This window comes from Archocentrus centrarchus, chromosome 21, assembly GCF_007364275.1.
Source record: "Archocentrus centrarchus isolate MPI-CPG fArcCen1 chromosome 21, fArcCen1, whole genome shotgun sequence".
In the NCBI taxonomy this organism is placed as follows: Eukaryota; Metazoa; Chordata; class Actinopteri; order Cichliformes; family Cichlidae; genus Archocentrus; species Archocentrus centrarchus.
This window is the reverse complement of record NC_044366.1, coordinates 35,195,970-35,337,977: the sequence shown is the minus strand read 5'-3', so window position 1 is coordinate 35,337,977 and position 142,008 is coordinate 35,195,970. Positions and strand designations below refer to the sequence as shown.

Below are 142,008 nucleotides of genomic sequence, written 5' to 3'. Positions count from 1 at the left end.
AATTCATCTTAATGGTACATGTCAAAGGTTAAAATTGGCTTAAATTTGGTTCAAAAGTGAAAGTTTAGTAGATGTCGACATCACAACTAGTTTTTTTTTTTCAGCAGCCATATCTTTAAACAAAAACTCATTATTGAAATGGAAACAATACAACACAGACACACGTCTCATACTTATGGCTCCAGCATTGCCAACCCAACACTTAATCTGTTGACTTGATCAAATGCTGTAAAACTTCAGACTACCACTACACTATATGGACAAAGGTACTGGGCCACAAACACAATAAACCTACAGGAGCTGCTCAGCCATGGAAACCCATCCCATGAAGCTCCTGGCGCATTGATTTTGTGCTGATTTTAATGCCAGAGGAGGTTTGAAACTGTAGTTACAGAGTCAGCAGCACACTGGCAACTTTTATGCATAGTGCACCTAAGTACTCAACAACCCTGATGTGCAACCTGACATAGTCTACCACTTCATGGCTGAGCTTCTGTGGTTAAATGCTTCTGCTGTGCAATAATCCCACTTATAGTTGATTGTGGAATTTCTAGGAGGGATGACATTTCAGGAATTTGCTTTTTGTTATGGTGGCATCCGGTTACAGTATGAATTCAGTGAGCTCTTGATTTTATTCACTTTGGACTGAAAAGACCTGAATTCACAGATTAAGAGGTGTGGGCCAGTATTTTTGTCCATGCAGTGCATGTGTATATAAACAGTAGTTTAGGGGTGTGACGATTAATTCTAACAGCTGCAGCAACCCCTTCAGTATTCCTCTATGCGTATACTCCATGTTTCCATCCATTCTATGTGCCTACCATGCTCCCCCTGCCCCCAGGCTTTCCTCTGGGTCCCTCCTTCCCCCTCTTCCCTGAGTCGCCCCATTGGCCTGGGTCACCCTGCAGCAGAACAACAGAATGGCTTTAACATCTACTGCACAACCAGTGATTTTTCTACAGCATTTCATCAAATGTGTCTCAGCCAGTTCTTCACCTTCTCTCCTGGCATTCCGGGGATGCCGTGCTCCCCCTACAGAGGTGCACAGGCCGGTCAGTCAATGCTGTCATGTAATATCAAGCAGCACGAAATGAAGTTACATTATGATTTCCTCACCTTCTCTCCCCCGAGGCCTCTCTTTCCTTTGACACCTTTATCACCCTAAATCATAGAAACAGCAACTGTCACATGAATAGTTGCAATGTATAAATGTGTATATGAAAGTTTAAAAAATTCACTTACACTAAGTCCCTTATGCCCTTTACTGCCCTACAAACACACACAAGGGTAGCATCAGTAGTTAATAGTACTTATTTTAAAAAGAAAAACAAAACAAAACATGACATACTTCTTCTAAATATCTCCAGGATCACAAGTCCTTCCAAGCAGTGGAGCAGTGTATATACTGTACTGCCTCCATTTGACCATACTCGACATTTTTATTTTGCACATGCTGCACAGGCCACTTGTATACGTAGTGTACACATTTAAAGAAAATTGTTTCAAAATTGTTGCACATTTGAATGCAAGTGGAGCGTTTCATTTAAATATGACTGACAAATATGACAGAAATTAAAGCATATAGTTTTAATTTCTGTCATAACTCCTTCAGTCACCATGTGTACACCACTTTTTATATTATACCACATATATTATACTGTAATATTCATTTTCTGATATCTCCTACCTAAAAAGTTTATGTAGGCAGAAGATGAATTTTTTTCCACCAAAATTCCTGCATCATGACGGAACGGGTTGTTGGGTGTAAATAACAACCTACATGTGGTGAGGACTAATGTACCCATGCAGCACAGATGCTTTGATCTGCCTTAGGCAGATAGTATATGGCTAATGGCTGAGTTTACCATATAATATATAATATATGCAGGTTTTAATGTACCTTTATCATCCCAGGAGTTCCTATGTCTCCATACAGGCCCCTCCAGCCTCTGTCACCCTTCTCTCCCTGTGAAAACATTGACTCATATCAGCTCATATTCTCACACTGTCTCAGAATAATACGTTATGTAAATAAATGCATCTACTAATTATTTCCACATCTAATAAGAATGGTAGTGAAAAGGAACTCTAAATGCTGATGACTTGGAAGGATTACTCAAAAGATGTGATTTGGTGCCATATAAATAAAATTGAAGTTAATAATTCCATATGAATATTCACTTCAGAATATGAGTAGTGAAACTTTGTGTGCCACGGGGCGCTCAGAAGAACAAGTCTACTTACCAGCCATCTGACAAGTGGCTGGTAAGTACACTTTTCCACCATTATTTCAATTCTTTATTTTAATTGTCTGTTTGCTCTTCTTATTCATGACTTTTAAATTCCTAACATGTCTCCTCAGATACATTCAGTTCTTAAATTAAACAGTAATTTCTGTTTTTATCCGATCAGAGCTCATTTTTCCTGGTTACCATACAATCAGTGGAATCACTGTATTAGTGTGTGTCAGCTGAAGATGGTTTATGGGCTGGACAGACTTTGTATAACCTTTTGACCTGGCTGTCCCATGGCTCCTTGCACTCCACATTCTCCCTCTAGACCAATCACACCAGGCTGACCCTAAAACACACACACACACACACAGCAGTTTGACATAACTTTTGCTCTTATCAAGTCTTACATCTAATATTTATCTGTCTGAGATGAAAAGATAGTACCTTTGGTCCTCTGGGTCCCCTACAACCCTGTAGCATAAACACCATGATTGTAAGTGCAAGGTGTATCATTTTATTTTATTATTATTATTTTTCTTTTAACAAAAAGAAGGTCCTGCATACTTTTTCTCCTTTAGGACCTCTGATGTGTTCTGTTACATCAACCTGGAGTGTTAAAGGCAAATTAGAAAGAATTAGTGTGCAGTGTTAAATCATGCTTCAGTTTTCACACTGAGTTTAAACAAACTTCAAAGACAGGATTTTAAAGAAACAAAGCAGTGTGTGTGTGTGTGTGTGTGTGTGTGTGTGTGTGTGTGTGTGTGTGTGTGTGTGTGTGTGTGTGTGTGTGTGTGTGTGTGAGAAAGAGAGCAGAGGAGTCATCACCATTAACTCTGCTTTCCGCATGATTGGAGGGAACAAAGGTGGTGGGAGAGGGGGAGGAATGAAGACTTCACATTTCCACACTGACCGCCTGCTTCCTTTGCTGGCGGGGAATCCTGCATGGGCAGACAGCACTGTTACAAAGATTGTGTAAATCACTAGCTGCCCTGCACACTCTGGGTAAGGAGGGCGCTCAGCCTATCAGATCTACAGTCCTGACATAGTGAAGGTTTAATCACAATAAGTAAAAAGACTTTGCAAAGAAGGCCATGAACACTTCTAATTACAATCTGTTTCTGTTTGAGAATCACTGAGAAACAGTCTCACTCACATTTTTTTGATGAAAGTTCAACAGTTCTTCCCACCAGGGCTTCCAAGTTTGATCCCTCTTTTGTTATGTGAGGTTCCAGTTGGTTCAGTGAGAGTGGATTTTGTCACACTGACTGACATACAGTTAGGTCCATAAGTATGTTTGTTTTTGTGATTTTGCATCTGGACACCACAGCAGTGGATTTTAAACCACACAAAAAAAGCTGTGAAGGCCAGACTTTCAGCTTTAACTCACGGAGTGAAACTGTTTAGGACTTACAGCCATTTTTATTCACAGAACCCCATTTTCAGAGGCTCAAAGGTAACTGGGCACTTGCTGATGTGATGGAGGCCAGGTGGAAGGGAACCACAGCCAGGAACACTGGAGGTGGATTCAAGCTATTCTATCATGGTGAAGACAGGAACAGAAATGGAAGAGGCTAATCTTGAAGGAAGAGTGTGTGTGAAGTGATGTGGAGGTGAATGGACTAGTTCTTATATAGCGCTTTTCTACTCAGTATGAGCACTCAAAGCGCTTATACAACCTGTTTTGCATTCACCCATGCACTCCCATTCATACAAGCACTTCCATTTTTACAAAGCTAAGTGCTTTTTAATTAATTAACATTCACACGCATTCATACTCCGACAGAACGGTCGGAGAGCAACTTGGGGTTAAGTATCTTGCCCAAGGATACATTGGCATGTAGCCTGGAGTAGCCAGGATTCGAACCGCTGACCTTCCGATCAGTAGGTGACCTGCTCTACCTACTGAGCTACAGCCACCCCACAAGAGAATGTCAGCCAGGATCAGGAGTTTGAAGGTGGAAATCAAAGGGGTGATGCTGAATGCTGTCAGTGCACTTGTCCCACAGGTTGGATGTCAGAAGAGAAAGAGGAATTCTGGAGCAAGATGGATGAAGTGACAGAGAGTGTCCTCAGAGGGGAGAGATTAGTGATTGGAGCACACTTCAGTGGACATGTAGGTGAATGGGGTAATGAGGAGATCTTGGGTAGGTATGGTGTTAAGGAGAGAAATGCAGAAGGACAGATGGTGGTGGATTTTGTGAAAAGGATGGAAATGTCCTCCATGGATGGAGTACTTTGAGGATCTGATGAATGTAGAAAATGAGAGAGCGAGAGAAGGATGGATGGAGGATAGTCATTGAATCAGGAAGTGCAGAGGATTAGTAAGGAAGAAGTGAGAGCAGCTATGAAGAGGAGGAAGAGTGAAAAGGCAGTTGGTCTGGATGACATACCTGTGGAGGCATGGAGATGTGGATGTTTTGGTTTAACACAGTCTTGGAGAATGAGAGGTTGCCTGAAGAATGATTATGGACTCCTGTTGTTGCACTTACTATTTGTAATAGAAGCGGCTGACGGGAGGCCACTGAGCAATGCAGTCCATCCTAGGATCAGCTGAGTCAGCATCTCAAGTCTCCCTGCAAAAAGTCATGACACTATAGAAAAAACTCAATCGCTATTTCCATCTGGAGTAATTTTTACATGAAAAGGAAACCGCCACCCCTCTTCTTCTTCCATGTGGAAAACTTGAGGTGGGGAGAGCAGCAGAAAGACCAATGAAACCATCAGTGGTGTAAGATATTACACAGATTAAGTCGGAAACAGCAGGAAAGAAGAAGCTGGGCTTTTTTTTTGGCGGGGGGGGGGGCTGCTTGCCGTGACCTGCAATGGATCTGTGTGGGCACTGAGATCAGATATCTTATAACAGATGACGTATAATTAGCAAGTTGACTTATTAGGCAACAGTCTACTTTCATTTCATATAACTCAGTTCAACACATGTAATCAAATGATTGTGCCTTATGTCAGATTTGTCATTAAGTACAGGTGCACATATGTCTGGTCTGTGCAATGAAAGGCACATCAGACAGATTCCATGCTAGCTTCAAAAAATGAACCCCTCTCAGCTGTAAACCTTCATCTCACAGTTCAACTTAGGTTTTCTGAACATGACTGTGCTGAAAAACACAAATTACAAATCTGTTATTCAAACTTCGAGTGAAATAATCTCACAGACCTCCAGTGTAGGTCCAAATTCGTTCCACTGTAAACTCCAATGTTTAGAAAAAAAACATAAAATAATAACTTTTCTCAGCATTATAATCAGTGTAGTAGTCTTACCTCAAGTGCTGTTTCCTCCTCGGTGCCTGGAAAAGCTCTTGTCCTATACCGGAGATGTCTGTTGGAGCTGCGTCTCTTCCTGGTCATGGTCCAGCAGAACTGCAGCCCAATCTGCTATGCTTGCACACTGAGTCCGGCTTAATCTCAATCAATTGTGAAAATGCAATGCAGCCTCTGGCACCGCTTCATAGAAATAATCAGATAATTACATTTACACTGAGCCAAAGAGAAGCCTGCTGATCAGGCCACGTACTGTGGAGGATGAAACTGTGAAAGGAGTCTGTGGCACCTTCTGTCATAATGTATTATATTACCATTCATGTATTTCCATTTACAGTTTCAGCCAAGTTCCTTCAAATGATTGGACGGTTTTATTTTTATGACATGTTTGCGCTGAATGGGCTGAAAAAGTAAAATGGTTTGTATAAAACTGACACATTAGTCAACATCTGACCTTCAGATGTTTAATTTCTTACATATATTTTAGGCGTCCACAGGCAAAAAGAAAAAACCCACTCGTGTTCCTCCTCTGGGCTCTTTTTTCAAGCTTTAGAAAATCTGATCTGTAATGGGAAACTAGCCAATCACAGTTCTATCTATCTATCTATCTACCTATTGCTGTCTGGACTCTGTATTTTCAAGCTTTAATTTTTTTTTGGCAACCACCATGTTAGCTTTTTGGAGCCATAAGTAACCATATCTGGGCAAGAGGGTGGAGCATTAAGTAAGCAGCACAGATATCTGCTTGTTCTTGCGAAATAACAGACCAATAAAGTACTTGAATTTCACTCATGAAAACTGCTCTGTACCACAGATAATTCTATCAAACACGGTGGAGGAGTTCAGTTTGATTCAAATTATTGGAGGTGAGTCTTCGTAGACACTGCCTGCAGCTGCCTGTGTCAGCACATCTGTTAATGAAGCAGCGACAACCTTAACTCCAAATGAACAGGGTATAAAACACTGTTCAGCTGTTATAAAGATGAAAACTATACATAGTAGCCAAAACCAACTTATGCACAAAGCTTTAAACATGTTTTTTTTTTTAAGCTATTGAGTCACGTTTTAACTTTGGAGTTTGTGGTGAGCTTCAAGTGGCCAGAATAATTATGATGCTTCCATTATTATTCAGCCCTAAATAGCCATTTGGTTGAGACCAAATCTCAAATGTTCTTATTAGTTTACCCTTAATAGACATTATAGCTTTATTACTATTAGTATAATGAACTGTACATCAGCTTCTGAGATAAACATTTTTCCACCACAGAAGGTAAATTTATACAGGCTGCACTATGGGCTGCCCAGACCTGCTCAACAATTCAAGCTAAGCAAGCTAACAGGAAACAAAGTCAACCAAATGTGTCAAACACAAAATCATTTTTCACTCAATAAATCTGGAGATGTCAAGATAGCGATACTCATCAGTTTAGGATGGCAGTGACCTAATTATATAGTGGTTTTTGTGGGGTTTGAACCTGTGTGAATTGAGCATATACACCTTTCACAGGTTGACAGGAGGGTTGCTGTCCTTTATAACATATATCTTCACTCCTTTCTAGATTTCTGGCTACTACACTTTAATTCATGGCAGTGACCTAAAATATCTGCAGGGTTTCTCAAGTACACTGCGACAGGGGCGACAGGGGCAACAGTTTGTATGTTCTCCCTGTGGGTTTTCTCCAGGTACTCCACAGTGCGGACATTAGTGGGGTTAGGTTAATTGGTGATTCTAAATTGCCATAGGTGTGAATGGTTGTCTGTCTCTCACCCTATGACAGCTGGGATGGGCTCCAGAATAGATTCAGTTTTCCTCCCTTCCTATTAATCAAGAATAACTGCTCATCCTGAGACGTCAGGATGTTATGATCTCACAATAAAAGCATGTGAAATCAGATGGTAGGCAAAACAAGCACTTTCTGGATCTGGATGCTCCTTTTATTCAAACAGGCATTTGAGTGCAGGGCTTTTATGTGCTCCTACAAGTAAACATAGGTGCAGAAATCTTTGCTGTCACCAGCATGAAACACTCATGCAGGAAACTGTAAAAATGGCAGTGACCTACAAGTATAAGTGTACTTGAAATTCAGACCTGTTTAATGAAGCGTTTAATAAATGATCGTATTCAGTTCTTTTATTTAAGCATTTAAAATCACAAAGAATGAAGTGCTGAATATCTACTCAATAAAAAGAGGATGTTTAAGCAAGAGACAAAAAGACAAAAAGACAAAAACTCTGAAATACTACAAAATATCACAGCACAGAGGAATTAACCGCCTGAGGAACGGCACGTGGATGACTAAGAGAAGCATATTTACAAAGCATGAAGGTTCAGCTGCATGTGGGGAAAACTTATTTGCTTTATAATTGTCCATCAGTCCTTTAAGACCACATGCAGGGGAAAGTTGAAAGCCAAAACACTGAGACTGGAGCTATTAAAAATCCCCACTGTGCAATTGTGCTTCCCTTTGAGTGTTTCTTAAATCTGTAGACTTCATCTCAAGATAAGCACGAGAGATGTCAAATGTCCTGCTCGCATTTATTAAAGAGTCCTTCAAGCAAAAAGGAAAAACTAACAAAAAAAAAAAAAAAAAAAGAGGCATAGTACATTAAAACCTTAAAATCTTCCTTTGTACACTGAACCAGGATCATCTAAGTCTGGACAGATTAAAAACAACTTTATCCTTTGTTGTCCTGAAAGATACAGCAGGCTGATGCTTCAGTGTTTGCAGTCTGTCTGGCAAAGGCGAGTTTGCAGCTCCGCCACCACACGTCTCATCATGCCTCCTAATTGATCATGCATGTCAACGAGCTGCTGTGGAGAGCAGACTCTCAATTCTTGTGGTGTCATCCTGTGGGACAGGGCCTCCACCTCTGATGGCAGGCCGTCAGGGGGCAGTTGGCCTTCAAGTTTCTCATCTCCATCTGGCATCTCAGGTGTGTGATTCCTAGAGGCATCCTGCTCAGGTCTCCCATCTGCACACACAGGCTCGTCCACCAGCTCTGTCGCTATAAACACAACAAGGTCTTTTATTTACATAATTCAACATAGATCAACACCTGTAAAGAGGAGCCTGGCATCACCCAGGCCTTAAATTATTGCCTTGTCACAGATTGAATACACAGTTATTACATACCCAGTGAGTCACCTGAAGGTTTATTCTCCTCCTCGGGGTTCTGAGGAGCACTTGTCTCTTCAAGTTCAGAGGTCATCATCTCAGTTTCATCAAAACTCTTCAATTCATCCCCACCCCGTCCTTTACGCTAGAAGATGACAGTTAGATGTCAGGTACATATGGAAAGGTTGCAGTAACATTCATGTTTGTGCTGTGTAATGTTAACCTGCTGGGGTACCTGTTGTTCATAGAGTTTAAGTGCTTTTTTCACATTGGAAATCTTTGGGGAGCGAACTGGCAGAGTCTTGATTTCACTGGGAGTCAGAGCACTGAGGTCACCCACCGTTTTAATGTTTCTGGCACGAACGAGCTGCCCAAAACCACGAGACCTATGAGAGGGATTGCCCAGTAATAAAGATTTATTACTTCACATAGATTAACAGAATAAATATTTGACCCCCGGTGAACTCTGTGCTGTCCTCACCACATGTTAGAGGATATCTGAGGTAGCACAGCTTCCACAGGTGTAGAGCAGCCAACCAGGGCGGGGTAGATGCAGTCTTTGGAGACAGGTCGAGGTTCTTGGCCCATTTCAGAAATCTGGGGAAAAAGGTTCCATGTACCATTAGGATGAAGACTGATAGCTATGTGAAGCTGGAATAATCAAGATATTAATGCTATACTGACTGGAATTCTGAGCCTATGCCAGTGCTTTCTGGTTGTTATTTATTCCCATCTTTGTGGTAGGAGTAACAAAAAAAAACAAACATCTAAAACCATAAGTGAACCCTCCTAAATCAAATTTACTGAACTGGATACAGGACCCCAGATATATCCCAGACAAAAGAACACACACACACGCAACTGGCGATGGGTGCTAAACCCTAGTGTTAGACAGGCCCTGGGGTTAAATTATTAAGGATCAGAGTATCAATAAGCTCAGTGCCAACAGCAGTCCTTTTAGTACTGGAAAAATTAAGAAATTAAATTTATTATTGGTACGTAGAGGTAGAGCAGGTTATCTACTAATCGATTAAATTCCTGGCTGCACTAGTCTGCATGCCAAAGTATTCTTGGGCAAGACTGAACCCCAAGATGCTCTCCGATGACACAATGGTGTATATACCACGTAATGTCTTTGCATTTATAACAATAAACTAGATGTAATGCATACTTACAAGGTACTCGCACCATATTAAACTCATGTGTGTAATGGAATATTACTACATAATCTGCTGATTATCGCATTATTTAAAACATCACTATAATTATAAGGCAGCCATGTTGTTTACATTTAAGCAATATTGCTGAGTAGTAGGTATGGCTTTAAGATTGCTCAATGATGAGTCATATTCTGTACTATTTAAGGCCCTGAGTCATCCCTGACCAACATGACAATGCTCAGCTAATCAGAAGCTGACATCACAGGCTAATCAATAAGGCTGCAGCCTATAACTGATGTTACTATAAACAGACTCATATGATTAGACTAAGCCAATCAGGCAAAGTAAAGAGGCTGGATTTCATTAGCATATACTATCATAGCAGTAGCAGCTGTTTACTCTCCACTTCAGATGGACCAGAAAGGCAAAACCTTACGGACAGACTCCCAGATGGACGGTATGATCACAATATCTTCCTGATTTATTTTGCGTGGGAAAATAAGGCAAAACTGCATGTGGGCAGCTTACTGGTGAGAAATGTTTTCATATTTGTGTGCATACCAGGCATTTCTTGGAGCTCTTGTAACCTGGACTGTGCAAATTTCTGGGACTCAGTATCACCAAGCCCTTTGTTGGAGTAGTGATATGCTGAAAGAAGCAGAAGATTGTCACGGTTTGTGTGGATCTGAAATATTATGATTATAAAAAATGCTGATCATTAATACCTTTGGTTGTGGGATACTGGTGACTCTGGACCTTCTAGGTGAGCTGGTTCTGATGGCTGGGCTGCGACGATCAATGTCGTCTGCAGTTTCCTGCTGCTGGATTGGATTAGCAAAAGAGACACGCCTGGACTGCAAAGTTTAAAAAAAAAAAAAAAGTTACAAATATTTCAAGCAAACATTCACTGGAAATCCATTTTACCCAAGCGCGTTTATCACTAACTTTGACAAGCGGTGAGGGAGTGTCCACTTCCAGTGGTCTCTTCTGGCCCTTCTTAAGAATACTGGTAGAGGGTGAAGCAGAAGGAGACCAGGTCCCTCTGGTCCTGCCACTGTTGGGGCTATGTCCAACATCTGGACCCATTACAGCCTCCAGGTCCTTCTGTTTCACTGGAGAATCCTGAAAATCACCTTTGCTTGTATGTTCTGAGGACAATGAAGTGCTGCAAACATCAGTCAAAGCATCAGCGCTGGCAGTATTCTGTTCTTCTTCCGTGATCTCACCATCTTTTTTACTCTCCGCTAGAGGTGTTGTCTCTTCCTCAGCACTAGCCTCTGAATGCTGGTTTGAAGCATCATGCTGCTCCTCCTCTGAACGTTCACCAGCAACCTCTTGACGCTCCATCTGGTTTTGCGAATGACCTTCAGCTGTGTCCTCCTCTAGATGTCCTTGGGGGTCTGATTTTGAATCCAACTTTTGTTTTTCTGTTACCACTTCCCCAGATTCAAGGACTTGATCAACTTTCTCCTCTGAAGACCCCCAGACTTGCACTCTCTGTGTTGTTTCATCAGGGGGCACAAGTGTTTCCACTGTAGATAAACATGGGTTATGGGGCAACTCTTCTGGTGCTTTTTCACTACAGATTTCAACAGATTCAATGATTTCAGAGTCCCCTGTGTTATGTGTGGAGAGATCGTCCCTGTTTGTCTGCTCTCGCTCACTAGCTGACACACTCCTCTGCTTTGAGTCATCGGCCTCAGTTTCCGGAACTACAACAATATCTACTTCCATTGGCAATTCTTCTTTACTTTGAACGGTACCTGTACACTGGATGGATTCAGAACTAGGCAAATCTTGGGTTTTTGATTCCTCTAAGTCAGTTACATCTTTTGATTCTGTGCTTTGAATATCTGACTCAGGAAAAGCACTGCTATCAACCTTTTCCATATTGTCAATTTTATCCTTAGACTCGATGGTAGGAAGACTCTGAAGAGATGCTCGAGACTTCCTCCCCCTCTTTTTTTTGGGACTGACTGAATTTTCTGTGACCTCAGGGGATTCAGATTCTGAGGACTCCATACTTGCTAATAACGCTGGGGCGGACCTTCGTGTAGAATATCTGCCCTTTCCTTGGGAAGACTCCGAACCAGGAATGACTAATGACTGAGAGCTCTCCGGTGTATAGCTAGGATTTGATTTTGATTGCTCCTCTAGTACCTTGCTTCTTCTTGTCCTACCTCCACTTTGAGCCTCTGCCTGACTGACCACAGATCCTGTTATCTGAGAATTAGATCTCGTCTGCCTTCCTAATGAATCTGTATTGTAGTTTTTTTCTTCAGATTCTGCTACCTCAGATGATGCCTTGCTTCTTCTTGATCTACGTTTAGAGTGGCTATCAGTAGATGAAGGTGTGTTCACTTGAGAGTCTTCTATAGTTTCTACTTTGTTGTGTTCGTCCTTGAGCAGTTCTTTGCTGAGCTTCTTCGTCGTACTTGTGACAACCTGGGACTCGTAAACTGGAGAAGAAGTGACTACTTGAGAATCCTTTTCGGCATTTCCTACAGGCTCAGACTCTTGAGACTGGCCTTTAACTTGAGGTGAAGACATGACCATTTCAGAATCTTTCAGCTTCTCGCCATCGTTTTCTGTTTGTCCTACAAGAACAAGTTCTTGGGACTTGGTGTCAGTTTGAGAATGACTGACCGTCTGGGAGTCTGTGTCTGGCTCCTTGTCTTTTTCAGTCTGTTTTACATGTGTATGTGTGCCAGTTTGATCATACTCCTTTTTGTCAGGCAAAACCTTTTTGTCCAATCCATCTTTATCACTGACCTCCAAGGATGCTTTGCTCTGCCGATTGTGTCTACCCTGTGACTGGCTTTCTTGATTAGATTGCTTGTCTGATCTTACAGCAGTTTGGCTGGATCCATGCTCACTGGTGCTTCTCTTTCTACGTTCAGGCTTATCAAGGAGCTCCTGTAAACTGTTGTTCAGTTTGACCCTCTTGCGTGCTCTACCTTGAGAACTGGTTTGGCTCAACTCACCTGAGTCTCTCTGAGCTCTTGACCGCAATCTGTCTCTACCCATCTCCTCTGCAGCTTGCTTACTTCTTGTGTTTGGTCTGTTTTGCATCGAGTCAGATTTTGGAAAATCACCGGTAGGCTCCTCTCCAGAACGTCTCCTTTTGAACTGTGTATATTTGGCTTCCCGTTCCTCTGGGTCCTCTCCAGGGAGCAGAGGTCTGACTCTGTGGCGTCCAGATCGCCTAGGTTCACTGGGAGATGAAGATGACTGAGAATCCTCTAGCGCTGATTCAGATTCCTCTTCTTGGCTTGAGGGAATTATTTCCTGTGAAACAGAAGCCCTTTCTATGCTCTCCATTTCAGTCTGAGTATCTGGGATGACATTTTCGTCCTCTATTGAGTCACTACACAGTCTCTCAGTCAGCTTTACAGGCTCAGTTTTTGTCCTACAGTCTTTGGGTCTTCGAGGGGACTCTGGGATATTGCTAACTGAGCACTGAGAGTTACATTCTCCTGTCTGAGGGGACTGGGAATCCTGAGAGTCTGGAGTAGTGACAGGGCGTGAAGCCTGAGAGGCAGATGTCTTGTTGGTTTTAGAGCATTCTTGGCTATTGGAGATCTTTACAAGGGGGCCTGTAAATGAGGATGCAGTGCTGGGGCTGGCAGGTTTTCCCTCAGCATACTTCTCTAGAGTAATAAAAGATTGACGACGACTGTTGGACTTCTGGGGAGTCCCTGAAACCAAATCTGATGAGGCAGAGATGTTTGGGCTTGTGCCTTCTTTGGACTCCATGTCCACATCATCACTCTTGGGATGCTCCTCCATCAAAACATCTGCACACTTGGGGATAATCTCTTCCTGCTCATTACTTTCTGACGACTTCTCTGCATCTTTTGGGCTGGCATAGTCTTGAGTCTCTTCTGTTAGAACTTCAGCATCTTCCCTAATTTCAATGTCTGTCTGAGGAAGCTAAAAGGAAACAAAAAATACGAGTTATTAACTCTCTCCACAGATGTACACCAGAACAATAAAACTACTGACAGGTGACATAAATAACAGTGTTTGGTTTCAATAGTGATCATAGAGAAGAAAAAGAGGACCTGTGTCTTTGAAAACAAATATTCTTTCTTGGATTCAACCTTTTCTTGCTGACTGAATCAGAAACATTTTCTGTGTTCTTTTGTGTGTGTGTGTGTGTGTGTTTGTGTGTGTGTGTGTGTGTGTGTGTGTGTGTGTGTGTGTGTGTGTGTGTGTGTGTGTGTGTGTGTGTGTGTGTGTGTGTGTGTGTTTAGCTTATGTGTTATGTAGTCAACTAAAAATTTCTAATAATGTTTGATTTGTCCAACCATCGTGGTCCAGAGCATCAAGGTAAAACTCTGCTTAGAATCACAAATCACTGCCTTCTTTTGTAAACTCTTAATTTTATGTTTCTGCAGTAAATCTGGAAGTGTATTTATGGCTAGAGTTAAAATATGGTGCTTAGTCTTGTTTGAATCACCTGCTACTTAGAAATCCAGAGAGTGTGTGTGTGTGTGTTTTGCTTTTGTTTTTTTGAGGAAAAAAAAAAAAAAGTAGTTTAAGTTTGAAGGCAGCCTTCACCCAGGCCTCCTTGGAAGGCCGGATCTCTTCCTGGCCAATTAAAGACCCTTCACCAGAAGAGGAAGTTACTTTTTGACAGGTCTTTAAAAGTCTCCATTCTGCTTTGATGCACTCCAACTTATAACTCAACAGTTTGCCATTTGATTCATAACTACATAATCTTTAATGTTGTGACTCCCAGGAATGCAAGCAACTTCCATCTACCATAAGCTGCTTCAATTTTAATTTCTCCCCACTGTACAAAACTGTACAATGTACTTCTGGATATATTTAAGCATAATTTAAAGTATAAGGTAAAGGTCCTGTAATATCCTCCAACAACGCTGTAGGGTGGAAATCTTTAATTTCCACAAGTTCTTTCTGTATTCATTGCAACGCACCAAAACAAAAAAATAGGGGTGGGACTTTAACGCGTTAATTTCGATTAATTAATTACGGGGAAATTAACGAATTAAAAATTTTAACGCATTTCAATCGCACTTTGCACCGGAACGTTTCTCAGTGCACGAGTTCCAGGCATACAGATTATATCGACGCACAATGTCAAAAATTCAGCGGCCGCATCGTTCGAAGGACCCGGCCCACGTCCTTCGCAGCCCACGAAGACTGCAAAGGCCAGAAGTGAGCGTCTAGCCTTCATATCAGCTGCAGTCACCTCTGCATAGCTCGTGTCGCCCAGCAGCCGTGAGTGCGAAGCACAGCTGTGTAAAAGCAGCTGGTTAAACGGAGAACGAACTTTTTCTCCTTTTTGTAGTTTTATTCAAAATAAGCTGTTAAAACAAGCATAACACATTTCAACATCAAGGAATACAGCTGAGCGAATGATTAATTTCCAACTATATTAAGTGAGACATTAATGTTGAATAAAACTATCCAGTTACGATGCTTAACTTTAATTTCAGGAGTTTGCTTATCACAGGAGCACTTCCACCCTTCATTGGTCTGTGTAGTAGACTGGTGGGATAATAAACCAAATGTTGAAGTTTAAGCTTATGTATATTGATTCATTCATCAACCAAACTTAAATTAATATTTATCATGTTAAATATTTAAATGTGATTAAAATGCAATTAATTTCGATTAATTAATTACAAAGCTCCTAATTAATTAGATTAATTTTTTAATCGAGTCCCACCCCTACAAAAAGAAGAAGACATTTTTATAAGTGCATTTCCTTGAAGAGTCATTAGACTACACCTCCATGAGGTTTACTTTAATGTCCCCATTGCTACTTCCTAACTGCTTAGAAAAACATGAGGGTCAAAAGACTGGGCGTTTCCTTGTGCATGAGAACAAAAAATAAGGACTCAGATGGAAGAAGAGCTCCAAAGCCCTACTACAGTTCTAAAACTCCACAGGAAAAAAAAAAACACCATTAAAACCTTAATGTGCATATGCTTTGAAATTTACTTAATTACTCAAACTACATAAGAACATGTTAATGATGGTCACTTGTTTTTCACATACTAGAAGAACTAATGTGAGAAACTGCACTAGATTACAAAATACTGTAAAGCAGCATCCTCCCAGCCTCCCATCTCCAGCTGTGAGGAGGCTCTTGAAAAGACCCAGGTCATACAGGAGAGATGATAGTTTGACTTGAGAACAGCTTCATGAACACCAAGAAGAGCTGAAGTATATGGTTTGGTTAGACAGATGTCTGAGCTGGGCTTAGCCAGCTGCTACAGCCAGACTGAACCACACAGGTAGTGAGAAACAGACAAACAGATTATCACAGTTCAGTTAAGTTCTATACTTTTTATGCTAGAATCTTGTGCACTGTGATATGCATATTTTGTAGTACGAGTTATCCTGAGTTCTGACAGGCCGGAAGTCCTTTTGAATGTGCAGACTGGTGGTTTAATGTACTTTGCAAAGTGTCTGGATTGTGGGAGATGGCACAAACCGCTACCAAAGCTCCCAAATACTTGTAGTTTTAAACCCAGAGATTTAACCACCAAATCAATTACTGGTTCCAAGCTTTATTCATACATACTTCAGCTGCACAAAATAATTGGACAAAACAAGCCTCCCAGGGGAGTCTTTCCTTATGGATTATGGAGTTGTTTCATTACCTTGCCAGGAGCATCATTGGTAACAATATCCGCTTGTTCAGCTGGCAGTTTTTCCCTGTGGGGGAAAAAAATGATTTATATTTTTATTATGAGTGCTTCTCTTTTTATTAGAGGGATTTATTGTGATGCTCAGAACTTACAAAGAGTCTTCTTGGCTCTGTGTGTACTGGGTGAAGGCAGTGGTATCCAGAGAGGCATCAAGGTTGTTATACATGGCAGGAATGTCAACTCTGTAACACAGAAAGCGTTTGCTTTACACAAATGACTGTGTGAAATCCAAATGAGCCAATGATAACAGACTAAAGAGGGAAACCTGACCTTTTAGTCCTTTTCACTTCTTTCTGGTGCTCTGTCAGAACTCTCTCCTTCGCCTCAGGAGGAATGAACACAAAGTCGATGGATGCCTCTTCTTCCAAAACCTCCCTGCGGGGTGGCTTGGGAGAACCAAAGTCCAGCTTTGTCTGGAGGGAAGGATTTGCAATAAATTGACAATTATAAAATGTCTGATTGGGTTTTTATACAACAAGAATCTAAATGCATCAAGCTGACTGGTTAACACCTCTCATGATATCCATTAGGGGTGAGCGATATAGCCTCAAAATCATATCACTACATTTCAAGGAAATTTACCATTTGACAATATAGGAAAAAAAATGTACTGCTGGTTGTCTGTCTCTAAGCCCTGCAACAAATTAGTGAACTGTCCAGGATGTACCCTGCCTCTCACCCTACGACAGCTGTGACAGGCTCCAGCCTAACAGTGATGCTGAATTGGATAAGTGGAAGAGAATGAATGGTTCATCTGTATGGCTGTAACAACTGCAGTGTACATTTTCACACTAAGCCTGTCTGATGCAGTCAAGGCAGATGTCAACATGTCCCTCAGGAAGCATGACTCTAAACTTACAGAAACTGGTTTGGGGTTCTTGATGGAGCTCTTCTCCTTCAGCTCAGCAGTCTTTCCCAGCAGCGAGTCCCTCTTCCCCACAGATGAAACCGGCATCCCGCTGAGCTTCGTCTCCAACTGAGAATTCTCACTCTGAGCACAGAGACAGAGAGAAGGAGCTGAATGAAGCTGAAAACACAGAAGTGAAAAACAGAAAGACATTTAGGGCAACTCACCGAATACTGTCCACTGAGCTCATCAGGAACACTGACGACCTCGAACCCAGGAAGAATGATTGGGGTCTTCTGCTTCACTTGGCTCAGTAATGGCCTGTGTTAAAAAACAAAAACAAAAAAGAAAACCAACAACAATAGCAACATTAGACGCGCTTCCACTGGAGGAACTCCCCCACAGGGACTAGCAACCTTTGAAGGAACATAGTGTGTTTTCACTACAGTGCAGTTTTCAGTGCGATAAAAACTGTGAACTCAACATTAAAAACAACCCAGATTATCACCTGATCTCATCAGGGTAAGTGAGGCTGACTGCGTTGGCAAAGGTGGAGTTCCAGAAGTGGGTGACTGAGGTGCGGAGGTGCTTGTTCTTGTGAGGAAACACCACACACAGCAGAGGGGAGAGCACAGCCAGAAGTTCATCATTGTAAGCCAGGGTGGAACGAGTTTGCAAGCAGCTGAAAACTTCACCAAGAAGCTTCTCCAACTGCAGGAGGGGAAGAAAAAAAAAAAAAAAATATTTTAAACCTTCAAATTATAAACATTTAAAACCTACATGTTCAGTTGATGAAGCGCCAACCTTTCCCAGAACCTGAGAGTTGAATTTGGGTGGATCACTGGCTGCATGTTTATAGAAGAGGGTGAGAGGTTGAATCATAGAGTTCAGAGCCTCCTGGACAGCACTGGCCAGGACGAGGTTGGTAAAGAGAGCAGAAAGGATAGAGACCAAGGCCAGCCCTGTTGCTTCAGAGGAGGTCTCAGGGGCATCCAGATAAACCTCTAGACATTGTACCAACAGGGACTGGAACATAAACAGGTTGCCCAGGGCTTTATTCCTCTTTCGCATCCAGTTCACAGGAGTATGAGGAGCTGGAAGAAATGGCAGTTTTAAAAGCTGAGTGCATCGCTGTTATTTGTATAAAAACTGAAGTAAAATTAGTTTAAGTTCTCTTACACTTGAGTTTCTGTTGAAACTGAGGAGTGTACGGAGAGAAGTCCACACACTCGACCATGACATGGAGGATACTGGCAACAGCATTTAACGTGGAAGGAACCTGAAGGATCAGACAGCTTCAAAGTCAGACTACAGTTCTTCAAAAGCTGAAAGTAATATTCTCACCACTGTAGGGCTCATTTTTATCCATCAATCATCGCGGATTGATAAATTCAAATCTTCACATCTGTGAAGATTTACATTTTTTTCCATAAAGGTTATGGAAAATTTATAACTGCCTTCTTTATTTAGACCAAAAAAAAAAATTTATATTTGTTATACTGGCCTCCACTGGAAAAAACATCCCACTGCTGTTTATATGTCACTGTGTACTCACCATTAAGGTTTCTCTGTCTATTGAGGCTGCCATCTTTGCACAGAGCTCCTCGCAGCAGATGTTCTCCTCGGCTGTGACCACCAGCGCAGAGCAGCGAGCAAATACTTTGTAGAGCTTGGACCAAGAAGAAAGCATTGACTTCTGGGCCACCTGAACAAATGAAAAGGGACTGGAATAAGGTCACCCACTGGCACTGTGACACTGCTTTATGGGCTCCAAGGGCAAACAGTAGTAACAAATATAACAAGCATAAAGAAATAAACAGACCTGTGGAAGGGGTGAGCCGTGTAAGAGATGCGTGATGGGCAGCATCAAGGCAGAGTGCACGGCACTGAAGTTGTGCTCCAGAGCATCGCCTTGGTTCACTTCATTAGTCTGTAAAAACAAAAACGGATTCAAAAGAAGTTAAAAACTGGTCCTAATTAACTTAACTTAATGTTAAATTGAAGACTTCACTAATTCTGCAAACTAAACTTGTAAACTGGATCTTGCCCTATTAAAAGTGATCCTTTAAGATGTTTTTGGCATTTGTGTATTTGAGACATTTTAAGTATCTAAAGACATCCATTCTCTTCTGCTTATCCTGTTCAGGGTCACGGGGGCCTATCCCAGCTGTCATAGGGTGAGAGGCGGAGTACAGCCTGTTGCAGGGCTAACACAGAGAGACAGACAAACATTCACACTCACACTCACACCTATGGGCAATTTAGAATCACCAATTAACCCAACCCTAGTAACTGCATGTCTGTGACTGTGTGAGGAAACCTATGCAGACACAGGAAGAACATGTAAACTAGGCCTGGGCCAAGGTGGAATTGAACCTAGGACCCTCTAGCTGTGAGGCAGCTAGAGGGTAGAGCTAGAGCAAGAGATCAGATTCATTCACTGCTGGTTTGAAGCAGCTTTGGTTACAGCTTAATCTTTTGTTAAAATGACAACTGCTCTTAATTCAGATACAAAGCCCCATTTAGCTCATCTATTTGCCTAAATAGTACTGCCCCCCCCCTCCAGTCCTCATCACAATCTTTATAAAGCAGGATCAGTTGTTGTCTAGAGCCACATCAATAACACCAACTGTGCAAATCAAACAAGCCTCTAACATTTAAATCTTAAATAACATTTAAACAATATCTTCTGAAAGTTCACTTGTTGCAGACAAAGTGGATCAAAGAATTTTAGCAGTGCTTCTCAATAATTCATCTCCTACCTGTGTGATGATGTCAGTGAGGGAACTGACCACTACACTCCACATCCTCAACAGCTGCTCCTGGTTCTGTAGAGACCCGGCGCTGAAGCTGATGGCACCCAGCACCGCTTCTGCAAATGCCAGAGGGGAGGTGGGGCCCGACAGGCCGCAGCCAACCAACTTTTGAAGGCAGTGAAAAAACCTGCAAATAGAATCAGGAGGTATCACACCAAGCACATAATGAGGAGACAGATTCAGAAATACACCTTGTTTTACTGCTGGTGTACCCAAAGGTCGGTTTAAGTTTTGTTTTCGCCTGCCTTTTTCTACCTGCCTGTGTCCTACTGCCATCTACTACAGGCAACACAGACCCTCATACAACTGCACTTGGGAGAAATTGTACCACCCACTCAGTGAGAGAATGACAGTATTTTAAAACATCTCAAAGATCTTAACTGGTTTTTATCCTCCTGAACAGTGTAGCAGGTCCCCACTAAGTGATCAGCTGTTTTTATTGATTACTCTGTTTCAGCAAAAGTGCTTGTAACATTTTGTGTGTTAGTTCCATCAAAAACACAAGAAATAAATTGTGCATCACCATTTAAGCCTTAAAGTTCTGACTGTTGGTGCAGAATAAGTATCAAGCTAAACATTAGACCCACCTCTCATCCTTGATGTAGGCTGGAAGCATGCTGCTGTTGTAGAGGAGGAGGATGAGGAAGAGCGCAGGTGTTCCCTGAGGAATAAAACAACATCTAACCACCTTCTATAAAAGTAGTTCCATGACGCTGTGCTAACCAGTAAACCATGAAGCACTCACATTTAGCACGTCCATCTTTCCCACTTGATAAGATGCAGAACTGAGGACTCTCTGGGGAATTCCTTTCACTGTGGCTTCAAACAGAACCTGAGGTCAAGAGAAACAGACACGACATACAAACAAGTAGCCCCATTAAAGCAGTTAGTGACCTCAAAGTGTCAGAGAGAGATTAAAGAATTATACTTTGACCCAATACGCTCGCCTTTGTCAGAAAGGGCATCTGGTGTAAAACACGCAGAGCTACACACTGTGGCGACCCCTTGTGGCAAAGGGAGCAGCCAGAAGAAGCTTTTTAAAGCGTTCCCTCTTAGAATAACTAGTCTGTAAAGCCCTGTGTTTCCTATGAACACACTAATTCTGGGTATATTTTCAGTGAGTGCATCCCTCTTGAAGGTTGCCGCTTAACCTTACCAGGACTCTGTCTGCACGCAGAGCTTCTGAGGTGATGATACTCTGCAGAGCTTGAAGCATCAGGGTCAGTACTTCACTTCCCTGACGGTCCTTCTTACTGCCTAACAACAGAGCACAAGTGCTATTCAGCAAAGAGTCAAACACACAGATTTTCTGTCTTTTCAGGCTTTGCCTGAAATGAGAGGAAAATCATCATTGGGAACAGATCCCCTCAGAATTTTTGTCTTGTCACAGCAGTCCAGACTGTGAAGACCTGAACGCTCCAACTTAAACTGATGATGAGAAGTGAGTGGATTGGGCAAGAGAGGAGGGCAAGGTCTCACAGGTCCTCCTCTTGTGTGACAAGCCCAAGCCTGAGTGCTCTATGTGGTGCTCGAAGGTCAGACCCATAACTTTAAGAGTCTGCCTGCTAAGCAGCAACCACAACACCACAACATGACAATAAAAAAGCAGTGGAAACTACTGACATTTTTATTTGTCCCCTTATATCATGTCTGCAGATAATCACTGTTTTATGGTTCTTCAAGCAAACATGAATGATTACTAAAGTCTCTGTGCATGCTGACATGAAGTACTGTTTTGTGGTTTTATGGTACAGAAGCTGCTTCTAAAGACTCCTGCAGTTTTTTTTTTTGATACCATCTTACATCTGTTAAACAGACAAAAATAAATATATACATAAATGAATGAAAGAAAGAAACATTTTAGATTATCTCATTACACACAAACCATTCATCCTCACTGCCAAAACAGATCTCTTAGCTACTTACCAGACTCTATAGTTAAGTTGACAAACTGGACAAGACTTGTCCATATGAGGGTCAGAAGAGAATCTGTAGGACAGAAAAGACAGAACCATAACCTTTTGTTTATACACACTTAGGACAGCAGGTTTTAGGCTAAAGTAATCAATCATTACTGATTACTTATTATCCAGGGTTGACACCAGGAAGCAGAGTTCAAGTCTGCAGGTTCTCCTCCTGTTATCCCCCAAACCCATCCCTATAGAGACTGTCTGCTCCCAGACCACCAAAAAAAACTATTTAAGAATAAAAATTCACAAAGAACAATAAAGCATCCTCAAAGAGTAAAACAGCTGAGAGGAAATGGCATCTCACAAATTTAGAAGATATATATAAAAAAACAAAACAAAAAAAAAAACAGCTAGGACATCTTACTATTTATGACTGACTGAAGAAAATAAAAATGCTTCTTTTCAGCACTGTAGCCAGGCAGACAAAGCTCTGTAGAGCTGAGTATTCCTTTCACTTTAACTAGTAATGACTTCATGAATGAATACTCCCCCTCTCTCAAACTGATGTTGGGGGGTAACGTCAATATTTACTTCCTCCAAACCAGCAACATGTTTATTAGATCCCATTCCTACTAGACTACTCAAAAAAGTCCTTCCATTAATTGATGTTTCAATTTTAAATAGGATCACAGCCCATTAATGAGATACATTAATGGGCTGTACTGCTACTTAAAAGTCATCACTGACCCAGCTGTCTTAGCTAATTATAGGCCAATCTCCAACCTTCCTTTTCTCTCAAAGATTCTTGAAAGAGTAGTTGTAAAACAGCTAACTGATCATCTGCAGAGGAACGGTTTATTTGAAGAGTTTCAGTCAGGTTTCAGAATTCATCACAGTACAGAAACAGCATTAGTGAAGGTTACAAATGATCTTCTTACAGCCTCTGACAGTGGACTCATCTCTGTTCTTGTCCTGTTGGACCTCAGTGCAGCTTTGATACTGTTGACCATAACATTTTATTACAGAGATTAGAGCTTGCTATAGGTATTAAAGGTACTGCACTGCAGTGGTTTGAATCATATTTATCTAATAGACTCAAATTTGTTCGTGTAAATGGGGAGTCTTCTTCACACACTAAGGTTAATTATGGAGTTCCACAGGGTTCTGTGCTAGGACCAATTTTATTTACACTATACATGCTTCCCTTAGGCAGTATTATTAGAAAGCATTGTTATGCAGATGTTACCCATCTTTATCTGTCCATGAAGGCAGATGACACACAATTAGTTAAACTGCAGCAATGCCTTAAAGACAAAGGCCTGGATGACCTCTAATTTCCTTGTTCTCGGCCCCACAAATCTTAGAAACATGGTATCTAACCAGATACTTACTCTGGATGACATTACCTTACCCTCCAGTAACACTGTGAGGAAACATGGAGTCATTTTTGAGCCCGATATGTCCTTCAATGCACATATTAAACAAATATGTAGGACCGCTGTTTTTGCATTTGTGCAACATTTCTAAAATTAGAAACATCCTTTCTCAGAGTGATGCTGAAAAGCTAATTCATGCATTAATTTCTTCTAGGCTGGACTATTGTAATTCATTATTATCAGGCTGTCCTAAAACTTCTGGATCAGCTGATGGTTTTTCAAGCCATTAGCTGATCCAAAATGCTGCAGTAAGAGTGCTGACAGGGACTGGAAAGAGAGAGCATATAATTATTCATCTCTGACTCTTTTCCACAGTGTATCTCATCTTCCCCCTGTTGCTTGGATCAGTGCGAACAAACACTTGTGACATAGTGCCATTTTCTCTTTTTTTTGGACCAAGACTGTTTAGAAAAGCAAATGTATTCAATGTATCCATTTCCAAAACTAAGAGTTGAGGTGAATTTCAGTCAGTGTAGCTGTGATGCTTACCTGGAGCATCTTTTCCAATGTTGGTGAAGCCATCTCTGGTGTTCGAGATGAGCACAGCAGCATGCTTAGTAAATGAGGAAGCACCAGAGAGGAGTGGGTGGTTCAAGGGCTCTAGAAAGAAAAACACACAGTTGCAGTTACATACGTTAAACTTATGTACTTATTCATCTGCACAGTAGATTTGCTTTAAAGAGGTACGCACACTTAATCATGTTTTCTGAGCTGTAAACTAAATGATGTAACAGTAAGCCCACACCTATGCTCTCTTCAGTGGAAGTTTGTGAAATTGCACACATTTTCAAATGTATACTGACACTTCTAATTCACAGGTATTAACACTTATTCTCTTAATGCCTTTAGATTCTGGAACAGCTGTTCAGTGATTTTGATTGGGAGTAAAAGCACCACAGTTACTATTCCTTCCCATGAAGAGGGAGACAGATAAAGATGGACTGAGTAATGGCTGAAATCGGGGCTAATGCTAGAGCAGCTAATGAATACAGGTAATGACAGTCATGATGCACCACTGTACTAAAATTTGCATTAATAGATTTGGAAGGATTAAAGTGCTCAACTTTGAAAGAAATTTCCCATGAGAATCCCTGAGCTCCTCCCTCATACATCCTTGTCTTCTCCTCTCACCTTCTCCCTGCTTTTTTAAAACAATTTTTAAACTTGTGCAGTGAGTGGGGTTAGACTCAGAGCTGGGTTTGAGTGGTGTTAAGTCTTTAGAGACAGAAAATCAGGGACAAATTATAGAAAACCAAACTGAACTTTCTTCAACAAACTCAGTTTCTCTCTGACTCCTCCCCTCCTGCTGCAACCTGAAGAAGCAGCTGACTGACACCGTCTCATTTCCTCATTCATAAACTTGCTGTCAAAGCTCAGAGCGGAGTGAAATCATTTGCAGAAGTTTGTTTGCACAAACCCTGAAATCCCAGTTAGATGTCGGCTATTTTTGCATGACTGTTTTTACAATCACTTAGTCATCCATTTATCTAAAAGGATGGATAATGAGCTTAGAACAAAATCTCTAGCCTGCAGCTCTAAATCAATGGACAGTAATGCAGCTGTCAGACTGTCAGTTCCTCTGAAACCTTTACTGTGTGTTACTGCAGCAATCGCTGTTTAAAATCAAACAGAACTAAATGTATTTAAAGTGACTTTTTAAAAGCAGGTTACAGACAGTCTGAATGTGTTCTGAACCTTTCCTGTCAAAATATGTTCATAGATTGAGACTCAGTAATCAGACAACATTTTGAGGTAGTGTCTGAAATGTTTTCCACTGAGGGGGGTGGGGTGGGGGTAGGATCCCCTAAATTAGGCCCTGTTTACACAACAGCATTTCAAACTGAAAACGGCACAGTTCTGATGCATTTCGGCCTCCCGTTTACACAAGAACGGAGTGAAAAACGATACTTTTTGGAAACAGGCTCCAGAGTGGAGCGTTTCTCAAACACTGCACACTATGGTTGCGGCTCCTATATCCACATTGCCAATTTGTGGCCTGGCAAAGGAACTGCAGCATTTTCAGCATTTCTGAAACATCTCTGTGTAAACGCGTCACTTTTCATAAACGACAACAAAACGACACTGTTTCACTGGAAACACTCTTGTGTAAACGGGCCCTAGTCTCAGTGGGTGAACCCAGAACCAGAGCCTAATGCAGGGATCATAGGCTGTAACAGACCAGCAAACTGAATGACAGGAAGGATTTAAAAAAAAAAAAAACTGATTTAGACTGACCCAGATCCAGTTCATTTCCAGTCATTATCCTATCCGGATCAATTTTAGAGCCCTTCATAGTAGCTTACAGTTTGTATTCTTTATTCAAAACCCTTCAAAAACTACACTGAAATATCCAGAAAATCGTGCATTTCCAGAAAAAAAATGCATTTTGTGAATGCATTACATGTATTCACAAAAACCTGATTAGATTTAAAAACCTAATCTAAATTTAGGATTCTAGCCATGTGGTAAATGATGACCACAAACAACATGTTATCAGTCTGTCTGATAATGGTGACGACAGAGTGGCCAAAGCTGATTAAAATGACTTTTCTTTTCTCCCATTTTTTAAAATAAATATCACGGTCAGCACTGACACATGTTCGTTTCTTGGTCCAATGGATTTAAAAATGGAGGTTCTGCTCTTCATTTACATGTTGCCATGGTGGTGTAGCTTTCTCCTTAACTCAGGGTGAACATGCTCAAGAGTTAACTGAACTAATTCTGATCAGCTGTTCTGCAACAGGAAAGTCAGAGTTGCCAATCTGAGAGTTGATCAACTTAGAGTTGAACCTACTTCCTGGAATACGGCCCTGGAAGATTACGCTGCTGATCCTGTTGACAAAGTTCTGATTTGCTGTTGTCCAAACAAAGACAACATCGTCTCAGTCAGAGCAGCTGTTTCTTGTCCATGTTCCAGAGTAATATTTTTCAGATTTGCATTTGGAGACAGATCTGCATAAACATTACCATTTCTGAAACATCTCCATCTATAGCAAAACACCTGAATGAATCTTTTCTTCCTTGTGGCCCTGTCAGCTGCCAGTAAAACAACCAAAATGGAATGGGATGGAGAAAGTCATCATTTAGACAGCTTATGTGTGAGTGGAGGTTGAAACTGACAGGAACAGGATTTAAAACTTAAAAAAGAACTTTGGAAAAATGCTTTAATAACTAATATCTTCCTGTCTGTTACCCATTAACAGGCATTCCTTAAAGAAGCAGCCTTCCCTTTCTGAAGGCTCAAGCAAGAAGAATAAAACAGACTAGTGCAGAATGTGTAGAAACGTGATGTGAGACTCTGACCCACCGAGACTCAGAGTGAGTTTGTTTTTTGCTGCAGCTGCAACAACCTCCGGTCCCAGAAAATAGTGCAGCAACATCTCCAGGCCGAGCAGCTGGATCGAGGGGATTGCGGAGGCGAGCTGGACGCTGGAGTTCAGGCTGATCCGAGATGTGTTAGTTGGACTGTTGAAGCCTGGCGTGCCTGCTGCAGACAGAAACAAAGAACTCCATCAGTGTCCTCACTCACTCTAACTCATCAGTTGGAGGAGTATCTGTACCAGTCTTGGGTGTACCAGGTGTAACAGCACTATTTTGAGTGACACCTCTAGAAGGAGTGCCTGGTATGGAAGGGGAGTCGGAGCCGATGGTGCACTGAAGCAGAGGTACAGAAACCTGGAGAGACACAAATGCACTTCATCATGTCTCAGTAAAAACTGACAAGCTAGCACATCAATCCAAGCTGTATGCATGTACATGCATGAGTAAGCCACATTAAGAATGCACCACTGTCTGTATTCACGATCTTATTCTTTAGTCACTACTCAAAGCTCGTGACCACAGGTGAGGGTAGGGACGTAGATCAACTGGTAAATCGACAGCTTCGCTTTCACACCCAGCTCCCTCTTTACCACGACAGACAGGTGCAGCGTCTGCATCACTGCAGACACAGCCTCAATTCATTGGGCCTGGAATGGGGATTGGGATGAAAATATTAAATATATATTAAAAAAAAAAAAAAAAAAAAAAAAAAAAAAAAAAAGAAGTTAATGGTTCTTAAAGTGTTGCCAGTATCAGACTGGCCAGAACTGAATTTGCATATGAACTTAGAAAAAGGTGCATTTTTTTTTTTTTTTAGAATAAGCAGTGCAGAATGCTTGACTGTTTCACTTGCCATCACTTTTAGAGCATCCCTAGTTATTACCTCGGGATGCTATTAGCTGCAGTTTTCAGCACCTCTCTTTGAATGTTCCTAATTATTGACAAACAGCTACCCCACAGCTTCATCAGTGGACTGCAATCACACACTAAAAATCACACTCATTCTCAGTTGCAGAATAATGCATCGCCAAGTTTACAGAGCACACCAGTGTGAGGGCTGTGCAGAGCTACAGCCAATCCTCTCTGGCTGACAGACAGAACTGCAAGGAAGAAAAACAAAATGGTATGAAATCTTCCCAAAACAAAAACTGGGACTCTAACCTGATCAAAGTTAGGTGACAAGTTGGGCCCAAGTTGGACCACGAGGTACCACCACACCTCCACCTTGGTGAGCAGCAGGGCTTCTGTTCTGACGTGGATGGATGTGAGGGGCTGCATCAGGAGCTTCATGCGTTTGGCACTGCACAAGATGTCTTCAGGAGTACCACAGATACAAATTTAAAACTTCAGTTTGAGCACTGAACTTCATATTAAAGACAGGACTAATCTGAAGAGGAAAAATAAAGCTGCTCACCTGGATTCAGAGCAAAGTTGTCTATGAGGCTCTTCCAGGCAAGGAAGGCTATCTTCTTAATGGTAGGAGACGAGCTTCGGAAACCAAGCTCTTCCAGGTGCAGCAGAGAGTTGATGAAGGGACCACCTCTGTGCAGCAGCTGTGCAGGAGACACATTTAACCTGGCTGATCAGGCAATTTTTAGCCCTCAAATATAAAATGAGTTTCCAATGTTTTTGAAGTTTTTAGCAACCCCAGTAGGCCTTTACTGGAGTTATTAGAATTTATGGAGGAAATTACACACATTTATTAAAACATCAAAAACCAAATATGCTGATTTACCTTCCCGAGCAGTTTCACAAATAAAGGCCACAGCTTCAGGACATTGGTTTCATTCTTTGACATGAAAAGTTTCTGCAGTTCTGGGATCAGTTTCTATGAACACACACAAAGGCAAGTGAGCAAAGATTACAGCGCTTTCATCTGTTCAGCAGCAGAATGGATCTTATAGGCAGAAGAAATTCTTCTATACAAGCAACCATGTATTAACTCATGAAAATCAAAATAAAACCATAAACTAACCCAAACACTGCAACAGCGGTACTCACTGTGGACATCATCGGTTCAATGACAGCAGCCACCTCCGTCTGTTTTTCCAGTAGGAGGGGCATACCCATCTCCATGGCTGCAGCAGCCCGCAGACGCACCTTGGATGCAGAGTGGACCACCAGCGGGATGACCAGGTTTGCCCACTGCACTGCTCCTTCACCCATCTGAGTGGGAACCTGCTCCAGCATCCTATAAAGACCAGGGACATAGAGAGCCACATCTTGTTATGATAAATGCATTATACATGTTTAGCATAGGCATCAAAATGTACACGTGCAGTACTTATAACACAAAAGAGGCCACATTTTAAAACAAGACAGGCCAATGACCAATTTCTCCCCACCTAAAGGAAATTAAATCTAGAATGACCAAAGTCTAGAATTTTATTTCTAAACTAAAATGAAAGCAGCACCACTGCTGTAACAGCAGCCCTGGAAAAACATCATTATCTAAAATTGCGAGTGGCTGTAGCTCAGTAGGTAGAGCAGGTCACCTACTGATCGGAAGGTCAGGGGTTCGATTCCTGGCTACTCCAGGCTACATGCCAATGTATCCTTGGGCAAGATACTTAACCTCAAGTTGCTCTCCGACCGTTCCGTCGGAGTGTGAATGTGTGTGGATGTTATATAATTAAAAAAAAGCACTTAGCTTAGTTAACATGGAAGTGCTTGTATGAATGTGTGTGCATGGGTAAATGTAAAAAACGTGTTGTATAAGCGCTTTGAGTGCTCTGAGTAGAAAAGCGCTATATAAGAACTAGTCCATAAAATGTGCAACTTCTTTGCACTGCTGGAGTCAGCTAAGGTTCTGTGAAGTGATTCAGTGAGAGCTGACCACCTGTTCTCAGTTAGTGCTGCAGTCAGAGCTCTGTTCCCCCCACAGAGTCCCACTGTGAAGCTTCTTTGTGTGCCCACTGCCATACTGGAATTTTGAAACTTGATGGGAAGCGTGAGGGAGATCAGACTAAGAAACCGGGGGCCACTGCATGCTCATATGGTCAACCAGGCACGACTGATCTTAGCTATATTCCTCTTTTTCTGCCTTTTTGATTCTAATGAGGATCTTAAGTTACAAAATTAACTTCATGTTGTATTCAGCAAGACTTAAAACTAGCAGCTGAGACCACAAACTCATGAGGAAAGTGTTCACTGAGGTCAGAGCGAGGAGCTGAGGATAGTTTCACCAGACTTCAACACAATTGGACTTTTTTTGTCCTCTGCTGGCCATGAGAAAGAATGCTACCATTAAGAAAGTATGCTTTCCATAGCATGACAAAATGCTGAATTTACCTGTACAACAGCTGCTCACAATTATTATTGTAATAACTAATAGCACAAAAAGCAGATGGTTTTGTTTTCTTGCACAAGAGACAATTAGAGTTATGCTGAAGCAAGTACACTGGCAATTTTAATCTGATCAGCTTCTGTTCATCCAGACTAAAACACAATCCTGGGGTTCTGAACTAAAGACAGTTCCTAAAATGATTCAGTATTCCATTTCTCATTTTCATATAAAACCACATTCTGGGAAGCTGGAGGGAGCTTCACTGGTTGCTTTGATATTCTGTTTTGTGTGACACATTTCCCTCACTGCAAAGTGAGAACGTCCATAGAGCACCATTAATGAAAGTATGGCAGATTAAAAATGAACCAGATATCCATAAGTCTGACCTCAAATAAATCTTACCTGATGATGACATTCAAGGCTTCATGCTCCATTACCACAGAGTGTATGTCCTCTCTTTTCCACACACTCTCCAGAGTTCCAAGTATGGACGGCACCTGAGAGTAGAAGAAGCAACATGGATCAATTCAGCAGCTTTGGAAACACCTCCTGAAATTGCTGCTACATTTTCAGCAATGTTGATTTGATCACATTTTCAGTAGCAGAAATGTGATCTGAAAATGTAGCATGTAAGGCTCAGGTGTTGCTCACTTTTTTAGCAACTACTTCTGCAGGAAAACTCTGTTTGGAAATGACCCATAATGCTCTGGTGCAAGTGTTCTTATCAGCTGACTTTGCCACCAGGGAGCAAAGTGCTGACAGTAATTCTGCTGCAAAGACTTCTGCAAAAAAAAAAGCAAAAAAAAGGAAAAAAGTTAAAGCCAACCAGGTTTGATCTGCAGTGAAGATGATTGTGACGTACAGATTAACTTACCTGACACTCCAGAGACAACATGAGAGTGGTACACGCAAAACCCCAAGGCTTGTAGGGCAGCTTGGCTCAGCTCAGCATTTGGACTGGTTATGTGATCCTGGAAATGGCATGAGACAATTAGCAGCAGAAATTTAAAAATTAACATTGGAAAACTTAAGTTTCCTGAAATTTTGGACATAGAAGACTCACCAAGATGACTTTACCCAAGCGAGGAAAGTGCTTTTCAACTGCAGGGAGGAACTGGCGCCCCTCCTCTCCACTGAGCCGACTGTATGGGAAAAACAAGAGTTATTCTGTCACTCATGGTTTAGTCCTAACTAAGGTCAAACTTTGACATACCAGAGCTAGTAACTTACTTGGCAATGGTGAGGTAGGCATCTGTCTGCTCTGACTGTCCAGCAGTGTTGTCCTCCAGAGACTCAAGGAGAGGAAGGAAGCTGGAGGCGCTCGGAGGCCCTGCCGTCGCCATCATTATTACTCAGCTTCTCGCCTTTAAATTAGGAGGTGCAGAAAAGGAGGAGATAAACATCAGGAAAATAGGAACATAGACAACAGTTTATTTAAAGGCCCTGTGATGGACCGGTGATCTGTCCAGAATGTAACATGCATCTCTAGATCAACATCTTCATGCGAAGTGCAGCTGAATGGTGGCTCAAGTCAGACATTTCATAACTGCAGCAGAATCACTGAAGTGAAGGTGTACTGTCACTCAGATAATTTAATTCAAGGGCTTCTGCTCTTCTAAGAAGTTCATCACTGTATCTCTCAACCACAGCAACATCCAAGCCATTTTATCTTTCTCCATCCATTAACCATCTGAGGCTACAGCCACACTTGGGACTTGCCCTCATACTTGGGTATATGGGGACTAGTTTTTAGCTTTTTTGATTTTTCTATTTAACCTGTACACTAATATATAAAATGAAAAACTCCATTCAGAAATCAGGTTTATTTTCTAACTGTCCTTACTAACACACATGTAAACTCATCTCACATTGGTCAGTCACATTTACAGGTTGTTGCATTATTATACCAGAGGCAATACTTTTGTCCCCTGGCATCCACAGTAGTGACAACACAGACATTTAATGGCCACTTACATTGGCAGATGTCATTATATTTGCAGATATATTAATACATGGATATATTTTTTGTGGGCCAACTTCCTTATTTGAAGATTTTACAGTGCTCTATTTATATTGTCCAGTGTTTCTGGGCTTATTAAAGCTTCTTGTATCTCGTTTTTGAAACGCCTTATAGAAAGGTGCCCTTCTAAATGCAGCAGGCCTGCACACCTCAGAGCTGTCACACTCCAAGTTAAACACAAACGTAAAAACAAAGATGCATTTACGTACCTCGGTGAGAAGTAGGTGAAGCTGCGATCACCCGCCACTGTAGACACAGCTGCAACACAGCAAAGAAAGGCTTCAAAAACGGGCTCGACAAATGTTCGGATTAGCTGACAATGTAAAAACATCCCAAAACTAGTCTGTCAGTGTCCTGCAAAGACTGCCACTGCTGGGCTCTACACAGAAGCACCCTGAATTCACAGATCAAAACCTCTGAACGCATTTTCCGATTCGCGATCAAACGACCAGCAGCCTGCTAACTAGCTTTAACAACTTAGCAGCACTAGCAAGCTACATGTCGAGTCTCCGGCTAGCAAAGTTTTCTGCGCACGCACGCACACACACAGGCGGGCGACCCGGCTGCTACAATCCCCTCACTGCTCAGCTGTGCTTATTTGTACACACCGACAATAAAACAAACCTACAAGTTTAAACAAACGAATGTTCACTCTTGTTTGTTTGACCCAACACACACCAAATCCCCCGCTGCTGGCACTCACTGCTCACCTAGGTCGGAGTTATCAGAGGGGACAAACACACACACAGCATCAAAGGAAGGCAGCAAATGCGCTTCAGTTCAGCGGCCGCTACACTTCACTGTATGGATCGTTAACTCTGAAGTGCAGCTTTTAATGTTTCGTATCTTGGCCACCTTTTCTTCTTCTGTTGTGCTGTTTCGTGCACTGTTACCCCGCGAAACTGCTGGCGCCAAACCACCACGCCGACGTACAAAATTACCTTTGACCCCACTACGTCACACCCGGCATGCCCATTTGAACTTACAGGGAACGCAGCAAGCTGACAGCGTCCCGCAAAAACTAAAGGGATCTGACAGCCCTTCGCTCACAGTTATTAGTGTCAATAGTCTGTGTCGTTTTAACGTTTTAAAGTGGTGGAAAGTGCTTCCGGGGGTGGGCTGATGTGTTAAGGATTCAAGGATTCTTTATTGTCATTCGCATCACATTTACATGCAGTGGAACGAAATTCCTGTCTTCAAGTCCCAGTGTTGCCCTTAAAGAAGAATAAATAGAAATAGAAAGTAATAATATAAAAGAAAAATATGCATACACACACACACACACCCATACCATACACACACACACCCATACCATACACATATACATAATTGAACAATATAAACAATATATAATAACAGTTTGAGATGGAGTAAAGGTAGTGACACTTGGTCCCAAAGCAGTGATAGTTGTGCAATAACAGCAGCATGAGTGTGTTCAAGGATTGATGGATGGAGAGCAGTGCAGCTACACAGCCCCACCAGAGTTCAACAGTCTTACAGCTTCAGGGAACAAGCTGTTTCTCAGTCTGGTGGTCATTAAGGAGAGATTGCAGCAGATTTAGCAAAAAGAATGGACATATTTCAAGAGAGATGAACACAGGGTGACATATAAGACTGGATGTTGCACCCATGCAGATTACTGTATGTCTATGCAGAAGCAGGAGATGCAATCTGAAAGAGATGCGAGACCTCAAGGTAAAGGAGAGTGTAGCTAGGCAGCATCGGATGGTAGTCTCTAGAATGACTGGAAATCAAGAAGGCAACGCCAAGATTTAAATGATGGTAGCTAAAAAGGAAGAATGTTGCACAGGGTTCAGGAGGTCTGGGTCATAGTGAGGAGTTACCAGATGAGTGTAGCTGAAGTGGTAAGGATAACTGCCATGAAGGTGTCTGGTGTGTCCTCGGGAAAGAGAGAAGAAGACAAGAGGACTTGATGGTTAAATGTAGAAGTACAGAAAATATTTCAAAGGAAGAGGTTTGCAGAGAAAAAGTGGAATTAAGATTAAGATTGTGTTATTGTTACTGAACATTCAGCGAAATTTCCATTGCAGCCACCATTTAAAAAGACGTATATACACTATACATAAACATAGAATAGTTCGGGAGATGAAGAAAGTAGACAGAAGTACTGAGTGGCAAAGAAAAATGCTTAAATTGAGTTGTATGTGAGACTGGACACTAAGGAAGGAGAAAAGGACTTGTATCGATTGGCTAGACAGCACTAGGAAGGATATGCAGCAGGTTAGTGTGATTAAGGATAGAGAAATGTACTAACAAGTGAAGAGTGTGGTGAGGAGCTGATGAATGAAGAAAGTGAGAGAGAGGAGGATAGATGAAGGACAATTAGTGAATCAGGAAGAAAAAGTCAGCAGGAGCTGGACTGTATCTTTGTGGATCTAGAGTAAGCATATGCTTGGGTGCCAGGAGATGAACTGTGCTACTGCATGAGGAAACTGAGACAGTGGTGAGGGGTGCGGTGGGAGTGGCAAATTGAAATGGATTTACATCAGGGATCAGCACTTAACCCCTTCTTGTCTGCAGTGGTGATGTACAGGTTGATGAGATGAGGTCAGGCAAGAGTCTGTGGACTTCAGGGGTGGCTGTAGCTCAGTAGGTAGAGCAGGTCACCTACTGACCGGAAGGTCAGCGGTTCGAATCCTGGCTACTCCAGGCTACATGCCAATGTATCCTTGGGCAAGATACTTAACCCCAAGTTGCTCTCCGACCGTTCTGTCGGAGTATGAATGCGTGTGAATGTTAGTTAATTAAAAAGCACTTAGCTTCATAAAAATGGAAGTGCTTGTATGAATGGGAGTGCATGGGTGAATGCACAGGTTGTATAAGCGCTTTGAGTGCTCATACTGAGTAGAAAAGCGCTATATAAGAACTAGTCCATTTACCATTCAGGGGTGGCTGTGGTTCAGGAGGTAGCGCATGTAGAGCATCTACTAATTGGACGGTTGGTGTTCGATTCCTGGGTGCTCCAGTCTGCGTGCCAAACTATCCTTGGGCAAGATACTGAGCACCAAGTTGCTCTCCGCAACCGTCAGAGTGTGAATGCCAGATAATAAGCATTTAGCTGTAGAAGGAAGTGCTTGTGTGAATGGGTAAATGCAAATGTGTTGTATAAAGTGCTTTGAGTGCTCAGAGTAGAAAAGAACTATATAAAAACTAGTTCATTTAGTATGATCTTTGCAGATGACATAATGGTCTGTAGGGAAAGTAAAGAGCAGGTGGAAGAAAGCCTGGAGAGGTGGAGGTAAACTCTGCAGAGATGAGGAATTAAAGTCAGTAGAAGACAAGACAGAATACGTGTGTGAATGAGGGGGAGACAGGTGGAAAGGTGAACACTCTTTTAACTGCGTTAGTGAGGATGGATGGATGAGTTTAACTACAGTGCTCAAAAAGTTAAAAGAACACTTTTTAATCAGAGTACAGCATCAAGCCAGTTAAAGCTCTGGAATACTGATTTGGTCAGGTAGGTAGCAGAGAGGGTTGTTAATCACTTTCAGCTACTTTGGTATTCTTGAAATTAACAAGTGCACTAGAATGAGACAACCCCCAAAACAGGCTGTTTTGGAAAAATGAACTGAACACTGAGACTGAACGGATTTTCTGTGATTTATTAAAAGAAATTAAAACCTTTGCAAATGGATCAGTACAGCAGGAACAGTATTCATACCAGTTTTCTTCCTACCATCATGTAGGAACCAGCATAATATTGACCTGCGTCCTGACCTTTGACACGGCTTACATTTTAGTTGTTTTCTCATCTTCTCACACTCAGTCTTTGTACAAGAAAACTACAATTACATGCCCACAGAGGTACACAGAGGATATTTGAGTTGAAACACAAATTTTCCACTACGGAGGCTACTGACATGTTATCCCTCATTTTTTCTGACTGTTTTTTCACTAGTTTTGCATTCGGTTAGGGTCAGTGTCACTACTGGTAGCATGAGGGCATACTTGAACCCTACAAGAGGTTGAACAGGTAGTCCAAGTCCTCCAGTATGGCACATCAATACGTGCCATTGACAGAAGGTTTGTTGTTTCTCCCAGCACACTCTCAGAAGCATGGATGAGATTCCAGGAGACAGGCAGTGTAGGAGAGCTGGACAGGTCCCTTAACCCATCAGCAGGACTGGTTTCTGCTCCTTTGTGCTAGGAGGAACAGGATGAGCACTGCAGAGCTACAAAATGATCTCCAGCAGGCCACTGGCATGAATGTCTCTGACCAAACAAATGGTAAATGGACTAGTTCTTAAATAGCACTTTTCTGCTCTAATTTGGCACTCAGAGCGCTTTGTATAGCATGTTTCATTCACCCATTGAGACACATTCATGCATCCACTTTCTGCATGTGCATCTAAGTGCTTTCTTTCATGCACACATTCACACTCCAATGAACACATCAGGAGCAACTTGGGGTTCAGTTCAGTTTTGCCTGAGAATACTTTAGCATGCAGACTGGAGCAGCCAGGAACTGAACCACCAACCTTCCAATTAGTAGTACATGACCTGCCCTACCTCCTGATCTACAGCAATCCCAAACAATCAGAAACACACTTCATGAGGGTGGCCTGAGGGCCCAACGTCCTCAAATGGGCCCTGTGCTCACTGGCTGGCACCGTGGAGCCAAATTGGCATTTGCCATAGAATACCAGAATTGGCAGGTCCACCACTGGCATCCTGTGCTTTGTGTGAGCAGGTTCACCCTGAGTACATGTGAAAGGTTCTGGAGAAGCTGTGGAGAATGTTATGCTGACATCATTCAGCCCGACTGGTTTAGTGGTGGGTCTGTGATGGTCTAGGGAGGCATATCCATGGAGGGACACACAGACCTCTACAGGCTAGGCAATGGCACCCTGACTGCCATTCATCAGCATAATTCCCAGTGGCCCACTAGTACTGGAAATCATTGTAAGGAATACAATATATATGTGAATCAGTAAATAAATGTATCCATTATAACATTATGGGTACAATTTCATATGGTTTGGACATGTGCAGAGGAAGGATAAATGGACAGGAAGTCATATAATGTGTTTCTACTCTAAGTAATTTCCTACTACAACTCTTATTCACCCGATCTCACATACATTCATATAGCGCTTTACACAACATTCCAACACACATGCATTTGGATAACTTGGGGTTCAGTATCTTGCCCAAGGATACTTTGACATGTGGACTGGAGAAGCCAGGGATTAATCTAGACAAAGGAAGCAAAATTAAGCACAGTTCACATGAGATAAGAGATTAACAAAATAAAACAAAGTATTTAAACATGGAATCACTAACCAGCACAAGGAAGAGTGAAGCATGATAACTGAGCAAGAGAGAGAATACAAACAGTCTATGACCAAAAACAGAACCTAGATAACTAAACTAAGAAGGCCTGAGAATATAAATACTAAACAGAGAAAACCAAACAGGATATCCAGAACAAATGACCAAACACAAAAGATTTGCCATGACGATAAGAACCAAAAGCCTGGAACAAACTCAGAATATCAAACAAGCAAGAATTCAAAACACCAGACATAGAAACACTGAGTCAAAAACCCAGGACCACGCAAAGAAGGAGCCATATGTGGACCTGATCCAGTGATGCCGCTGTTTTCTCTGTGCTAATTTAAAATGAACTGAGGCAAAGTGGAAAGCTGTTCTGTGGTCAAATCCAAACTTGAAATTCTTTTTTGGAAAAAATGGACACCAGATGCTCTGGACTAATGAGCAGGTGGATCATCCAGATTGTTATCAGCACTGAGCTCAAAAGCATTTGATGGTATAGAGCTGCATTACTGCCTATGGAATTGGCAGCTTGCACATCTGGAAAGGAAACATTAAGAATCAAGAATCAAGAATCAAGAATGCCTTTATTAGTCCCACAAATGGGGAAATTGCAGTTAACAGAACATCCATCCAAAACAAAAACATAACACAGACAGGGGGGGGACAGATGTCTGAGGTCATGCAACCGTTTCTCAACGGCGCTACCTTTAGCAGAGAGACAGAAAGAGATACATTAGGATAGTTAGGTTCAAAAAATCATCTTATACTGTGTTCATAAAGAACACCTTACGAGGTTCCAAAAAACACCTCAGCAAAAAGCATATTGCACATATAAAGCCGGGATAGCAGTATGGTGGGTAGGGTCAGGGTCAGGAGGGGATGCAGACGGAGACGAGAGGGTGGGGGCATTGTGGAGCCCAGATGCCAGCTCCCAGCCAAACAGTTCGCTGATAGTGATGGAAGTTCATCAGCGGCCTTGGTACACCAGATCCAGCTTCACAAATCACAGAGAGGGCTGAGGGGGAGGGCGGCCGTCACGCATAGCTCTGGAGAGATATGATTGCCAGCCAAGGCCGGTTAGGGAGCCGAATTCTGATAATGCAGATGTTGTTTTGGAACAGGCTTCTTGTTTTTTCAACAGCCTTCAGTCTCACTGGGAAACCATTCAATAAATCCAATAATCCAAATTCATTAGTTACCGTCCTCACTGTGCAGAACCGTACCTTATCTCCAGATCGAACCCCTCTCACCTGCTACTCCCCAAGTCTACGGCTCAGGTTCATCAGGCTTTGAGTCTGAGTCTGTACCATTCTGGTCAGCCCATCCACCTGGGTCGGCAGCCTCTGCAGATGTCGAACTGCCGTCCAGGTTTTCTTGATTTCTCGGTAAATCAGGTATCCTCCAAGCCCAAACAGAAAAGATACCGCTACCAGATAGCCAAATATGTAAGCGTCTTCCACGTCTTCCACCTCGAGGGCCGAGAAGCACACAGGTCTCCACGAGCTCCAAGAGTCGATGACGTATCCAACCGGGTCTGTTCCACTCGGACACGCAGGCTCCCCTTTCCCAGATCTCATAGTGGAAAAAATTCGATCAATGGTCTTGAAGGCCCAGTTTGCCAAATCCATATTGCTCTCAATCTTATTCTTATTCGAACAGTGTGCAAGAGACGCTCTCACAGCAAGCAGCAAGCAGGAAAGATAGGGAGGGCAGGGAGAGAGATAGAATGCGACCGTCCCCGTCAGAGGCTGGAGCAAGTTAATGCTCAAAGTCTCTCTAAACTATACTTTTGGGAAAGGCCTTGAAATTTTTAGCAAGACAATACTAAACTGCATGCTGCATCTATTTATTCCAGCTTGACTTTATAGTAGAAGTACCTGGGTGCTGAGCTGGCCTGCAGGCAGGAGACCAGGAGGGAACAACAGCTGATTGCATGCAAAAGCCATTATGCACTGTGGTGGATAACTGTCACTGTCCGGACTGTTGGGTCTGCTGATTTTACAAGCTGCAACAGTGGTCATGTGATTTCAAATGATGCATGTCTCATATTTTGGAGTGCATCTGTGATTGGAGGATCGGCATAAACCTTCTTCTCATCGATGTTGGTGATGGCTGTGTGGCTGAGGGCAACATAGGCCACTCCAGGCTCAAAAACACACTTCAAACATACTACTGTGGACTCCATTGTTGCCTTAGACTTGTATATGCAAAGGCCGACTTCATTGGGAATTGCCTACAAATGACTCTTTTTTTTCTTTTTTTTTATAGCCTGTCATGTCTGGCAGTTTTTGCAATCAGAATCATGATCTGAATGCATTGTTGTACCAAACATATTTGCTTTTCCAGGAAGAGCTCTTTATGTTCTCTATAGGCTACTCTTGTTAATGTTTGTATTTTTCTTTTATTTATTCATTCATGATGATTATTATCCACAAAATATGCCAGGTCTGATAGGCAGGAAGGAAAGAGTTGAGGGAGAAAACAGAAGAAATAAGGGGACAGAGCTAAGAACACACACACACACACACACACACACACACACACACACACACACACACACACACACACACAGACACACAATCTTGCTGTGTTATGTTGTAATGTATGCGTGTGTATGCGTGTGTGTGTGTGTGTGTGTGTGTGTGTGTGTGTGTGTGTGTGTGTGTGTGTGTGTCTGTCATGAAATGTACCCAATAATGAGAGTGAGAAGATGCAGCAATGCCCCCCACAACATTGTTGTGTTGTATAATCCCATTAATTATGTAGACTTTACTTCTTATAGAAGGGCTTGCAATCATAATGCTGAAATCATGATAAAATTTAGATTATGTGGTAATGTATGGTTTGCATGGTTAGGATAAAAAATGTTAAAAATAAGCATTTGTCAGTGAAAGAGGGAGAGGGATTCATTCGTTCATCAGATCACAGATTTAGGGGCTTCCACGCAGGACTTGGACACACAAATGCAGCTCTGAGGTCTAATGAATTTGACTGTTGGCAATAGAAACGAGACATCCGACTGGCAGCAGGCTGAAAATTGACATGATCAAAATAAATGGAAAGTTGAAATAGTTTATTTAAATTTACTAGTCAACACAGATTTGTCTTTAAATCAAGACTTCAGCAGGAACAATAGACATGTCAGGTGTGTTTAAACAGTCAGCTAGCTTATTGTAGGTAAACAGCTTAGCATTGATAGGTTTCTCTAAATTTCTGCAGAAATGTCTTGAAGCCTCACAGTCAACAGAATAAGGAAAAGAGGTACAAAGTTGTAGAAATTCTACTTCTCTTCCACTGGACTCTGCTGGGAGCGAGTGAAAGCCCTTTTACTAATGGTTGGAGATGTACCTGCTACAGTTTGGTGCCAAACACACCAGTAAACATCTCTGAAGAAGAAGAAGACCAATAACTTAGCATTATGTTTTCAGGTCACACCAGGCTGCACAGTGCTGTCCTCATAATGCTAAAAACTAAAGAGGAGGACATCAGGACCAAGCTGCTGTTGATACCTCTAAGCAGGCAGTTCAGTTTTTGGTTGATTTAAGGCTATTTTTTTATGCTGGTTGTCTAAATTGGCTGAGATGACTTAAGGTTTGTTTAGGAGATATATTCAATTTCAGTTCAGTTCAATTTGATTTATATAGTGCCAATTTACACCAACAGTCGTCTTACATTGGAAGGTAAAGACCCTAAAATTTTAGGGCGAAGACCCCAACAATCAAACAACCCCCTATGCCAGGGGTGGGCAATTCCAGGCCTCGAGGGCCTAGTGTCCTGCAGGTTTTAGATGTGTCCCTGATCGAACACACCTGAATCAAATGGCTGAATTCTTCAAGATGGCGCCGGTGAGGTCAGCAGCCGTCGTACCTGCTCCTACGCTTTGTTTGTATATATTAGGTTTAGCTCTAATTTTTGACTTTATAATTCCGCCTGCTCTGTGTCATATCACGTATGACAGACAGACTCTTTTTAATATCAGAATACAGCACTCTGGCTGTATTCTGACACCTTTTTCTCCCGACCCGACTTGGCCTCGGGAGATACTGCGTTTCCAGTGGGCCAGCTCAAACAAAGGACGGACCAGGTCACGGACAAGGCACCGAGGGAAAAGAGCCGGCGTAAGAGAGAGGCTGAGGCGCAGAGCGCACCAAACGCCACTGCCGAGCATCCTGTTGGCTAATGTCCAGTCACTGGATAACAAGCTGGACGAACTCAGGGCCAGGATACAGTTTCAGAGGGACATAAGGGACTGCAACATCATCTGTCTCACGGAGACATGGCTGACCCCCCTCATACCGGACCACGCCGTACAGCCGTCGGAGTTCTTCAGTGTTCATCGCACGGACAGAACGAGTGAGTCTGGAAAATCAAGAGGAGGAGGTGTGTGCCTAATGATTAATAACAACTGGTGTGACAGTAGGAATGTTGTCCCTCTGAAACAACCATGTTCACCTAACCTGGAGCTCCTAACCCTGAAATGCCGTCCCCACTACCTGCCCCGCGAGTTTACTTCGGTCATCTTCAGCGCCGTCTATATTCCACCTCAGGCGGACACAAACACTGCACTATCCGAGCTACATGAGGCTATTTCCACCTATCAGGCTAACCAGCGTGATGCGGCTCTCATCGTAGCCGGGGACTTTAACAGGGCAAACTTGAAAAAGCTGATACCGGAATTGATTCAACACATCGACTGCCCCACCAGAGGAGAGAGGACCCTAGACCACTGCTATTCTCCATTCAAAGATGGCTACAAAGCAAAGCCTCTTCCGCCTTTTGGGAAGTCTGACCACACCTCTGTCTTTCTCATGCCGAAATACAAACAACGGCTCAGGCAGGAACCCCCTGCTGTGAGAGAAGTGACACGGTGGTCTGATCAAACAGAGGCCGCTCTGCAGGGTGCGTTGGATTCACTGGGACATGTTTCGCAGCAGCGCGGGCGGAGACATCGAGGAGTTTACGGAAACTGTTGTGGGATTTATTGGGAAAGTTGTTGAAGACACTTCACTTAGGAGGACCATCAGGACTTTTCCCAACCAGAAGCCGTGGGTGGATAAATCTGTCCGCGACGCCCTGAGGTCCCGCACCGTTGCCTACAACTCCGGCCTCGCCTCTGGGAACATGGAGGACTACAAGGTTGCATCATACAACGTCCGCAGAGCGGTGAAAGAGGCTAAACATCGCTACGGCCGGAGACTGGAACAGCAACTACAACAGTCTGAACCCAGGGGACTGTGGCAGGGACTACGCACCATTACGGACTACAAAGCACCACACACACACCCGGTGAGTGCCGACGCTTCTCTGGCTGATGAACTCAACATCTTCTTTGCGCGCTTTGAGTCGGGAAGCCGACAGCCCGCTGCGCTCCCGGCCGGAGGGGCGGAGACACTCACTGTGACGGAGCGCGACGTGAGGAGGGCGTTTAGACGTGTAAACACCAGGAAAGCGGCTGGACCAGACGGTATTAGTGGACGTGTCCTTAAGACCTGCGCTGACCAGCTGGCACCTGTGTTTACAGTGATATTCAACCTCTCACTGAAACTGTGTGTGATTCCCACCTGCTTTAAAAAGTCCATCATAGTCCCTGTCCCAAAGAAACCACACCCCAGCAGCCCCAATGACTTCAGGCCCATAGCACTCACCTCTGTGGTGATGAAGTGTTTTGAGAGACTCATCAAGACATTCATCACCTCCTCACTGCCCACCACCCTCGACCCACTACAGTTTGCATACCGGCCAGACAGATCCACAGATGACGCCATATCCTTCCTCCTCCACAAGACCCTTTCACACATAGACACTGGTAAGGGGAACTATGTGAGAGTGCTGTTTGTAGATTACAGCTCAGCATTCAACACCATAGTTCCCTCCAGGCTGGTCTCTAAGCTGCTGGACCTGGGCCTGGGCCCATCCCTGTGCAGGTGGGTTCACAGCTTCCTGACCAGCAGACCACAGGTGGTACGAGTGGGTCACCTCACCTCATCCTCCCTCACCCTCAACACTGGATCCCCCCAAGGCTGTGTGCTCAGCCCTCTGCTGTACTCACTGTACACCCATGACTGCGAGGCCACGTCAGAGTCCAACGTCATCATCAAGTTTGCTGACGACACTGCTGTTGTGGGACTAATCTCTCACAATGAGGAGACAGCCTACAGGAGAGAGGTCTCCTGCCTGGAGAACTGGTGCCAGGAGAACCACCTCCTGCTCAACGTCAGCAAAACGAAGGAACTGATCGTGGACTTCAGCAGGAAGCAGCAGAGGGACTACCATCCACTTGTCATCAGTGGTGCTGAGGTGGAAAGAGTGGACACCTTCAAATACCTGGGAGTGACCATCTCACAGGACCTGTCCTGGACTCATCACATAAACATCACTGTGAAGAAGGCCAGACAGCGTCTCTACCTCCTCAGGCGGCTGAGAGACTTCAAGCTCCCACTCAAGGTGCTCAGGAACTTTTACACCTGCACCATCGAGAGTATCATGCGTGGGAGCATCACCACCTGGATGGGAAACTGCACCAAGCAGGACTTCATGGCCCTAAAAAGGGTGGTTCGTTCAGCTGAACGGACCATCAGAACCACCCTCCCCAACCTGCAGGACATTTACACCAAGCAGTGCAGGCTGAGGGCCATGAAGATCCTAAAACAGCCCAGCCACCCCGGACACTCTCTCTTCTCCCTGCTCCCATCAGGCCGGCGTTACCGCTGCCTGAGGACTAAGACTGAAAGGTTGAAGAAGAGTTTTTACCCACAAGCCATCCGTCTGCTCAACTCTGAGCCCTAACTGGACCATTATTGCACAGTGTAAATATCATAATTTAAAAAGTGTGTATAGTGTATAGTATATAGAGTATAGTGTATAGTGTGAATTACTTTTTTTTATTTTTATTCTTCTTATTTATATGTGTGTGTATATAAGGTTGCAGGTACAAAATACATTTCACTGTGCATTGTACTGTGTATAACTGTGCATGTGACAAATAAACACTATCTTATCTTATCTTATCTTATGAATTACCTCCTCAGTATGCAGTCAAGTTCTCCAGAGTCCTGCTAATGACTTCTATATGTGATTCAGGTGTGTTGGCTCAGGAACACATCTAAAACATGCAGGACACCGGCCCTCGAGGCCGGGAGTTGCCCACCCCTGCCCTATGCTCATGGCACTTGGCAACAGTGGGAAGGAAAAACTCCCTTCTACCAGGAAGAAACCTGAAGGCTCTGCCTCCCATTCTACTTTTATATTACAGGATCTTATTATTCAGACATCGTATGTGAGAAGGATTTCAAATTCAATTCTGGATTTTATAGGGAGAAGCCCATGAACAGAAGCCAGTACAGGGGAAATATTATCTATCTTTCTAGGTCCTGTTATTGCTCTCAGTGCAGCGTTTTGAAAGAAAAGCTCATTTCAGGGAGCTTTTAGAATAGCATAGTGGCATTATGTTCCCTAGTGATTCATAAAGAATTCATAAAGTAATTCATAAAGAATGATTTGATTAAAAATATCTGTGAAAGCATTAGTGATAAATCCCATGTAAATATTATATATTTAAGCAAACTTTCTGTTAAAAACAAGGACTTTTCTAACTGAACCCAAACCTTTGAGCAGTAGTCTGTACTGTCTGCATCTATCTAATTGTATCTGATCAAATTATTGTCACCAGTTTCAAACAAGGACTTTTTCTTAAACTGTCTTTCAATAAAAATTGAGTTGAAGTGTTCTGGCTGATGGCAAACTCTCCCTAACAAGTCCACTTTATTTTTTCATTCACTTCATACATGCTTATTAATCTGTTAAACATGGTTGTTTAATGCCTGTGTCTGTACCACAGAGGTAGAGCATCATTCAGTCCTGCCAGCTGCCTCTCTCTGCAGCATTTCAAGGATGACTGACTCCACTTTCTCTGCAGCAAGACAGGTCATAACTTTTTCACAGTCTCTCCGTGTCCTGATGCTCCATATCATCTGCTATAATCAATAACCATACACTATAATTTCAATATACACTACAGCTCAAACATTTGAAATGAATTACAAATGTCATATTTTCTGAAACAATGAAATTTGGCTTTATGTTAAGTAACACCAAATTAGTCAGAAATGTAAAGAAACATAAATGGTTAATAGTAACATTGATCATAAATCATGAATGGCTTTTAATGGAGTATCTACATACTGTAGGTGTACAGAGGAACATTTTCAGCCACAATACCTCCTGTGCTCCAGCAGTACACTAATGAAAGTTTATCATGTTAAAGCCCAACTTATTAATCAAAAACCTTTTTCCAAAGATATTAGTACAGACCCAGGGTTATAATAGTTTTGGATTTTACATTATAGTTTAGTTTTAGTTAGTTTTTACTTTTTTCTTTAATTCAGTTAGTTTTAATTAGTTTTCAGAGTGGTTTTTCTCGTTTTTATTAGTTTTAATTTTTGGTTTCATGCTTAGTTTTAGTTAGTTTCAGTATTAGTTTTAGTATTTTCATACCTAATCAGGTGCAAGATTCAAGGCGCAAAAGTGACTATTGTGTAATGAAAACTTGACAAAAGATACCGTTTAAAGAAATATATTCAATAACCAGCTGTTCACAAGACATGCTAAATTTGTGTAATATTAAGGACACACATGAACATCAACAGGGAGAAACAAAGAAAAACTTGAATTCACAAACTCAATAAATTCTACAATAAACTCCACAATAAAGTTCAGCATCAGTGCAGCAGATTAACAACAGCTACATGTGCTGTTTGACAAAAACAAACTCTTTGAAGGAGTCAAAGGTCAAATCCAGCTGCATCCTGATGTTCTCACCACCTGATGCTGCTTCTGTTTTGGAGCTAGCTTGGTTAGATGCTGCTAATTAAACTTGCAGGGTCTTTGTACATAACCTAAGGAAGTGTCCGACCTCATGTCCACATTTCTGCTTGTGTAGCTGGATTGTGTGTGTTAATTACCTTGTGGTCGTGTGCAGGTGTTTTATATGCAGCGCAGGCTGGGACTTCTTTTTTGGTCCTCGCTCTTTGTGCTCAGTTTTTTGGCTGCAAACATATTTGTCCCTGTTTTTTTTACTTTCTTCATTCCTTCACGTCCATCCTGATAGTTTCAGCAGTCTCCCTCCAGGAATTTGCTGACAGTTGTGAGTCCTTATATTGATGCTTTGATTATTATTCCTGATTGTTATTCTCTCACTGATAAAGTAGCCGGAAACGCACAAGGACGCAACAGTTTAGTCACAACGTTCTGGGCTGCGTGGACCCGACAAGTAGTCCCGTTTCTCCAGAAGCGCAGGCCAGGTTACCTGGTAGGATCAGAGTGGTTTCTGTAGCCCTTGTGGCTTCTCAGGTGGACTTTGATGTTGCTGGTTTTTCCTGACTGAGAAATGTTCCGCACATTTTTCATCATCCACAACAAGACTTTGATTCTATCTGTGCTCTTGTACTCAAAGAGCCTCCATACGGGACTCTGCCGCTTTCTCGGCAGACCGCAGCCATTACTTTGCGGACCAGCGCGTGAGCGCACACACATGCGCACTCACACAGTTGTCCTGTGGCGCTCCCAGCTTAAACTCGGAGAGCGGAAAAAATGATTTCATATCAATCCACAAGGTTTCAAAAAAAAAAAAAAAAAGTAAATGAAAGTCAGTTTATCGATAATTTCAGTTAGTTTTAGTTAGTTTTGTAAACTCATAATTCAGTTTTAATTAGTTAGCGTTTTTTCCTTTTAATTATAGTTTTTATTTATTTCAGTTAACGACAATGTTTTTTCAATTTCAGTTTTCGTTATTTCGTTCCTTTTCGTTAACTATAATAACCCTGTACAGACCAAAACTATTTTGTCACAATACATTTTGTCACATGTCTGAATTTATTTAGTCTTTCTGATCTGATTAGACCACGTTTGTCATGGTATGTGGAAGCAGACCATGTGGCATGTGTGGAGGTGAGGACCCAAATACAGGACTCAGAAACAGGTAGTTATAAATAACAAAAAAAAGCCTTTATTTTAAAACAAAAGTGATCAAAACAAGGCAAGTTATTAAAAAATGAAAGCTTAGACTGGTAAAACTAACTCAGAACACTAGGACCATGGAGGGCACAGGAGTGGAAGGATGACGACAACAAGAAGACAAGCTGAAGACTGAGACAATCGGGGAACAGGCAACAGGTGAGGAGCACAAGTGGACAGAAAGAATACACTAATGAGACACAGGAAGCAAAACTAAACATAAAGCACACAGGACAAAGGACTGTCAAATAAAACAGGAAGTGACCAAACATGACACAACACAGACTTGATATAGAGCGTGCCTGACACACAGAGGGAATCTAAACACATGACTAAACGGGGAAGACACAGACACCTGAAGCTCAAACACCGAAGACTAGACACAGGAGGGATAACACAGACACGGGAACACAAGAACACGGGGGAGACAAGGGAATCAGGAAATAATTACCTATAACAGAAAACTATAACAAACTAAGAACCTAAACTGTAAGCAAAGTAAGAAAACACAACAAGAGAGATTAAACAACAGACTTCAACTACAAAAACATAAAACACTGGCCAAAAGGCCCAGGACCATGACAAAGTTTGCACATTTCTATAAAGGCAGTGAAAACCCAGCTGTTCAAAACCCTCAGGTTTCTTATCAGTTTCACACATAGAAAAGTTTTTATTTCTTCCAACAGGTTTTTAGAAGAAAATTGTCTTTCATCCATTTTAGAACTGAAATGCGTAAAATTGAAGTTCCAGATCACAAACTAACCAAATTTCATGCTTCTGTTAATCAGCACAATAGTTTTCAGCTAGACTTTTAAATTGCCCTCTACTGCTTTTACTTCATACACAGTGAGCTCTGCACCATCTTCCTGCTGTTATGCATCCTCATCCTACACCTTTATGTGTCCTGTCCTCTGATTTAGTACCACATTCCTGTTTGTGCTTTGAGTTATATTAGTAAAATTTAAGATAATCAGGAAATGTGTCCATGCTTTAAATGCTAAAGTCTGCAGCCTTACTGTATTCCTTTAAATGTACGTGATCACGGTTACATTTGAGCTTTTTTCAGAATTCATATTGGCAAACAACAGCACAGAGAATGATGCCAGATTAACTCAGATGGTAAAATCAAAACTTATAAACAAAACTACTATAACACACAATTATTTATTATATATTATAACTTTGTACCTCTTTCACATGACATTAAAAAATACGCTTTGGAAAAATGCACATTTCCTTTTGCTTATGTGTAAATGTATCAACATCAAACCTTCAATCATAATGCTAACATTCTAGTATCCCAAAGGAAACACTTTCAGTGCCTTATGCATACATGTAATTTATGTACCAATTTACAAAAAAAAATGTTTAAAAATGAAGATTAAATGGTGGAAGAAGAAAATGCATTTGAAGAATCTGATTACCTCATCTGTTATTTGGAATAAGTAAGTAAGTAAACTTTATCACAAAGTGCTTTACAATGTACAAGTAAAATAGATACAAATAGCTTATAAAACAATAAGTAAAACATTCAACTAAAAGCTTGTCTGAATAACAGTGTCTTAAGTTGCTTTTTAAAAGAATCAACAGAATGGGCCGCACGGAGAGACAGGGGTAGGGTATTCCACAGCCTGGGGACTACTCCCTGAAAGGACAGGTCACCCCGAGGTTTAAATTGAGTCTTAGGGACCCTCAGGAGGTTCTGGGTGGAGAACCGAAGAGTGCGGCCTGAAGAAAAAAAGGATCAACATTTCGGTTATGTATTGGGGGGCCTGTCCATTAATAGCTCTAAAAGTCAAGACTAGAACTTTAAAATCAATTCTAAATTTGACAGGTAGCCAATGTAGAGAGGATAAAACTGGTGTGATGTGTGCCCTTCTGTTAATTCCAGTCAAAAGCCTTCCTGCAGCGTTCTGGACCAGCTTGAGACGAGTGACAGTAGATTTATTAAAGCAAGTAAAAAGAGAGTTAAAATAATCTAAATGAGAGGAAATAAAAGTGTGAATTATTATCAGCAGGTCAGATTTGGATAACTTCAACTTAGAACGTCTGTCATTCTCATGTTTGTTTGTGTTTATATTGTTTTTAACCTATGTCATTTATGGAACTGAGTCTCTGCTGGTGTATGATCGCCGAACACTACTGGACCTCCAACCTTCGGTCCAGGACATGGTGATATTTGGTGTTGGTGGACAGCAATCCTTGCCCCCGTTTCTGTCGGAGATTCCGAGTCATCTGTGGCGGGTTCCTGCGCTGCCTTCCCGGCGGAGACGTCATCGTCGTCGCGGAAGAAGAAGCGGCCGGCTGGTGAAGCTGAAATTTTACCTGACGCACTCTTCTGCTTCTACCCGATCGGTGCATGGATCGTTTCTAGGATCTCGTGTGCCTCGGCGTTTCCTGGATCCCGTTGATGCCTGTTTGGTGCCCATTGTCGGCTTTGAAGCCCTTCGGCCCCGCCGCCCATGCCCTCTCTGGCTCAACATGCGCCGACAATGTCTCCGAAACCTGAGACCGCTGTGCCGGGTTTCCCGACTTGTTGGAGCCCATGCTCCAGTTCCTGTCAGGATTGGCCTGGTAAATGCCAGGTCGCTGGCGAATAAAACTTTTATTCTTCGGGACTTTTTTAGTTCCCGTAACCTGGATCTTCTGTTTGTGACTGAGACGTGGCTGAGTGTTGGCGAGTCCAGTGCTCTGTCTGAGCTTTTACCAGAGGATTGTTGTTATTTTAACTCACCGCGGGCTTCAGGGAGGGGCGGAGGCACAGCGACTGTTTACAAACAGGACTACAAATGTAAGCAGTGCTTTCTGCAGTCGTCATTCTCCAGCTTTGAGTTTACCTCGTTTGAGATGAGGCACATTAACCCGGTTTTCTGCGCTGTGGTTTACCGGCCCCCCAAATACAACAAAAACTTCATAAATGACTTCTCTGATTTTCTAGCAGGGATTATACCTAATTATGAATATGTTCTTATTGTTGGAGATTTTAATATACATGTGTGTTGTCCTGATAAGCCACTGGTAAAGGACTTTTTAAGCCTTCTTGACTCTTTTAACCTGGTACAGGCCGTACCCGGCCCTACACATGAGCACGGACACACACTGGACCTGGTTCTTTCCTGCGGTCTGCCTGTGACTAACCTGGAAATCTGTGACTCTGTGTTCTCGGATCATCTGCCTGTGTTATTCACTGCTAGTTTGACGCGTACTGCAGTTAAAACTCGCGCTCCTGTTCGGCGCTGTCGGGTTATTAACCCGTCCACTGCCGCTCAGTTTTCTACTGCCTTTTTTCACCTCTGTGGTTCGTTTGACTTTCTCTCCTCTGATACAGAAGAGCTTATTTCTTGGTTCTACTCTTCCTGTCAAACCATCCTGGACTCGGTGGCTCCATTAAAAACCAGGCAGCCAAAGACTAAACCTGAGCCGTGGTTTAATGACAGAACTCGTGCTGTGAGGAGGGAATGTCGCCGAGCTGAACGAAGGTGGAAAAAAGATAAACTGCAGGTGACTCTTCAAATTTTAAAAGACTGCTGGCGTCACTACCAGAGCACGGTTAAAGAGGCAAAAAGGGAATACTTTGCAAAAATTATTTCCTCCAACAGCCATAACCCACGGGTTTTGTTTAACACTATTAACTCTGTGCTTAATGCTCCACAGAATGCCTGTTTGGAAGCTTCTCCTGATACGTGCAATAATTTTCTGCGTTTTTTTTATTGAAAAGGTTGCTAGTACCAGGGCTCTTATCACAGCTCCTGGTTCTGACCCCTCTGTTTCAGTCCCTTGCTCTGCTGTTTTCACTCAGTTTGAGTCTGTGACTCTCTCACTTTTAGAGGATGTGGTCGGCCATATTAAGCCATCAGGTTCCCCCCGTGATCCTGTCCCTCCACGATTTTTTAAAGAAATTTTATCTAGTATAGGGCAGCCTGTTCTTACCATTATAAATAGCAGTCTGTCCTCAGGTGTGGTCCCTGCTATTTTTAAACATGCAGTAGTCCAGTCACTGCTTAAGAAACCTGGTCTTGATCCTGCTGTGCTGGCTAATTATCGGCCTATTTCCAAGCTGCCTTTTCTTTCTAAGGTTTTAGAAAAAATTGTGTACTGTCAGCTGAAACAGTTTTTAGATGAGAATAGCACCCTGGAGGTTTTTCAGTCAGGTTTTAAAACCCTTCATAGCACAGAATCTGCTTTATTAAGGGTTTTTAACGACATCCTTCTTGCATGTGATTCTGGGAACCATGTTGTTCTGGTTTTACTTGACCTAACTGCTGCCTTTGATACAGTAGATCACAACATTTTAATATCTCGTTTACACCACTTAGTAGGCATTGGTGGCACTGTTCTTAAATGGTTCAGTTCTTACCTGGCAGAGAGAACTTTTTCTGTGAGCATTCTTGATGCTGAATCATCTGCTGCTTCTCTGCCATGTGGTGTACCGCAGGGCTCAATTCTGGGCCCACTGCTTTTCTCACTGTATTTACTGCCTCTGGGTTCTATCCTCAGAAAACATGGAATCTCATTTCATTGTTATGCTGACGATTGTCAAATTTATTTGCCCTTGAAGAAGAAGGATATCCATTCCATAAAACATCTCCTGGCATGTCTAGGTGATATTAAAGCTTGGTTGGCCTTGAACTTTTTAAATTTTAATGAAAAGAAAACAGAGGTAATGGTGTTTGGACCCAGTGGCTCCTGTGAGTCCTCCTCTGTTGACCTGGGACCCTTGGAGGTATATTTTAAACCCATTATTACTGATCTTGGTTTTAAGGTGGACAGTGATTTTAAATTGGACAGCCAAATCAGAGCTGTGGTTAAGTCCAGTTTTTATCATTTGAAGCAATTGGTATCAGTAAAAGCATTTCTATCTAGGCAGCATTTTGAAACAGTGATCCATGCTTTTATTTTATCTCGACTGGATTACTGTAATTCACTTTATTTTGGAGTCAGTCAGTCGCTACTCTCACGTCTGCAGCTGGTTCAAAATGCTGCTGCACGACTTTTGATGGGAACTCAAAAGAGAGAGCACATGACCTATGTCCTGGCCTCACTTCACTGGTTGCCTGTACATTTTAGGATTCATTTTAAGATTCTTATGTTTGTTTTTAAATCTTTGCACAATCTTGCCCCGCCTTACCTCTCTGAGCTTCTTCACCCCTACATACCTTGCCGGTCTCTCAGGTCAGCAGACCAGCTGCTCTTGGAGGTACCAAGATCAAGAAGGAAGCTCAGAGGGGACAGGGCTTTCTCTGTTGTTGGTCCTAAGTTATGGAATGACTTGCCTTTGCAGGTTAGAGCGGCCCCTTCACTGTCCACTTTTAAAGTTCGTCTTAAAACCCATCTTTTTTCCTTGGCTTTTAACTCCAGCGGGATCTAGTTTTAAACTGTTTTTTTTTTTTTTTTTTTTTTTTTTAACCTGAAAGAGTTATTAAATTGTTATTTATTTGTGTTTTAATGTACAGCACTTTGTGTCAGCTGTGGTTGTTTTAAAGTGCTTTATAAATAAAGATGGTATGGTATGGTATGGTAGAAATATTTCTCAAATGATAAAAGCAACTTTTTACCAGAAGTCTTGAATGTCTATCCAGAGACATTGAGTGGTCAAACAGAACACCGAGGTTTCTGAGGCTGGGATGGGAAGAGGAGCCCAGAGAACTGAGGTGTTGTTTGATTCAAGAAACTTTCTTTTCAGGAGTAATGATCCGGGTTTCAGTCTTACTAGAATTTAACTGAAGGCAGTTGTTAGCTAGCCAGTCTTTAATACATGAGACAGTTAAGTAAATTATCAAGCTTGTGTAATTCTGAATCATAGAAGAAACAGTACAATTGAATATCATCAGCACAGAAAATAATAAGACACCATATTAAAGCTACTGATAATCTTACCAAGGGGGCTGAGGTATAAGAGGAACAAAATGGGGCCTAGGACTGAACCCAGAGGAACACCACGCAATAAGGGAGTGACTTTGGACATTATGTTATTTGCAAACATGGAAAAGGTTCTGTTGCTCAGATAGGAGGAAAACCACTTAAGAACAGTTCCAGAAGTTCCTATCTCACTCTGCAGTCAATGTAACAGAATTTTGTGGTCGACTGTGTCAGAAGCTGGTGACAGATCCAATAGAACCAGTACACTGCATTTGAGACTTTTAACAAGGCAGTCTCAGAGTGCATCTTGCAGAAACCAGACTGAATCTTATTAAGGATATTATTACTTTCCAAGAAAGTGGTGAGCTGCCCAGCCACTACCTTCTCCACAACTTTTGCAAGAAAAGGTAGTTTTGGTATTGGCCTGTAATTGCTTAAATCAGTAGGGTCCAAATTTTCAAAATACGACTTAATGCTGCTTGTTTTCAAAAGCATGGAACTGACCCAGGTGAAAGAGAAATGTGGAGGTGGCTTTACATTTGCTCTGATATCATCAACCTTTTTCACAAAAAGTTTAAAAATCTTTGAAGCCGGCAACCACATACATATGCCGGGTTGCAGTGCAGGCGGCGTGGGTTCGAGTCCTGGCCCGTTGCCAGTTTGCCTCCGTGTCTTTCCCTGTATCTTTCCCCTGTCTCCCTCACTGCTGATAAAAGCTACTGTGGCCAAAAATGCATAAAAAAAGAAATCCTTTGCAGTCATCTGTTGTGAATACAGGCACCAGCGGAGCTGAGAGTGATACCAAGTTATCAAAGAAGACTTTTGGATTTTTCTTGTTCATATTCACAAGATTAGAGAAATATGCAGATCTGGCCTGTTCAGTCATTTGATTCAGTGATGAGATCAGTTCCTTTAAATGTAGTCTGTGGACTTCAAGTTTTGTAGATTACTCTACCTTACAACATAATCTCCTAAACAACATAATGTAGTGAATAATGAATGATAATCAGTCAGTTTGCACATTATCAACGTTTACCTAACATGGGTGTTTTCTTCTTTTTCCTGTTTGCTGTTTAACATCATTTGCAATTGTTTTTCTTCACATACACAATCTAGAAATCCAAATCAAATCTGTGACATGTTACAGATGGACAGCTGTCTGCACTGATTTTTACTGTGTAAAACAGTTTTGTTCTGAATAAATGTGTGTGATTAAACCTCTATATCCACTTCAAGGTTTTGGTGGTTACTTGAATTAGGTACGGCTTATTCACAGTAATGTTTCTCACTTTGGTTAACTGCTCATCTGAGGGTAAACATGATCCTCAGCAATCATTTTCAGTCTCTCTCTCTTTTCTCCGCAATTTGGGTTTATTTGAATTTTAATTCAAATTTTGCTTTATTTACACAGCACATCAACACACTACCCACGTTACTGATGAACTGATAACATGTTTAACTTTTGTTGTTGTAACTGTGAAAGCTGCCATAGATTTGTCTGTCTGTGAAGCTGGATTTAAGAAATAAGTGTTTAAAGTTTTCAGAGCACCAATTTGTGCCAGTACAGAATGTGATGTCACTGGGTTGGTTGCTGCTAACAGACGTATGTGCACTTATGTTAGATAACTGTCGACAAAACCTGTAACTCAGTGGAAAAGAAGCAAAGTAAAACTAAACTTTTGGACTCCTCCTGGCTGCAGCAGTGTTAAAAAACAAAGACATACAATCTGTGTCTTAAGCACTAAGTGGTTCTTCCTTCTTGGCTAGCTGCACTGAAACTGAAAATGCAGCGTGTAGCCCCAATGATTAGGTTTTATGAGCACTTCATAAATGAGGACTGTTTGGAGGACAGCTTGTTTGAGTCAGGTGCAGTGGTGTTCACCAGAACAACGAACCAAAGTCAACACTGTTTGTTTTGTCCTCTGGGATCAGGTGTACAGAGCAGCGCAATCAGCTGATGAAGCAGATGTCCAAGATGTGATCAGCTCCATTTTCCTCAAGCACAACCAACCAGTTTACAACATAACAGGTTATTAAGTGTGCATCGCATCTGTTGGGGTTTATTTTTTACCCAATTAATAAAATGACAAATGTCTAAAAGTAAACTCCAGGAAATTAATTAATAAACAGTGGCTGAAGTAAATAATAGACAATTAAATAATACAGTAGACAGAGAGCGACAGATAGATAGTGCCAGACCAACTTCTCGGTCTCAGAGAAGAATATGTTTATCTTATCCTTAAAGGTTTTGCCAAAACATGCACATCTGTGTGTTAGGAGGGAAGGGGGTGTGAAGGTCATCGCACCCTGTTGCTAAGGAGAATAAAACTGCCGAGTCACAATTAGGAATATGTGAAAGAGGAAGTGTGTGTGTCTTTTACAGAGCTTTTATGGCTGATTGGAGAAGCTTGTGCCATGATGCCAGAAATAACCACTGGACAAACCAGTCTAAGAAGGCCAAGTCTAAACCACGGCTCTCTCCATCTGTTTTTGAATTGGTAGTGCTTGTAGTATAAAATTGTAATGTTTAGCTTAGAGCTGCGCTCTTCTGGGGAGAGGAGCACAGGCAGCTGGCTGGGAAGGCCTGTGTCTCCCTGAACAAGATTGCCCACATGTACATATGATGTCTTTTGATTCTTTAATATATTAAATGTCTTCATTTTTTAATTAGTGTTTCAGGTGTCTGACTTCACAAATAAAAAACACGCACTGACACATCACAAACATAACTAGGGCACATAGATAGAATTTTTTAACAGACCGTGTCACCTGCCACGTTTCTTAATTTGGCTCTTAGTTTGGATTCCTGGTTTATTCTTTGGTTGTGGACATTTGTGTGTCTCAGGCTGAATGGGTGTTGTGTGTCCTTGTGTCAAGTTCATGTTTCTCAGTTCTGGTCTTTGTGTTTAGTTTCTTCCTGTTTTATTTTGGTGTGCTTTTGGTCCATAAGGAAAACCTGAGGACAGCTGAACACAAAGTCCAAATTGCTTATTTTCAACAGAACAGAAGAACAACACTTTTTTCTCGAAGATTTATTCCTTTAATCAGCTACAGAAAATTATTAAAATAAATGAGGTATCCAATAAAGTCATAAATACAGCAACAGGATTACATCAGTGTATCAAACCATTAGTCAAAAGAGTGGGTTTAATTTTGTGGGAGAGATGCATTAAAAGCAATATACTGTAACTGGAAGCCCCCAGCTGTAACCGAAGCATCAGAGAGGAACTTTAGTGTCATCACGTTTCCTGGAAAACATCACAGAAAAATGTTTTGTGTTTCTGTAGTTTACAGATTTAAATGTTTTTTTTTTATTTGTAACAGTGAAGTAGCTCACCTGTGCTGATTATATTATCTGGTAAATAATCGCCACAGAACCTGGAACCAGAATTTATGAAGTCACATAAAACTCTCTTCAGCTTAAGCATGTGTATGGGAGGAAAAGACTAACACAGGGAGACACACAACCATTCGCAATTTAAACACAGGGAGAACATGCAAACTCCACACAGAAAGCCCCCAGCCAAGGTGGAATTGAACCCAGGACCTTCTTGCTGTGAAGCAGCAAATGCTGATCATTGCACCACCGTGCTGCCATTCTTGAAACTTTTGATTGGTGTTAATATCCTGACATCTTCTATGCTAAATAACCACTTAGTTATTCTCACCTCCCAGCAAAGCCTGATACATCATCGTAGCTGTCATACACCTCCAGGTAATCTGCCAGACAAGCTGTGTCATCCTCGACATCAAACTCCAGGAAGTGGAGACGGATCTTCTGACCCAGGCGCACTCGGATGTGCCAGTAGCAGATCTGTTCATCCTGATACTCTTCAGGGAAACCAGGAGACTGAATGATCCTCTGCTGGTCTGTCAGCACCCCGCCACACTCCTTGGCTATAAGACAGGACATATGTTGGTTAAGGCTGTGCTAGAAGCAGTTGTAGCCGCACATGTGAGGGTCTAGCTTTTTGTTGTTACCCAGTTATTATGGATTATCCATCCATCTTTTTGATGCTTATCCAGGTTTTAGGTCGCAGGGTCACTAACTTTTTTTGAAAAAAAAAAACTGGTTTCACATCACAAAAAGGTAACTCAGGTTAATACAATGAAATGGGGACAAAAATAAGGTGTCAGTGTTCTCGAACATGTGTTCTTAGCGTGCTGTGGGACCTCGGCATATGAAACTCTTTGGTTCAGGGTGTCTCTTGCATATGAGCTCTGAATAAATTCAGAACAGGGAAAAGGAATCCTTTTGTTGAGCAATCAAACAGGCATTTTGGAAACAGTGACAATGACTTGAAATTAATTTGTTCATGATTAACATGATTAATTTGTTCATGAGTAACAGCAGTTTAGCTGATCCAGATCTGGTGAGAAGGCTTTTACAGCTGGCTGAAGGGGTGACCTAAACTGTGAACTCATGGGATGAGAGACTTTCCACTATAATTTTTTCTCTGTAAACAGTTTCATAAACTGGTTTAACTAAATTTAATGTGTTCTAAAAAGAAGCGACTGCTACTGAAGTGTTGTTTTTGTCTAAGGTTATCAGTGGCACTTTGTCACATTCTTCATTCTGTATTTTGTGGTGACTCGAACAAAATTCCACTACAGATACAAATTTTGGTGACCATTAAGTTAAGTATGGGTGACATATACTAATCAAATCAAAAGAAATGGAATTTATAATAAATGTTTTATAAACACATAGATATTAATAATCTCTGTATGAATGACGATGTCCCTGCAAAGTTTCATTGACCCACTTGTTCAGGAGGAGATGGAGTACAGACGCATATAGATACATACTTTACAATCATTATAGAAAGATGTTCTACTCACTTCACTACATACACGCAATAATTAAAAAACAAAGTTCAAAGCACTTATCAATATTTTCTAAAGAAATGGATCATATGGCTATCTAAGAAGGGATAAATTGACAAGCACATACAGCATGTTCATCCAAACCTGCAACCACCCCCCCAAAAGTAGGTTTAGAGTCAAAGTCACTTTTTGTACCTACAAGCATAATCTGCATGAATATACCACTGAGGCTAATTAGGCTGATGAACAGCTTTATAGTTTATGTATTGATCAAGGTTTGTTTTTAGGCTTTAAATAAAGTTATTAATGTTTTTTTTATCATCCATCCATCCATCTTTTTGATGCTTATCCAGGTTTTAGGTCGCAGGGTCAGCAGTCTAAGCAGGGAAGCTGAGACTGCCACTCTTCCAGCTCAGCTGGAGGAAAAGCAAGTCATTCCCAAGCCAGCCAAGAGATATAACCTCTCCAGCAAATCCTGGGTCTCCTCTCAGTAGGATGTACCTGAAATACCTCACCTAGGAGGCATGCAGGAGGCCTGACTGCTGCCTTATCCACAAAGCATCAAGCACAGGAGGGTGGGCTAAGGCCTGGCCACCAGATGCTCACCCTTGAGCCCCTACTCCAGACCTGGCTCTTAAATATGTATGTGAATGTTAAATAGAAAGCACTTTGATATAGACAAAACAGTGCTTGTATGAATGCAAAGCACTATATTTAAGACCTAGTCCTAGTCCTAGTCCTAGACCTAGTCCATTTACCATTTACAGGTGCAATGCACAGACCACCAAGTTTTGTCAGACAATTCCATAAAATTCCTCCATAAGCCACCAACAGCACAAACACATCGGAGAGGACCAGTTCAGTGAGGTAAGGCCTAGCAGAAAGCTAGCAGCTTTCAGTCAAAGGAGTGCAATCCTAACTTTAAGGCTTGCCAGTATCCAAATGGATGTGTTTAAATAAAATCACCCATTGTATAGTTGTTGTCAAGGGGAAAATGAGCTATTAAGGATTAAACCTTTTGGTTAAAGGCTGTAAAAATGTTTATTTCTAGTGTAAAGTTGGGAATTTTAACATGAGAGTCTTAACCTGAAGTGGCCTCTAGAGGGAACATTGTTGGCTTGTCAGCCCTGAGTTTGCTGCTTTCTGTGCTGCAGAGCCTGGTGATAATTCTATGTGGGACTGCCACTAAGAGCGACTTTCCAGTTACACAGTCATTTTATTCCTAATTGATGTAAAAATACTGATCAACTTCAAGTAAACTACTAAAGGGAAGCTTGTACTCACAGTACGGGTTGTAGCAGTACACATCCCATTTTTCACTTTTGTTCAGCCTGTATCCATAATCGATTATGCCGACCTTCCCAAAACCACAGTTGGAGCCGGGTTTGACGATGGGATAGCCAACACGTCCTTTGTCAAACCATCCAGCAGCACAGACATGAAAGCCTGAAAAAGGGAAGAAGATATTGATTTTTTTTGTAACAAACCCCCACAGAGCTGTTGATAATATTGACACAAAAAAAACCCAACTGTATATTACAAAGCAGGAAAAATCTTTCAACTCCACAACCAAAGCGAGTGAAAAGCTGGACAAAAGCCTGCTGGGGACAAAGACTTCGTTGTTTTTCCTATTTGTGGAGACACAGAGTTACAATCAGCAGATCCCAGCCAGAACAGGCCAGATAAAAAAAGGACCTCCTACATAGACTCCTGTGGGGAAAGTCAGCTCTGACGGTTGACAGTGAGGCTGATTGTAATGCCAGAAACACAGGCTGGGGTCCAGCTCTGTGCTGTGGGAACACTGACATCACCCACCCAGGAAGGTGATAACAGGCTTTTGCAATATGTAGGGAGTGTTTAAAATTTACAGATTCACACAACAGCTGAACACTCTTGGAAAGAAGTGTTACACTCACTGTTTCCTGCTGACCTGTACCTTGTCTGCACATGCACTTCTTTTCCTACAAGTTATAAAAATTCCAGGAAGTTAAGATGTTACACCAGGACTCCATCTTCTGATGTTTGATTAAAGAAGAGCCTGAGTGAGTCACTTTTGATGAATTATAGTTCACCCACTTTTCCTGGAGGAATTCTTCTCTGTAAGGAACTCTGAGTGTGTAGCATGTTTTGTGAGTGAACTGCTGCAGACCTATTTGACGAGCTGCCTCCAGTTGTTCATAAGTGGCCAGTGTCCCTCCCTCATACTTGCAGACAGCCTTGGCCTCTTTGTACGTCAGCTGATATCTTCCTTTGCGTGATTCCCGGTGATAAACTCCAGCTGCTTGTTCTGTCAAAGATAGAGAAAAGAAAATTAAGTCTAAATCTTGGGGTTCTCTGTATCCAGAGATAAAAGTCTGCCTGAGCTTCAAATTATCAGCTGCGCTGATAATTTGTGTAGCACAGTCAAACCCGAGGCACATTCAAAACTACTCATTCTGCAAAACATCCCAGTGGTTATAGTGGACTTGGAGAGCATGTTTTTACTGAGCGAGTGGATGAGAAAGACTGTGTGAGTCTTTTTTTATTTTATTTTGGAAGGTCACCAACAATTTTATCCTGTCAACAGGGAGTCTTCTGCTGATCCTGTGCCTTTACGCATGCTTAACTGCAAAACTTGGCAAAAAGCATTCTAAATTAGTCAGCAGCTGATATTTCGATCTTTTTAACCTGTAATGTTTTTACAGTAAGTCAGCTCAATGCTGCAGCAGCCTGTCCAACATGCCAGCACCACTCTGCACAGCACTACATCAGCATGTTTCCCTAACAACCACAAGCCTTCAGAAAAAAAGAGACAAAAAGTTCAAATAGACATGAAACCAGAGCTGAAAGTTCTATTAATTCTATTCTTCAATGCTGTGAGGTATGGAGGACTGAAACTGCCAAAATCACAACTAAGTAATAAACAAGTGAAACAAATGAATTAATACATTAATATGCCATTTAATGTAACAGACATACAGGCATTAATTAATTTATAAAATATGACATAACATTAATATCTGATTTAACTGGATCAGGTATTTACTTACATTCCCCTGTATATTTTCTCTCCCAGTGAATGTTCCAATTAAATGAATTCATTTCATTTTCAGATGGATTATCTTAGATCACCTTAGCACCTCAGTTCTCTCACCGTCCTCTTACTAGAATCACCCGACGGGCTCCATAACACACTTTGATAAATACTGACATGAATACAGTTTGGGCAAATAAAATAAAGATTAATGAGGACTGCTCACACCTGTGATTTGAGTATTATTTCAGTGACTTTATTAATGTCATAAAAACTTGAAAATCATCACATTCCCAGATTATTAGAAATAGAAGTGAGCTTCCTTGTGATTTGGATGTTTTGGAATGCCCTGAGATGAAGTCATTTCTTCATGTTTACTGGTCTCCTGCAGCACTCCTGCCAGGCCATAAACATGCAATTTGGCACAAGGGAAGCTGCTGGACTGCTGGATAGCCTATTAATCCTCCTCACAATGAGCCTTTATGTAAAAATTATGTTTGCTGAGCATAAACAGAGGAAAAATGTTCTAATAAAAACAGGTAGATCACATGTGAGGAAGCTGAAGGTTGCACTAATTTTGATAAATAACAACTAACTTTGCAGCTAAATTTTTTTTCAGTCATTTGGATCTTAAGTGAGTTTCCAGCTTCTAACAAACGCTCCCCATGTTTCTAGCTGCCACAACAAGAAAACACATCTTTTTTTCTTACCTAGCCAAATTGAATTATGAAAAATTCCATTTTTGAAGCCCCATGCCTGCACTTCTTCAAGCAGGAATCCGAGTATCCAAAGGAGAGCCAAGACACGCATCCTGGAGCCCTCAGTGCAGCTGCTCTCTCCAGATGTTTCCTATGCCCCTCGCCTGCTTCTGGCTTTATATACAAAACACTGACTGGTGCTGCCTCCCAAGAGAGGTGGGAGGTATCAAGTAGTCTGCTGTGAGACAATTAACTACAGCCACTGGTCACTTTTACTGTATCCAGTACCAGTAGGGATAAATGCTGGAGTTACTACTGTTCTTATTTTAACCATAACAGATATTTACATTGTAAAATTAAAAAAAAAAAAAGTTTGTATGAAAGTTTAGATGTTCTGGAAATCTGTGTACCTGCAAAGGAGTATGTAAAGTTATAATTGTACACTGTGTGGTAAAAATTAAGGGAACATCTGAACTATCTTAACTTTTATTTTTGATGTGATTTTGAATGCAGCCCTCAAAGAGTTGATTCATTTGGTTTCCAGTGAAGTTTATTCATTGTTCTAAACATATGAAGCAAAGGTTATATTAAACATGGATGTAGCCACTGTGACATTAATCATCAGTTTGGGAAGCACACACATCGTGAAGTTTCAGTGTGTTTTGGCCACAACTGTGTTGGTTTTTTGAAACCATATTTGGATTCAGTTAAATCACCAGCACCCACAATTTAACATAACAATTAAAGTACAACACTGACATTTTACAGTAGCAGAGAGCTCAGTGTTTCTGAAACATGGAATCCTTATCAGAGCAACATCAGGATGCAGCTAATGGCTGATCCCCAGGTGATATCCCAATTAAAAGTAAAAATTGCAAACAGTGATGAAAAGACAGAATTGTTTTCTTTCTTTGTTTTAACCTGAAGATATTTTGAAGTGAACTAACACAACAAGAAGTCCTGAGTTCAACTTTTCTCAACTTTAAGGACTCAATGATAGTTGAAAAGATTACTTCTGAGAGTGAAGGATACCCTTGATTGACTCATGACAGGGTGGCAAAAACATTTACGGGTTACCTAGGCAACTGGAGCCTATAATGTTTACTAGTGACGAACTGTCAGGGACAAAGTAATGAATGACTTACGATTCACTTCCTGGTTACACATACTGTAAACTGCAGTGACTAAGTTTTAGAAATGCTGGGCAAAGCCACAGCTCCTTCTCTCTGCTGCTATGAAATGTTAAAAGTACACTTTGCATTGGAAGTACACTGAAAGTACTCATGTACTTGTGATACACTGTGTCACCACTGTGTCAGCAGTTTCAAGGGTTTTAAGTTCAAAATTCCAGCTGTCACGTGCCTACGTGACGGTGGCTCCATCTTTTATATACAGTCTGGTTTCAACATAGGAAAATGATTCTCCACACTCCTGTCAGCACAGTTGCTCAACAGCACAGGCCACAGAGGGGAGTTTAAAGAAACAGCATACAGCACCGTGTGGGGGGGCTTTCCAGATGTTTGTCCTCTACAGCTTGAATGAATGGGTGAATGGGTCCTCATACATTTTTAACAACCACATCAAGGACAGCCAAGAAGTTTTTGAAGCCTCTTCTCAGGATTTGTTGTTCCCCAACAACAATTATTTTGCAGTTTTCCTAAGAATAGCTTTCCTTTGAATACTAAAACTTGTCATGTTTTGATGTTTTTACAATGTTAAAAATGTACTCTTCGTGTGAAGGTTCCACATAAGAACTATAACCCAAAGTTTTTGTTCAGACCTTCTGGCATTTTTCACAGCACTGTAGTAGTTTTACAGCCTACAGCTTCACTGCACTTCACTGATCTCTTTCCTTTTCCAAAAGTCCTGGTAAACTGTGACCTGTTCAACACCCAACAGCAGACAGGCTCAGGTAGCGACAATGCTGGCATACGTGATGTAAAACTGAAAGACACAGTATTTCTCTGTAGAGCAGCAGACCAAAAACTGCATTTTAAAAAAGTGTACATAGAGTATGGGATTTATTTTGCCAGATGACCAGAAACCTGATTCGTTTATGCTGTAATAGTAGGCCTAATAGTAGACCCTCTTCAGCACTTACTAGCTTGGATACAGCTGAGTGAAATCCTACATTTTGAATGGCATCATCAGTCCTGAATCAAATGACACACATCTTTTTACAGCACAATGTGCAAATCATTTTAGGATATCCAACAGCAAGAACAGTTTCTTATGCTACGATAACATTGCCTACTTAGCAAAATAATAATCTCTTACCTTTTTACCTACAAGTGAATACTACTATAGTTAAAGCCCTTTGCTTCTTCATGTTGCACCACAGTAAATAGTAATTGGACTGGTTCTTACATAGTGCTTTTCTACTCAAAGCGCTTTATACAACACGCTGACTCAAAAGACTCAGAAGAAGAAAATGGCTCAAGATTATTCATCTTTTATTAAAAAAAAATGGGATGTTAAAGGGACAAAATTATGCAATAACTCAATTAAATATATCAACATATTAAACACCATCCATCCATCCTTTTCCACTTATCCTGTACAGGGTTGTGGGGGGCCTGGATCCTATCCCAGTTGCCATGAGGTGAGAGGCAGGGTACACCCTGTACAGAGCCAACACAGAGAGACAGACAACCATTCACACCCATGGGCAGAATCACCAATTGCCCGAACCCACCGGAGTACCCAGAGAAAACCCACGCAAACTCCACACAGAGAGGCCTGGGCCAAGGTGGATTCCTAACCCAGACCTTCTAGCTGTGAGGCAGCAGTGCTAACCACCATACCAGTGCTGCCTGTGCCAAACACAGTCAGTGGAAAACCACATTAAAATATTCATACACTGGTTTTGGTCTAGACCAAATCCTCCTAAACAATATGATTACTACCCCCCCCCCCCCCCCCCCCCCCCCACACATGCAACACGATATCTCCTAATCTCAGAATCACATACATACACAATCACACTAACAACTTCTGGGCAGACTCGTCTGAATTGATTCCAGATCTGGGAGGAAATGATGCGTAGCGTCTTAATTCTCCATATGCCTCTCCCATTCAAGCCCACACATGGAAATTCCTTCTCAGATGCTGTAATTGTGTCATACTCTACATCACGGCCACATTTAACCACCAGATTCATCATCGTTTCCATGTGTTTTACAACTGCAGCTGAGCAAAGTGGTTACGCTGCCTGGAGTGAGTAGTTTGTATCATGATGAAATAACAATGAAAGTGCACTAAATTATTTAGACTGCTGACATCATGTCTGTCATGTTAACAGAAATTAAAGGAAGGGCAGGATAATGTTGACAGAGCAGATTACACAGATGTTTTTCTTGAATTAAACCTATATTTAAACCTTAAAGGTTTGATTTTTTTTCATGAACACAACAGAAAATAAATCAAATACATTTAGATTAGATTAGATTAAATACAACTGTTCACTTGGATAAACCTGTTTTAATTAAGCTGTAAGCACAAGTCACAAACAGTTAATTTCACATAATGTTTATTCATTTGAAAAATTAATAAACTAGGGCAACTACTTTTTTCAAGTAGGGCCAGGTAGGTTTGGATAATGTCTTTCCTTTAAAAAATGAAATCATCATTTAAAAACTGCATCATTACTGCAAGTGTGACAAATATACAACAAAGAAAACAAAAAAGAATTTAGGAAGGGGCAAATACTTTTTCGCAGTACTGTGTGCACTGGCAAGAAAAGAAAGTGTATGAGAGAGGTGAAAAATAGCGTGCAGGCAGGGTGGAGAGGGTGGAGACGAGTGTCGGGGTGATTTGTGACAGAAGGAGAGCAGCAGGAAGGAAAGGGAAGATTTAAAAGATGGTAGTGAGACCACGCGTGGTTTGGAGACGATGGCACTAACAAAAAGATTGAAGGCCGAGCTGACTTTCACTGGGAATGACCACAATGGACAGGATTCCATCAGAGGAACAGCTCAGGCTGAGCAGTTTGGAGACAACGTTAGAGAAGCAAGGTTGAGATGGTTTGGACATGTGCAGAGGAGGGATAGTGGATATACTGGAAAAGAGGAAGACCATAGAGAAGATTAATGGCTGTAGTGAAAGAGGTCATGCAATAGCGTTGTGTGACAGAAGACAATGTTAGTGAAAGCGTGAGATGGAGCCAGAAGAAAAAAATGTTGAAGATGCTGAAGCATGATCATCAGCATGATTCCCAGTGGCCCATAGCTTATGGAAATCATTGTAAGAAATGCAATAAATGAATGCATAAATACAGTTACCCAGTGTTCACTGCTAAGCAAGATGAGGAGAGCTTGACATTTGCCAAAAATACTGCCTTTGACTTTTTCCCTTTAATAGATATAGTAAAGTCCATTCATCAGAGAGTGCTGGTATTCTCTTTGTTTTCCACATTTTCCAAGAGGCTGCAATAAAAAAGAAATTTATTTAAAGGTTAGATCACAGCTTTTCTTGATAGCTTTGGTGGTGGTGAGATAGCTTTCTCACCACGCTAAATGCAGTTCTCAAAATAGCTAAAGCATTTTTCATAACACAGACTTACTGGTGCAAAAAAAAAAAAACACTCAAAAACTTTTTCACACGTCAAAACATGAAAATTCAATCACTTCATCTCTGTGACCAATGAATAAAAAGCCTTTCACCACCTTAGACGTCACATTTTATTTGTACTTTCATCAAACTTGACTGACTTTGGAAAGAATACTGCAAACATATGGGCCTAATGCAGAGGAAAATGTGGTCAAACACAAAAATTCTATAATTTTATCTTTTATTTGAAACTTTACGAAATTACTGAAATGGAGAAAAGCAAAATGATACTTCTTAAACTATATGCATCAGAAAACAAAGAACACACACACAATCTGAGAACACAGCACTGACTACAGTTTGGTCCAGTAAAGTCACGCTACAAACATTCAGCAGCCACTGAATGTTTGTAATAAATTCATGCATTTATTACTTCTATGCTGGACTATTGTCATTCATTATCATCAGGCTGTCCTAAAAGCTCCCTGAAAAGTCTTCAGCTGATCCAAAATGCTGCAGCTAGAGTCTTGACAGGGACTAGAAAGAGAGAGCAGATTTCTCCCTTATTGGCTTCCTTCATTGGCTCCCTGTTAGATCCAGAATAGAATTTAAAATTATTCTTCTCACATACAAGGTTCTCACATACAGTCCCATAATGCACTGAGTATCTGTTTTCATTCACCTCTTTTTACTCTGTTTATACCCCATACTGCATTTAATTATTTGTTATTATTAATCTCTGGCTCTCTTCCACAGCATGTCCTTTGTCCTGTCTCTCTCCCCTCAGCCCCGACCTGTTGCAGCAGATGACCCCCCCTCCCTGAGCCTGGTTCTGCTGGAGGTTTCTTCCTGATAAAAGAGAGTTTTTCCTTCCCACTGTCACAAGTGCTGCTCATAGGGGGACATTTTGATTGTTGGGTTTTCTATGTAATTATTGTAGGGTCTTTATGTACAATATAAAGCACCTTGAGGTGACTGTTTGTTGTGATTTGGCGATATATAAATACAATTGAATTGAATTGAATTTTATTGGGTACACCTGTTCAACTGCTCATCAATCAGTCAGTCACATTTAGGCATGTAGACACAATCAAGATGTCCTACTGGAGTTCAAACTGAGCATCAGAAAGAAAGTGGCATGGTTGTTGGACTGGGTATTTCAGAAACTGCTGATTTGCTGCAAGTTTCCCACACAACCATCTCTATGGGTTACAGAGAATGGTCAGAAAAAGAGAGACTATCCAGTGAGCGGCAGTTCCCTTGGTGAAAATGCCTTGTTGATGTCAGAGGTCAATGGCCAGACTACTTTGTGCTGATAGTAAGGCAACAGTAAATCAATCAATCACTTCTCACAGCCAGGGTATGCAGAAGAACATATGTGAACACACAACACATCAAACCTTGAAGCAGATGGAGTACAGCAGCAAAAGCAGGACATCGGGATGGGGCTGAAAGGTAAATTTGAATGAGTAGCTGGCAAATGTTTAGCAACTGTGTGATGCCATGATGTCAATATGAAACAAAACTTCTGGAATGTTTCCAGTACTGGCAAGATGTACCTAATAAAGTGGTCACCGAGTCTATTGGAAGTGGTTTTAACTAACTAACTAACTAACATGTTTATATTTGCTTTCAGCTGAAGTGCAGTTTGACTGACTGTGTGTGGAAATGTGTTAGTGATTTGAGAACCACATTAAGAGTAGTGAGAATGACATTTGTGATGTGACAAATGCACCAATTAATATTGTAATTAATACTGTAATGATGATATTTTTGGCTCATTGTTGTGTCTCTGTGCTTAAAGAACATGCTGAGTTCACCAGTTAAACAGTTTTTGTTGACCTTCCAAAAAATTTATGGAAATTATCCCCAGTTCCTGGAAATTTTGTAGGACGTGTGGAGTAATTGTTGACCTGAAATGGTGCGAAACAGGATGCACTAGACAAGGGGTGGGCAACTCCAGGCCTCGAGGGCCGGTGTCCTGCATGTTTTAGATGTGTTCCTGAGCCAACACACCTGAATCACATATAGAAGTCATTAGCAGGACTCTGGAGAACTTGACTGCATACTGAGGAGGTAATTCAGCCATTTGATTCAGGTGTGTTGGATCAGGGACACATCTGAAACCTGCAGGACACCGGGCCATGAGGCCTGGAATTGCCCACCCCTGCACCAGACCATCCTTTATGAAAGGAAAGGAGATAAATGTCTCTCGGCACCATCAGGTTGTTGATGTGACACATATAATGTGAATGTTAATTTTCTTTTATATGTTTCTTTTATATTTATATGTTATATGTGTCCTGCAGGTTTTAGATGTGTCCCTGATCCAAAACACCTGAATCAAATGGCTGAATTACCTCCTCAGTATGCAGTCAAGTTCTCCAGAGTCCTGCTAATGACTTCTATATGTGATTCAGGTGTGTTGAAGCAGAGACACATCTAAAACCTGCAGGACACGGGGCCATGAGGCCTGGATTTGAGAACCACTGGCCTAAGCCAACACAGTAAGAAACCACTGGGCAGAGTGTCTTACAATGAGCTTTTGTTGTCCATCTTTGGGACATCTCGGAGGGGTGTCGTCTCTTCAGTCTTTATGAATTCTCAAATCTTTCATTGACCTTATGGCATTTTTCCATTGACGTCAAGGAAATGATTAGAAAAAGACAAAGGAGGTCATTTTTTTTATTTCACCACAGCCAGTGATTATGAAAAATAGGAAGTGATTACGAAAACTTCTCTGCCCTGAATTCAGCTGCATCTCAAACATTTAGATGAACTGATGTGTTTGAAGCCAGGGCCTACTGATCAGAGACTTTGAAAGAAATGACAAGTCATTTTTATTTATGTAGAACATTCAAAATAATAGGAGTCAACCAAGTTTTTTCCAGTTATGTAAAGCATATTAACATTGCAATTGTCCAAATACACAACATGAAACATGGAAAACAAAGCAAAAATAACAATAAGAATGAAAATTTTATATATTTTCAAATAAATAAATGGAATAACACAGTAAAGGAAGTCACTCAACCAACCAACCATCCATTCATAAATAAATAAAATCTAAAAACAAAGAGCCTGGAGGCAATTCCAGAGAAAGCCCATTCACCTTTGGCTTTTAGGGGCAGGCGGTTATTGGGGGCAGGATACCCTCAGTGACCTGGAGACAAAAGGTGGAGTTAAGAGATCCATGATATACTATGGAGCTGATCCTTGAAGAGCTTTAAAAAGAAATAAGCTTTTTTCTTTTGGCCACTTTAGACAGCAGACATGGGGAACGGGTACAGGACAGAGCTGAAGCCAGGCCACTTCAGCCTGTCACCATATGGGTCTCCTGCTCAACCAGCTGAGCTATAACAGCACCAAGACAGTCAGCTCAGTTTCACAGACACACAGCACCATTTCACTGAAATGAGTGATCCCTCCATCGTCACATTTTCTGTGCTATCTGGTCCACTTACTCTGTTTTCCTTTCTTTGTCAATGACTGACTTTCCCTCATTAGTTTCACTGGTGTTTGGCTGCTTTCATCTGAGTCCACGCACGTGCATGCTTCTGTGTGTGTGTGTGTGTGTGTGTGTGTGTGTGTGTGTGTGTGTGTGTGTGTGTGTGTGTGCTTCACTCTGTGTCAGTTGTGTCAGCTCACCTGTTGCACTCTACCCTCCTCTTGTTCCTCATCATCCTTTTTCCATTCCTGTTTTGGTTTTTGGACTTTCTGTTTGTGTTTGTGTTTTGTTTTCTTGTATCAGCCACTGAAGTTTCATTTTTAGTTATTTAACATCTTCAAATGCCTTTCATTTGGATCCTCTCTCCAGTGATACTTGATGGTAATATTCAGATAACTGGGGCATAAAACATCTCTACTTCTGTAACACTTTGGTGCAACAGCCTGAAAACCACTGGTGTCTGTGTATTCTTTTCATTGCAAAGTCAATTTAATGAGTATATTAACGTCGGAATATTGTCATAATGTTAACCACTGTTTTATCACCGTAATTTACAATGAGAGGCAATCAGACAACATATTAAACCAACAGCTGTACGTACACTGAAGAGGCTTTTTCCCGTTGCCACACGAAGACGATTGTTCTCTGCATGTCACAGAGCCTGTGCTAACCACCAGATGTCTTGGAGCCTGTTTTACAAAAGCATGTGGAAGCACTCTTCACTCAGACTGCAGATGGTGGCAGCACACCACTGAACAAAAGCCTGTCACTTACAGGACGTAGACTTTTCAGCAGGAGAAACTTTTCCTCACGCAAGTGACTTCTTCAGTCTCCACTACTGCAGGCTTCCCCAACCTTATAAATGTATAGCTGCATAATGACCCAGACTAGCACCATTAACGAACAAAGCGCTGTGCACACAGTTTCATGATTAATCAGTGTGCTAGTTTTGGTCATTATGCAACTTTACTTTCAAACTCTCATTTGTGGTAAAACATCTCCTCACCATTTCCATCTCAACCCGGTCATTCAGAAAGCTTCATCCAAGTCTCCAGCTGTCATCTGCCTGCGTCACTACCACCAGCAGTGCCCTGGCTCAGGGGGTCCTCTATTACTTCCAGCCATTGTTGGGACACCACAGTGTTGCTTCATCTGAGTCTAATCAGCAGACAGATTATTTCTCAAACTTCAATCCATTGTGTACTTTCTTTCAAGTGATCTGTCCTTAGGGAAATGCAGCTGGGTAGTTTAATTATATTAGGACATGATTTATTGTAGATTACAGAGTATAATAACCACAACTGTAAAATTACTGTAGTGGAGTCAAAAGTGCAATATTGTCCTCTCTGAAATACACGGAAAATATAAAGTAGCATCAAAAAGAATTACTCACATACTTCAAAGATGTGCTTTACATGACTTGTTCCAGCTGACTTTCACTTCCAGCTTAAGTTTGGAAACTACCACAAACATCTCATCTGTTATCTCTGAAACATCCACCAGGCTGCTCGTGACATTAGAGAGTTTGGGTTTAATTACCCTCCACATATTTTTATATCTTTGGACCACCCAAAAATCCAATTCTGCAAGTTTTTATTTGTATTTATTTATTTAAACTGTACTAATGTGTTTCTGCTCACTAGAGGGCAGCAGCATTCTGGATCCTGGGGTCTGTACACATTAGCACAGATAGATTAAAGGTACACAGACACTGTAATCTACATACATGCTGAACGGCCCACATTTCTCCCATTCAGCCTTCCTTCTTTATGGACTGGACTTTGTCATCTTGAGACAAGACTTTCTGCTGTCATGTTGCAACAAGTATTATTTTATGCTTTAGGAGTTTCATTCAGTGGAAGTGAGCGGCCTTGCCAAAACCACAAAACAGCCACAGACCATAAACCATATAAAAACTCTTTGAGAATGAAAGAAGGCAAAAGACTAAAAGCTTTACAGAGAGCTTTCAAACTGCAACATACTGCACAAACTATCTGTGAAGATAGTGTTACCTTTTTGAATGGAGCCTCTCGGTGACATGTATGAAAATATCTTCTAAGTGTCACCTAAATCTCAGACCTGCCTGACAGTGTCAGTATTGAGGAAAGGAAGTCAAGGGTCACGGATGTTTTTCACTCTTCAAAGTTTTTGTGACGCGCACAGATGGAAGGTGTCTGCAAGGTTGGAGCACATCAGTGTTCATGGACACCAGCAAAGAAGACTGCTGATGGGTGAGCTGCTGTCTTACACCCACTCACAAAATCCATCACCCCCTTAGCATCCAGACATTGATCTAAAATAAACTAAGCAGTTTACACAAAGCACTCACATTACAAAGAGGTTAATGCTCCGGGTAAGGCACATGCAACCCCACTTCACTCTTTCTATTGTAAAATGAAGGAGATGTCTGTGCACACTGAAAGAGCAACCCTCGTCCTAGAAAAGGTGGTGCCATAACTTAGTCTGGTGTTCTGACAGAGTTGGGAAGGAGCTGTTAATGTTCCTGATAATACGCAGTTCCTGATTAGGTTGTTGGGCCATATGGAAGCAGCATAAACAAGGTATACAAAAGTAGGTGAATGAAATATTAAAACAACAGCACTTGGTAAATGGACTAGTTCTTATATAGCGCTTTTCTACACTAACTGAGCACTCAAAGCACTTATACAACACATTTGCATTCACCCATTCATACAAGCACTTCCATATGAATCTAAGCTAAATGCTTTTACTGTCTAACATTCACACACATTCATACTCCGTTTGTGTCGCAGAACAACTTGGGGTTTAGTATCTTGCTCAAGGAGCAGCTAGGAATCAAACCGCCAACCTTCCGATTGGTAGGTGACCTGCTCCACCTCCTGAGTTACAGCCACTCCTAATGTTGTTGTCAACAACTCTGTGTATCCTGTTGTATGCAGGCTCAAACAAACAAACAACTGCTCCTTAAAATAAAACTAGTATTAGCTTTTTGTGGAGTTCTGAGGAGCAAACTTTGCCTGAAGGTGTCGTTTTTGTCAAAGAAAATAAAGTTTCTATCTGGTGATTATGACTCTTCTGTGCCAACTACTCGTCTGGTACATGCTAGCATTAACTGTTATGTTGTGGCTGCCTTTGTTGTAGCAGTCAGCAGAGGGTTACATGGTGTTATTATAAGCAGAGGCTCACAGAGAAACCTGAACTGAAACAGTTCCTCAGCAGCAAAGACAGTGGTAGAAGCAAAGTTTTCAGGGGTAAAATAACGTTCTGGGGCAAAGTCAGCAAACTTATAAAGTCATGTGTATCAGTGAGTTTAAACTTTTATGCCCAGGTGACCCCTAAAATTCAAGCTGAGTTGAGTTTCAAGTATAATACTTCAAAATTCCTTCATAAATAAGTGCTGGGGTGTTTCAAGGCTATCAGGTGACTTGCTTTTACAAATAGTTTATCTTTTAAGTGAAGAATTTTATCTATTTATTTTTTTTACCACTAAGCATAATTAATGCCCTCACTGACATAAGCAAGTTCCTCAAATTCCTCTGCAAAGCAGTGCCTCTTTATCACCTGCTCACACACATCACCTGCTGAGCCTGTTTTCAAGCTCTAGATGTCAGTCTGAGAATAAGAGAGAGAAGATGCAGGCGGAGCAGAAACATTATGTTTTGTGACAATGAAGCAGAAGGAAACTTGTTTTTAACACAGGAAAAATGCCAAAAAAGGAAGTGAAATATTCAAGTATGACCTCAGCTGTCTGTCCATTACATTAGTGCATTAGCAAGGACCATATTAATGCAAAGACAATCATGAAGGGCTATCAGAAACTGCTGGATGGTTTAAGAATCAAACACAGTGTGTGCAGGAACAAGGAATCATTTCCAGCTTCCCAAATGTAACCTATTGAAGGAATTTATATAATAAGAGTGTGTGTGTTTGTTGCTGTTTAAGCCTTTAGGTTTCTGCGTGTTCGTTTCATCGAACAGGAATGACACAAAACAATCAGAATAAGGAGTCCAATTATTAAATTTAATAAAGCCATTTCAAACAGTTCAGATATCTGGGTCAGACTGCATGCCATGAGATGGCCTGAAGTACTGGCACTTTCTAATTCAACTTAGTGTTTCATATAGTCACAGCATATCAGTCTTGATTACATCATTTACAAAACAGAATGTGGAAAACAGAGAAATTCAACAACAGGGTGACCTCGAAGTCTCCATTTCTATCATTGTTTAGTCTTCATCAGTGTGGCTCATTGTACAGTCAGAACACAAAGGTCAGGATGACACGGAACATTATAAGCTTCTGTATTTTTAATCAGTTAAGTTATTTTCCAGACAAATTTCTCAGGGAAGTAAATGAATGTAAGATATATATGTGGCATATACCATGAATAATACAACACTATGCAGTCCTAGCACCACTCCTTATTTTATATGTAGATAGCACTTTTGTAAAAGACAGTATTGTATATCTGGCCCAATAAAGGTAAAAGAGAAAAGAGACCCTCTTTCCCTCTGAGCTGCAGCTGATCATGAGGTCAGAGGTCTGTTCTGTAGAACAGTAATTAACCTCCATCAGCGACTTCCAGCTGTTAACAGTTTATTTTCCTCTGTTTCCTCTTTTTTGTTAGCGGCACCAAACTGTCCCTCCCTCCTCCTCTGACAGCCACACTGAACCTGAGCTCTGTGACTCCATGGGCGGATCTCAGGACTGGCAGAGGGAGGAGACGAACTAGAACCACCCAGAGGGCAGCTGCAGAGATTTATGAGCTCACCTCGAGCAGGGATAGCACACAGGACATGAAGATTTCCCTTCTGTCTGTGGTTAGGACCGATTTCCACAGACAAGCATGAGTCAGTGAATATGGGCTGTTTTGAACCTTTTCCATGTGAGAGAAAAATAAAGCTTTTTGTTTGAAGATCAGAGATAGTGGAAGATATTCACACACCTTTACAGTTTACACATTTTATTGTCTTATTTAGAAAGACTCACCTGCATGTACAGTGACTGTCCTCTTTAATGTGAGGACAAAGAGAACAGCCCTTTGTAAAGCTCTGTCCTGGGAGCGTGGTAGCCTCAGTAACTATGAAATGGAAGAATTTTGTGGAGTTGTATGTCACAGTGAGCAGCCAAAGGTTTGACAAGAGCTTTGACCAAATGACCCAAGACTCACACGTCCTCTGCAGAACTGTTTCTCGGCAGCACTGGGATGCTCCTTTTCAGCCTTTAGGGAACATCAGTGACATGATAAACTTTTTGGGGCTTGTGAAATAGTTTTAAAAAGCTCTGAGAGCACAAATAAAAAGATTCAAAATTGAAAGGCCAAACTTATTGAGCTGAACTTCAAGCACTTTGTCAGTTTAAGAGCAGGCATTCACTACCTGCCAGGACCAAAGCACAGCAAAGCATGGTGGAGGTGGCAATATGAGATAGGGGTGCTTCTCAGCAGCAGGGACCGAGAGGCTGGCCAGAACTGATGGTAGGATATTAGTTAATGAATACAGAGTGCAGAGATACTGGAGTGAGAGTTTCTGTCCCACACGGACTAAAAGAAAACAGCTAAGAAAACTCTGGAGTAGCTTCAGTGCAAATGTCTAACTGTCCTCGAGCCATTTAGGTTTAAACCCCACAGAAAAGGAAAACATTTTCCAAAATGTCACGAAAACAAAACACAAGACAAAAATATTTTCTTTTTGCAGTTTTCTGTTTGTGTGTTTACACCTCAGAGGCACCATTGTTAAGAGACCAGCACACAGCAGCACACACACACTGAGGTCAGTGCAAAGTGGACATTAAAGCTCTAAACTGCTGCCAAAGGCAATTCTAAAAAGTGCTGCATGAAGAGTCCTAAACCGTTTTGTAAATATTTCATTTATTTATTATGAGGCAAAAACTGCCAGTTTTATCCATTTGAAATCAAATCTAAAACATAAAATGTCAGAAAAGAGATTGACTTATTTCTGAATGTGTACCAAATCTCTGTGTGTATCCTCTAATGCAGTGGTTCTCAAATCCAGGCCTCGTGGCCCGGTGTCCTGCAGGTTTTAGATCCAAAACACCTGAATCAAATGGCTGAATTACCTCCTCAGTATGCAGTCAAGTTCTCCAGAGTCCTGCTAATGACTTCTATATGTGACTCAGGTGTGTTGAAGCAGAGACACATCTAAAACCTGCAGGACACGGGGCCATGAGGCCTGGATTTGAGAACCACTGCTCTAATGTGTGTATGCATTTACTATTCTGTACACAAATGTGTAGTGCAACATTTAGTGACATGGTTAAAAAATCTGAGTTTAATAATAAAGTTTTTTATAATCGTTTCCCTTTTATAATAAACTGCTATTCTTTTACAATGACAAAACATGTCAATTTGAAGTACGTGGATTAAACATAATTACAGAGTCATTATCATAACATGTAGGCGGGGTTTAACCAAGTGTAAATTACAGCATCAGAGCAGCCATCCTCTCTGCAATTACACATCAAACATGTTAGTGGTGCCAACAGATGTTTTACTGAACTTTGAAGTGTGCAAACATACATGTGTGACGTCTCAGAATAGATCTCAGATTCACGACACTCCTCCTGATGCAGCTTCTGGAAAAAATTCAACACAGGACCGAAGCAAACACAAGAGACTGTTGGGGTTTCGCCATAAGCAGATTTATTGTTTTGCTCTGTGTGCGTGCAGAATTACATGGAATGCTGTGAATCCTGTTTTTCCATGTGAAAATGTTCAGGGCTGTACAGGAAGGAGGAGCTGAGAAAGGTAGTGGTGGGTGAGCTTTAGTCAACACTGCCAAGAAGCACACCCGAGTCAAAGTTACACAACTGAAGACATTTTGTTTTCTTTCGGCCCTGTATGTACATATGCCCACATGTAACATTAACACACATTCATCACTCTCACACACACACACACTGACTCCAAGTCCCTGACACTTTTCCTTAAGAATGTTCCTAAAAGGAGCACCTTCTTCCCCCCAGGCTCTCCCCTCTGAGCCTCTTTCTGTGGGAACAGTGACTGATTTATGACCCTGGACACTTTACGTCCACCCACTCCCACAGCTGGCAGGGTGGATTGCGTAATAAGTCAGTCATATTATGTGCCCAAATCCACATTAATGAAACTCTGCACATGTCACAGTCTCACTGATCTGTCTCCACTGCACACTAATGCAACAATGTACCTACTGCTGGTTATTTTGATTGGAAGGTTTTAGACGTTCAGAGGCTGGTGATATTTCTGATTTTTCTCACTGTCAATGCATTTAAAAAGACACTGTTGACTATAATTAATAATATAGATACTTCCTGTATATTAAAAGCCAAATATCTCAAGCATCCTCTTTAAGAACTGAAAAATGAAACCAAACTCAAAGAACCAAAATAGATGGCAGGTGAAAATGTATCATATTTAATGTATCTATTTGGATCTGCTTAAGGCTTTTCAGTGGAATTATCTGACAATATGTCCTGCTGTGTGGTACAGACCATCCAAGAAGTTTGTGCTTCAGTTTTGGTGAATGGAATTCTGGCACTTTATTAGTCTGTTACTTAGTAACAGTGACATCATCATATTGCTTGTTTTGTGTAAACAGCCAAAAAAGATAGCTCTGTAAGGAACACTTTAGTCTAAATATCTGCAGGAAGTTATATTTGGCAGTTTTGCTCTGGTACCTTCCCTACCCTCTCAATGTCATCCGTGGAAAGCCTAAAGGCAGGGAGAGCAGACACAAGACCATCTCAGAGAATAGACACAGGCATCAGTGGCAACAGATACCAATTCAGTTATAAATGGCATGTGTAGCATGACAAAGAAAAGCCGAGGTGGAGGTGGGTTGCAAAACAGCTTGCAGTGGCAGCAGCTTAAATGGCAAGTCATACATGAGACTAGCCAATAGGATACATGAGCATCAGCTGATGTGGCGTGGCATTCCCATCAGCTGACTGCTGGCTGACCGAGACTCCATGACCTTGCAACACTAAAGTTATACTCAGTTTATTTTATTAATCCCTGTAGCTGCAGATCAAATCAAATGAATCATTTTAAGTTTACATTGTAAATCATCTCTAAAAAAAAAAAAACAAGATGAAATTTTATATCCTCTTTTGGAAATATTAACATCAGGCTGATAACAAACAGAACCACTTAAAATCCAGTCCTGCCTGTACTGAAGTCTCTTCAGCCATCCCAGGACTGAACAGCTGCTAATGCTCATGTTAGAGAGCCACGTGTGTTTCATTGTATAACATGTGATTTATTTAGTTGTTTGTTTAAAGAAAAGCGATAAAGAACAAAACAAAACAAAACAAAAAAACCCAAAACTAAACACACACACACACACGCACACACACACACACACACACACACACACACACACACACACACACACACAAACACACACACACACACACACACACACACACACACCCCTTATGAAAATTCAGATCTGGGATCAAGGGGGACAGATGTGGTAAAGAGGCCAGAACATGAATAATATGATGCTAGATCTTCCTACAGGAAGAAAAATACAGAGCAACACCAGCTTTAACCTTAGGGGTTCAGATGCTTAGGTCTGAGTTTGTACCCTGCAATTGAGTGCAGCTGGAGCACAGAACAACACACACACACACACACACACACACACACACACACACACACACACACACACACACACACACACACACACTTAAGACAGTTAAAAACTATTTAAAAAAAAACAAATTAGATCATTCCAAGACTCGACCTCTCAATAACCTCTGTGCAAAATGAAGGTAAGAAGTCTGTTGCTTAGTAAATGTTAGTAGTATCAAAACATCTTTGTAGCCCCCACCCCAGAAATATGTGCTTTTTAAGAATGGTGTGAATTGGAATTATCTGGTGTTCAGAGTCCTGCTGGGTGTGCAGTCTGTGCTATAAATCCATCTTTAATGTTTATAAAAATATACAAATAGAAGCCAATGTCGTGCCTGCTCTGTACAAAATGAACGGTGCTTTTTTTATGTGGCTGGTGTTACGATTTCCATGAGTCTGTTTGTTGAGTAACTGCACTCATGTCTAACTCTAATCTCTCTTTCACCCCATCTTAACAAGACGGGTGGTGTTGATTTGTTGAGTGAAGCACAGAGACGGTAGGCTGGAAAGTCCTCTGTGAAAATAAAAATAAAAAGGCCACAGACTTCTCTTTGATCACACTTTAGTTCATTTCTCTTGTGTTATCACTGCGGGCGTGCACTGTGCAGAGGGGTGAGTGTGCTCATCCACATCCACCTTGGCCCCGTCCCCTTGATCTGTTTTTTGGACCGGTCCTGCCGCGCCCTGTACTGAGGGATCAGTGGAGCCCTCCGTTGTAGGACTTGCTGTACATGCTGAAATCTGTTTCGACAAAATGTGTAGAGATGGGGTGCTTGTACAGAGGGTTGGAGGCCTGAGAGGGAAGGAGATAATAAAACAAAGTTACATGGTGGATGAGGTGTCTAACACCTGAAAGGCCTGTGTTCCTTTGGCTGGCTTGCTTCATCTCAGGTATATATAAAACATGAGCCTCTGTTGCTAGTATACACAACGGGCCTGTAATACATGTGAGTTTACCATTTCATATCGGGCGCGTGACCGAGCGCTCTGGAAGCGGGCAAACTCTCGCCGGTCGTGAATAGTGATGACCAGCTTCCAGGCAGCAAGCAGCACCAACCCCACCAGCAAAATGCTGCCAACCACTGCCAGCAGCACCATCAGGGCATCTGGTCCCCCACCGCACTCTGAAGCAGGTACAGGAAACAACATTTAACACAAGCTGTCAGATTTTGAAATCTTAATTAAGGCCTAGCTTCTTCAGCATACATTGGTGAGCCAAACTGAAGGCACGATGGGTGAACAGATTTGACATAACCGGTGGCCTGATGGTTTGGGACCAGAAAAAAGTCAATTTTAGAGTTGATTGGACAGTCACTGGCAATCACAATCAAGAAACTAAGGATTTGGGCACCTGGGTGGCTCAGTGGAAGAGCAGGTGACCACTATGCTGTCAAATAAAGCAGCTATGGCCAAAAAAAAAAAAAGCTCAGGTAATGTGAAATACAATATATTTCTGGAGTTGTCAGACTTGCAGTCATAATCAAAACTTTCAGTGGTAAAAATAGTTTCCTATGTCCTTTTATTCTGCAACCTGTCATTTATTTTGAAAACTGTTTTATTATTGCTGTGCAGCTGTGAGTCATCAGCTTCACAGACCTTTACTACAGATGGACGAAGGTTAGCTTTGCCAACGTGTTTCTTTAATTCACAACTTTAATATTTTTATGAAATGACTGATAGACTGTGGAAACACTGAAACTGTTTATTGAAACTCACAATTTTTATTAAACGTGACTGTTTTTTTTTTATCTGTATTTATCTGTACAGGCTAACCCCCCCCCCCCCCCCCCCCCCCTTTTTTTTAAGGTTGTAGGTTTTATAGGTGTCAACCATGTAAAATCAAATTGGCCTAACATGCCTGACTGTGGACACACACCCATAGTTATTAGTTTCTATAGCGTGAGTTTCAGTCAGTACTAGTCTGCTTTGAAGTGACAGGTTCATTGTCTGTAACCACTGAGGAGAAATAATGTGAGGTCAAGGTTGCGAGCAATGACCCCAGTTGTGGTGTAAATGAAGCGGCTGATCCCTGCATGTGATCCAAAGGTGTCAAACTTACCAGTGAGTGCTTTTAAAAACAGGACAAACAACCTAATCTGTTGTTGTTTGCAGCACTGACCTGGCTCTTTAAGAGCTGAGAGTATGGACTGTCCGCTGGCGTGCTCAGAATACGTGAACTTCATGACACAATCGTTGTCTGTCTTGTAGAGACAAAGCACAGCGCCGGGCTCCTCGGTTTCTATACGACAGAGAGAAAGTGAGAAAAAGGAAGACTCCAAAACAAATATATTACTTAACAAAAATTCCCTTCATTTTGCACTAGAATAGATTGACCTACATTTCTCAATAAGCACGAGTTCCTCACTTTCTGCTGGTGTTTTACAAAGTGTGATTTTCATATTATAAATAACTTAAGGTTTGGCTTCAAATTCTGGAACAATAGGAAAAGATGAGGAATCTCACGCTGAGGGGAAAACAGAACCGCCTGTGAATGTTTGACACATAGCTCAAATGTCTCTGCTGCAAAGTCACAATTTAAAAAAAAAAAAAAAAAAAATGAAGGACAACCTCGACTAAAATGCTGATATTCTGATATTCTGTCTGCCATTGTTTTCACTCAATCATCATTATCCAAGATTCAAACCCTCACAAGGGAGGATGAGGTCACTCTGTCCTAGCCCTTCCCATCAGCCCCTCCTCCTCTAGTTCATGCACAAAGTATCTGGAATGTACATGTGGAGACCATTAAGGCCAGTCAGATGGCTGAACTAGCAGGGAATGCTATGAAACACGTCAGATCTGGGCCAGGGCCATGCTGGGCCAATATGAAATGCACTTATAATAGTCTCCATGAACACATACTCATGCCATGCAGTGTCACAGCGCGACGGAGGCATTACAACACTGAGTTTTCTACACTTCCCCTTACTGTTTAGCACCAGGCTGTCAGGGAGGTTAAAAAAAAAAAACCTCTGAAGAACTGAGGCACTTTGAATAAATTGTGGATTGTGTCCTGTGTTTTTTTTTTTGTTTTTTTTTTACATTGGGCCATAGGAGAGGCAGTGCTCTGCAGGTTTGTTTAGTAGGTGGATTGACCCTGCAGAGAAGGAAAGGGTCAGTGGAAGATTTGATTCTTAAACAGAGTGAAATCTGAACCAAATGAAAGGTTTTAGAGGTGGTGTGGCTGCCTGCTCTGAGGCTCTGAAGGTGTCTGGAGTGCTGTGACAGGCCCAGACTGCCATTTTCCACATAATAACATAAACATGAAGCCAGGACTGACCACTGAGCACCGGGTGAGCTTTCATCAGCAATCACGGAGGTGTGAGAGGTCTTAAAAAAGAAAAGGTGTGAGCAGCAAAGCCCCAAGCAACCACAGAGAGTTGAACAGAGGCTTTAGCCATATTAGAAACTCTGTAATGCTGCACCACCTCTAAATGCTAAAAGGGGATTTATACCCCTCTGAAACCCTGCGCTGTAACCTGATGTGCACCTTCCTGGAAATATAACTGCACACTGCGTCGAGACAGCAATGTGCAGTTATGTGACTAAGTACTATACTTCATTTATCCATCTTTTGTAAGTTTTCTTCTGCAACTCCACGAAGGTGCTAGCATATAGCAAACAAAATGATTTGTTGATGTTTATACAGCTTTCTTAAATGTTGGCTTGGGGAATAAAATACTGTAAGCGCTGGTCCATTTAAATAGTGCTGCAAACTCCAACCCCAGAAAGTTCTGGAACTTTCCTAAATTTCTTTCCCTAAAAATGTGGACTATTTAGAGGATTCAATTATTTAACCTCTTTAGTAGGAGCTTATTAGTACTACTACACCAAGCAGCAACCATATGGGTATTTGAGGCTGACCCCAGAAGTTAGTCAGCCCCCCCTCACCCCCCACCCCCAGAAATTTTGGTCCCATTAAAATCAATAAGGAGGATAAAGAAAGTATGCTTTAGGCTGGGACTACTTTGTGTGGATGGTCTTGTCTCTATTTTAGTTCTGATGCCAAAATGCAAACTTGAATTTTCTAACTGCTTAAAGCTCTGCTGCTATTTGGGGGTGAAATGTTAGGGGAAAAAAGCTTAGCAGGCTTCTGTAGCCTGCCTCTCATCTACGCTTAAAGCTGGAAGATCGTGGTTACTTTAGCCACCTTTAGCTTTTTGTTTTTGGATGTGTAAATATTTAAAATATGGTTCTTCCTGGAAGAACATTCCTCATGCATGCATTCAGGCTGTTGAGCATCTGTATGCACTTTATTACATCAGGTGTTAATTGTGTCGCATTAGTGGAAATCAAACGATTACTTCAGCAAAGGCCCAGAATAACAGCAGTAAGTGGTATGTGGAATGTGAAAAATGAAACTTTTGCAGATGCTACAGATCGGAATACTTTCTCTGCCAGCCAGCTGGTCTGTGTATTTGCGTGTGTGTGTATTTGTGTAACGTACTGAGGGTCTCCACAGTGATGATTTTATCCTTGCACTGGCGCTGGCAAGTCTGATTGTCTGCGAGCCTTCCTGAGTTGAAAAGCCGGCACTCGATGCACTCCCTGAATCGAAGGGGGGAAAGGTTCAGAGGGAAAAAGTATGCATAACATTTTTATATCTATATTCAGGAGGCAGAAATCACTAAACCCAAAAGCCACCCAATCATGTAAAGTTGTTACTGTAGTTCAGTTTGTTATTTTTGCTCTGCTACATCAGCTGTTGAAAATGCCCCGCTGTGCTCTCCTAAAACACTGGAAATGTTCGTGCTGCAAACTGCAGCTGAACAGCGAGTGAACTGTGCAGCACACAGAACAAACAAACTGATGAGTTCATGAACTGTTTGGGTGTAAAATCAGTTAGGAATGCTGGCATAGTTGTTTTTGGTTACCGGAACATTTCACAGATGCATCGAGTTTGTTACTTCTACTCTCAGCACTCAAAGTGCTTTTTTACTACAAGGCACCCATTCACATTCATACAACACTTTTATTATATTCCTTGAAGCATTTTGTCTAACATTCATACACACACTCATGCTCCAGTGGATGCACTTGGAGCAACCTGGGCTTTAATATCTTGCCCAATGATGCTTTGATACGCAGGCTGGAAGAGGCAGGGATCGGACCACTGATCGTCCGATTAGCAGATACATGTGTGTGAATGGGTGAATGAGGTGTTGTATAAAGCACTTTGAGTGCTCAAAGTAGAAAAGTGCTATATAAGAACCAGTCCATTTACCATTTATAATACCACCATGGCAGCATAAATATTATACATAATCAAATTGTATTATATTGACCAGGACTTGCCATTTTGCACAATAAAAACTAAAAACTTTAGTTTTTCAGCTTAACTTCATCTCTCACACTAATTACAGAATCCCAGCATTTGCAGGTGTTGAAACAGTGAAAATGTGTCTAAACTGAAGTCTGGTCAGAGGTCACAGGCTCTTCAGGACGTTCACTGCCTTGGAAAACCAGAGCTATGTGCATGTAAAGAGACTTGTTAAGAGGAAATGGCATTTCCATCCTCTTAAAAGCTGGAGCTGCCACACTGAGTGATTAGACTTCAAACAGCAGAGAAATGGTTTCATTTCTTTGGGTCACAAATGGCATGAGCGTTAGCTTTGAAGATGGCGCACAGAAAGAGTTTCCTGATAAGTCTCCAAGTGAGGGAGTTATGTAAGAGTTTGGTTTTAGACTAGTTTGACCTTTTCCTGGGTTTACCGAGGCAGAAATCCTGAAGGCCAGCTGTAGCACCTTGTTTCTGTTTTCTACCATATTTCTCACACATCAGCTAAAATAAGCATTGCAATCATACACGTGCCATTTCCTGAAAGTTTGACGTGGACTGTGTCTCCATCAAGGGCGTGAAGTGCAGCAGAGCTTACCGCTTCGTGCCACAGGCATCAGGGCAGGTGGGGCATTTTTCACAGGTATCCCCGAAGGCTCCCGGCTCAGTGCACTGACAGCGGCCGCACACGCAGCTTCCTCGCCCACTGCACATCTGCCCATCATCCGAAATACAGCTTGATGTCTCCGTCGAGCAGTTGCAGTTGTCACCAATGTAACCAGCGTGGCATTTACACTCCCCACAGTGACACTCTCCATGACCTGGCCAAGAGAGGTGCACACAGCAGAGAAACATGTTACAATATGCCACTATTAGAGCAAGGTAGGTCAGATACTGTGTTCATGTAATACTATCTTTTTTCTTTTTTATTTATATAGCGCCAAATCACAACAAAAAATCGTCTCAAGGCGCTTTGTATTGTGGGTAAAGACCCTACAATAATACAGAGAAAACCCAACAGTCAAAACGACCCCCTATGAGCAGCACTTGGTGACAGTGGGAAGGAAAAACTCCCTTTTAACAGGAAGAAACCTCCAGCAGAACCAGGCTCAGGGAGGGGGGGTCATCTGCCGCGACCGGTTGGGCTGAGGGGAGAGAAAGACATGCTGTGGAAGAGAGCCAGAGATTAATATCAATTAATGATTAAATGCAGAGTGGAGTATAAACAAAGTAAATAAGGTGAATGAGAAGAAACAGTGCATTATGTGAACCCCCCAGCAGACTAGGCCTATAGCAGCATAACTAAGGGAGGGTTCAGGGTCACCTGATCCAGCCCTAACTATAAGCTTGATCAAAATACTACACACAACCAACTGTGCAATGCATCATGGGATAACAGCAGTGGTAATTTTGTGTGGATTTATTGTTGTTGTGCAGCATGCAGAAAGATAAAAGTCAGAATAAAGTTGATCTAAAAGGAGGGTGGCCTTAAAGGGGGAGAAGCTGTCTGAAATCCAAGAAAAATTTGAATGATATCCACGTACTGATAGCCATTTAGTGAATAACGAAATTCTTCAGCGGTGCCATGAAAAAGCTCCATACATAAGAATATTTGCCATCAGAAACAATGTAAGGAGGTTATGTTTTTGCTGCTGTTTGTCAGTTGTTTGATGAAAGTTAGAGAGCTTGTGGACAGGAAAAACCCACTGAATTAGGTGGAGTACTACCAATGGCCAACATTAACATTGCCTGATGCCAGATTTTCACAAATGAGGTGTTTTTGGATTGTTTGGACCAAGCTGAATTCAATAATGCCCATGCCTATTGTTACGTCTGTAAGGGTATTGTGTGTGTGGGTGTGTCTGTTATATGCTAAGTTGTCTGTGCAGGTGCTCGGGTTCGATTGGTGCGGTGTGCTCCCGCCTGCTGACGGTTGGCTGCGATAGAGGGACACGCCCTACTTAGGAGGCTGGAGGGACCACGCGGACCCGAGAGCATCATTTGTGTCCCCAAGCGTTCAACCAGCCACCATACTAAACATATGTTCTGTTCCAGAGTGGGTAGGGGTGAGCCGCCAGTTTGTTTCTTCAGTTTTCTCCTGTGTTGTTATAGGTAGGGAGGTAAGCCTGTGTAATTTATTTTATTTCTTTTTGGTTTAGGTCAGACGCCAGATCACGGTAGTTTTTAGTTCCCGTTTTGTTTATTGTTTTGGCCTGGGCTCACCCTGATGTGAATCGCTCTGTGTATCTGTCTGTGAACCAATAAAGCATTGTGTATATATATTTGCATAGACGGTTGTTGTGTGGCTGCTTGGGTCTTGGGGGGCGAATGGTGTTCTCAGTCATGTTGCGCTCCGGGCCCCTAGACGGGTCGTAACACCTATCATGTTGGATTTTATGACTGCTTAATGTTTTTCTTCTGATAAATTTACTGCAGCTGATATATAGATCAAGCTTCACAAAACATATCACAGATTTTTACTACTGAACTTGCTTGTCCATCACATACAAATGAATTTAACTGCAAAACTACAAAACTGGAAGTTTCATGGAAAACCAAAACCAGCAAAACCAAAAAGGTTCATCGACACAGGACCCTATAATTAGTGACACTGTCAAATGCAAGGGCCTGACATGGTTTTATAAGACAGTATAAAAGATGGATGTAGCCAACATGATGTCAACTAGTTAGTGCAATCCTGTTATGAAGTCTCAAGATGAGTGTTTTCACTGTCATCTTGGTGTTTTGACAAGGGGTGAAACCACATGCTCATTAGCTAATGACTTGTCAATCACAACTCATTAGCCAGTGAGCATATCCAGTATAATCCTCCTTTCTCACACTTGGAATGACCGAAACAAGTCACTGATCACAAACTCATCAGAACAGTGTTCACAGAGGTCAGGGCAGAGGGCGGTTTTCCCAGAATTACACAGGACCAGGCGTCTTTTTTGCAACCACACCCAGATGGCCAATAAAAAAGAATGCAGGTTAAACTACGTCCACCTTGGATACATGTTGGAGTAGGCTGCTACATTAAACGCTTAACTTTTCCAGTACTCCTATTTCAAAGCAGTTGAAGAAGTGGAAAACCACTGAAGACAGTTATTTGTGGAGACCAAGGAAAAACTGGGTCACTAGCCAATGAAATCACTGTTTAGGAGTGGTTGCTCCGTCTGTCCAAGGAGCTCTCCTGACAGTCAACAAAGACAATCACATTATACTGCCAGTCAACACCAGACACAGTACGGAAGGGAAAAAAAAAAAAAAAAGAGTCTGTGATTGGACCCAGATCCTGAAAGAGGTCACAGAGACTTCTCAGAACCAACAGGAAACATCAAGCGAGTGGTCAGTGTTGTGCAACACACTGTCTGGAATCACAGACATGCAGTCAATTCTTTCTTTTCTTGTATAAACACTTCCTAATTATTCAGTGCATTCTGCAGAACTGTGCATTTTTTTAAGGTTGAAAAACTGAGACCAGTCAAATTAATTCCGTTTTTGTGGTAAAGAGTCTAGGGCACCACCCCTACCCTCAGTCACTGCAGGCCATGATGAGTAGCATGTGGCTGCCTCTCAGTATCAGACCTGGAAATGTGTCCTTAAATGACCACGCTGCTTTGTGGGCATTCAGAGGGAGGATAAAAGTAGTGCAAGCATAGTTACGCTTACATTCAACAAGTCCCTGCTAATAGTCCTCTGCTCATTGTATTAATGTGAGATATTATTCATGTCTGTGCTGTTTCCTAGCCCTAAACTGGGCTTTTGGAATTTACTGTTTGGGTGGCTGTAGCTCAGTAGGTAGAGCAGGTCACCTACTGATTGGAAGGTCAGTGGTTCAATTCCTGGCTACTGCAGGCTGCGTGCCAATGTATCCTTGGGCAAATTACTTAACCCCAAGTTGCTCTCCGACAGTTCTGTCGGAGTATGAATGTGAGTGAATGTTAGACGATTAAAGCACTTAGCTTAATTAATTAATCATGGAAGTGCTTGTATGAATGCGTGTGCATGGGGTAAATGTGAACGTGTTGTGTAAGCGCTTTGAGTGCTCATATCTGAGTAGAAAAGCGCTATATAAGAACTAGTCCATTTACCATTCCAATGTTGTTTTCTGCATCACGCCAATACAAATCTCCTGATTATATTGAATATGAGAGGCTATTACAGAATATTACAGAACCCCAAAGATCTGAGGAAGTGACACAAGTGTAGTATTCAAATGGAGCACAACAGTGGAACATAGTCAGCAGTAATGCAGATGCTGTGCTGGTTGATCTTGTGATCATGATCTGTGACAGAAAGAATGAGATCATGGATATAGGATGCTGACTGTCTGTTATCCTTAGAGCAGCTGGGTTCAAAATAATGGTACGTAAGTTTCTGTACATCGTCCATGCAATGAGGTAAATTCATGACAAGAGACGTTCATGCTTGTCTGAGTTCAAATATTTCAACTCCAGCAAAAAATTAAATTGACACTGCGTCACAAAACCCATCTCTGTCATTCTCAGAGACTTCTGACAATCAGAAATGGAGGACAAGCTTATTCATAAACACAGCTAAAGTGGTATAGTTCAACTTAGCTTTCATATGGAGACAATACAAAAAAGTGAGAGCTTGGAGAAAAGTGAGGGAAAGCATAGGACTTTGTGGTAAGATATGAAAATATTACTGTAACTTAGTTCCAGCTATCTGTTGTACTCTTCCTTGTCCTGTTTCCAATGTGGATGTGGGGACACAAGCAAAGCAAAGCAAAGCAAAGCAAAGCAAAACTTCACTTTTTATTTAGTGTAAGTGCACCATTAGAGACTGGGTGAAAATCTTGGACAACAGGAGGGAGTTTGAAAAAGATCAGCTGTCCCTTCACACTGAAAGAAGCCATTAGAAGTTGTTCGGGCATCTTATTAAAATGCCTCCTCGGTGCATTCTGAGCACATCCAACTAGGAGACTCTGGTGTAGAATGGCATCTGGATTTGTCTAGCCTCCTGCTACCATGAGCTGATGTAGGATAAGCAGAAGGAAATGGATGGATAGTCCTTCTACAGAGCACCATGGAGAAAGTGAACAATCAACTCTCTTTAACCAGGTGTCTAAAATGTCTCCCGATGAATGATAATCTCTCAGAATATGTAATTGGCGAACTGTTATGAGTACAACATTGCCGTAAAAATTTGATAAAGTGATCATGTCAGTGTTGTGTTTATAGTTTAATAGCCTCAGTAGGCCGACAGAAGCGATCCTCTTCTAACAGTAAAACGGCCTGCTTAACAAATCACAGCAATCTCATCCAAGAGCAAAAAAGCAGTTTAGATAAGCAAGCTTAAAATTGATCAAACTCCAAGTTAAAGATGTCTGTCTGTCTATTCCTTGATGCTGACATCCTCAACATTCCTTGATGGCCCACTGCACCAATCGTGCAATGAGCTGGCATGCTGACAGAAGAAAATACCAGCAAACAACACTACACATGTCTGCAACAGCTAACCGTCACCATGCCTTAAACCAGATGCTTGGAGCAAGTGCACATGCTCTTTATTCTGCCATTCCTTCTTGTGATTCAGCTGGTAAGTTGTTTCATTGCTGTTTCTCAGCAGTGAGATTAAGCAGTGCTCACAATAAACACAGCTGCAGCAGAGGAGGGGACACGGAAAAGTGTTCAGATCCTTCAGAGCTGTGACCTTCCTCTTTAGCTTCCAACTTTTCCATGATGTTCCTCGAGACATTCTGTCAGCCTGGACATGCAGCCAAGATGATGCAAAATGACAAAGAGGAAGGAGTTGTTCTGAAAATGTCTGAAGCTTTATTACTTCTGACATTAGGCTGCTTTCTATTTCTTACACACCATCAAAGGCTGTCAAATACTTAGCCTAGTGCAGCAGGCTTTTCCTCATGCTGCTTGCTTCCCATAAGCAGATTAGCATAAATTTTTAAAAAATGGGGAGAACAGTGTTGTGGCTTTGCTTCACACCACTGAACACAAATACCACATAAATGAATATGAAGCATAGAAAAGAGACAAAAACAGTAAGAAACATGCTCCAGGGCATGTTGTGTTTGGACTGTCACCTTTCATTGCAAACACAAGAGTGAAGCGTGAAACTCAGCTTTTAGGCCAACATCAATGACATGCCTCTGATATACACTATATTACTGAACGTATTCACTCGCCTATCCAAATTCTACAAACATTAGTGACAGAATGGGTCGCTCTAAGGAGCTCAGTGAATTCCAGCGTGGTACAGTGATGATACCTGTGCAACAAGTTCAGTCGTCAAATTTCCTCACTACTAAATATTAGTGGGAAAGTGGAAGTGATTGGGAATGACAGCAACTCAGCCACGAAGCGGTAGGCCATGTAAAATCACAGAGTGGGGTCAGTGGATGCTGAGGGTCATAGTGCGCAGAGGTCGCCAACTTTCTGCAGTCAATCACTGCAGACCTCCAAACTTCATGTGGCCTTCAGATTAGCTCAAGAAGAGTGCACAAAGAGCTTCATGGAATGGGTTTCCATGGCTGAGCAGCTGCATCCAAGCCTTACATCACCAAGCACAATGCAAAGTGTCAGATGCTTAGGAGAAGCAAAAAGAGAGAGTATAAATATTATAATTAGAGATATACCAACTAATCAACCAATTTTGAGCTGACTGGGCTCAAATATATCTGATTATAAATATATCTGCCCAGTCTCATCTCTGCTGTGTCTCTCCCCATAACTGCATGCTTCCTCATAATGCTAATGAACTAGGCCACAATCTGCCAGCGCACAATCATTTTCACAGTTTGACTTAGTCAGCTGCTCATTCAGCAAAAGTGCCTGTTTTCCGACATTTCTGAGTTTCAGTTCCAACCAGAATGTGGCCACCATGTTACCCGGTGGTTAGTGAATGCCCATTATGAAACCTGCTAATTGGTTACTACAACTTATCAATCACTATGTGAAAAGGAATATCTTCCTTCATCCTCCTTTTTGATACTAAAGGAGGCCCATAGTGTGAACTTCATGTTGTATTCAGTGAGACTTGAAACTGGTATAATTGCATATACTTGAGGTATATTTGAGTAGTGCAGAGATGTAAAATATATAAGCTAATGTTGGGTAGTCTAGGATTCGGTTGGATTTATATAAAAATCCTCCACTATTAGAGTTCTTAGCAAAATATTAAACAGGTAAGACTTTTCTTTGGGGGGGTGGGGGGTGCAGCTATAATTACTCTTTAGAAACCTACAAAACTAAGAGTATACAATAATCTCACACGTTACATTATAGATTCTCATAACAAGTTCCTGAACTGTAGTACACACAGTAGGGGAATATCTTTGGAAGGACTGTAACAAACAAAACCATCTGAGGTTACTGTAGCTCCTGGATGCTTTGTAGTTGGCGTCCACCACAAGTGAATCATCAGCCTGTCTATTCTGTAAGACTGGTGCCTTTTATAGGAATTATCAAGAATAAATCCTTACATTGCACATGAATGCTTTCCATAATTTTTGCCGTGGGAGAAACAAACTGGATTTCAACACCACATTTTAACAGGCTTAAATAAATATTTGGAGATTATAGAAAGCGGAAATGAGCTTTTTGAGGTCTTTTTAGAAGGATATTTGTTCCATTATATCATGCAGACAACAGAAGCTTTGGGCTTTAAAAACAAACAGGAGCTCAACTCATGTTTCTCAATAAAAAGCATCAAAGACAAAAAGTCCACAGAGTAAATTATTTGGGCATCTGGCAGACTGTTGTGCATATCCAAATACTTCCTGTCTGAACAAACAAAGAAGGATTTGACACATCCCTCTCTCTCTCTTGCATGTTTTGAGAAAAAGATGAACTGGACACACATGTGCAATTCATGAGTTGGTTGCAGATCTAGTTCCAGTTGTTTTTGAACATCTGGGCATATTTCCAGCTCTGTGAGCTGGAATTATTCAACACTCAGACACTCTGAACATTTGGCTCAAAGTGAAAGCTTTCTAATGGTGACATAAGCTCTGAAGATGAAACCAAACAGTTCAAACAGCAACAACAAACCAAGCAGCAATTAGTGTCCAGATTTGAGAAGCATCAGCTTTACATTAAACCAAGATTCTTTATCTGGTCTGGAGAAATACGAGGCTCAAGAGGTCAACAAACTGAACTCCGTAACCCTCAACAGGAATGCAGTATCTGTCTGATATGGTGTGGCAGCCTACAGGAGGACTGGAGGAAGACTGAAATGCTCCCTCTAGGTTCACACGGCAAGGAGAGGAACAGGCACTTCCTGCAGTGGTAGTCAAAGAGGAGCCTGTGTCCCAGAGGCTGTGATGTTTGAGTGCATTTGGAAGGAAAATGTAGTCTGCAGCCTCCAACATGTCCAGTTGCAGTCTGAATGGTTGCCCTATATTGTGGTCTTATGAAAAGCTGCACCGAATATTTGAAATGTTTGTGGTGCAAAGCCAGGAGATAATAAGTCTGCATCTGGAGAGGCTCCATTTCCTGTGGGATATCCTGCAGTGCATAATTGTCTTAAAATTTTCTAATTAAAGTTAATACAAAAATATGAATTAAGGTAAAGATGAAGGCAAAACAGCTTTTCAAAGCACGTTGCCTATTCGTGCACTACACATCTACAGAACACAGGATGTCGGTATTTATTTATTTTGCTAAAACGAGAACTTTCAACATTTAAGCAGTCATTTGATTATTAAAAAAATACTCAAATACTTTCTGTGATTCTTTCTTGCATTAAAATATAGATAGTTGCCTTGTTTTTACTGGCAGCTTGTTGATGATGTAACACCAGAAGTTGGCAATAATGCATGTAAACGGTCCCTGCCGGACATCATTAAACAACAAAAAAAAGAGGAATCACGCAACTAAATAATAAGATTTGGACAGCAGAGTGCTCCTCCCTGTGAGATACTACTGTCCAAAAAGGATGACAACGCAAAGTCAAAGGATCCTTTCTGCTGCAGCTGTCACAGTTCCTGAGAGCACGCTGTGCTTCACTCAGAGCTTCAGCAAACTTTCATGATCCAAGCCACTTCAGGCTGCTGTCGCATGTTGTGTCAAAGTCCATTCAGTATGGTCTCAGTAGTATGTAATTACTGATGTGTCTTTTGAGCTCAACGGGCAACATCCCACATTGTCCTTTTCAGTATCCTTTCATAAGTGGGAGCACTTTTCCCAAAAGAAATCAGTTTCTCATAATTCATGAATCATAATTCAGCCCACTGATTCTCAGGTGAAAACCCTGTTAGCAATTCAACATCCAGTGCTCCTCACTCAGAACTACTTCATAAATAAAGAAACTGCATCTCCAAATCTGATTACTGAAATGGTACTGTGCCCAGAGATGCATCCATCTACACTATATTTAGCAGTTACCATCTAGTATCCTACCCCTTCTATCCCCACCCCCACCAGAGGGGTGATGCTGTCCAAAAACACCTGATCCCACTGGCAGATGTCAGATCATGAGTCCATTTTTTTTTCAGCTTACAGTGAACACAGTACTGTCTGAAGCATCAAAAAGATTAAAAAATATACGCACAATTTGTGCATTCAAACATTTCAGTTAATAACGATCCCACACGCTGCCTGTGGTGGTTTCTTTTGTTTGACTTAATTTGAAGAAGCAAATGACAGAGTGCACTGAGACCAGACAAATCAATCAGAGCAGGCAGCACCTCCCTGACCCTGGGAAGGAACCTCGAAATATGAGTGTACTACTTTAAACGAGTGCTCTGACAGGAGAACAATATCTGTCTAAACCATTCATCTTAATGACACAGTAGGCTGTGGGATATGATTACTGTTTAGTCACAGGCTCAGACTGGCCTTGGAATGTGTGTCTTATTTTAAACAGTAGCTGCTCACATTGTGTGTTCAAGGTTGCACTGTGCTAAAAGGAATATTATTCCCTTTTTTCTAAAGGGAGCTTACAAGTACACATTCACTGTCATCTTCAGAGGATGAGGCTAGAAGAGATTTCTCCCCATTTGTGGTTCATTCTCACCAAACCACTTCAGTTACACATCAGCAAAACTGCAGACACAAAAATTCCCAAAGAGAGATAGAACCAGAAGCAATGCTTTCATGGCAGTAAGGAAAACCAAAAAGTATCACCAGCAGATAAATCCTCTAAGTAGGTCCTGAGAAACGTCTGGAGTGACAGCGGGGAGTCGGCGAGCAGCCAAAGTGCTGACGAGGCATCATTCTGTATCTCTCAGTGAGCAGAAATGATAACATGTTACCACTTATTGCTACTGTCAAGGTTTAAGCACAGACAGTCACATTTTCTAATCCTCCATCAGGACTAGAATTTGGGAAACACGCTGTTATAACAAGATAACGAGATTAAATACACCAAGTTACGTCTGTCTGTGCAAACTCTGAGCTACTGAAACTGAGTGGGGAGCAGCATCTCCAAGGAACTAAATCCTTCAGCTGATCAGCAGCATTTCACAAACACGAGTAGATAAGGTGGATAGACATGAATTTAAGTCATATGTAGAGAGATGAAAGAAAACCTATTATTCTTTTCCACATTTGTGAGAGTAATTTAGGATTTTTAAAGCCCAAAGCACACAGTGAAAACTTCCTCCTTGTGTAGCAGCAAAACACCAGAGCAGATGGGAGAAGTGAAACAATCCTGAGAGAACAGGGGTCCTTCTGAGGCAGTCTTATGTGACAGAATGCAGTCTTGTTCATGATCAACACTACACAATTTAGTTCACCAACTTTCATACACTGCTTGAGAGGCCAAAGGAGACGAGATTTCTGGGAGTCCTTTGGATTAAAAACTTCTGAATTTTTTTTTTTCTTTGGTTTGTTTTTTAAAATAAAGGACGCTGACTGACTGTCGGTCTGCTCCTCCCTCCCTCTTCTTCCTCTTTCGGGGGGGGGGGGGGGGGGGGGGGGCACTGCAATAATCCCAAAACAGCTGAGAAAACAATCTCTCCAGCATGTCCCGGGAAGCCTCCAGGAGTCAACCTAGTCAGATTTCTGAAACACCTTAACTGACTCATTTCAATGGGAGAGTTCAAAGGAACAGTAGCTCTACTCTGAGCCCCTCCCAAATGGCTCGGCCTCTCTCCAAGGGTAAGCCCAGACACCTTTGCAAGTTCACAAGGACATTCTTTCAGTCACCATCCACAGCTTTTGTCTTTAAGAAGTACTTTGCTCTCAGACTGTAAGCTTACTTGTGGTTCTTAGAGCCTTCAGCTTTCAGGCCCCGCTTCTGTGGAACCAGCTCCCAGCTTGAATTCAGGCACAGACACCCCCACTATTTTTAAGATTAGGCTTAAAACTTTCCTTTTTGATCAAGCTTATAGTTAGGGCTGGATCAGGTGACCCTGAACAATCCCTTAGGCTACTTGGGGCTTAGATGTCTTCACCACATCTGCATTAATCATAATTACTAAACTCTGGCTCTCTCCTTTAGTTTGCCTTCTGTTCTGTAATATAACGGCAGATGGCTGCCCCTCCCTGAAACTGGTTCTGCTGGATACTTCTTCCTGTTGAACTGGAGTTTCTCCTTCTCACTATCACAAAGTGGTTGCTCAGAGGGGGTTGTGTGATTGTTGGGAGTTCTTTCTAATACTGCAGGGATTTTATCTTATATTATTATGTACTATTCACAATTGTTGTTGTGAATTAGTAGTATATAAATAAAATAAAACTGAACTGAATTCAAGGAACACCTGAGGTGCACGTGGAGTAAGAGTATGAGCACTGTCCTTCATCTGACCAGCAACTCTGCTGCTTGCTTGACACCGTTACTATAATGACATTCCAGTACAACACACTCCAGGTAGTCACTCGTCTGTTTCATCAGGAAAAGTTACAGCTGCTTCATCCCTCAAAAAAACAAAACATTTCAATGTCAAACTTTCTTTAAGTCTGCAGAAAAATGAGCTTTACAGGTTTCAAATGTCACAGTTCTGACATAGCAGTGGTGAAATAAGATTCTCTGGCAAATTCAACCATCTGATACATTTTTACTTCAGTATATATTCATTTTCAAGTCTATATGTTCCCCTTTAATGGGCTGTTAAAACACTGTCACTAGCCTATATTTGTGTGTGTTTCTGATGGGGCAAAAATAAAAAATAAAAATAATGTATGTGTGTAGGCCAAGACAAGCTCTCTCGTATGCTAAGCTAAGCACACTTCATCAACAGGAACAGAGTAGGTGTTATCGGTCTCTATGAGATGTGTGAAAACCTTAAACAAAGACACTTGTGAGTCTGTCTTAGAGTTCCTGTAAAAGAAGAATAAATGTAATGTAAAATAAGCAGCCTGCCGCAGAGCTCACTAAACTTAAGTGCGTGCAGTAAGACTGGGTGCAATTACAGGTAGCTGGGATATTTATGTGAATAACACCACATGCGTGATGACAACAGTCATTACCAACCATGAAAACAGTGTTTATTTTTATTCTCCTCAGTCTGCAAGTCATACAATGGTTCTGCATCCATTAACATTACTCACAGTAAGACAAAAGATCATAACAAAAACACGGACGTAGATACGCACCAATATCATATTCGCTTACTGGCCAATCACAGAGATCTGTCTCTCTGTTATGTTATGATAATATTTTTTTAAACAAAACATAATTCCAGAAAAACATGCATGAGGTAATTTGGAAATATTTGTTTATAGTGGACTTATTCTGCCTTTTCCCATTATCAGTCATGTATATATCATGTACTGTTCCAGTGCTGGATTCTCATATTAAACATGACCAACATTTCAAATAATAAAGTCAGTGTGTTTATAAGTAATCCCTGTGAGCTTCAGACAGTTTTTAACACCTAAAGAGCGGATGGATGGGAATCCCCAACAACCAGCTGAATAAGCCTTCTGTTTGAAAGGGGAAGCCAATCAGAAGACAGAAAACCTTAAAAGAAGAGTCGAGGAACAGCTGCTTCAGACAGAGGGTGAGCTGAGGGGCTTCACCAAGGTGCAGCACAGGAGAAAGGACTCGTCTGAACTGTGACTCATCCAAAGCTACTCTCAGGTAAAGAATAAAAGCATGGAACAAGAAATGGAGTTAAACTGAATTCATAATGTGGCAGAAAGCTGACATCCAGACTAAAAATATTAATTACCTATTACATGATTTGTGGCAGGGAAGCAAAGAATCATACATATTTTGTTTTACAGTGGATTGCAAAGGACTGCAAAATTGACTGACTCTAGATATTTGACTAACAGCAGCCAACCAGGTCAGTATCTGCTGATACTGATGTTCAATGGGAAAATATAAATATTAAAGTACATTCATTTAATAAATAATACTGGTGATTATATTGGTGATAACATTTCTTACCAAAGTCAGCGCTGGCATTACTTGTCCGTTTGGTGCTGAGGAGCGTTACTTATAAACTTTTACACCCTGTTCAAGAACTTCAGCCTCATTGCTCCAGAGCTTCCTGAAGGTGTTCCTGAGCCCGTGAAGACCTGCCTGAGAGCCAATACTGTCGAGGACCTGAGATTGATTTGGCCCTCATCCCTTACCAAAGACTGTCAGGATCTTTGGTTAATATTATACTGAGGAACCTTTTTTCTGAAGATGGTCTACAATTTGCAGACATTGTTTCTGCAAATTGCTGAGGCTCTGGTTATCTTTACTTCTGAGAAACTCTGTGTCTCAGATGCTCTTTTTAATTAATCTGATTAGCTGTAAAATGTTCCTTCAGCTGTTTCTTTTTAGTACCAGTTACTTTCAGCCTTTTTCCCCTGTCCCAGCCTTTTTAAGATATGTTGCTGCCATCAAATTCAAAATGCGCTAATATTTTTCTTTCTTCTTTCAGGTTAAAATTCTCTGTTCTATGAGGTTTGCAAATAATCACAAATTTGCAAATTCTGTTTTTATTTACATTTCAAAACTGGGGTTTTAGTTTCACTTTCATACTCTGGCACTCCCTCCAGACCTGGGGCTCCTCATGCCAGCTGTTTGTATGAGAATGCATATTAGCCACAAATCAGATCTTCACTCTGGCACTGCTGAATAATCAGTGTTAGAGGAAAGAGCTCCAGTTACTGGAATCTGTTGGACACAAATGTGGATTCAGGAGCTGCTCTGTTTATTTTCCCCTCAGTCCAACACTCTGTGGATGGCACAGCATGCGTCCAACACTGAGAAAGCTGACTTCTTTTATTCATCCAACTAGAGTCAGCTGTTTAGCTTAAGGATCTAAATCCAGGGTCGGAAGCAGTGACCTCTAGGGACTCTTGATGCTGAAAAACCACCCAAGAGGCTGAGCTTGTTTTAGGGCTGCTGGACTTTACAGTAAACCCCAAACACAGCTGAAGGTCTTCCTCTGTGTTAATGTATTGTATTGAAAAGTTATGCAGTTCCAGTGCTTTTCATTTGTAAGCAGATTTTTGCTAGTGACTTGTATCTGTTTTTTGTGACTCTAGGTTAAACATGTGAAGGGCGTGAACATGAATATTTAATAATAACTGTGCTACAAAAGTGACTCTGTAGAAGGTTCTAAATTATTAACACCTTTCCTGAAATTTTAGTTATTTCACAAGCACCATTACCTTAGATATTAACTTCTTTTGGTGCCAATATTTGGTTCAAGGATTAAGTCTGAGTCAGAGTCCTTAAAATGCACATTGGCAGAAAGTGCGTTATCAACCAGAAAGCAGCACAAGGTCACACACTGATCCTGTTATCTGTATTGTAGCATTTCACTGCAGAAACCCGAGGTCTTTATCTGCAGCAATCAAGTTCACTCAAGTCTCAAAGAAGAGGGAGGAGTCTCCCAGTGTTTGTTTTACGTCAGGGTCTGAAAAATGAGAGCAGGTGCCCAGGTGCAGCACATGCAGCTTTGTTCAGTCAGACACTCTTTATGTCACACTGGACCATTTTCAGCCTAGAGCACAGAAAAGTCCATCTCTTGTTTTGACTAAACATCCGTGTGACAAAACAAATAAACCAATTAAGGCCGAAAAGAACTGTTTTCTTCATTGAAGCACATTTCCAGTAATGCTCTGCATGAGCATGAATAAGCACACATGTTTCTGTTTACTCTATAAGGAGACACACTGCTGTGCGTGAATACACATGGTGTGGATGCACACTTTTATTTATGAGGTAAAAGATGGTCTGTGCAAGTCTGGAAAATAGAACCACACTATTTCTGGCAACTGCAGCCTGCTGAGATCATTATTTAGAACCAGCTGCAGAGTCGGCAGAGTCGGAGATGTGGGTCAGAGGGACAGGAGTCTTCATGAATCATGGTTACCTTGGAAAACAGGCAGGGCAGCACAAGAGTTCGAAGACATATAATGATATGCCTGTTCAAGTGGTTTGGGTGCCTTGTGTCACCACAGCATATACATACACCCACCCCTCCACACACACACACACACACACACACACACACACACACACACACACACACACACACACACACACACACACACACACACACACACACACACACACGCTTAGAGCTCAGGCAAATAGCCAGTCTGTCCAGCTGGACGTGGAGTGCAACCTGCTTTTGTGTCCTCACTGTCAACACAAAGCAGATTTCCAAAAGTGACAAGAACTGAAGACGTACTTTGGTTCACTGGAAATAAAAAAAAGTGACCAATTTTTTTCAACTTTATTAAAAAGTCAAAAGTATGCTTATTATGTACAGATTGCATGAGCCTCATTTCCTATTACATTCCTGAACAAATTATTAGGAACGTTTCATCAGTTTCAGGAGTAGGCCATAAAAACCATATCCATACTTGGCTGATCTCCCATTCAAAGTCTTCTTCTAGCACTACTACTATTTTTAGTTTCAGGAGGATGTAGTACAGTACTGTACTCTGTACTCTTAAGACTGTGTTATTTTGTGTTAAGATCAAGAAAACACACTGACAGTAGGAACTAACACAGCAGCACTGACTGCAGGTCTCAGCAGAATCCACTGCCATCATATTAGAAACAGGAGCACCAGAGCAGCTCTATGAGCATTCACAACAAAACAGACTCTTACCCAGGAAACGGTCACTGTCGAGGAAGTCTGAAAGAGAGAATGCTGCCACTTTAATATGCTGAGGAAGACATTAATGTGATGTTAATGGCTGCAAAGACAGCAACATTAACAGACTTGTCCAATCAATATTCAATCAATCAAGATATTTCTGTGAGCTGAGGGGCTCAAAGCAGACCTTAGCAGCATTTGTTTTTGTGATGGTCAGCAAATTGTTTTACAGCATGCCTTATGCAAGGCACACAATATTTAAGTGACAGATTCAGAGGAGTGCAGGGAGGAAAGCATGGAGGAGGTGTGCTGTTTGGTATCATTAGGACCTCATTACAGTTTAACACAGGGCAACCATGCTGAGAAGGCAGAAGAGAGGAGGCGAGAGACAGAAGGTAGTGGACTGTTAACATTTAATGATTGCTTATGGATGATCAGCACAAACAGCCATTCTGCATCTGTGTATTGAGCGTGTTGAGCCTCGCCACTGACTGAACGAAAGACTTCTGTTTCTACTGACTATAGATAAATAGAGGAAGGCATTGTGTAAGGGGATCGTGCCAAAGCTGGCCCCACTGGCACAAAGCGCTCTCTGTGGTTTCACGGGAACAGCCGTTGGCTTGGGGATGAGCCAGTGGGCCCCCTTCAGCCAGGAGATCTCACACCAGAACTCAAAGTCTTGGACCCAATGTTCTGGGAACACAACAGCAGATACACCCTGAGCCAAACCTGGATTTTCATACCAGTCTTGGTTCTCTCTGGGCATTGGATAAAAGCTGGGACAGTCAATGAGAGGACAAGGATTTCAAATTGGCTTTAGCTCATAAATTGCTGATTAACAGGGCACAGTTATGCCTCAGGATGGCAACATGGAAATAATTAAACCAAAGTGCTTCAGTCACTCTATGGCAAAGTGAATTGTAATCTTTCACAAATCTAAATCGTTCCCATCCTGAATGTTTAGCTGAGATTATATAACAGAAAAGCATAGACGGCATATAAATGATGGACACAACCAATGTGATGTCACCCGTTGGTTTCTGAATTTCACATTTAAAGGCATCAGTGTAAGAGTTTCCTGGGATCAAAAGCGACCATATCTGGACAGGAGGATGCTGGTTAGCAGGCTGTATTCAGGAACTGTATAGGTCCAACCATAGGATGCATATAGAAGATGCACACAGCCATGGTCACATCAACAATTTGTTAGCAAGTTCCTGTTCTGACGCTTTAAACTGACTGTTTTTTGCCTTTTTTATTATGGTGATTTGAAACTGACGAGAGGAACCGAGGTACACTGTATGCTCACAGGCTATCAACGAGTGGTGGAGCATGTTCTGCTTTATCCTTTTTGACTCTAATGTTGACCATAATTTCCAAAATTAACATTACAGTATATTCAATGTTCAATAAGACTTAAAACTAACAGAGACCACAAAGCAAAACAGTTACTGAAGTATTGAATGTGACTTCTTTTTGAAACCAGAGCTGTGCCTATGCAAGCCTGAGCCATCTTTTATATACAGTCTGTGTGTGTGTGACAGACACAATTACCTACTAAGCAAGAAAACAAAAACAAAAACAGCTGAAATCAGCAAAACTGAAACACAAAGCTTTTGTATGATCTCTACCACAAAACAATCACTCTCGATAATTCTCCAAAAGGCACCAACACTACAAACGCAAGAGAGAGGTCCAGGTTCAGTTACTCAACACACATCAATAATGGTGGCCCAAAATTAAAGCATTAAAAAAAAACAGCAACAAAATAAAAACACTACAGGTCAGTTTTTGCAATTATTGGTCTCCTTTTTCTGCACCAACAAGTACCAAATCTGTTCAACAGACATGCCCCCTGAGGCAGACAGCAAACAGCACATGACATGAACATTAGAACTGCTACTTTTGCAGCTGCTGCTTTGAGCTTCCTTTATGAACAAAGACAACAGCTCTGGTTGGTTGGTTCACTCAAAAGCTGGGTTGGTTACAGTGCAGTCATGAGAAGGCCAAACCACCAAGACACACCCTGAGCAGGTATAACACACGACTCACCATTTTTACGGTGGATTATTCAACCCACAACAAGCAGAGCAAATTTAAAGCGTTTTGATGTTGCCCTGTTCAGTGCTCATTGAGGTGTGGTCTCTCACCAGCTGCAGTTCAAACCATCGCCTCACGACAAGTACAGAAAAGCCACAGAATCAAAAACAAGAATTCTAACATCACCCTGAAAACAAGATCCACTGCCAGACTGACCAAGCTTTGTGGGAGGTCTTCCTACCTGAACAGAGGATGCCTTTGTGTCGAGCACACGAGAAGTCATCACACTCGCAGAAGCTGCCGTAGATCTTTCCAAACTCGGATTCATAGCACAGACACTGGTTGCAGCTGCACTCGCCTCGTCCGCTGCAGATCTGCTTGCCCTCGGCCTCCCTGCAGGCGCTGAGGAACATGCTGCTTGCCTCGCCCTCCTGGCACTCACAGCGGGCGCCCAGGTAGCCAGGCTCACAGTGACAAGTCCCACAGTTATAAGTACCTGCAAGGCAAAGATTTGCTACACTGAGCATATGTACAACCAAAAGACTTTAGACTGCTCTAAACACAGAGTTCTTTCTGCTCTTGGCTCTGTATAATGTCAGTGAGAGCAGCTGTTTTTAATGGCCATCTCAGGCACACAGCTCTGGCTGTGAGACCAGAAGCTCCACCGACCTGCTGTTCAAGTATATTCTGTGCAGAAGTGGCCAATCAGAAAAAAAGCTTATAATTAAAGGTAGGGGGAGAAGCTAAAACAGCTCGTTCCAGAAAGAGGCTGAACTGATGGGCTGCACCATGGACCAAAATAAGATATGTTAAGGATTATTTTGATATGTGAATGCAAAGCTACTTTTGTGGAGTCCAAGAATAAAAATATGGAGCTAAAAATAAACAGAATAGGTCCATTTTAATTTACACTGAGCAATTATAATTTGCCATCATTTCAAATTTTCTAACTCATTTGAATGTTGGCTTAAATTTATCACTGATGTTCCTTGATAACTTATAGTCTTAATGTAAGGGAACTGACACAGAAGAAAGAACAAGTGGTCTCCCTCATTTCAACACTTGATGGTGGGTGTGCCTGACATTTGGAGCGCTGTGCAATCATCATAACAAGAGCAACCAACTACTCACAGGACAAGCTAATGGCAAAGAGCATGAACCAAGCTGGTTTCCTACCTGTTTACTGTGTTTACATACACCTCACCAAAATGATCAACCTCGTCTTCATTTTGTGGTGTCATAACAAGCTGTACAGAAACTGCTCATTTCCTCTGGTTTCCATAACTCGATTTGATTGGCTAGTGACAGCGCTGGAACATCTGAATAAATGTGACGTGACTGCTGGGTGCTTGTGCTTGAAATGTTGAACATTTTTCAACTTTCTAAGTTTGCTGATGTTTTGGGTTTTTTTTTTTTTTTGCTGATGTTAATGTTTGATAAAAGCTGTAGTTTATAGGGAGGAGTGGGGAGTTCTGTAGGATGCATGCCAGAAAAGTTTGAGAGCCGCTGGATTAATGGATTTAACTTCCTAGCAAGATTCAGAAAGCAGTGCAGCAGAGGTTTTCATTTTAGCAATGTAATCACAGAAAGAGCAGGACTGTATGTAAAAGGGGACGAGTCACTTTGAACTGATTCTCACGTCCCTCAAACTCTGGTTTCCTACTGCAGGGATGTGTTGGCCTGTGCAGTTTAGTTTACTGTAAACAACACTGTCAGCCAACTTTCCAACTGGAGAAGGGGGAAGAAAAAATGAGCAGCTATCCCAGGATCCTTCTTGGGAGTTTAAAAAAAACCAAAAAAAAAAACACTTTTACACTACCAGCTGTTAAGGTTTATGAATGAAGAGACATTTTGATTTTTAATGCTGTACCTATGGAGCTGCAGATGCTGCTATTGTTCTGTGCATTCCGGCTGCAGCCGCAGTCGCACTCATATTCCACAGCCACTTCCAGGCGGTCTTTGAAGCCCACCGGCTTGATTGTGAAACTCTTGACAGTGCCACGGGGAGGACAGCTCCTCGCCTCCACACTCACATTGAACGAGACCTTTGAGGGACAAAAAAAAAAACAAAAAAACAAACAGTGATGAACTCAGAAATGAACGATACCAATATTGGCAAACTGACCTCCTGTTTATTCCACGGAAGTTCGCGTTGAGTTCAACAGTAGCAGTCTCACAAGTCTTTTGAAGCACGCATATCTCTGTTCATCTTTTGTTTCCTTATTCCCGAATGAGCAGAACCCGCCCTGCATCAAACACAGCCAGCTGCCAGCCAGTCTGTGGAATAACACATGACCCCGTGCTGTCATATTTACATCAGTGGGCTTGTTTCACTCCGAAGAGGAATTTACATAGTTGAGCTGCACAGAAACTGGGACATGAGATCTACACCCATTTGATTGCTCTGAGGAAGGAAGTCTTGACAAGAGAAACCAAACCCCAGGCGTGTCTTTATCATCCAACACAAGCCTATTTTTCTGGTACTCTCCTCATAGTCTGTTCAGGGTATTTTCTCCGTAGCTGGGATTATGCTTCCATTGTTCTGCATAATTGGATGTTGAAACAAAGTTAAGTTTTGGACTAAAATGTTCCAAAAACTGTGGAAGAGTGTAACAATATGCCATAAAGAAAAGCACAAGGCGGACAGTGACATGTGTCCCACTGGTTTGGCTCTGTCACTAAGCTGAGGATCAGAAATGAAACCATAGTTATGAGGTTAAACAACCAGAGTTCAACTTTAATTTGCAGGTATTCCCATCTATATCAGATGAGTCACTTTATACACACCCTGCTGACTCTTATACTGACAGAGATTAGAGATTGTGAAGTGTAGACAGCTGCCAAATGCAAGCATTAATGTTGAGTATTCTTATTTATTTTAGTTTAATATCAAAACTGACCAGAGGGAACGCAATTTTTCTACTTTAAAGCTCTAACTAGAAGCAGCTGAAAAACTGATGTCTCGAGCAAAGAGAAATGCACTGATCCAAAGCTATATGAAGCATAGCATGGAGTGAGCTAACAGCACAGGGTCAGCAGACTGGAGGCGTTCCACACCTGCTACATTAACAAGTTCTCTCTGTCTGCAATAGCTGTAAGCAAACAAGTGGGTTGACGTCAGGCCTGATGTTGCCTCTGAAGAATGACTCCTTTCCTCTTCTTCACAGTGACAAATCCATATCAGTCTGTAGCCAAAGCCAAGATATCAGTAAAATGCCTCAAAAAGTTGGTTCATTTCAACCCAGAGAAAAAGCAAATATTCCACCTCTTCAACATCTGCTGCTCTTGACAAGACCCTCAGTGCGTTTGGATCTGCATTGCCTGATGTAAAGTACAACCCCCTTTTTTTCATGTGGCTTTCAGTCAGCTGCAATTTCAGCAAAGGAAATCACAACCTGGGTCAGGCCTCTGCTGCTGCAAATGTACAGGAAAAACTGTACAGGAGAAAGACGTGGGGGGTCCAACTGTCTCTGGCAATCATAAATGAAGAAGTCTGAGGCTCATAATCAATGTAAATGATCCCATGTTGTTCTTTAAAGACTGCTGGAGTGAACCTCGTTTAGGTTCCTATCATTCTGTTGGCTGTTTGACTGCAATGTTTCCTCAACACACTGATACTGAATGCATCATTAGATCTGGTCTCTGTAATGATGACTGTTAAAACTAGTCATTACACCGTTATGATGACTAGTTTTCTCACCTGGACAGTGTTACTGGAATTTATTCCTCACCTTCTTCTTCAAATAATAAGAGACAAAATGCAGCTCATCCACAATGCTGCAGTGACAGGAACAATTATTTACAAAAGAATTTAACTACTTATAGTCTGCCTGAAAATTTCAATGGTGTTCACATAGAAGACACTTGTAGAAATCACTGTATTACAATATTACACATGCACTCACACTGCTACACTGAAAATTACAAGACAGGTTCATAATGTTAATTAGTTCAGCTATCTATTAACTACAGTATACTGAGACATGACATTTTCCTCTGGGAAAAATAACTCAATTACTACCCACAGACTGTATATGAAAGATAGATGTAGCCACTATGCCAGCCTGCATTGGTTTGCAAAATCCTGTTAGAAGCACTGAGCCACATTGCTCATTGGCTATTGACTTGTGATTGACAAGTCATTAGCCAATGAGCATAGTCTGGATAATCCCACTTGGTGACTCCAATGGCTGTAAATTACAAAGGCCTAGCAGCTATTGGCTGCCTGCGTCAAGACACCTGCCAATCAAAGCGACCATGCCCAAAACTTTAAGTGTCAACAAATTCCAAATGGAGGTGTTATGAAAAAAAAAGAAAATTAAAACCGCAAGTGGTGATGATCGGGAGCTCGAACAGCTGCGTGAAGCTGACACCCCACCCACGTGAAAAATTCTAGCAAATAGATTGAGCGGTTTGTGCTCCATATGTGCTGGTTTGTGTCGTTAAAATTTTCTTTCGTGCTGCTTTTGTTTCAGAGTTATTAAGGATTATTTTTTTAGGTCATCTAAAGGTCACCATCCTCCCATCGTGCTCCAAAACAAACAAGTGGTCTACTTTTTTAGTGCTCCGTTTCTGCTGGTTTGTGCTGTTAAAACTGTCGTTTGTGCTGCTTTTGCTGCCAAGTAAAACCAGAGTTATATGCCCAATAATTTACACCATGTTTTTTCCTGTGTAGTGTCCTCAACTTCGATGCATGTTTTGAGCAGAAATAAATGGCAAAAACAGAAGTTTCGCTAACAGGAAGTGCTTGCTAATAAAAACAAAACAAAAAAATAATTCCAGATAACCCCTTTCCTATTGGTGGAAAAATGCACCATATTAACCAATCAGAAAATTATGCGGTAACACGGTAACAGCACAAATGGAGCACTAAAAAAGTAGACCATTCTGGTTTGTTTTGGAGCACGATGGGGGGATGGTGACATTTAGATGACCTAAAAAAATAAACTTTAATAACTCAGAAATGAAAGCAGCACAAATGAAAATTTTAACGGCACAAACCAGCACAAACGGAGCACTAACCGCTCAATCTATTTGCTGGAATTTTTCACATGGGTGGGGTGTCAGCTTCAAGCAGCTCCAGGGGCAGTTCTAGGGGTGGGGCCACAGGGGCATTGGCCCCATCTGAAATCTGATCGGCCCCCTGATGTGCCCCTGTCCTGTCACTCATCTGTCCTTTATCCGAGAGCAAGGATCAAATTATAGGTGGATGCAGTTCCATGCTGAAACACCAGTAGCGCTAATGAGCCAAATAGGAATGTCCCGTGTGAATAAAGCTTACAGAAGAAAAAGATTTGAACAATCTCGCGGAGAAAGTTTTTTAACCGACAATTGATGCCAGTCTACATTTTGAGGAGTTTGCTGGTAATGATAAGTCATAAATCCATTTTTACTCACAGCTGTCACATAGCATAAGTCTGACAAACATTAATTAAGAAGCAAAGTTAGTTAAGAGTAATGTTAACTGAGGCCATTCTTGTGTTTGGACATGGACGTTAGCATTTCACTAATTCATGTAACCCGAATTCATGTACTTCTTTGTAATTTGCATTTGTGTGTTAACATTAACTATAATGTCTGGCAGTGATAGAGAAGAATATGAAAAGAAAGGCTCGGTCTCAGGTGGGAATTCAGCAGTTTTTGAGCAAAAGAGTGAGTCTGCCAGCTGAAAATGAGCAGGGTGAGAGGAGGGAGAGAGCAGCAGAACACAATAGACCAGAGGCTGGTCAAGAGCAGGGCACCTGCAGTCCCTTTTCATCAGGTCAGAAATCACTTAGGGAGCGCAACAACAATGCTGTAATGTATGAAATGTCTGATATTGTTATTTAGTGTAACAGCACATAGGTTCACTGAATTCTTACACCTCATGGTGATAAGATTTACCATAACTTTAATGTAATGCTTTAATTTTTATTGGTCTGTATATCACCACATCTACCACAAATACTTGGCCCCTCTATGAATACTGTGGCCCCTTGATGGCCCCTTACTCAGAAAAATCCTAGATCCGCCACTGCGCAGCTCTATCGCACCCGCGTGTCGATCCATGGCACGCTCGGAGATTGTCGAGAACAGGAGAGTAGCGGGCTGTCAGCCCAGCAGGCTACCCAAACCTCACATTGCTCGGCCGCTGAACGTCTCCCGCGTCCACAAGGTGGCGTCAGCGAGTGCCCACTAATTAAAGTGTCATGATTCTCTATGTAATGCCTGCACCCAATCAATGAAATTGTAATTGTCATAGGATGATTATAAGTGTATTGCTGATTTCCTTTCACCACTAGGTAGCATTACGAGTGTGATACACAGCAGGTAAATGGGTGTGTCCTGTGTCCTGTATGTTTGAGATGTGACAATTTGGTGACCAGTAATATGATTGAATTCCCAAATTCAGATGGTTGCCACAGCAACACCGTTCGAGATGTTGATAGGCTACATGTGTAGATGATCTGGAGCCATTTTGGTCTCACTGGGTCAAATGCCTTAGGAGGAGTTGATTCAAATAGCAGGCCTGGAAATGGCAAAAATTGACACCTTCAATTGAAGATGGCCGACTTCCTGTAGGCTTTCGGGTATGGGTCCAAGAGACTTTTGTGTACGTCTTAGGATGTTACATGAGTCTGCACAATTTCAGACATGTAGATAAAATGGAGCTCCGGGGCTATGCAAAAAACATGGTATTTGATGATATTTCCAGGTCCCACTAGGTGGCGCGCTAACGTTTAGGGACTTTAGGCATATCATTGTGTTCAAGGTGGGAGGCTTATCAAACCACTAAAGGTTGAGGTAGATTGGGCAAGTTGGCTTTGAGTTACAGCCCTTTTTGTGTTCATGGCAAAACACCGAAATTTGCCATCCTGCCAGGGTCACCCCCTTTGGTGAAAACTCACAGTTTTTAAAAGAGTGTAAGGCCAACTCCTTAAGCCTTTTCAGGGGCAATTTGAGATGGTTCGGCTCAACCACCTTGGAGCTGTACCTCAAAGTGTAAAACATGACATTTCCTGTTCCCAATAGGTGGTGCTGCGACTGTCAGTAAATATTATCATATGTATGGGTTCAGGGGCGGACCATCATCCTACTGTGGAAGTTGATCCAGATTGGATAATGCAGGTTTGAATGAGAGGCAATCAAAATTTCCTGGCGAATGATCGAAATTCACTGTGGTGTCACGGCCATGCCCTCTGGTGAAAACTCACCATTTTTGAAATTTAGATTCCCCCTGGTGTGTAGATAAGACAAAACAAATATGAAGTTGATAACATCCAAAACCTCTGAGTTATTAGAGAGTGTAAGGGCAGGAAATGGCTAAAAATCAGCCATTTGATTCAAAATGGCGGACTTCCTGTTGGGTTTAGGCCATTGGACCCTGGGTCTTTTTTGTTCATCTGGACATGTTACATATGTGTAACAAATTTCATACATGTATGTGAAACACAGCAGTGGGAATTGAATTAAAGGTGGCGCTGTAGATGCATTTTGAAAGGGCCATGTCTGAAACCATTAAAATACTTCAATTTTCACCAGAACTGACGTGTGCAAAATTTCATGAGTTTTTGAGCATGTTTAGGCCCTCAAAAAAGCAATTTATTTGCCTAAATGTCCAACGCAATTACAATAGGGCCTTCGCCCAGGTTGTTCTCGGGCCCTAAAAAGCCCCACTGTGCATTTGTTATGAAGAAATGAACTAGCCATTTTTTTTTTTTTATTTTATTTTGTTTTGGGGGTTTGGACCAGGTTGTAGAGATCCCTTATTACTAATCTATAGGGAACCTTCACCTTCAGAGGCAGCCTCAAACTGGCCATCAGACAAACTAGTTTATGATACTTCCAGTTAGTCTTAATTTATAGCCCTGGAGGTTTCTGTTTGCACTGGCAGCCATAATCCTGTATGTGGTGTGCATACATTTTTATTTTTTAGGCTTTTTTTTTTATGTACATGATCTTGAAAGTAAAATTATGTTTTTTTTAATGGAACATTTAATTCAGTGTGCTTCAATTGCATTTTTGGCTGCAACTTTAAGCTTTTGAAGAGAAAATGCATTCTGTCCAGAGTTTGTAAAAGTTAGTTTAGCTAGTATTACAATGTGAAACTTGAACTGAAGAGACATTGGTGGCTTCTGACCACATTTAATTGCCACATAGTCAGTGCTGTGTTTATGATTCTTGAATACATACCTCACCCTGCAGTGTCCTGAACTTTGACCATGAACCATCATTTTCCTCCAAAAGAAGGTATCACTGACACTAAGGTAGCTCTATGTATGTTAATGCATATCTGTGGGACGGGCACTAGAGCAGCACTTGTCACATCAACACAGCATACAACATATGATTCAGCATACAGGAAGAGCCTACGTCATATGTTGCCCAAAAAGCCCCTCTACTCCAACGTTAACAAGTTAACAAGGGACACAATTAAATTTACTGTAAATGTGAGTCGCGAGGAGGCCAGTTCACCCAATCATGTGGCTTGTTGGGACAACTATGAAGCTGTGTTGAAATGGAGGGCCAAACAGTTGAGAAGAAGTTGTAGTTCTCTTCAGGAGAGATGGGTGTGTAACGATTGAGCTCACTGAGAAAACTATGGTTGATCGTGTAATCTAATTCAAGGAGAGATGTAGGGAACGGGGAAGTGACAGAATTGTGACTAAGTTTCACAAAGAATTTCCTCCTGGCAGTGTTGCCATGGATCGCTCATTTTTGATGATGGAATTCTTATGACTGCCTGAAATTCAGTTAACTGGGATAAAACCAGTGATTATAGTCAAACAAAACCACACATAACTGGGTTCAAATGCTTCTGCCTCATTTGGAAATAAAGCTTCTTTTAATACAAAGAGAACCTGTGGTATGTTAGCATAGACTTTCATTCATATGCATGAGCCCTTGTGTGAATATAACAGAGAAAACCATGCTGCTTTACTATACATATATTCCAGCTAGCATTTCTCTTTCTGCCAGCTTAGCTCATTCAAGACATGCAGTTTAAGCGGCCTCCTCATGCCTGCTTTTGTGCAAGGTCATTGAGATGCAGTGGCAGGCTCTGTGGCAGACTCACACAGTCCCAATGACTGACACCTGGGCACTGAACTGGCCCATACTCTCAGTAAAGACTGGGAAACTTGGCAACAAGCAAACTAAGCCGCTACTCTCCATCTCCTTTCACTGCAGAGGATAAAAGACAAGAGCAAGGCCCGTCACCCAAGAGCTCTCTTATATTCACTGTTTTTTTTTTCCTGACACAATCACCCTCAACTCCTCCTCTACTGATTCCCATCCCAAAACCTTCCCAGGAAAATAAAGTGGCCAAGCGAAGAGCACAGGGGTTTTTGAAAGAAGCATTCCACCCTGCTGAAGCCTCACTGTGTGACCCATGTATCAAACTACCCCTTGCTAACATTTTCAATGGGCCCAGATCACATTTGAGGCCTGTGCAGAATATAAAGTGACCACCATGGAGAACCCTGTGCGAAACTCAAAGCAATTAAGATGTACGTCCCCAGCTGTCACCTGACTTATGCTTTTCTTCTGAGAGTAAACCCTCAACTGCTAAAAGCAAGGCTCTAAAAAAATACACACACTTCAGCATTGGATATATTACTCAAGTGTACAAAAATATTAATTTGTCTCATCAAAAAAGGCACCAGAAACAATGGTGATTTTTCAACTGGCTTCGTTAAGTCAGATATAAAAGAAGGATGTAAATATTTAAAAAGTCAGTTTGTGACCTGCCATTTCGAAGGCTTGAGTCTTGATATTTAGTTTAGCTGTTAAGTAGCCACAGCCAAATAACTATGTTTTCAGCTAATCCTAGCAACACTGCTTAACAACCTTTCATAGACTATATGGGTGCATTAGATACCTGCTAAAAGATGCTAGACACAGTAACAAAATATTGAAATTTCACTCCCAAAAACTACAGTACAAGCAGCTTGTTAGTACAATTAACCACAGAGGTATGTAACTGCCATGGTTTTTTGTTTTTTTTTAAGCTAGTGGCATCAGCATGCCTGGCATGTGAGTTGAGGTAAAGCAACATTTACCCATTACAAAAGATACAAACCAAGAACTCATCATTCAGTAACTTGTAGTACTGCCTTTAGTAGTAATCATTTTCTCTATGACTTTATCAGTCTTTCATTTCTTTGTGGAGGGATTTTGTCTTCAGTTCACTGATGTTTGCAGGCATTCCCACCACAGCATCTGAGCCCGGCTGGAGTCTGGATTTTAATTGGGCCATTTTAAAACATTGATTCTTTTCTTTTTCAGCTATTGTGCAGCAGATTTCCTGCTGTGCTTGGGATCACTGTCCTGCTGCATGACCCAATTTCAGCCAAGCTTTAGCCGTCAGACAGATGGCCTATTTGACTCTAGAATACTTTGGTATATAGCAGAATTCATGGTTGACTCAGTGACTGCAAGGTGCCCAGGTACTGTGGCTGCGAAACAAACCCAAATCATCCCCCCTCCACTACCGTGCCTGCCAGTTGGTATGAAGCGTTTGTGCTGATATGCTTTGGTTTTGCCAAATGTGGCAGTGTGTATTATGGCCAAACATTCCCGTTTTGGTCTCATCTGTCCAAAATACTTTTTTCCCAGATGTCTTGTGGTTTGTTCAGATGCAACTTTGCAAACCTAAGCCATGCTGCCATGTTCCTTTTAGAGAGAAGAAGATTTTTCCTGGCAAACCAAACAAGTCATACTTGTTCAATCTTTTTCCAAGTGCACTGTTCTGAACTTTAGCATTTAACATGCTGAGGCCTGTAATGTCTGAGATGTAGCTCTTGGGTTTTTTTTTTTTGCAGGTGCTCTGAGAATTGCATAGCTTGATGGTCTGGAAGATTTTGGCATTGTGTTGGCACACAACTGAATGCTCCAGACCAATAAACTGCCCAAACCTCTGCTTTTTATAGAGGTGATCACACATGCTGATGTCACACTTGCTGATGATCAGTTAATCAAGTGCATATGATTAGCAGCACTTCATGTTTTCAGATGACATTGAGTCCCGGGAATGCCTTCTTTTTTCCACATGACTGCAGAATGAAACCACATAGAGATATCATGTTGCTCAGGTGTTTAAGTGGGCCAGCCATCGATCATAAGGTTTGTTTTTCACTCCTCTTTTTCCACGTCTTCATTTAACTCTTTTACGGTGTATGTTGTCAGTGCCCAATTTAGAACTCCTTCCATGTAATTCCACCTTAAGACAACTGAGCAAAATGCTGACACCAGCACAAGACCATAAAATTCATTCTGTCACCAAAATGTTCTTACAGAGATCACCCCACTGCTGCTAAAAGACACTCCTGACGTTTGGTTCTCTCAACATGTGGGACAGTCTCAGGAAAGACAAAACTGGCACTGCACCATCACCAGCAGGAAAAAAGGGTTATTTTTGTATTCTTGCTGTGTGTTGGAGAAGAAATCAAAGTCATGTCAAAGACTGATTGTTAGATCGTGTGAATCGTGACCCATTTCGAGGGAATTCTCTAAGCTGGATGGATTTGCTGTGGACCATCACTGAATGCAGTACCTTTTTTTTTTTTGGCCACAGTGGTTTTTATGGGCAGTGGAGAGAGACAGGAAATGGGGGAAAGATACAGGGGAAGACACGCAGGAAACTGGCGACAGGCCGGGACTCGAACCCGTGCCGCCCGCACCACAACGCGGCATATGTATGTAGTCGCCGGCTTCACCACTAAGCCACCCAGGTGTCCAGAATGCAGTACCTTTGGCTTTGGCCTTAGTTTTTTAATAATTGCATTCCCACAAAGGAGGCAGGTTTACTTAACATGTGTTAGGTCTAGTCTGAGTAACAGATTGATGAGCTGGGTTTTTTTTGTTATTGTTGGTCTGAACACAGGACAGGGATGGGGATTTTCCCATAGTTGTATCCACTGTTCACCAAATCCAGCTGAGAAGCAAACGAGCAGATAGTGTTTTGTAGCTGCAGTTAAGAGCAACCCCCCACCACTCAGTTTACTTTGGATTTCAACTAACAGGAAGTCCCCCAAAGCCACTAAGAGAATTCAAAGGTCACACTGTGCATTTTCCTGCTTGCTTTAGTTGTTGACAGGGATTATTAATATCACTTCAACCAGAGCAGAATATGTTTCCACAGCTTGGCATTGCCATGCACACAGATGTATTTATTATTGGCTCGGCAAATAAACTTGTTTTACTACCAAAGCAGCTCAACAGTTTTTCTGGGTGATGACGTGAATTATGACTGACTGACCTGCAGTGCTCAGGCTAAAGGAAGAGACAGCTGGGGCTGAAGGCATCCACCGTGAAAACTCAGAGAACCACCAGGGAAGATGCAAAGAGTGTGCTGATGCTGCCTCTGGCTTCAAGAATTCAGGCAGTCACTCTAAATATGAGGATTTGTCTGTGCCTTTGGGCCCTGTTGTTTTTTTAAGTCCTTTTTTAAATGACAAACAAAAAAAAATGGAACAGTGGCACTTGGAGTGTTAATACAGCGTCCACCATTTTGTTTCAGACAGAGCTGAAAATCAGGATGAACCAAAATATGCACCTTGTCCTTGACTGCACAGATTACCAGAGCCTCCTAGATACCACACACTGCAAATGAGAGATTTAACACATTTTTGCTTTTGTGTCTGCTGCTCCTAACATATAGAAAATAGGTTTATGAATGCAGGGACAGTACAACCTCAATAAAGTCATTTGTTCATGAACAATCATTTACCAGCTGGAACCGTTTCCAACTGATGAATCAAGATGCTTGTTTTCCATCTGACCTGGACGGTGCTGCAAACGCTGCCCTGGATGTGATAGAAGCAGTCAGGGACTTTTTTAGGCTGTGTGACTCCATCACACTAAAGCTCAAGTGTGACACCACAAATGCTTTTGTAGAAGGCATTTTTATGTAGTTGGGCATTCTTGCAAGTTTTCATGTGGACAATGAAACCCGCGCCGCCCGCACTGCAACGCGGTGTGTGTATGTGGTCGCCGGCTTAACCGCTAAGCCACCCAGGCGCCCCAGGACAATGTTAACGTTAATTTGCCATGTGATATACTTTGTAGAGATGGCATCATTACTTATATCAGTAACATCTCTGTCTCCAGTGGTTCCCCTGCTTTTATCAGGATCAAACTGATTTTTCTGCTGTAAACAGAAACCTGCCCAGCTCAGATAGAAATCAGCACTTCCGGACTTCCAGAATAAAATCAAAATGAAAACAGGATGCAGTGAGTTATGAGTTGGGCCTCTGCCTGGAGTGGAAGAGGCAGATTTTTTATCCACGCAAAAATACACACAACTAATCATGTGATCACTAATCAAGTGGGGTGGGCTGAGGAGGTAGAACAGATCATCTACTAATCAGAAGGCTGGTGGTTCGATCCTTGGCTGTCCCAATCTAGGTGCCAAAGTATCCTTGGGCAAGATACCCCAAATTGCTCCCGGTGTGTTCATAGGAGTGTGTGTGTGAATGTTAGATAGAAAGCACTTAGATGTAGAAATGTGTGTGAGTGGGTGAATGAGACATGCTGTGTAAAGTGCTCATGTAGAGTAGAAAAGTGCTCTATAAGGACCAGCCCATTTACTTTAGGTCAACTAAATCTGTGAGAGAATTGTCATCTACATTGTGATCATGTGATCTTTTTGCCATACCCTCTCCTATTTTTATACACTGGTAGTACTGTGAGCATAATAGACATTTACATCCAACAGCATCAGTGCCCCTTTAAAAAAATAAAATAAATCACATGATGTATTTTTTCCTAGGATAGTGCTATAGCAAAAGCAGGTCAGAGATAAATTGAATAAAACAGTGTGGGTGAACACTGCATGAAATATTTATAACATGAGAAAAGTACGGAGAAGAACTCACGGTGTCTCCTATCTTCAGGTCGGCACACTTCCTGAGGCCTGGCAGCGGCTTTCCATCCTGACAGGTGGCAGTGAAGGAAAGACTAATGTCCTCTGGGTGGTCCCACACTGACAGTTCCACTTTAGAGCGGATGTTCTAAGGAGAAGACAACCAGAAGAATTCATTCATACATGATAATAAAGCAAGGGCTTGAAACACACTGCTTTTCAGGTAGGCTGAAACGAGCCCTCTGCAGCAGGACTCTTTGCAGTTACCAGAGAGCACATGAACACTTAGCAGTGTTCTGACAGTAGAGGCACATTCATCTGATGCCTCCCACGCAGAAAATATGACTAAAACCAGCTCATTCTTTTTAATGCATGTCACTCTGGTTAAGTAAGTGAGTGGAAAAGAGGATAAAACATGGGTAATGCATTTCTCTGGTTAGACACTTTTTTATAGCTAATCTCACCACAACCTCAAGTGCTGCGCGTGGATGCAGGTCGTATTTGTGCGGACATAAAATACCACAGCTGCAGCTGGCTCTGTGGAACATGTGCAGACTCAGTTTGCAGTTGTTTGTGCAGCACTGCTATGCCAAAGTGCCAGGATCAAATCAGGAGAGTTCTTTGGTGCACACGGATAAGCATGGCCTCATTCAACCCCCCTTTCTCTCACACGCGTTCATCACTCGTAACACAATCACAGCATGCAGCACTTTGTGCCACAGTCAAACCTGAGAAGAGACCTCATGATGTTTGAAAAAGCTCATCTATCTAACCTCAGAGTGGTGGATATAATGTGGCAGCTGGAATGTTAATAGGCCCTGTTTTATTCAAGATCACTGCCACACCCCGAACTTGTCAAGTGTGCGTTTGACACACGCTTCTACCACCCCAAAGGCACTGCAGTTCCCAGTGACTCAGGCAAGAGAAAAGAAAAACTGTACGCCCACACAGGAAAGCATTTAGGCAAAACTCCATGGCATGGGGTGCAGCTTCCTGGTTTCAGTGACTGTGGCCTCAGTTTAGAAGTGAGGTAAGACACACTCAACTTTAAATAAAAAGGTGATGTCTGTTTAACAAGCCTGAAACCCCCAAGTTTCAGGCTTGTTAAACAGGAGTGGGGAACAAAGCTGGCTGCCAGAGGGTCCTTGCGGATAGCTTTGCAAAGTTTGAAAACTGCAGTGAAATTCTTCCGTAAAATGCAGAGATATTCCCGCTGTGGAAGTTCCAGCATCACCACTCAGGAGGGAAGAAGCAGCTGAAAGTACTTCCAGATCTCCAGCTGTTTCTGTTTGGCTCATAAAGAGGTGAAATCCCATCAGAAAAACTTTGTCTCAGTAAACCCACGGACATCTGTAAATTCTAATGCACATTCAATAAAAGGCTCAATGAAGGTGGAAAAACTGATGTATTGTTTAAACTGCACACATTTTTCTTGTGACACTGGTCATGCACAAAATGATACATTTGGAGGTGTTACATGCAGATTTTTTTTTAACTTTACCCACGATCCATGAACTAGAACAACTCTGAAAATCCTGCATTATAATAAATCTACTTGTGACGTAATCACCAACAGCTGAACCAAAGGCTCCGGCTCCCAAACAGTATTCGTAACACTGAAGTGCTTTTCAAGATGAGCAGTTCAGTGACTGGAGGTGAGGCCCAGCAGGAAGCAACCAGTCCCATCAGTCAGTCAGTTGAAGTCACGCCTCTTTCTCTTTTGAGCCTTAATAAAGTGTAAATGAATGAGTTTGATTCACCCCTGTTTTTATTATTATGAAGGGGGAATATGGTTATTAATGTTGTAAATTTGCCCATTTTAACAGACGACCCACAGTTCACTGGAGGAACTTTAGTTTTTGACAGTTCTGGGTGGTTTCATGTAGATTGATTCATTTTATTGTGACTGTCAAGTAACTGACATCTTTCTTTTCCTACCCCTGTGTCATTATTTGACTGTCTCACTCACACCAGCAGGAAAGCATCAGCAGCACTCATCCTCCTCACTTACATTGTAGGCTGTGATAATTAGCTGGATCACATTCTTGGAGTCCTGATCGAGGATTTCTACTGTGGTCCCTGGTATGAGTGCAGTAAAATTCTTTGGAAAAACATGACATGAAAAGACATCATTAATGTTTTAAGACTTAAGGAGTGTAATTAAAGTGTGTGATCATCAGCTTGAACAGACAGAAATTCAGAGTACCTTATAAATAACATACAGCCTTTTTGTCACAGCAAAGATGAGGAAGATGTTGTTTTCTGCCAATTTCTCCCCAAGAAGAGCCAGAGAGGGATAGTCCTGCAGAAAGAGAGAACGTAATAGATCTTGATGCTCTTCTGACCACAGGACTGTGTTTGCATTGCACTTTTAGCACCAGAATACATGATGCGGTTCCCATTAGAAAGAACATTTTAGGATCACAGCTGAAACCTTCCACATGATGAATATTTTCACATCTTGCTATTCAGTCCATACTGAGATTTGTGTCATAAACCATTAATAAATTACTCAGTGATTAAACACTTATCTAAGACAGATGAGGAACAGCACACAGGGGACTGTAACTGCCAAGATTCAAAACTAATTTCAATCATATAGATTTTTATGCTATTAAATAAAGGTGGTGTGTTTGTATAGGTAAGAGTAGAGCTGCCCGGTCCTCTATAGAGTGTAATCCATGAAAAAAATTCAATCATTCCATCTACAGCAAATCTTCAGTGCCGTCTTTTCTGTGATGAACAATTATGTCTTGTGAAATGCCTTTGGGGGAAATAAACCAGAGCTACAAATAAATTAATTTCCATTTTAAAAGGAAGCACAGTGTCATTCACATGACTGTGATTCATGTTTACATCATTACTCTTCTGACAGCTACACAAAAGTTTATGAACTTACATCTGAAAGACTTTCTTTGTACAGTTTTACTGAATAAATCCACTGCCATTTAACTGATAATGCATCAAAATAAAATGATAATTATAGTCCCCATATATCATTCCCTATATGCCCTTATGCTGTCAGTAAAAACAGTAGCAGTGTTACGACCCAGCTCAAAAGCCCCTCATACCTACTATCACCAAGACCACTTAACATCAGGTGGAGACTGACAGCAGTCTTAAGAAAAAAATTGGTTTATTTTAAATTACTTGATAAAACAGTTGCACCATAGAGAGCAGAAGAGCAAGAAGCAGTGAGTCTGCAAAGCTGACCTCAGGCATGCTTTAATCCACACCTCATCAGGTGAAGTCAATCAGCAATAAGCAGAGGCAGCCCTGAAACTCCCACTGCCACCACATAGAGAGTAGGATTGCAGGGTCGTAACAGGCAGTAAGAAACAGTTTTAAATAGCTCTATATAGCATTATCATCACTATAACCTTCAGATCAATCTGAAGGAGAGGTCAGAGGTCAAATGTGACACGATATTTTAAATCTTTATATGGTACTTTATATATGTTGACAATACACTCCACACCTGTAAGAATCATAATAAGGCTTTTTGTCAATTTTGGACCAATAAATCATGAAGTTGACCTTGGAGACTTTGGTGAATGTGAGCCAGATTTTAATGGACTATTTTCATGACCCCACTCTGCACCCCTACAAAGTTTTATCAGAATTCATTCAAAACTTTTTGAGCTATTGTGTTTACAGACAGAATGACACGCAAACACTACTAAAAACACGACAACCTCGGTGGAGGTGCTAGCTAGAATTTCCCACAAGACAGGGTGCAGGGTGGCTTTGCTGAAATAGCACTTGCTTCTATTTTTCCTCATCACGTTACCGCTTTGGTAAATTCACAAGTCAATGATTGGGGGGGGGGTCCACCCACCTCTAAAACCTTGAATACTACTTTCTGTTTGAGCTCTTCTTACCATCTGTGTGGAAGCGCTGTACTCGTTGTTGTCATTGAGATGGCACTGTCCGTCGTGGGGATGGACGAGACCACCCAGCCTGCCATCCAGAGCAAGGTGAGGTACATCGTCTGTGGCGAACACCAGCAGGTGATAGGCCTCCTTCCTCCAGCCTATTTTTTCCTGTAAACAGGAGGAGAACGTTATTGGAACCAATTCTAGCTGCACTGCCATCACCTGAGCCAATGAAACTAAACCAGGACTGTCCAAACAAAAAAAAAAGTGATAAAAACTGTAGTTCCTCTAATGATCACTTGAGGCTGGCTCCAAACACAAGACAATTCCCACTGACTTCTGTGTTAAAATGTATAACTTTACAGTATAAAAACATGTTTGCAGCCATGTTTGCTACTTTATAATAACTGTATGGTGGGTAAAACGCTCTATATAGCACTGTGCAAAAGTCTTCATTATATTTTGCTAGAAAAAAAATGGGAAATGAGTGTGATTTAGTAAGACATGTACAAAAAAAAATACATGGAAATATAACAAAAGGCAAAAAGAGAGTTTGTAAATTTCTAGTCTGAACTCTCTGGCGCAGCTTTCTAGTTCTCCAGGCTTCATGAAGGACATTCAGAGCTCTTCTTTGGATGTCGGCTGCCTTTTGTTCCATTCTCTGTCGGGATGATCCCACACTGCTTCAGTAATACTGAGGTCCGCGCTCTGGGGAGGCCAATCATTGACTGATAGTGTTTCATTGAGTGCTACACAAGTACGTGTTCACTGCATTAGCAGTGTGTTTGGGATCATTGTCATACTGAAAAAAGGAAACATGACAATCACATGTTTTCCGGATGTACTGCCAGGTTGGATAAAAATCTGACCATAATTTTCTGCATTCATTCAATTCCATCAATTTTGACAAGATCTCCATCAGCACTGGCTGAAATGCAGCCCCAAACTATGACACAGCCTCCACCGTGTTTTACACAAAGCTATACTAACTCACTGTTTATCTATTTCTTAAGAACACAACTTTCAGACACTGTTGATCTGCTATAGATAGTTTTCAGGCCTGCCACTTCTTTTGTCCTCCAATTGTCCAGTTGTTTTTAAGGACACACTGCACACCATGCTGAGATATGCCAAGTTTTCAGTTAATAACTCTTCAGGAATCACCTTGTTGATGCAAAAATACTATTTTATGCCTGTCAAACTGTGTTACCTTTGGCATTTTTCATAGACAGAACTACAGAACTGGGAAGAAATGTGTTATTGTGACAGGGTGTTAGTAAGAGAGTGCCTAAAGTGTCAATTTAAAAGAAGATCTCCAGAAAACCCAGAGAACCACTGCTCAAGACAGCTTGCAAAAAAATACAAGAAAGTCTGGCTCCTTGGAAGCAACATATAAGTACAGTACTTCCTGAACAACTCAAAACAACTTCAGAGGAGGAGTTCTGAGCTGGATATCCAGGAACATTAAGGTAAAAGTGAGCCATGTCTGAATCACAGGATGCTGTGACACTTGGACAGATTGGTAACAATCAGCAATGATGCGTATTTCATGTGCTCCCAAGTCCACTAATGTATAACAACAAGCCAGCCTTTTCTAGGCCTTTATCAACAGGAAACAACAGGCAGGGGCACAGAGGGCATTTGACAGAGTGCTGACTAATGCATGATGCTAAAGAAACATTTCAGCCAACGAGAACAGAGGGCTTATCATTTTTTTTCCCCCTGTGCAGTGTACAACAGGACTGCGGATGTCCCCGCGACACCTCTCTGAAGATGAACTAGAGCAGCTGTTGTGTTGTGGAGTCACGAGACTGAAATCTGCATCTAGGTGTGACACAGATGGGTGGCCATTTCCCGTTACTGTGGGCGTACAGTCAAAGAGGAAGCATTTAAGCTGCTTGTAAATAAAAAACTAAATAAGTGTCTGCTTCTGTGAGTAAGACTGATAAACCCAGCCCAGCCTCTGACAAGTGACTGCTTGAAACAGTAAACTACGATGCTGGAGCCAGTTGGAAGGAGTCACTGTCCTCCTTTAGAAAACAACTAAACTGGAAGAGTAGCCCAGGGATATGACTGAGCCTGCAAGTGACTCGTCCTCAGGTTTAATCAGCTGCACCAGACAGTACTTCCTGTCTATCCCCGCGGTGCTTTAATTAACAAGCAAATAGGCCAGATACTTCACATCACAGAGGCCTTCCCTCCATTTGAGCTGCCCCGAACTGGAGGTTCGCATAAAAGGGGCAACATAAGACTACTCAAACATACTTTATGAAACTTTGCTGAACACTTTTTATTATCAATGTGTGAGTTGGCTTGTTGTGTAACTAACCACATTTGAGCTTTTCCGACTCTCTCAGTAGCATCTAAATGCCTGTGGACTGTCTGACTACTACATGGAGGACAATTTAGATCATTTTATAAGTACATAAGATCTGATTTTCATGCGCACTCACGAGTACCTTTCCTAATTGTACCTCTAGCACTATCGGGATCAACACTAGATACAGTAGATGAGAAACTGAGTCCACTAATCACTAATATCAAAACCGGCACCCCCAGTCAACTCTGGGTCTATTCTGTGTGGAGGCTTCATATTCTCCCCATGCCTGCGTGGGTTCTCTCCAGGTACTCCAGCTCCCTCACTAACAGCTCCCTCCCACAGAACAAAGACGTACACGTTAAGTAACTGGTGATTCTAAATTGGACTTCTTGTCTAGCTCCGTGATAAAACCATGTGAGGGACCAGTGACCAAGATGTACCCACTCTCTTGCACTGTAAGATCTGGGATGGCCTCCAGCCCCCTGCAACCCTGAATTAGTGGTTTAGAAAATGAATGCACGGTTGGAATTTGCTACTGACAATGGAGCTCATCCATAAACAGTCCATATGTGCCAATTTGTGCATAAACATTTCGTATAAATGTTTCACACACAAATCTAGGATTCATCAGTTTTTTCATACTTGAATTTGTTCACAGCCTACAAACAAACTCAGAATAAACAAAGTCTGCAAAACACACATCTTTAAACTGTATACTACTACTTACGATAATGATGATGATGATGATATTATTGTTATTATTAGTAGTAGTATTAAGTCCTTTTTCTGGTCATTATATACAGTTTACAGTGTAAACTGTATATAATGCAAATAAAAATGCAACAAAATGCTGAATGAAAAGATGCAGGATTTAACTTTTTAAATTAAACATATTTCAATATTTCTCATCCTATCTTATTAGATATTAATGAAATTATCTTCATTAAAAATGGCTTCTAACTTTGTGATCACTTACAATCTAATTTCTTGGTGCTTCCCTCAGATGCTGGAGAATCAAGATTGGATTTTTTTTTCCCCACTGAAGTGTATTTCTCATTTTAGGAGTACAGATCATGTGTGTTTTTGTCCTCTACCTGCTTTCTCCCTTTGCTTATAGTCAGTTAGTCTTTATAAACTTAGAAACTTTTTTTTATTTTTACTTGAGTCACAGTGAGTGTTTCAAGTTAAATATTCCATCTACTGTCTATTTCAGTCCAAGATTTAGATATATTTTTTTTAAACTTTCCACTCCTGTGGCAACATTTTAGACCGATCCACTTTTTCTGGCTTCCTCTTCATACACAATGGTTTCAGTTTCTTCAGGGGGATATTCTCCTGCTATGTCACCACTTTCTCCATGTCACCTAAGGTGAACATATTTCCTTATATGTTTCCTTATGGGAGTATGCAAATAGTGTACAGGCCAAATGGGAATTTGCCTGCTTTTGGGAATTTGGAAACCATCTACATCAGCATGGCTAATGATTCTTCTAGATAATAAAGTTAACCATCACCATATTCACGCAGTGGCTAATTATAGCTTTCTTGCGAATGCTATCCCTAGGAAATTTGTATCTTAGTGGAAATGCTAGCTGGCTAGCTTGCAAAATTATTTCACTGACTAATATTATCCACGAAACTAACTCATGTATCACAGATATTATGCAGATGGTGTTTAAGCAGAAGCTGCATGCAGATGTAACAGAATCCTGATTGTAGTTAACTTACCAGCCACAAGGTGTCATTAATATTGGTTTTCTGATGCAGAGCTCCTTTAAAATGCACCTATTCTGCTTTCTTATCATCTGTCATATAGACTGTTACCAGGCTTATAATTAGGTCAGTATATGTACAAGTAATTCCTGTGAACTGAAGAAACTGTGCTGCCAGTTTCTTCTAGTCTTGACTATGTCTGAAGGAAAGCTTCTCTCAGAGACTAATAATACAAGTATCAAGCTGGAGATGAGTAGAACAGGTGGAAAAGAGATTCTCACCTTACAAACAGCAGCCTGCAGGATGGCGTCAAACCCACCCTCTGGTGCATCTCTATTGCGGGATACCATCTGCTTCTGCACCTCCTCGTTAAAACGGTCCACTTTGTCAGTCAGTGAGAGGATGTGGCGAAAACCAAAGCTGGGGACACAGTTGGGAAACAGCTTGTATCTGTGGAAGGTGACAGAGAAATTGCATGTTAACGTCATATGAGGACCAAATTTTGGCCATGTTTTATCTACTCTTTTTTTTTTTTTAATTAAAAACATGATAAGTGGCTGAGGGGACTGTTTGTTTGTTGTATATATATATATATATATATATATATATATATATATATATATATATATATATATATATATATATATATATATATATATATATCTACATATATCTATATATATCTATATATATATATATATATATATAGCTCTATCTCTCTATCATATATCTATATCATCTCTCTCTCTCTCTGTCTGTCTGTCTCTCCTCTCTCTCTCTCTCTCTCTCTCTCTCTCTCTCTCTCTTCCTCCTCTCTGTCTGTCTGTCTCTCTCTCTCTCTCTCTCTCTCTCTGTCTGTCCTTCTCTCCTCTATCTCTCTCTCTCTGTCTGTCTCCTCCTCTCTTCTCTCTCTCTCTCTCTCTCTCTCTCTCTTCTCTCTCTCTCTTCTGTTCTCTGTCTCTCTGTCTCCTCTATCTCTTCTCTTCTCTCTGTCTCTCTCTCATCTCTCGTCTCTCTGTCTATCTCTCTCTCTCTCTCTCTGTCTCTCTGTCTCTCTGTCTCTATCTCTTCTCTGTCTCTCTCTCTCTCTCTCTTTTCTCTGTCTCTCTGTCTCTCTCTCTCTCTCTCTCTCTCTCTCTCTCTCTCTGTCTCTTTCTCTCTCTCTCTCTCTCTCTCTCTCTCTCTCTCTCTCTCTCTCTGTCTCTCTGTCTCTCTCTCTCTCTCTCTCTGTCTCTCTGTCTCTCTCTCTCTCTGTCTCTCTCTCTCTCTCTCTCTCTGTCTCTCTGTCTCTCTCTCTCTCTGTCTCTATCTCTCTCATCTCTTGTCTCTCTCTCTTCTCTCTCTCTCGCTTCTCTGTCTCTCTCTCTCTCTCTCTCTCTCCCTCCCTCTCTCTCTCTCTCTCTCCCTATCTCCCTACCTCCCTCCATCCTCTCTCAAATTGAACTGATTGCATTGAATCAATAAATCCTGCCTCTGAGGGTTCCTTCGTGTTGAAAGTGAGGCGAAACTTAAATCTGCCATTCCTGAAGCTTCATTTAGTATTTAGTAGATGTAAATCTTTTTAATGTAGTAAAAGGAATGCAGACGTAGCTATAATAATGAAGGGAGATGGGTTAGCAGGAGTCTCTTTAATATTTCTATGTAGAATTTCCCCTCAACTGCCTCTGTCTCTCACACACACACACACACACACACCACACACACACACACACACACACACACACACACACACACAGGCCAGGGCATAACCTAAATGGGAAGTGATGCGCACAGAGTTAGTTGCACCTCCAGGGCAAACACCGTGTGCCACAGCTTTTCCCTCTCTATATATTCTTTGCCTGCATCACCAGTACCAGGGGACCACGGGAGCACTGGGGCTTTACATGATTCACAAAGGTGCCAAAATTGTGTGACCACAGAGTAAATTCTTATTCAAGGAAATCATTTCCATCTACAGCTCTTAGCTCTAGCTCACATTCGTGCGATGATTCCTATTGCCACCACGTACCCATTACATGGATTCTCCTGATAGTTTGGTGCCGTGTAGGAGAACGGGGACATGTTTTTGTCCACAAACGAGCCAAAGCCTAGCCTGAAGTTGCTGGTGAGCTTGCCCATCTCATGGGCCAGCTTAGTGCCCAGGTTACGAATGGTGTCCAGATCATCTTTCATTGAAAGAGAGAGGTCCATCAGGTAGTAGAGATCCACCGGGTAGTCCTCCACCTGCCGCACCTGCAGGCTAAACCACGTCTGGTCTGCTGCATGAACAAATCAATGAGTTTTGCATTATTTATTAGAGCTTTTTTTGCATGTACCAAGGTTATTCCCTACCCTACATATTTCTGATCCTTACCTGGTCGCAGGCTGAGAGAGATCTTCTGAGGCATAATCTGGACCACATCATACTGGGTTGCCCCCGACCCTTTAGAACTCAGGGGTGTGTTCTGCTGGACATTAATGCTGCTGGTTGGGTACTCAATGAAGTGTGCGTCACAGCCTCTCTTCAGCAGGTTTTGACTAAAGTCACACCGTGATGTCAGAGTCCGCCCTCTTCCAAAATCCTGCAGGATGGAAATCACCAAACCTCACATTCCTGATCAGTGTTACGCTTTCTAAAAGACTGGAACATCTAAAAATGGACCTAAGACTGTTTAATATGTTCTCATGCATGCCCCACTTCACTGCACCTGTACAAGTGTGCACATGATGAAACTAATATAGCAACTAAGCCATACCTCTTGTGCGCACCAGGCGCAACTGGGGTGAATCAGGAGGCATTCCTCACAGGAAGTAGCACTGCCACTCATGCACATGTTGAGACCTGAGGATGGGAATACCCAGAGACTAGATTTCCACTTTCATCCCTATCACACATGCATTTCTATTTAACATTCATGAAAGAAAAAAAACAGACCCTAAAGTGAATAAATGATGTAGCCCAGTACAACTCTGAAAATGATCACTTTAAAATGTTTGGGTTCCCGGATGAACCTGTTGATGCTTGTCTCCATTTCTTCCACATTTTTACTGGAATAGCTTTGAGTGATTCACAATTCAAAATTACCCGTTTTTCTTAGCTCGTATAGAGCCCAGACCATAATGAGTTTGGAGGCTGATTGATTTTTGGAGTGTAAAAAAAACTCAGCTATCAGCCAATATTCTTCATATGCTGTTTGTACATATAAAATCAGGGATGCACTGATTTAGCAGCTAAGCTTCAGCTCGGAGTGATAATGATGTTGTGATCTGTTCATGAAATTCACCTGCAGTCATCAGTTCTGAGATTCTTTGGGAGCCACTTTCAAAAATGTTTATGATGGAATCTGTAACCATTCAAAGGCAAGTGAGACAAAGAGCTGATCGGCATTTTTCATGGCTATTACTTTATTTTCCTGCCACAAACAGGGGAATAAATAACAAAATTTACCTTGCTCAAATTTTATTTCCATCTCCATGATTTTTTTATTATTATTCCAGGACTTGACCAGAGTAGCTCTGCTGAAAATAATCCTCATTTATCCCGGGCCTTGCAGTCTCAGTGCACTGCCTGTCTGAAACAAGCTGCTTTTCTGTTAACTGCGCTCTTCTGTAAAATAAATCGGAGGCTGCTGTGCTAGCAGCTAGAGCTGCCTTCCTGTCATGACCATATTAGGAATATGTGCGGTGCAGTCACAAAGAGCAATAAGTAGAGAAAACTGAACCAGTGTTTAGAGAAGTCTAGAGCCTAAGCTTGTGGTGACCTCTGAACCCGTTTAATATGCGACAATACATGACAGCAATTATGACAAAGCAGAACAGGTCCCTTCAAGTTTGAAACTGCTAGTTTATCTTATCAGCACAGATGAGTAATACAGTGTTATTCGACATGTGACGATAAAAAATACCCTTAAAATGTGATCAGTGATCTGACACAGTGTGAATGCTGGCGTATGAGTATGAATGACAGCAGAGGTTTTTCTGCTGCGGCTCTCTGATGCACAATTCCACTTCCACGAGTGCTAATTTCATGACTGTCCCGGTGCTGTGATATTTAGAATGAATAATGAAGTTAAGCACTGTTTGTGCGGTATTTGCCTCCATGTGGCATCAGCTCAGAGAAGCTCCAGCTTCGTGTGTGTGTGTGTGTGAGTGTGTGAGTGAAAGATCCAAACACAACCGACCGGTTGGTGTTGCTGCAAAAACAGGCAGTCAGTCTGTTGCAAAGCAGACAATCCTGCTGTGCCCTACCTCTGGCAGTGTGCAACAATGTTTCCAAGAGCAGGCAGCACAGTGCCGCCTGCCACATCCACGTCCCACGGCTCCACATGGTGTCACTCGGGGTGTTTTTAAACGTTTTGTGAAATACCAGGTTTGTCAGGAGCGAATGCCGCTGCGTTACTCTCCCATCGGAGCGCTCCCCGGAATAAGTCCAGCAGATCCGCGCAAATCAAAACAGCGCAGCTTGTTTACACCATTTCACATCCACTGACACGCGGGTTTTCGGTACATAACAGTGAAGGATCGGCGTGGGATGAGGGACAGCATTTCCATTGTCTTAAAGTGTGAGAGCCTGCGTCCTGTAAGTCTGTTCTCTCCACTCTGCAGCCTTCCACGTCTACTTTACTCTCAGCTGACAACTGCTCTCCAACTTCTCCGTGGACTTCATTGCATCTCTCCCTCCAAATCTGCGCAAAGATAAACTGAAAGAGGAAATAAACACGTCCCCAAAAAAGGTGAACAGAAACTGCGCTCCACTGTGATTTTCCTCTAGATTTGAGCGAGCGTCGCTTTCTCGGTTCGCGTCCAGCTGGAATCTCCGCCCACTCCCTGCCGTGGATTACTTTTAACCCTCTCGCTGCCTTTGTGCTCGATCATGTAGGGACACCTAGCGGTGATTCCACAGACCGGTGTTGTGCCAAAACGTGATTGTCTGCCAAAACAATGATTTCCGGTATTTAGCAAAATTTTAAGGAACTAACATCCCAAAAAAACTCAGCATCTTCAGTTTCTCTTTAGCCAGTGTTTAGCAGCCCTTTTGAAATTTTTGGCCAACACTAATGTTGTCAGTCAGCACTGCGCCCAGTCTGCCTCACTTTTTGTCCTTTGTACCAGTAAAACCTTGATTAAAATAACTTTAAAGCCTTTCAGCTCTTCATCACACCATCTTTGAATTAGACAGTCCAAAATAAATGCGCCATCATCAGCCACCAGTGCGAAGTGTTTCCCTTTACACATCACTTCTGTGTACTGTAGCAGTTGTGCTTTTTGACATGCAGCTGACAGACGAAAGTGACAACAGTGGTCTCACTGGGATCAGAAATACTCTGGTTTAGGCAAAGGTGCTGCCAGGATACGGGATATTTTCCTCACATTCCTTTGCACTTGGAGCAGCTAACTCACTTCTGCTCTCACATGCAGCTGTGACAGATCCTGTTAGAACATTTCAGGGCTGTTTCACGTCTGCTCTCATCAGCTGAAAAAAAAAAAAAAGAGCGCTAAAACTATTCCAGAATTGAACTTTATGGGATTATTTTTCAACACCAAAGACAGAACTTCCAGAATTAAAAACCATCTTAATGACTTTGTCCCAAAATAAGGTTTTATCATTAAATAGTGCTTCAAATATCTCCTAGTAAATGCAATTAGTGTTGCGAAGACGGCTGCACAGCATTGAGACTTACAATCAGGACTTTGCCAATAAGGATTCCAGCCAGTAGATATGCAGTAAAACAAAAGAGGATAAGACATTTTTCAAAGAATGCTTTTTTATTGACAGAACACACACAAACCTCTGCATATGTAACTATATGCAACCTTCAAGTTCTTTAACAAAAACATTTGAAACTAACGTAACTGCCAAATAACAGAAGTACTGACCTGCACATAACTCATTTCACAGTAACGCTTAAAGATCCATAAATTCTATTCCTACAGCAGGCTGCCTATCTGCTTTCTGATTAATTGCTTCCTCTACTCTTGAAAAACAATAAGTTGCAATGAAAACTTTGAGCGGCTGTCACACAGTAAATCTGAACCTGCTGATGGCTGCTTCTTCATAAATGCTTAGCAGTCTGAGGCCCGGTCAGAAGGTCAGAGATCATCTCCCAGATGGCTCTGAGGGGCAGGTGGCAGAGGACGCCATGGTGCTTCACCCTCAGTGCCATCAGAGCATCCACAATCCTCTGTCTCCCAATCGCTGGGTGGAGCTGCGTCACATGGTGCCATAGTATAGCACATAGCACAAAGCTTCCCTTTGCTGTGGGTGAGACACACACCACCTGCCTGCTCCTGATGTTGGGCCTGATAGATGGCTGAAGTATCAGCTGTACAGAACTGAGCAACACACTGCATATGATTACACTCAAAACAAATTAAACATTTTATTCCAAGAATTTCAGTTTTTTCCTCAATGTTATTTTTCTATCAGTACCATCTGTAGTGAAAACTGCTGATGAATTTCCTAAATGCACACTTAGATCGTTTTAAGACGCCTAATGTAAGATGGAGGGCTTGTCTCCTCACATGGCTCTCAGTGCTGCCTCAGTCCATCTTGGAGGTTTGTGGTTTGGCAGCGTCCTGCGAGGAGTCGGGTTTACGGGCCGAGGCCTGGCTGCTGCTCCCGGTTCCACTGATGTGCTCCAAACGTAAAGTGCAACCTTGCATTCGGCAGCCATTCAGCTCTCTCACTGCGGCATCGGCAGACTGGGGGCCACTCAGCATAACTACGGCAAATCTGGGAGAGGACAGCAAGCGAGACGAGCTGTTACAGTTTTGTATATTTGGGAGGCATTAGAACATGCTGCTAAATACAAAGTTACACCTAAAACTTTGCAGCCATTTCACAGGGACAGAGTTGTAGTATTTTTAAACCTGGCCTGTATTTTCACACAGTTTTGAGGCTAAATTCTAAATCTCATGGAGCAGCCGCATGAATACAGATGCCTTTATACAAATCTGACAGATGACACACACACAAAAAAAAAAAAAAAACCTGATGCTGTGAGAACAAACAGACCTGCTGCAGACAGAGTGGATTCTTAAAGTAATGTGTTGACAGAAGGACACGTGAAAAAGTGTATAATGCTTTGATAATGTTGGACTTAGCAAACGTACGGGTTTGCTTCGATGGAATTAAAATCGTTCATGCTCATGACGGGACTCATTCCAGATATTTTGGTCTCCATTAACACTTTATACCCAAAAACTCAGGCAAATAAGTTCCAGGTATTAAAAATAGTAATTTTGTTTAAGAAACTCTAAATAGTGGGAGAAAGGTAACGTCACAGTGGGTGTGTGTTCAAAGAGCAGCGCCTCACCTCAAATCCTGTAAAACAGAGATGCTGACTGCAGAGGGAAGGTATTTCTCAAACAGCAGCATCACTGCGCTCTGAAAAAGACAGTTTCAGTTGCAGACTATACTGCCCTCTGCTGGCAACAACAGTACAATACAATGGTTTCACATGAATAAACAATGAATCTTAAATGATGCTGCTTTGACTGTAACTGTGTGAGCACCAGAAATGTACAGGTTCACCTCTGTGACATTGATGGGCAGGTTGGAAACACACAGCACTGAGCTCTCAACCTCCTCGCTGGCTGATTCTGGGGTTAAAAAAACCAAACTGTACCAGCAGCTACTCAAAAGAATTTAAATTCTCCACATTCTCAGTTACTATTCACAGCCCTCTTACCATAAACAGTATCTACTGTCACCAGTGTGGAGTCCTGTGTAACTGCAGCAGCTACTGCATCTCCTGGGATCTCCAGGTCCTCCTCAGCGTCGTACCATTTCTCCCCTGTTTTGACCTCTTGGCGCGCAGATGCTGTCCATAAAAAGAAATCCACAAGTATTATTAATATAGTACAGATGCTTTTGCTTCTGCTTGTGTGTGTGCGCTATGGTAAGAACCTCCATCTTGAGGGAAAAGGGTGGCAGCTTTCCTTGAACTGCCAATTTCCTTTGTGACCCCTTTTTCCTCTTCCTGACCAACCTGAGAAAGCAAAGAGACAAAAAGTGGACTTGTTCACAGCAGTGAGGGCTAAATGGAGACATGGATTTTAAAAAAAGCAGCAATAAACAAACCTGGAGGACCTCTCTGCTCTGATTATCTGGACATCCACCACCACCATCTCCACCTGGTGTATTCAGCTTCTGTGGTTCCTGGGAGCTCCTTTGGATCAGAGAACACATCCGTCATCACATGGAAAGAAGAAAGGCCTGTTCTTCTCAACAACTGAACCTTAATAACAGACAACTACGGCTGTGTGTGTGTGTGTGTGTGTGTGTGTAACATACCTAGATGAGACTTCTCCCAACACTTCACAAATTATCTAAATAGGAAGACAGATATTTTTTTCCCAGCTGTAGTTAAAATTCATAAAATATCCAAATTTGCAGATGTTTGAAGTATTAATCACATTTGATTTGTAGAGAACATTTTATTTTCTCTCAGACCACAAAGTTCTGCATCACTTGCTCAGCAGTACTCAAGCGTAAAGTAACGAGGCTGTCTGTGTCACTCAGAGAAACAAGACTTTTGAGGTAAGTTAAGCTCTGAGCCAAAGCTCACTGAGGCTTAGGGCTTGCTTTTTTTTAGGGAACGTCAGGGAGTTTCTGTCTTTCTCGTTTCCATTTCTCTCTCTTAGCTCAGATATGCTATAGCACATTTTGTGCCATCCAAATTTCTAAAATACGCTGAAAATGCAAAATCGACTGTTTTCCCGGTCAGTACTGAGACTGATTACTTTATGTGCTTACATTATGCACCTGAAGAAAAAAGGTCGAAAGCTCTTTAAACATAATTCAACTAAAATAAATAAATAATCATAATATACCCATGAAAGTGCAGACAAAGGTGACTGAGGCTCAGGAAGCTCCAGAGTTTAGACCTGCTTTGAAAGCACAGGGAGAGCGCACCCCCACAGGCAGACTGCAATCCACAGAGAGCGCACTGAAGACAACCGACACTGACCCACAACCCCCTCCACACAAGTTCCTACAGGGCCGCTCAATTATAGCGGAAATGACAACTGAAATTATTTTAGTTAGTAACTGTAATCTTGATTATTTAACATTATTTAATAATCATTACCTTAAACATTGTGCCTGCATTTAAAATTAAAAAGAAGAATCAGGTCTCATGGAGTCATCAATATGCACAGAGGAGGTCATGAGAGAGGTACAACTCTGTCATGGTTTGGAGATCCATTGATAGAACTGATAGAATTTGAAATACAGGAAAGTATAGTCAGACTTTGATCCACCACGCAGTACCATCTGAATAGCATCTGATTGACAATGGCTTCATTTTTCAGCACGACGATGATCCTAAACACACTGCCAATGCAGTAAAAGCATACCTGGATAGCAAAGCACTCCATGATTGGCCTCCCCAGAGCCGGGACCTCTACATTACTGAAGCAGTGTGGGATCATCTCGACAGAGAATGGAACAACATCCAAAGAAGAGCTTTGAATGTCCTTCAAGAAGCCTGGAGAACTATTCCTGAAGACTGCTTAAAGAAATTATAAGAAAGCTGCCTCAGAGTTCAGGCTGTGCTGAAGAATAAAAGGTGGTCGTATCAAATATTGACGTTCGAGCTTAGAATAGTCCAAACACTGTTTTGCACATGTTTCAATAAATTGTTGCACCCATTTTTGAACCAAATGTAAAGTCTTCTTGCCTGAGTGAATTTGTGCTTTTAGAGAAAGGGCACTGCAGAAAAGGAAAAGAGTGCAGTGGATGTCCAACACAAGAAAAACAGGAGCAGCGCTGCAAAAAATGACTGTAATTACCATTTTTTCTCCATCCTGTTTTCATATCTGCTGGACACTGAAATAGTTGAAATTAAAATCCAATTCATCACCTAGCTGGCAGGTGTTTTTACCTGTGCAGGGATGTAATTTCCTCCAGTGACGATCTCCCCAGAGTCAACAGACAACGGCTTTAGTTGCTGCAGGGGAACTCCTGCCTGGATCTTACTCTTCATCTCATTATATTCCAGCTCCAGTTTTTGGAGAACACTTATAATGTTTGGAGGAGGGTCTTTTCCCCTACAGTCAGAGAAGGAACACAAACTGGTGTCTCATGTGGGGTGTCTGATATTAAAATGAGAGTACAGGCATAAACACAGATTGTAACCTGGAGTGTACTTACACTGAGGTGAGCTGGTTTCCCTCAGCACAGGTGTAGTAGAGTCTCCAGCAGTGCTGTTTACATACGCTATACTGCAGGGCCAGGAGGGCTAGCTCTGCTTGCTTAACACGCTCCATACACTCACACTCTCCTCTCAACTTACAGCCAACACTGGGGAAAAGAAGACAAAAGAAAAACTTTTCCTCTTACAACTGCAACCAGGAACCAGACTATAAACATGTTGACTGCAGAGCTGCATGCAAGCACCTTTTTGTTTTCTCTTTTCGCTCTTTGACTTCTTGCGCTTTTTTCAGTTTGCTTAATTCCTGAAATGTTAAAAAAAACAAAAAACAGTTCAAACATGTTTTGCTGGAGCTGCTATTAATGAGAGTTCTTTGGGTTCAGAGCTTACCTTGGCGATATAATCCAGATCTGCCATATGTACTTCAGTGTTGATGTGTTTATCAGCTGTTTCCAGGTCCTCAGTTTGGGTGAACACTGACGGGCACAGCACCAGCTCAGTGCCGATCATCGCATCACAGGTGGAGACGCAGGGCAAAGGGGAGGTGTGCTTCTCTGCAGTCTTCACCTTGGTGGCAGACTGATAGGACTCCTCAGTGCCGGCTGCCAGTGTGTCACCACTATTAGTGGTGACCGGACAGGACTGAGCTCTGCTGTGTTGTGCTTGCAGAGTGTTCCTGGCCAGATAGATGAGGATGCTCTTATCGTCCTCCATCAGGCTATGGAAGGTGTCACTCTCATTTTCAAAGCTTAAGAGGGTGCCATCATCTGCAGTGTATTTGGTACCATGCACATCCTTATCCTGACACACATGCTTTGTGGCATTTTCCTCAGCTTGGACCAGTGCTAGCTCCACTGCCTGGACAATACTTCTGTCATTGTATGCTGGGCCAACCATCTGATTACTGTCAATGCTGTTGCACTCTGAGGGCGACTCTCTGGTAGCCATAGACCAATCAGACCTAGAACGTCAAACAATGTTATTTATATTCTCTCAGACTAACAGGTAGTGCTGTTACAGAAACTAAATTCTTTTGAAAATAGATATATGCTACAAATTTCAGGAAGCTTAATTTTCACATTTCTTTCTGATGTCTAACATAATTACTTCCCTCTGATGGGGTAGTTTAAATCCACAGTCAGTTTGAAGTAGATGGCAGTAGGCCAATGGCCTACTGCCATCTACTAATAATCCATCAGCCTTTTTAAGAAGAGAAGAGAAGAGAAGAGAAGACAATAAATCTTATGAAGCCTGTTTATTCCCACTTAAATGGTGCCACATTTGTAAGGAAAATGCATCTGCAGGTTGAGCAGCAGAGCTGCGTATGTGGGCTGCACCCATGAAAAACTTGCCAAATCTTCTCTGCCAGTGCCAAACTGCTTAAGTTTACATATACACACAAATACACTTTGCACTGAATTCTGAGCATACCATCCAAACATTGCAGCAGAAATCAAGATTGAGACCAGGCAACATTTTTCCAGTCTTCTATTGTCTAATTTTGTTGAGCCTGTGTGAACTGTAGCCTTGGTTTCCTGTTCTTATCTGAAAGGGACGGCACTCGCTGTCATCTCCTGCTGCTGTAGGTTCAACATGTTGTGAACATGCTCTTCTGCATACCTCCGCTGGGTTACTGTTGTTTTTGCATCAGCTTGAAGCAGTCTGGCCATTCTCCTCTAACCTCAAAAAGGCATTTTCACTGCTGCTCACTGGATATTTTCTCTTATTCAGATGGTTGTGTGGGAAAGATCACAGTAGATCAGGAGTTTCTGAAACACCCAGACCAGCCTGTCCGACACCAACAACCATGCCACACTCAAAGCCACTTAAATCACCTTTCTTCCCCGTCCTGATGCTCAGTTTGAACTTCAGGTCATCTTGACTGTGTCTACATGCCTAAATGCACCGTGTTGCTGCCATGTGATTGATTAAATAGATATTTGTTTTAATGAGCAGCTGAACACATTTACCCAACAAAGCTGCTTGTGAGTATGTGCTGACATAACATTAAGAGAGCAGAACTAACCTCTCCCTTGGTCAGCATAATTTACTATTTACAACCACTGGGGTTATGCAGAAAAAAAAAAAAATGCATGAACTATTATGCTTGCTATAAGATGCATACTCACTGTGATGGGCTGAAGTCTGCACTTTGGCCTTGTGGCACTGAAATCTGGCTTCTGGGCTTAAGCTTTCCCCTCTGTCTACATTGCTCCAGCTCCATGTCCAGAGAGAAGCTCGCCAGGCCTGCTGGATCCTCACACACAGCTGCACTGCTTCCCGTCTGCCCTGAATGTCTTTGTTCATTCAGCTGGGACAGTGGCAGTCCCTTTAAAATAATAACCATTTATCTTTTTTTGCCAAAACTACAACTTGGACTACACAAACCTAAGCTCTTTAGCACTTACAGGTCTGTAGCATGCCTTCAGATGATTTGTTTCTTGTGTGCCGGGGCTACTGGAGCCTGTATGGAAGCCATCAGGCACGTGTGCCTCCTGCCCACACAGCTCTTCTTGTTGCCTGTTCATGTTGCTGTTACAGCCAACCAAAGTTACCTTCTCCCTCTCACTACTAGGGAGTATATCCAAGTCCAGATGAATATTGGGTGTTTCTTGAATAAAGAGCAAACAAATGGAACTGTTAAAACATAAAGGTATGTCTTGAATGAAAGTTGGTTTAGAGAAATCAGTCTGCTCACACAACAAAGCTCAATAAATTAGCAGAGTTTGAGACAAGAAACAAGCCTTGTTCTAGACTAAGACACTAAAACATGCTGTAAAATTTATTTGCATTGCAATTTTTGTCTTTTATTGCAATCACTGTTTGAAAAGCTCAGTGGAATATCGCCAACCACAAGACCACAGGGATGACCAGAAAATTCAAGGACTGATTAAAACCCCAAAACAATACCCAATTTAAAAGTGAACAATCTGCCCTTTAGGGTCATCTTTTTGTGCTATTCAGGCCTACTTTCAGCATGACTACCATTTTTAAGATCACCCTGTGAAGCTCCTGTTTGGTCCATTTGCACTCATAGTATTTGCAAGTTCACGTCCCTGTGTGGGTTTCCTTTGGGTTCTTCCCACAATCCAAAGGCATGCACGTGACATCTTTGGTTCTTTGCAATGGATGTGAGGTAAATAAAATGCTTCAACTGCATGAATTGACCATGACCACTGAGAGCTTTGTGAACTAAAAGTGATTTTAAAGGTAATTCTGCATTGAACTGTGAGCCAATAAAGTGACTTCAGCACTGAAATGTAAAAGACGGGTATATTACCACATATGTCCGTCTCTGCTCCTGCAGTTACAGATCTGAGAAGAGAATGAGTTTTACCAACAAATCACTATGAAATGACAGAACTTGTTTGATGTGTCTTCACAGTGACACATACGCTTGCTGGTCAGCTGTCGTGGCAGGCTGGGTGGCACCGGTGCTATCTGTAAATTAAAACAATAATTTTAGTCTGAGTACACCCAAATCAAGATTTTCATACTTTGACATACTTACACTTCACATAAAGATGATGCCTGTTTATTTCTAAGGCAGGATGTCTTTCTAGGTACTGAAAAAGGCCTCCTTCATCTAGGGAAAAGAAAAATATGGTAATAATGTAACTACATTCACTTTCAACCCATAAAGATGTGCCTACCCCGAACAAAAATGCTGAGAGAAAACAGGCTGTTAGGATAATAACCATTCTAACAGTTACTTAATTTGTTCATTAATGTGACAACTCTAGATGATATTTTTCTGTTGCACATCTGGTAGGAGTTTTCATGTTCTCATATCTGTATGGGTCTCTTGAAGTCCTCAGAAGAACTTCGGGGATGTTAAGTAAATTGGTGTTTGCCATAACATAAAACCTGTTATGTATCATGTTGCTGTGATGACAAGAGCTATCAAAGTTTTGTATTTTCGTTTGTTCCCATTTTCATATTTTTATTTAGTAATTTATAATAAATGTACAATTTTAATTTGATATGATTTGACAGGGGACTCATCTCTGCGCTTGTCCTGCTAGACCCTCAGTGCAACATTCAATACTGCTGATGACAATATTTTATTACAGCGATCAGAACACACCATAGGTGTTAAAGAAAATGCACTGCAGTGGTTTGAATCATATCTATTCCATAGACCCCAATTTGTTCATGTAAATGGGGGAGTCTTCTCCACACACTAAGGTTAGTCAGTTCTCAGAAACGTGGTATCTAATCACATATTTACTCTAGATGGCATGCACATTAAACAAATGCAGGACTGCTTTCTTTCATCTGCACATTATTATCTCTAAAATTAGAAACTTCCTGTCTCAGAATGATGCTGAAAAACTAGTTCATTCATTCATTCCTTCTAGACTACTGTAATTCATTATTAATCAGGTAACTCTAAAAGCTGATCCAAAACGCTGCAGCGAGAGTACTGACAGGGACTAGAAAGAGAGCATATTTTCCCTGTATTAGTTTCTCTTCATTGGTTCCCTGTTAAATCCAGAATTGCATAGAAAGTCCTTCTCCTCACATAAAGGGTATTGAAATATTCAGGCCACATCGTATTTTAAAGACCTCACAGTACCATATTAGCCCAACAGAGCATTTTGCTCTCAGACTGCAGGTTTAGTTGTGGTTCCTGGAGTTTCTAAAAGTAGAATGGGAGGCAGTTTCCTTTCTTCTGGGAAATGTCACGCTGATGCCAGAGGAGAATAGTCAGACTGCTTTGCGCTGATAGGTACGCAACAGTAACTCAAACAGCTACTTATTAGATGAATTTTGATTTCTGCTCTAACAAGAGTCTCGCGTGTGTACTCCAAAGCCTCGGACTTGTTGTGTTGACTAACTTGATCAAACTAAGACTTAAAAGAGATTTACTCAATATGTGCATTTGTTATTTTTTTCAGTGATTTTAGTTTCCAAAAATATTTTTTGGTGATTTTACTGATGATTTTATACTTGAGGTTCTCATGATCAAGTGACCATTCAAACTAGTGGTAGGCCTCTCCTCCTACACATTTGGCACTGCCGAGTGGCAAGTCTGACCTCCAGAAGGACCAGAAGGAAGTTACTTTTAAATTAAGAAGGTTGCTCAGGTGTTGTGAACTTTCAAAGATTTTTTTTAAACCCGCAGGTGAAGTCTGAACCTTACATTACTTTATTAAAATCTATTTGTTATGAAGTTGTTTCCTATACAAAGCACTTTGTAAAGTGGGTTTCAGAAAACTGCTCTACAAATTAAGACCATTAATCATACATAGTACTGTGCAAAAGTCTTGAGCCACACATCTCACACACAACAAATGTGACAATAATAATAAAAAGAGGTTGTGGGATCAGATTCGCAGTAAAACAAAATTGCTCATAAAAAAGAACAACTTAATTGCCCCACATGATTAGCATAAGTCTGTTTAAAGGGCTAAATCATGGCAACCAAGAAATTCTCCTTCACATCTTTCTTGACCTCATGATGTTATTCACTGAGGAAGAAATATCAGGAAGAGGCAGGTCACATTTTTCCCTCTTCAACCACAACTTCATGTCTGATATGGTATAAAATAAATCTCGTAGTTGCAGCTTTCATAAACCATTAAGTCCCAGCATGTTGTACATGCACAGACTGGTGCTGGTTAGGGAGGGTGAGTTAGGACTGCTGCAGTGGGAGTACTGACACTTACCCTGTATGAGCTTCCTGTCCTCCGGTGACAAACACAGATACCAGCCCAGCAGCCTGCGGTCAGTTAAGGTGAGGTACGTATAAGAAGCCACCAAATCATATACAGACCTGTCAAATGCAGAAGCACATGTCTTGGTTTTTTGTTCACGGACATTTAGCGGGACATAGACAAAACTTGCAGTTGCATACCTGTCCAGAAAGAATCTCCTGCTCTCCCCTGCTGGTGCAGAGACCGACGTTAGCACAGATAATGGTAAACTAATCAGATGTAGCTACTGATGTCTAGGTTGCTGTACAGAAATAGCAACTGAGTGAAGGCGACTGGAATATCAAAGTGAGTACCGAATGACTGGAATGTTCCAGGTCATAAACTGGGAGTACTTTTAACCGCTACGTTGGACTTACGTGGAGTGGGTCTTTTAATTGCCGGATTGTGAAAACCACTTGACATCGACACGTCCGCAGAGTAACTAGTACTATATGAAGACCTGTGAGCGGGCACCTCAGATAGAAACGTGCCTGAGAAGTCCTGCGATGATGCGTGAGAAACAGTTTGACGGTGAAAGTCTTCAGGAGGCCTCCAACCGTAAAGAACAGGCCACGACGTCCACCAAGCGTCCGCTGGGTTAAACATTGTGACTAAGAAATGGCGTGAAGTACACACACGAAAGCAATCAAGGATAACGTCAGCTTTAACTAAAGCAAATGTTTATCTGTTAGCATTTGGAATGCTGATTTCTTTTTTTAAATTCAGGAAATAAAATAATCACATAATCTTCTTCCAGTTGGCGATGTTAGCTTGCTCAGTTATAGTGACGTTATCCGAGGCTGTCCATGGTCTTTTGATTAATATAGCGCGGTCACGCCAGCCGCCGCTTAAATTGTCTTGCGCTTAATTAACTCTGTTTAATTAAGCTGGTGGAGTGTTAATTTTGATTTAGTCATAGTCTTTTGACGAAAATGTAGTTTAGTTTTAGTCATAATTTAGTCATCTGAATAGTTTTAGTTTTAGTCGACTAATTAGCGTAAGAATATAGTCGACTAAATCTACAGTTGATTCAGTCAACTAAAATATAAAGGTTGTAAATGCTTTTTCTTAAGTCCCCTTGAATTAGTCAATATACACACACGAAATTAAACATTTATTAAAAGTTATGGAATATTATTAATGCTTGAAAGACCAGTACACACACAAACATATTGAACAAACATCTTTAGTTACCTGACCTTGTTTATTGAGCATAACAATAAAATACTGATGAGTAGGCCTGCTCTGCCTGAAAAATATATTGCATTGTTCATAATAAATTGCACATTGTATTCTTTATAAAACTGAGTACCATAAAAGCAGCAGTGCCATTAGTGCAAAAATAAACACCAAACATAACAAAACAGCTAATCTATTAATAATTAAGTAAGACGTCAAAGGGAAAATGTGTCCATAGATCGGCTCTTCTGTATGAGGGACTGTTAGGGACATTATTACTGAAACGCTCTCACACACACTACTGGAAACCAATAGGATTCCGTGTGAACAGGAAGTCGTCTGAAGGACAAAAAAAAAAGTAGCACATACTTCTGTCTCCCTGCTGACATTGTCTACATAACTTAGTTCTATCAGAAGTAACAATTCACTTGCTAGTTTAGAGCAAATTTGTACAACTGTGCGTTTGACTGGATGTTTTCCTAACTTGTCCCGCCGTATCACAAAATTAAATAAATTCTGATTGGATGATCTCCCCGCCAAGTATTTTCGTCTCGTTTTCATTCGTTGACGAAAGTGTCAATTAATTTCATCATTGTTTTGATCCTTTTAGGTCAGGGATCCTTTAAGTCAGTCCTCGAGGTCCGGTGTCCTGCAGGTTTTAGATGTGTCTCTGCTTCAACACACCTGAGTCAAATCTAGAAGTCATTAGCAGGACTCTGGAGAACTTCACTGCATACTGAGGAGGCAATTCAGCCATTTGATTCAGGTGTGTTGGATCAGGGACACATCTAAAACCTGCAGGACACCGGACCTCGAGGCCTGGATTTGAGGATCCCTGTTTTAGGTAGTTTTTTAGTTATCGTCTCGTTTTCGTCATGAAAAAAGGGTCGTTGACGAAAAAAATTTGATGAAAATAGTTTGTCAACGAAATTAACACTGCTCCAATGGGAACAGTTCTCAATGACATTTTAGCCTAGGTTAACCTGGGCTGTTGCTGTTGCTGTCCTTCACACACGTAGCTAATTATATAGACAAGTGCCAGACTGGTGTCATCTTGGTGTCTGTATTCAGTATGTCTGATGGAAGGTGGAGATGGTGGTTTTTCAAATAACTGTCAACATTATTTATACGAAGCACAACTTTATCTGTACACAGAAAAACTAACAACATTTAAGACAATTCGGGTAAAGTTGCTACCATACCATTAGGACATATTTGATAACAACAAGACAGTTAAATTATTTTCAAAGATTTTTTTAAATATCTGTTTGTTATTTTTGTTTTTTAAATTTTGGAATTGAACACTGTGATAAAGTAGAGCTGTTCTGCTTTTCCTGTCATATGCATATTGGAAAGTGATAGCTATCGATATTAAACATGGCCAAAGTTTCAAAATATGAGCAACATGTCACAGCAAGACTGTAATGAGTCTCAAAGTCCAGTATTGTTCATTTGTTTTTGCTTCAGGCTCAATGACATGCTGTTAACACAAAAGACCAAGACACCAACTTTAAAT

At 41.6% G+C, this 142,008-nt stretch overlaps 5 protein-coding genes across 9 annotated transcripts; all 5 read right to left on the bottom strand.

Moving 5' to 3' along the window:
• Nucleotides 1-809: 809 nt before the first annotated feature.
• On the bottom strand, nt 810-3,166 carry LOC115800230 (inner ear-specific collagen-like). The gene is made up of 9 exons (XM_030757474.1): nt 3,060-3,166; nt 2,799-2,840; nt 2,679-2,705; nt 2,509-2,580; nt 1,901-1,966; nt 1,243-1,269; nt 1,117-1,161; nt 997-1,032; nt 810-902 (listed from the first exon to the last, which is right to left on the bottom strand). Exons 1-9 carry the CDS (start codon nt 3,078-3,080, stop codon nt 810-812), a joined length of 429 nt encoding a protein of 142 aa, XP_030613334.1. The 5' UTR covers nt 3,081-3,166.
• A 4,312-nt stretch (nt 3,167-7,478) lies between these two features.
• On the bottom strand, nt 7,479-33,031 carry rif1 (replication timing regulatory factor 1). Of its 4 annotated transcripts, none has more exons than XM_030757994.1 (36): nt 32,819-33,031; nt 32,318-32,366; nt 31,319-31,452; nt 31,152-31,230; nt 30,963-31,059; nt 30,740-30,870; nt 30,491-30,585; nt 28,804-28,993; nt 28,538-28,630; nt 28,217-28,355; nt 27,964-28,115; nt 27,042-27,156; nt 26,789-26,968; nt 23,971-24,081; nt 22,062-22,124; nt 21,292-21,392; nt 20,881-20,967; nt 20,723-20,796; nt 20,082-20,262; nt 19,142-19,249; nt 18,875-19,024; nt 18,499-18,598; nt 18,124-18,413; nt 17,828-18,030; nt 17,547-17,640; nt 17,332-17,463; nt 16,743-16,885; nt 16,565-16,654; nt 16,425-16,479; nt 10,732-13,719; nt 10,512-10,640; nt 10,348-10,434; nt 9,108-9,223; nt 8,862-9,012; nt 8,645-8,771; nt 7,479-8,516 (listed from the first exon to the last, which is right to left on the bottom strand). In XM_030757994.1, exons 3-36 carry the CDS (start codon nt 31,432-31,434, stop codon nt 8,227-8,229), a joined length of 7,257 nt encoding a protein of 2,418 aa, XP_030613854.1. In that variant the 5' UTR covers nt 31,435-31,452; nt 32,318-32,366; nt 32,819-33,031; the 3' UTR covers nt 7,479-8,226. The 4 variants fall into 4 exon arrangements, with proteins under 4 accessions (XP_030613854.1, XP_030613855.1, XP_030613856.1 ...); XM_030757995.1 differs by having other exon boundaries at nt 27,057-27,156; XM_030757996.1 differs by having other exon boundaries at nt 27,087-27,156.
• A 23,296-nt stretch (nt 33,032-56,327) lies between these two features.
• On the bottom strand, nt 56,328-61,953 carry tnfaip6 (tumor necrosis factor, alpha-induced protein 6). The gene is made up of 6 exons (XM_030758800.1): nt 61,827-61,953; nt 60,253-60,390; nt 59,388-59,549; nt 56,945-57,173; nt 56,614-56,654; nt 56,328-56,524 (listed from the first exon to the last, which is right to left on the bottom strand). The coding sequence occupies exons 1-6, from the start codon at nt 61,924-61,926 to the stop codon at nt 56,424-56,426; spliced, it is 771 nt and encodes a 256-aa protein (XP_030614660.1). The 5' UTR covers nt 61,927-61,953; the 3' UTR covers nt 56,328-56,423.
• Nucleotides 61,954-76,437: 14,484 nt separating this feature from the next.
• itgb5 (integrin, beta 5) lies at nt 76,438-128,258 on the bottom strand. The gene is made up of 16 exons (XM_030757542.1): nt 127,706-128,258; nt 126,214-126,299; nt 125,832-126,039; nt 125,487-125,736; nt 123,760-123,928; nt 119,452-119,613; nt 117,777-117,872; nt 117,582-117,671; nt 115,584-115,718; nt 103,598-103,772; nt 101,969-102,223; nt 84,304-84,526; nt 82,875-82,975; nt 80,547-80,666; nt 79,385-79,551; nt 76,438-79,220 (listed from the first exon to the last, which is right to left on the bottom strand). The coding sequence occupies exons 1-16, from the start codon at nt 127,782-127,784 to the stop codon at nt 79,125-79,127; spliced, it is 2,412 nt and encodes an 803-aa protein (XP_030613402.1). The 5' UTR covers nt 127,785-128,258; the 3' UTR covers nt 76,438-79,124.
• A 987-nt stretch (nt 128,259-129,245) lies between these two features.
• Nucleotides 129,246-140,115, bottom strand: rbm44 (RNA binding motif protein 44). Of its 2 annotated transcripts, XM_030757541.1 has the most exons (20): nt 140,056-140,098; nt 139,691-139,924; nt 139,475-139,502; nt 139,287-139,393; nt 137,126-137,200; nt 137,010-137,055; nt 136,895-136,929; nt 136,023-136,225; nt 135,744-135,943; nt 134,005-134,575; nt 133,860-133,918; nt 133,614-133,763; nt 133,345-133,510; nt 131,754-131,788; nt 131,541-131,628; nt 131,367-131,448; nt 131,149-131,280; nt 130,992-131,059; nt 130,774-130,844; nt 129,246-130,190 (listed from the first exon to the last, which is right to left on the bottom strand). In XM_030757541.1, the coding sequence occupies exons 2-20, from the start codon at nt 139,917-139,919 to the stop codon at nt 129,998-130,000; spliced, it is 2,538 nt and encodes an 845-aa protein (XP_030613401.1). In that variant the 5' UTR covers nt 139,920-139,924; nt 140,056-140,098; the 3' UTR covers nt 129,246-129,997. The 2 variants fall into 2 exon arrangements, with proteins under 2 accessions (XP_030613401.1, XP_030613400.1); XM_030757540.1 differs by having other exon boundaries at nt 139,691-140,115.
• Between the last annotated feature and the right edge of the window lie 1,893 nt (nt 140,116-142,008).

Bases quoted from the DNA above. Each gene is read 5' to 3' on its own strand.
- LOC115800230 (XM_030757474.1), bottom strand. From the start codon at position 3,080: ATGCGGAAAGCAGAGTTAATG. The intron at 1,967-2,508 runs GTTATACAAAGT...ATGTTTTCACAG, and splicing joins TGGGACAGCCAGGTCAAAAG to GGAGAGAAGGGTGACAGAGG. The intron at 1,162-1,242 runs GTAAGTGAATTT...TCTATGATTTAG, and splicing joins AAGGGCATAAGGGACTTAGT to GGTGATAAAGGTGTCAAAGG.
- tnfaip6 (XM_030758800.1), bottom strand. From the start codon at position 61,926: ATGCGTGTCTTGGCTCTCCTTTGGATACTCGGATTCCTGCTTGAAGAA. The intron at 60,391-61,826 runs GTAAGAAAAAAA...TATCTTTGACAG, and splicing joins TCATAATTCAATTTGGCTAG to AACAAGCAGCTGGAGTTTAT. The intron at 56,525-56,613 runs GTGAGCTACTTC...GATGTTTTCCAG, and splicing joins AGATAATATAATCAGCACAG to GAAACGTGATGACACTAAAG.
- rbm44 (XM_030757540.1), bottom strand. From the start codon at position 139,919: ATGTTTAACCCAGCGGACGCTTGGTGGACGTCGTGGCCTGTTCTTTAC. The intron at 131,629-131,753 runs GTATGTTACACA...TCTGATCCAAAG, and splicing joins TTGGGAGAAGTCTCATCTAG to GAGCTCCCAGGAACCACAGA. The intron at 131,449-131,540 runs GTTTGTTTATTG...TTGCTTTCTCAG, and splicing joins AGAGCAGAGAGGTCCTCCAG to GTTGGTCAGGAAGAGGAAAA.
- rif1 (XM_030757994.1), bottom strand. From the start codon at position 31,434: ATGATGGCGACGGCAGGGCCTCCGAGCGCCTCCAGCTTCCTTCCTCTC. The intron at 28,631-28,803 runs GTGAGTACCGCT...GTGTGTTCATAG, and splicing joins TTGAACCGATGATGTCCACA to AAACTGATCCCAGAACTGCA. The intron at 17,641-17,827 runs GTGATAATCTGG...TTTTTAACACAG, and splicing joins ACTTACCCTGATGAGATCAG to GCCATTACTGAGCCAAGTGA.
- itgb5 (XM_030757542.1), bottom strand. From the start codon at position 127,784: ATGTGGAGCCGTGGGACGTGGATGTGGCAGGCGGCACTGTGCTGCCTG. The intron at 102,224-103,597 runs GTACAGCATTAA...TTTGCCTTGCAG, and splicing joins CAGCATCTGCAGCTCCATAG to GTACTTATAACTGTGGGACT. The intron at 80,667-82,874 runs GTACGTTACACA...TCTGTCGTATAG, and splicing joins CATCACTGTGGAGACCCTCA to AAACCGAGGAGCCCGGCGCT.